The sequence below is a fragment of the Candoia aspera genome, chromosome 3, assembly GCF_035149785.1.
Source record: "Candoia aspera isolate rCanAsp1 chromosome 3, rCanAsp1.hap2, whole genome shotgun sequence".
NCBI lineage: Eukaryota > Metazoa > Chordata > Lepidosauria > Squamata > Boidae > Candoia > Candoia aspera.
This window is the reverse complement of record NC_086155.1, coordinates 186,448,957-186,554,157: the sequence shown is the minus strand read 5'-3', so window position 1 is coordinate 186,554,157 and position 105,201 is coordinate 186,448,957. Positions and strand designations below refer to the sequence as shown.

Below are 105,201 nucleotides of genomic sequence, written 5' to 3'. Positions count from 1 at the left end.
TGTTTTCTTTGCTTAATATATTAAACACGTATAGGAAATAAATGGAATTAATCCATACATACTGCCCACAGCTATTTAAAGGGTAGAATTATACAATGAAGTAATTCAGAATAAGAGTTCCCAACTTTTAATAGTCTGTGCCAGATATACAAATATGCATCCAAGGAAAACAATTGTTGAAATAAGAAGGTTGGGTGGGAAATAACAGTGCCAAGAAAATCTACAGTATGGAGATATGAACTTGTTTAATACAAGAGGTAAAAAATAAGAGTGTTACATTTGGTACAATTCTAGGTTATAGAACATCAAAAGAATCAAGGGTTATTATGAGAGAGCTAGGTAATATGTCTTCTCAGGATGAACTGGAATACTAAATTCTAGTACATGGCAACAGTGATAGGTGCACACCGTGTTCCTGTTACATCTGTGCAAGCCAACTTACATTCCTTACTTTTAAAAAGGATTTATCTTACATTGCTCTGTATGTAATATACACTAAACATCAGGATTGCCAACATCTTTCTTAGGTCCACATCAACGACTGTGCGCTGCAAGCTATGCAAGGTAATTACAAAATAGTGGTAGTAACATTCAAAAAATGCAATGCATACAATGCATCATTGTGTTTAAAGCATGATCATGAGGCATACATTCCTACATAGCATTATTAAGTACAGAACAGAGTTTAGAAAGGTCTTTCTTTTTCCCAATTTATTGCACTGTAATTGCAGGTTTCAATTACTGCCATGATTTTTTAAATCCTTAACTGTCTGTGAACGTGCAGCTCTCTGTGCATTTAAAAAACATAAACAGTAAGTGTGCTCAGCGTTCCATATGTGAGCATTAGCTACAACTTATGTTCTACCTGCAAATTCTTTCCTCTAGAAGAGCAGAACAGTTGGCTTTCTAGCCATCCTTCTTTTAGAAAGAAGTGTTGGGGGAAGACCCCAAGCTCATTTGTTTCCTAGCTCTGCGTTCAGAAACAGCCTAAACAGGTGTCCACTGGGGGGGGGGGATTAAAAAAAACCCTCAAGATAGTGTACAATAATGGCTGCCATTTTGACTTTTTTGACCCCTCTCTCCTGTGAACACCTTGGCTGTCATTCCTAAAATCAACATTAATTGCGATGGGGATGGAACAGGGGGAGAAATAATGAAAGAAAGTATAGTGAAGGGGCATAAATCTACATAAATAGTAACTCCATTGTAAGTGTTGATTTTACATTTGTATTCCACCTTCCCTCTAGGAACCAAGGCAACGTATGTGAGGATCTTACTTCATTTTACATTAACAGCAGCAACTGTGAGATAGATTGGCCCCAAATCACCATCTCTCAGATCACTCACTCAGTGGTTTAGAGTTGAATAGAACTTGAACTCAGATCTTTCTGATCTGATACTTGAACCAATAATGCCATTTATTGAAAAAATGTACAAAGATATGAGGAAATAATCCTTTTATTAGAGATAATTTTAACACAAGTATTGAACAAGAAATATGTATACAGTACTTACTTCCATACAGATGTTTAAAAATTTCACAAAATAAAAATAGTAAACCAAAATGAACACCTAGCATAATATCCAGCCCAGACAAACCAAAACTAAAGGAAATAGGAGTTTAAATTGGCTGTAAGGCCTAATCCAGTGTAATAGTGACCAGCGTAACAAAAGAAAAACCTATTATGTGGAAAATTCCTTGTCAGTGCATTGGTTTAGCAAGTGGGACACACTTCATTGCCCAATCAGCAAACAGCACACAACAACAAATTGCCTGCGCTGGAGGTATGGGCATCTCTCAGTTCTTCCCTCTAAATCATCCAAGGAGGAACAAATTTGCTTTGTTTCCAGTGCTCTCACTTCATTACCAGCCAGTCCTGTTTCCCAATTCCACAAATATTTCAAAAACTGTTGGGGAAAAATGGAAGATTATGTGAATGTGACTAGGACCGAACCTTTGACTTACGGCATTTAAGGCATGTATTCTAGCAATAGGCTAATGATCTTCAATACCTGGGACTCGGGCGCATCCTGTATGTAATCTGTTTTATGCATAGGCCAAATGAAGAAGTGTTGTGGAACAATTGTCCCCAGCTTCTTCATAATCCTTTTTTTGAGTTTACATATTGCAGTAAGCCACAATATGGCTTTCTTAATGTTGGTATGTATACAAACCTAGCCAACTGTGATTCATTTAAGCAAACTATGGCTTAGTGCACTGTAATGCATGAACACTCAAAAAGTGAAGGGGATTCCATTTCTACAAAGTGAAAAGTAAACAGTCATTTTACTGATTTATAGCTTTGAGATTATATTCCAAGTTCTCAAGCAAACCTACACCGGTATGCTTAAGAAACACAGGCTTGAAATCAATGGGACTGCAGATAGTCATGTTTATGTCTGATTTAATGGTTCCTGTGTAAGAATGGTAAATGATATTCTTATTCTTCCAGTCAACTTGTATGCTGCCTCAGCCATGAAGGCAACTTGAGGCGGCTTATTTATGAGAATTCAAAATAACATAATTAGACATGGAAATAATGGCCTACCTTATAAGGTTATTGCAAGGTTATATGATAATGGCTGTAAGACATATTGAAAACCTTAGTATTACTACTTGCCACATTCCCAGGCATTAGCATGGTCACTGGAATTATCCAAATGCAAACAAATAGGAGTGTTAAATTCTTCCACTGAAGCAGACAGCAGAACACACACAGAATGATGTGTTCAAGGTAACCATTAAGAGTGCTCTTTCCAGCATTAGCACAGGGACCCTAAAATGGCATATTTAATTTCCCAAAATATCACAAACATTTTGGCTCCTCAGTTAGATTTTACTTATAGAAAGTGACTGAAATAATGGATAAACTGATCCAAAGTCACAGTACATACAAGTATTACCCTTGATTTCAATTGGGCTGGGGGTGGGGGAGGATTTGGAAAAGTTGTTTAAAACGTTCCTTGAAATCAATGACATTTAAACATGGTCTGTTCCCACTATTTGTAATTGCTTGGTGGGATTGCTTAAGTAGGCAAAAGGATCTTGCCAGAACTGTAACAGCAAGAAAATGAATAGCTTGACCTCAGGATAAAGAAATCTGAAGCATTGGGGATTGGCTCAATTTGCCATTGAGGGAATAAATTAGATCTGTAGTCCCCAGCCTGGCACCTTCCCACTGTTTTAAATTGCAACTCTTTTCATATCCTTCAGCCAGCACAGTGGCTGGCTATTCCATCTGGGGATAATGGGAACTGTGGTTCAATTTTTATGAAAACATCAGGCTGAGGAAAGCTGCTCTCAGCTAAGAGCATACTCACTGGAACAAACACATGGAGTTTAGTCCATCCTTGAAGACAGTTCACCTCTAAACAACTTTCCTTTTACTTTACACAAAAATCACATTCTCATGTGTTTGTGTTGAGTTCCTGGGGATGAGATCAAGATCTCACACAATTTGCTCATGCAGTTTAGTGATGAAGCAATTTTGGCTATTTATATTTAATTACTTGGAGAGAAGACTGCACAATTCTGTTGGACACTTGAAGACTTTACTGGATACCAAGCCCTGCTGTAAAGAAACTTTTAAGATGTTGGGCCAAGGTTTTTACCTCTTCCTCTATAACATGGAGGTGATTTGCACTGATTTTTTTATCAGTGCCCTGCTGTAAAATGGCTCTGGAAAAATGTGGGAATTGGCACAGGATCGGTGCTACAAGGGGATGGGGAGAACGACATTCTTCTATCCCCCAAAAGGGAGTCTGACCCTGCCCATTCTATGAACCAGTGTTTCTCAACCTCAGCCACTTTAAGGTGTGTGGACTTCAACTCCCAGAATTCCCCAGCCAACAGAAAGAGCCATTCAGTTTACACACGGATGAACAATATTTAAGGATGCAACATGGCTGCCTGAAGGACCATGGGATACCTTTTAATGACTTATGATTTCTGGAATAGCACGGCCATAATTTTATTCTTTTTTTTTTAAAGTTTGGGGGGGTTAGAGTAGGGAAAGGAACATAAGTGTCATGAGTACTGATGGTGAGCAGGAGGGGGCCCCTATCCGGGGGGGAAAACACATGCGTAGTTTAGAGGCTTTGAACTTTCCTTCAAAGAAACTCAGAGCAGACCCGCCTTGAGTTTTGGGTTTATCTGTGTGGGTTTCCCACGGTCCTTCAGTTTGGCAGGATTTTTTATCTACTAGAGCAGTTCAGTAAACACTAGAGACCAAGTCACTGTCTCAGCGTGGTTCTTCACTCTAAGTTAGGACAGTAAGTCCCTATACGTGGGGGAGGGAAACAAATAACGTTTTTCTCTAACCTTGATTCACCCTACAGCCTGAAATCCCCTGAAATTTGGCCATTTTGCCACCAAATGTCAACAGTGTGATGTGAGATGCTGGCGGGATGGTCATGTGACCTATAGTTTGCCTGCCTCTGGATTAATGGAAGGGTAAATCTAAATCCAGCTGAGAATTGTAAATTGAGACATGATTCTTCCTATTGATTTGGAAATTCTGCCATTTAAACTAGCAAAACTTCCACATACAGGTATGGTGGGAAAAAAAATACAGATTACATGAAAAAAAAACACAGCAACTACTACTACAATGTGATTATAGTAAACTCTGCTAAACCAAGCCAGTTCAGTTATGTTTTAGGCAAAACAAGAAAACACAAAACACATTTTAAAAATAATCTATAAATGAATCTGGGATCTTGCATGTCCATCTGGAAAGTGAAAGGATCTATTGCTTGGATGTTCTGAAAAGTAATATGGTTGGTTCTTTAGGTACACTTCACACTTATGCAGACACATAAGGAGGAGGAGGAGGATCTTTGCCTGGGCCATTTGCAGGGTCATCATATGATGGCAACAGCACCTGAGGACAAGAAAGATGGTTCTGAAAAATGTATGGTTAAAAGCAAAAATGTATGATTAAAAGCTAGTCCCACTTGAAGGGGGTGATAATCACTCAAAAAATGGAAGTGCCTGCATACAGAACAATTACTACTGGGAAAAAAAATCAGCTTTTATAAGAGGAGTATATCTTTTAACAGGAAAATAATTGATACATAATGCTTTTTAAAAACCAAAACATTTTAGTCTGTAACTTTCCAATATACCCTCTGACCATTTTCCTACAATTCCTCCCTCTTCGGAGAATTTTCAACTATTGTTCACAGGCACTACTGGATAGAAACAACATTTTCACTGTTTAGAGATGCTGTATAGTCAGGCATTTTATGCTGTATATATATTCCTGCTTTGTAAATTTAACACATGCCAATGATCCACAGGGTTGCAAGTTAAATCAGTAGACCCCTCAATCTTAAACAATGTTGTGGGGTTTTTTTAATGTTTTTACAAAGGTGCAGTTCTTTACAAATCATCTTCAGCCTTGAATTACAACCAGGAAGCTCTTATAAACACTTCTGAAAGAAAGCTCACACTTTCAAGAGTTTTGAAAGAAATAGGGCAGAGGAAGATGTCTTTTCTACATTGTCATACGCAGTTGTGGATTTAGCTGGTAGATGTATAACTTTGGAGCCATGGAACCTAAAGCTGATTTGCAGCATCACACATTAGTAAAACAAAACCCAGTGGAGCAATTCCAGAATGGAAATGGATCAAGAACAAGCCATTTCAAACTGGAACACAGCAAATAGCAGTCCCTACAGGCAGTATCCATATGTTTTGACCAATGAATTTGGCTCAGAGAAAACTCCACACATTGGTTGTGGATTTTTTTGTTTTTTGTTTTGTTTTGTTAAATCACTGATGTGTTCTTTTCACACCAGCACATCTGTGATGAGCACTTAGGAGCAGCAGGAAGCCGTTATTTCTCAGTCAAACGTTGTCACAATGCAAACATGGAAAGGCAAATAATTGAACTGACTGCCAAATTAACTTCAGCCTTTTCCAGCTGTAATGATAATGCTGAGATAGCAAGTGTGCAAGCTAAAGACCATCAGCAGATGAACTCAGTGTTGGAATTGCTGCATTTGGTTCCCCAACTTGCCATCCAAATGTTGCACACAACAACTTCTTGGTGGATACTTATGGAAACCATAGTTGGAAAGCATCAAATGGAGAAGTCAGTGCAACATCATGCATACTGTATTGTGCTGGTTCTCTTCCTTTCTGCAGGGCTGATAACAGCTGGTGTTGATTGGGAGTGAGAGGTCCCACCTTCAGCCCCTACTATGTGGGGTTCCGCAGGGTTCGGTACTCTCTCCATTCCTGTTTAACATCTAAATGAAGCCACTGGGTGAGATCATTCGTTTCCATGGGTTATCATCAGTATGCTGATGGTACTCAATTATATATCTCCACCCCTGGTGAAGTAAGCAGGTCCCATCTGATAGGACCCAGGAGATGAGCCTTTTCTGCTGTGGCACCCACCTGCTGCAACATTATTCCCCTGAAGTGAGGTTAGCTCCGACCCTATTAGCCTTCTGGAAATCCCTTAAAACATGGTTTTTCCAGCAGCCTTGGGGATCCCATGGAAACAGAGAGCCTGTGAGATGGTTATATTGTGTTTAGGATGTTGGTCCATTCTCCCGCAGTCTTAACTGTATCTGCGTTTGTTTTTCATAGTTGTTTATACTTTTTTTTGTTTGTCTGTTGTATCCTGCCCAGAGTCACATTTGCATGACAGGTGGCTTTATAAATTTGTCAAATAAATAAATAGATAGATAGATAGATAAATAAGGAACTAAGACACAGAGAAGGGGAATAGAAGTACTGTTTTCTCTGCCATTCTGCCATGCAAAATTTAGCAATGCCTTTACTTCCCAATAATCATTTGTCCAGTCAGTTCTGGCACTTCCAGTGATAGCTGATTGCGAAATACTCCTCCCCCACACCTACCCACCAGTGGACCTATGAATAGCCAGTGCCTCCATACCTTGCATTCTGCATGGTATCAATGTGTGGAAGAAAGTTGTCTTTTTCCTTTTATTTTCTTTAGTGTGAACATGTCATGAGCTGCTAGAACGTATTTGATGATATTGAGTGTGGCTGGCCCCTCGGTTTGAAATGTTGACCGAGGCAGTTGGTGATTCAGAGCACCGGTCCACTTCCTGCTGAGAAGCAGCAACATGCTAGAACACGACTTGTGAAGCCCTCGAGAAATGTTGCAGAGGCTTCCACCAGCCTGTTCAGTGGGCCACAGCCTGAGGTATAGATCTTGACCAGATAGGGGGACTGGATCCAGGGTGCAGAGGGACAGTTAGTCTCTGGTGCTGCAGCTTCAGATGGCTTTAGAATGATGTTTGTCATTTTGCCAGTTTTTCCAGCTGCCTTGCAGAAGCCTGAGCCTATCAGAAGCAGAACCAGGCAGGACCTCTGAGAATGGCACATGCAGATTGTAGGAGGACCATGTTGGCAGCCACTAGTACAGGTCTGGCTTTAAGGCACCAGTCTCCAGCCAGACTTTGCTGCAGAAACTTTATGTCATCTGAATTGCTCTGGAGACTGGTGGGGAGGGAAAACCTGGGTTATTCCCAAGGGGGAAGAGTCAGGCCTATACTTCACATCTCCCAGTTTTTGAGGTTCTGTCTCTAATGAGAGCAGAGTGGGGGTGATGTCAGGATGGGGGCTAAGTGTGTAGTGTGAGGAATGAGGTGTCTGAGGGGTTGATTTAAGCCTGAAGTCACCTGGTTAAGAGTTCCTGTATTGGATATCTGGAGATTTCCTTGGATGGTTGAAGGTGCTGGCCAGGAGGAGAGGGTGTCATGTGGCTGCAGGATCTGAGTTGTGATGGGCCAGAGGAGGTATGGCAGGAGACTGAAGGTCTCCTGGGGAAGGCAAGTTCAATATCTTTGATCAATCCCCCTTTCCAGTTTTCAGTCCTCACAATGGAAGCCATGGTTCCAGATTCTTGAATCCCAGGGACTCTGGCTATGCTATTAAATACCAGGTCTGGCTGTAATGAGACTTTCCTCATCTATTATCCTATCTGTTCAACCTGACTGCTGAAATAGTGGTTGACTAATACTCCAGCTAGTAGTGTTGGACCTACCTTCTATTTTCTAAGCGTCTGGGTGACCCAGGAGTTCATGGCCACCATAATAACCATGGACCTGACCCTTACTTTTCTAGGAAAGGTTGTGGAGCAATTGATGACCCTATAATTGCAAAGAACTCTAGAGTAAGCTGATTATTTGGACTTTTGGCAGTCAGAGTTCAGGCCAGGATACTCCCTTGGTCACACTTGTTGATGACTTTTAGAGAGACCAGGATTGGGGGAATGCAACCCTCCTGATCTTCCCTGATCTCTCAGCTGCTTTTAAAACCATCAACTGTGGTATCCTTCTGGACCACTTCTGAGCAACTGGAGTGGTGGGCACTGTTCTGCAATGGTTCTCCTCCTTCCTGAAGGGGCACTTACATTCAGTGTTGATGAGAGACAAGAGATCTGCCCAGAGACCTCTACACAATGGAGTGCCTCAGTGATCCTCCCTCCACCCCTTTTGAACAGCTACCTAAAACCACATTTTCAGCAGCTGCACCCTGCTGGCAGAGATTCGGTCAGTTTTGTCCCTCTTGGGCTCTAGCAAAATTGTGAAGACACAGGATAAGGGTGTGTTGTAATTGAAGGTGGTTTTTATCTTTTGTTTTGCTCTTTTTATTTTTATATACACTTGAGGGTTTGGGATAATAATTTTGTGTGTTGACATTGTGAGTCACCATAGCTTCTGGGAATGGGCAAGCAAAGTGAATGAATAAACAAACAAGCAATATTACTGTATATTTCACAGGACTTAGAACATAGTTTCAAGAGTATATCTGAAACTATGGACAGCTGGAGCTATCTCTTAACAAAATATCGTCTGTCGAATAGTAGAGCCCAGTTTGTCTCCCTGCTTAACTAAGCAGGAAGCAACCTAAATGTTTGTCTATGAACATTGCCATTAGAAACCACTCTGGAGCAATTACAGATGGAAGTGGACTGTCCAGAGACAATTTATAGCTTTGAATTCTCTGTGTTGCCAAAGCATTCCCCAGAAGACATTTACTGTGTGAGAGAATATATAGCTGCCCACATATAGAGACAAAACTAACTTTTAGAAAATAAAAGAGCTCTCTCTAGACAAAGAACATACGCTGGGGAAGTGATATAACATATACAGTGTACTGTGGCAGGATCATCTGGGAGTCATTACAAAGACGTCTCCAAGAAATGGGCTTACTGGGTCTAATTCAGAGCACATTTTAAGGGAAAATGTCTATGTTCCTGGATCTTCCCATATCAGGGTGTGGACAGTTCTGGGAATTAAAGCAAAAGGATGTAATTGCACTATTGCTCCTGGATCCAGAACATTCTGAACTTTACAATGCTAACATTGATCATACTGCACACTTTTTGTTTAAGACTTCTCAGACATAAGGACAGAATCTTTTGGGGGAAGAAGGGAAGCAGGAAGCAGGAACCAGGACCTACTGATAGAGATCCAGTTCAGATATCGTAGACCAATATTCCCAAACTGGAAGCCAATATTGGGTGTTGCTGTCCCAACATTTCTGGAGAATGCAAGGATCAGGATGCCTGCTATAAGATTTTTTAAAGTCCCATTTACCCTAACATCTACATCAGCATCAAGGTTGGAACAAGTCAAGTCCTGAAATTTTAGTTTGATGTTTTGTTAAGTGTTGGCTTGTTCTAATTCTGATATTCAAAACTTCAGGCTTAGATAAAAGGCATACAACAGGTAATTAACTAGGAAATGCTAAGTAACTGCATGCAGAAACGAGAACAAGGGAATAAGCTGCATGAGGATGGGCAACACAGGGACAAGGTTTAGGGACATCTTGGCAGGTAAGGATATATATCTCCTTAAACAATGCAAAAGTAAATATAACATCATTGAAAGAACCCTGTCAGATCTGGGTTCAAACATCAACCTAAGCCATAGTATACTTCATTTGTTTTTTGTTTAATGTACTGTGAGCCACTGTGGTTTATATTCCAAGATTCATGGCCTAGTGCAGTGTCTGAACCACACTAATTTGGGATTATTCAAGAAACCTTGATTAAAAACAAATAATGGCTTAACAGTACATGAGCTTATTGTAAGATCTTTTAGTCAGTATCTTGTTACTAGTAATGGCCAACCAGGTGTCTCTGGGAAGCCCAAACATGACACAGGAAGACAAAAGCATTCCCTGATGTCCCCAAACAAACATTATCCAGAACTGTGGACAGTTTCTCCAGAGATGAAGATTTAACTTACTTAGCTACACATCCAATCCAGAGCACAGAGGAAGTCATGTCTGACTTGGGCAACTTGTTTTCTCAGCATAAGCATAAGACCCATTATTCCCCTATAAGTACCCAGGAAAGCAGCAGCTATGCTGGTCAAAGTTTGCATCATTGAAGGTTCCCACTGGATTTTGCACAAGCCAAAACAAGTCTTCCCATCCAAACCCAGGAAGCTCTCAGAGTCCCAGTCAATCCCAACAAGCTTACCGCTGTGTCATTAGTAGTAATGTAGACCAGGACATCGGAGTTGTTTCTGTTATTAATGTAGCGATAACAGTTCCATACACAACTGATCAAATAAGCCTGGAAGGAAAGAAGGTGGAGGAAAGGGAGAAGTCAAGATGTGTTGAACTGTGAACTGAATTTCTTCACCACTGGGCAGCCTTCCCAAACTTTGGCACTTTCAGCTATGACTGTGCTGGCTGAGGACTTCTGGGAGGGTACTCTAACTGGAGAACCTGCCATCGTGTGTTATATGCTGCTTAAGAGATGTCTTTTTTCCATTCTGTCTTGTTTCCAAAAGCCAACTGTGCAGAATATTGGTTAGTGTGGATGAATCACAAAGCTCCTCTCCTTTCCCCGGAGTAGTTTTGCACTTATTTAGAATAGTTAAATTTACAAAAAAAATCTTTAAAATAACAAATTAAAAATAGGGATAGGCCAAGACTGGAATGTTGGGAGAGAAAATGGCAAAATAACAATTATAGACAAGTGCCTTTGCTCCCAGTAAAAAGGCTGTAGTAAGTTCTCTTTGAAAATTCATCTGGATATTCTCCTTCATATTCTACATGCATATCGAGGCTTCAAATATTTCCTTGTGAAGATTAATTTCATTGTAAATTTGATGGCAAGGCTGCATTAATGAGATCTACTGATATAAGCCAGAGCCAATAGTACACACACTTTTAAAAGTTACAAAAATGTGCGCAGTCATAGAATTCCAAATCTACATTTTTTTCCTTCTTTTTCTTTGAAAGCCAGGCCCACAAGGTTTCTTAATTAAAACACACACACACACACCCCAACAGCTCACCCACAACTGACACCTGGTAGAGTCATCACCCACCACATGAGAATAAGATCAACTAAATTCATTAAGCTAGCCAAACCAAGTGCCTTGGAGATTTGCACACAAACATACCATCCACATAAATGCAGAACTATATTGAAATGGAAATTCTTTTTGTTTACCGCTTTCCTGCAGATTTGTCCTTAAAAGCCTTTCATTCTGCTAAAAGACCTTTAAGTTGTCCTGAACTGGTTTTATAGTGCATACTTTTCCTATCCAGAAATACAGAAGTGAGATGATCAGATTAATTTCTTGAGTTTCCGTCTCTAAAGAGAGCTGGTGTAACATAATGACTGAACTCTCTTACAGAATTATGAAATCCCTGATACTAATCTCACTTGTGCTATTAACTCACCAATAGCCTTAATGAGCTATTCTCAATCAGCCCAGTGTCCCAGAGTGACTTCCTTTATAGCAGAAAAGCACAGTCTTTTCAGGGCTAAGGGCCACATTTGGATTTTAAGCACATCCCAGGGACCATGTACAGCCCCAAAACAGTGTATGGGACCAGGACAGCAACTAAATTTGATCTCATTTTTTTAAATGTTTCAGGTTAATTAAATTAAATGTAGTTACTACAATTACTTACCAAGCATTTCCTCTTCTGCCACATTAAAAATAATTCATAAATATCTTTTGGAGGTTTCAGGGTGCTACATTCAAGGTTTTGGGGTGCTCTGCATGGTCTGGGCCCTCAAGATTGTTGCAAGTAGGTCTTGCCTGTGAAACACCTAGAATACCCTATACAAAAAGTAGGAATGTCTGGAATATCCTATACTAAAGTAGGGTATTTTTGTTTCTTTTGCTGAGAAGTGGGAGCATATGAACTTGAGAGTTGCTATAGCTCATTGATTTTGCTGAATTTTGGATACCAGTTTCAAAACATAAAAATTCAGAAGACCTCTAAATGGCAGCAAAAAGATGAAGAAACTCCTTTAACTCTTTGTTGCCATCTAGCGGTTGTTCAATTTTTTTGTAGCTGAGACCTTTTTGGGGGTGGGGGGGGGGTGCCTTTAGGTCAGTCTTGTCTCCTGGCAACTGCCTGGACTAGTCTCTGCAGTTTTCTTGGCAAGGTTTTTCAGAAGTGGTTTGCCATTGCCTCCTTCCTAGGGTGAGAAAAAGTGACTGGCTCAAGGTCACCCAGCTGGCTTTGTGCCTAAGGCAGGACCAGAACTCACAGTCTCCCGGTAATTAGTACAATTAATCTGCTCTCCAGCTGAGACCTGGCAGCCCTAATCTGAACAGTCCCATTCAACAATATTATTTGAGTAAAAAAATTCAGCAATATCAATTCCTTGGAACTTTTAAAAATACAACAGTGTATGCTTTCCTTGCCCTTACATTCCATTCTAAACAAATGAACATTCTATTAACAAAGTCCAGATGACCATTTAAAAAGTTGGAGGATTTCTTTTTAGCTTTCTCCCTTTTCTAAAACAGAAATTGCTTTCTATCTTACTAACATTTTCCCTTTACCAGTGTTCGCATTACTGTACAGTAATCTTTTAAACATAATAAGTATAATAGTAATTAGCATACACTGGCTCAACAGAGTCATTTATTACTGGTTTAAGCCAACACAATCTGGTGAATGTTTTAAAAAAAATGCTGGAGAAGAAAGTAAGGATGACCAAACATAAAAGATCTCCATGTACAGGAAACCACAAAGCTGTGCTGTGCGTCTTGCCAAAGATTAATAAAATCCAGCGGTTAGTTTTACAGAGCTTTAAAGGGCCACTAACTCAGCACAAGGCTTCAATAGATGGCTTAAACAAAATTATCTTTAACAAGTAAATAATATTTCAAAGAGTTTTCCTTATCTCCACGACCCCTAAAGAATATAGGAATCCATCTCATCTTCCAAGAAGAAAAGGTATCAATCAAAACTTTCCCTGATTCAAAACTGCTCTTCAAGATACAGATGGCCAAGAAATCAGCTGATGGCAGACAACTGAATGATACTGGAGCAATGAAAATTGCAACAGACAACTAAAGTAGGAGGCAGTTGACTTTAAGAATAACCCTGATGAGAAAAAGAGTTGAGGTTTATAGGTCCCTAGATACCAAACGATTCAACAGTGCAAGGTGGTTGCAAAGAAGCCTAAACTTTCTGCTTCAGGAGAAACATCATATCCAAGATTCATAAGAAGTATTCAGTCTGAATAACTTGCACCCAAGAGAAGAAATCACAGTGGGGCTATAAATTAATTGCACTAAAAATTTCATCATGAAGAACAAGGAAAGCCAACAATAGCAAAGTGGAGAAGAGTGATAAAAATCTTCAAATATCTGCAAATTATTGTATAAATAGGAAATTAATTACAGTTATATACTACCCTTCATCTGACAGCTTCTAGGATGGTGAAGAGCAAAATGGACAGGCACAAAATAGCTAATCAGTTCCCTGACAACTCCCTCTAGCCCTCATACTACCCTTGTTTCCAAACAAAGCATTGTGCTGCTGTCACCAACTGATTTTATTTTCTAACTCTGCTTATCAGACTTTTGTAAGACTCTGCTATAGGCTGCCATTTCACTGTGCAGCATGTTAACTCCAATTTCATATTTTTAATTAGAAAAATCTAAAAAGGAAAAAAAAATCAGATGAGACAGGGAGACTAAGGGGCACTAAGGAAGAGTGTGGGCATATTGGCACATGTTGGTGCCATAGTCCCTATCCCTGGTCCATACTCAACAAAGAGGAGGTTTTCTGCTTGTGCAAGTAAGAGGTGTTTCCCTTTTTCTCCTGCCCACTTCAGTTTCTGGTGGGCAACCTAAATCAATCTGGGAGGGCCACCCCTCTAGATTCTGGGATTGCACGGAGGAGAATATGGGGGAAGGAGGTAAATACATGTTACTACCAATTTATCTTTCATTAGTCTGTGACTATCACAAATTCTGGCAAGGGTTTCCAAACACTGCTTATTTTTGACACAATCTCCTAGCTGTGCATTGCAAATCCTGCCCAATAATTCATAAGCAGGAAAGGCAGCTAAATACTGACATCTCTGGTGCTCTCTGAGCCTTGCTGTTTTCTTGCAGACGTTTCATTGCCAGACTAGGCAACATCTTCAGTACAAAGAGTCAGTGGGCCTTGCTCTCAGTAAGCAAGGCCCACTCCCTCTTTGCACTGAAGATGTTGCCTAGTCTGGCAATGGAACGTCTGCAAGAAAACAACAAAGCTCAGAGAGCACCAAGGACTCCACTGACATCTCTATTCTGTTGGTGATGGCCTGTATTTGTCTCATGATATTTAGGGCCTGGTTTAGACTACTGGATCTTGGCAGTTCTTTCCAGAAGTGCTGATCCCCAAGTTAAACACACCTTTAGACTATCTCACAATGAATGTCTTGAAGGATTTATATTAAGACTACCAATGAATTAAGCCAAAATGTAATATAAAGAAGTGATCAGGTATTTGTATTTTTGGAAACAAGCTTGTTATATTTAAGTAATAGCATAGATCATTTAGATGAATCACTTAGGAACATTTAGATGTATATGGAATATAAACCCCTTTTGAACAATGAGAGATATATGCCAAAGTCCAAATAGAAGGTAAGGAAGATTTAACTTGGAGACCAAAATTATGGGAGCCAGTTCAGCACTGGCCTATCAGAGGTAGCTACTTCTGCCTGCCACTTGCTTCTATGCTCAGTGATTCCCCGTTACTTAGGTAAAGGGTAAAGGTTTCCCTTGACGTAAAGTCCAGTCGTGTCCGACTCTAGGGGGCGGTGCTCATCTCCGTTTCTAAGCCTTGGAGCCGGCGTTGTCATAGACACTTCCGGGTCATGTGGCCAGCATGACGACTCGGAACGCCGTTACCTTCCCACCGAAGCGGTACCTATTGATCTACTCACATTTGCATGTTTTCGAACTGCTAGGTGAGCAGGAGCTGGGACTAGCAACGGGAGCTCACCCCGCCGCGCGGTTTCGAACCGCCGACCTTCCGATCGGCAGCTCAGCAGTTTAACCCGCAGCGCCACCGCGTCCCTCCCCGTTACTTAAGACAGTGATAATTAAGAAATAGGAATGAGCACAGAGATATTAAAATTATATCTCATTTCAGTATGGGAACAGGCACCACCTGCTATATTAATGGGGAATGATACAACTTACTTGATTATGGCTTTTATTACACAGATTCCCATAATCTACAAATAGGTATCAGCTTTATGCAAAACACAAAGAATTCAAACTGGAACACTGATGATTACTGGACATACATGCACCAGGCTTGTATTTCTCTCAGTCAGAGATAAAACAAGGACACAAGCAGTCTATTAAGCATATATAGCCTACACCCATCTTTTCGCAGTTTTTTAAAGACAGCATTTGCAATGCCCACTGAAAGGCTGTCCCTCTTCAGAAATAACCAGTTCATCATCTTGACCTACTTTCAGCCTGAAAAGCAAAGCCACTAAATACAGCTCACCAGTTTGACACTTTTGAGATAAAAGCACATTTTGCTGATTTGCACATAACAACTCTAACAGCTCATCACTTCACCAACCTGGGACTGGTGGATTCTAGTAGATACAGTTCCAATACAATTGGTGGGCACCAGTTTAGGGGAAGGCCGGCTCATTCTATGAAATCCACAGGACACCTACATACGTGACTGTTACCAAGTTCGGATCCTAGGACATTGTTTTCCTTTGGATTTGGCCCCATTCTTGCTATTCCAGTTTCTCTGTGCTGGTCAGTAAATAATTTTTGCTCGGTTCCTGCCTTTTCCTCTTTCCCAGTTCATATTGCTAAGTAGGGTAAAGGTGGGTAAAAATATGTTAATAGATGCATGCTTACCTTGAAAGCCAATGTCATACTTAAACAAAGAAGAAGAATGACAATTAGGCAGGTTGAATTCATCGACATAATCTCTTCCTTGTAGGGGAAATTTGCAGGCTGAAAATTAAAAGGAAATCGTTAGCAATCTCATCAAACTTTCTGCTTTCTTTTTTAATATTTTACAGAGCAAAGTTTGTTTAATGCGGTTGTATTCTGTGAAACTCAGGGATATTTTTAAACTTCATAGCCATCCTGTCAGGCAGAGCAAGTTATTTGGTATGTATGTGTGCCTTCAAGTCAATGTTCACTCCTGGAGACTGCCTGGACTATTCCTTGCAGTTTTCTTGGCAAGATTTTTCAGAATTTATTTATTTTATTTTATTTGTCACATTTACCACCGCCCTTCTTCCCCCTAAGGAGGGACTCTGGGTGGTTTGCAATAGAAGTAAAATTTAAAATTCAACACAAACTATAAATAATCCATTAAATATAGATAAAAATAGAAGATAAAAATATAAAATGCAATAAAATCCAGATGGCAGTGAGGATCTACTTCAGTCTGTGGATATATAAGGGGCCATTCTAGGGTGCCAGCCATCCCCAAGAATGACTATTCCCCTTCCTGCCCCAGGCGAGGTGGCAAAACCAGGTCTTCAGTTTTTTATGGAAGTCCAGGAGAGAGGGGGCTTGCCTCACCTCCGGAGGAAGAATGTTCCAGAGGGCGGAAGCTGCTGCAGAGAAGGCCCACTTCCTGGACCCCGCCAGATGGAATTCTCTTACCGACAGGGTCTACAGCATGCCCTCTCTGCATGATCGGGTGGGACAGGTCGATGTAACGGGGAAGAGGCAGTCCCTCAGGTAACCTGGCCCCATGCCATGTAGGGCTTTAAAGGTGATGACCAACACCTTGAATTGGACCCAGAAGCAGCCTGGGACCCAATGCAGCTTGTGCATTGGCTTGCCATTGCCTCCTTCCTAGGGCTGAGAGAGAGTGACTGGCTCAGGGTCACCCATCTGGCTTCGTGCCTAAGGCAAGACTAGAACTCATGGTTTCCCAGTTTCTAGCCCAATATCTTAACCACTACACCAAACTGGTTCTCAGGTTGTTTGGTGCTACTCGTTAATTCCACAGAGCTTGAAGTGGCTTTTTGACCAGGCTCAACCAAATGTCCCTAAATGAGATGGTCATTCCAGGGGAATCCAATCTCCAGTCTCCAACCTGATAATCTGGTAAATCAAGTAGGAAAGATTAGGAGACAATCCGAGATAGCAGCCAGTATACCAAGGAGGTAAATAAGTTTTCAGAGCCATAAAATTAATGTGGAAACATCATTCAACCTTCTTAAATAAAAATATTGGCACAAACCAGGAATCTCCATAGTCCTAGGAGGACCATATTTGCATAGTTGTATGGGATAGATGTGAAAGCAAGAAAAGGTGCCTGTGGAATGGATACTTGCACAAGACTCTAGGGAATTCTGTGCATCTTCTATATGTAATGTTTCATTTCCAGCAAAAATAAACACCAAACTCTAGCAGAGTCTCTGGATACTACAAACTTCTGTTTCATATGTTGAATTAAGTATGAGTCATAGATTGGATTTGCACGCTGTACAAATTACACTAAATTGTAATTTGTTTGGTTTTGACTTAATCTGTTGCATAAATCCAGGCAGTTGTGATTTATTCCCTAAGTTGTGGCTAGAGTTCAGCAGTTAGGATATTGGGCAGGAATTTAAATCTCCACCCAGCTAAGACCATGTTGAGATTTCCCAAAGATAGTTTTGAGAATAAAATAAAGGAGCAGGGAGAACTATGTATCCTACTCTGAATTCCTTCTACAAAGTGTGCAATGTAAATGTAATACACATAAAATCATACTCTTCATCTTCATCATACAATTGGAAGGGCTGTTGAGAGCACTGGAGTGCCAGTTCAGTGTAGTGTTAAGGCATCAGGCTAGGAACCGGGAGACTGTGAGTTCTAGTTCTGCCTTGGGCACAAAGCCAGTTGGGGGGCCTTGGGTCAGTCACTCTTTCTCAGCCCTAGGAAGCAGGCAAGGGCAAACCACTTCTGAAAAACCTTGCCAAGAAAACTGCAGGAACTTATCCAGGCAGTCTTCAAGAACCGGACACGATTGAATGGATTAAAAAAAAAAATTAGAGCACTAAGCCCAATCACTTCCCCTATGCAGGAATCCAAGTTAAAGCATTTCTGACATATACGTGAACATACCTATCACCTCTTTGTGTCTTTGGTCCTACTATCAAAGTGTTCTTATTGTTGCTAATATTCATTCCAAGTCTGCCTTCTTTTAACTTAAAACCCTTTTTCTGCATCCTGCACCTGAGATAAGATTGTTCATTATGATGAGGGTGGTGACAGTGCTCTTGTCTATGACATCCTAGCAGCTATTTAAAAAAGTTATCGTTTTCATGTCTCTTCTCAAGGCTCAACATTCTCAAAAGTTATTTATCTCTCTTCCCAGGACTTAAGTTTTCGGTCTCTTGTTTATTGGTGTCCTCGTTTTGGAACCCGATCCACCTCATCTGGATCTTCATGTGATGGCCAGAGCTGGACAGAATGGTCGTGGTGAAGTCTCATCCACAAAGAAGAAACTGCAACTCTTACTTGCATGTATCTGTTTTTGTAACTTCACAAAGCTCTCAGCAGTTATCGTTTGTATCTGCATTTTAAATTATAGAATTCTGGAGGGAGAAAAGGAGTTCTTTTTCATTCCCAAAGATTGCAGCAATGAATTGATGTTTCCTGCCAGATTCATTTAGACACAAATATTTCTGCATGCTTTTCTCCTTTGCCAAGTGTTAGCAAGACATTTCCTCATTTGGAATTTCACCGAAGTGCACCAACTGTTTAGTCCCACCAGATGAGGTAGAACAGATTGAAGATAAATATTATACAATCATGCTTTCACTTCTTTACTTAAAAAGAAACTGTGTTTGTGTGCTGAACCAATATTTTTATCACTCTTCACTTTGTTGGGAATACATGTCTATTTTTGCAGGATGGCAGTTTTCTCTCTTTTCATACAAAGCTGTGCCCAATTCCAACAAACTCTTAATTCATGCACATCCCTTATGGATGCTATTACATTAGATAGATTGAATTAAGGACATGTGATCCAGAAACCTAAGCTCTAACTCAATTCTAACTCTAAACCTCGCAAGTCATATGTCAAGATTCATATTATCTCTCATGCCACCTCTGAAAGGGGCACTGGCCAATCCTGAATTGGTATGGTCAGACAGTCCAAAGACATGTTCTGCACATGATGCAGCATTCTTGCTCAAGCTAAATTGTTCTGGAGTTAAGTCAGTGTTCAGTGGGAGACTGCTTGGGAATGCTAAGCACGCCATCTCAAAAGAAACAGGGTTCTGTCTCTTCTGCAGGAGTCAAGCTTACTGGAAGGTTTTAATTCTTGATGTTTAGACCATACTGAAGAAATCCATGCTTGTTCAACAGGTTTAAACATTTATTTAGAGCAAGACAGAAAAAATCTTAAGTATAGCTACTGTCCTAACAGCCAGGAAACACGCTGAGACAAGGAACTGGTCTCTAATGTTTATTGCTAGTACATAACAGGAATCCTAACAAACTGAAGAAGCGTGGGAAAAACCCAGACATATAAACCCCAAAGGTTAAGGCGGTCCTGATCTGTGTCTCTTTGAATGGCTGCCCAATTCCTCAGTGCTACGCATGCGCTTGACAGTCTGGATGGGAGCCCCCTGCTCGCCATCCTTACTCATGACAGCTACAGTATGTAATGGAATGTGATAACCTTGGAAGATAGGGGGAGAGAGGTGCTGCATAGGAATGATCTGATACAAGGGGGAGGAGCCTGCAACTGCTTAACAGTCAGAGAAAGAAACTTAGGAAGGACCTACCCTAATTGATCAGGCTGTAAAAAGGGATGGCAGATTTGTCCTTTCAGACTTGCAAGATTCTGTTAATGTAGCCTAACAATAAAGTAGAAGTAGCTCATCTGGTCATGTTTCCTGTCTGGTTTACCTGGGAGGACTGACAATCTGTTACAAAATGACTCTCTCATTTTTATGAGCAAGTACTAATAGACAGCTTCTAACAGTAGTTAAGACAGCAGCTAAATTGGGGAACAGCAGATAGAGTTACACAAGAAGTATGAACATCCCAATACTCCACCTGTTTCCCACACCAGGACAATATAATAATTTTGAAAAGAAAAACAAACAAACAAACAAACAAAAACTGAGGCTCAAAGTACTATTTTTCTTAAGATGATTTTTTGCTAGTGCTTTTGGCTGACGTATCATCGCATAAAATTTCCCACATACAGCAAGCTGTAAATTTTGAGCTTTTCTGTACTGCGTAATTAGATGAATACTACATGCAAACTGTGCCTCTCTTTTCTGATTTTGACTATCTCCTGTTATGTAAGGAAAAATTTATAGGAAAAGGATTTGTTTATAACTCAAGGGAAAGATAAATGCATTGCAAAAAAAATTCTATTTAATTAGCAATACGCAGATTGTCGTCTTAGAACAGAGATTAGTGATCTTTTGAGGCCTCAGATACCATTGCACAATCTTGAATTATTATCTAGGGTATGAATGTATGTACACATGTTTTATCTAACTGTCTATCCACAAAAAATGTAGAAATATTAATTCTGAGTCCTATTCAAGAGCATTAAAAATCTCTCATCATTTTGGCGAGTAATTTATTTATTTATCTATTTATTTTAATTTATTTATTGTTCAAATTTATATCACCGCCCATCTCCCCCCAAAAAGGGGGACTCTGGATGGTTCACAGTAAAATCAGCAATTAAAACCATAAAAATATAAATTACAATATCAACAACCAGTATAAATAAAGAATAAAATTGCTCTCAGTAATCAAGCTGACGAGAAAAGATATTGTTAAAAAGTGGATTAACCTTTGACAGTACAGCACAGCAAGTTAACAGAAAGGAGAAAATGTATCTAATGCTGAGACAATGAAGCAACGGGTAGATGTTTCAGAGGAACTCTAGCGATTTTCATCTAATATTATATGAACAGACTATTGCTTCCTCCCATCCACAGCCCTTCAGTCACCTCCAAATCTTCCCCAGAGGGTCTCCAAGAGAGGCATGAAGGTGTAGAATATATTTTCTTCAGCACATGGGCATCCTAGAGTTTGCCTCCAGAACTTTTCTAAAGTGTTTCTTAACTTGGCAACGTTAAGATGTGTGGACTTCAACTTTCGGAATTCTCCAGCCAGCCATGCTGGCTGGGGAATTCCCAAAGTTGAAGTCCACACATCTTAACGTTGCTGAATTTGAGAAACACTGTAGTAAATGAAATCATCTGACATAAGGAGTAAAAACAAAGGAAAGAGAGAAACTTGACATAGGTGGGGCTTTGACTTGGAAACACCAATCTCCTCTTAATAAAAGGGCTCTGAGCATTGATTTTAATTACTTATTGTTACAGAGATGAATAAATTTTTAACATATGAAGTCTTTCCAGGCCTCTGACAGAAGGGAAAGACTGGAATCCAAGATCAGCAAACCACTAAACTCTTTCAGTCTGCTACGGAGTTAGAGTTATTCCCCTTTAAAAAAAAGCAAGAAAGAACTTCCCCTAAGAAGAAATCTTGGAGCAAAGAGCTCTTCAAAGATGAAAGCATTCCAATATTAAACTATTTCCAATAAATTCCATGTCCCTCTGGGTGGAATACTTAATACATTTTCCGGTCCAACATCCCATTTTTGAGAATTCTTCCTCTCCCCCCCCCCCCCCAAAAATCTGTTTTTCCATGCTCTAGAGGATATAATTTAGGACATTTCCCACTTTGGGGGAAAATGGGACTTAAATATAGGAGGGGAAGAAGGGGTACAGAATTATTTCTTCATAGGAGATTAAATAGCACTTTGGCACTGCATAGTTTCTCTTGGTATATGTTCCTCCTATTATTTTCTGGAGCAGTGGAAGCTGATGTAGCATCCTTGACATTCGGATTCAAACACATTCACATATGCTAAATAAGTTGGCAATTTCTATAAAAGCAAAACTGGGGATTAGGAACACAGCTGTCAGTGTTTTTGACAGTCATGTCACTTCTAATTCTGATCTGCATCTGCTGTCACCCTCAAAGCTCCCCTGGGAACCCCCCCCCCCAAACTGCCAGTTTCAGCCAGAAGAAGATTGGTTGCTCTCAAATTATAGGAAGGAGGCAGACCCTGGCTTTGCTTTCTATAAGAAATTTTAGGGCACTACAGGTTCTATAGGCATCTATAGAATAGAGAGCAGGAATGTATGGGGCTACTAATATTCCTATAAACTTATGCTTGGCCTGCATGTGTGGGCAGGTACACCTTATTCTCATAGTCTGAGTGTGAAGCTGACAGTGATTATTTACACAAACAGTCTGAATATTGAATAAGAAAGTCTTTTACCAGTTGCTGCAGATAATCCCGAACCGTGTTTGGATAAACAAGTATGCTGATAGCAACTAAAGTGTTGAGTGCAAAATCAAAGATTTGGTAACAGAAGAAAGGGATGATCCAGGCTGCATGTTGCTGAACAGAAAAAATAAAACGGAAGGGAATCATTAGTTACAGAATCTTAATGCAATTTTTAATCATTTTTCTGAACATGTCAAAGGGGTCCATAACATAAAAAGAACTACATTAAAAAATAATGTCTCAGATGACTACAGACAGGTAGAACGGTAATGAGCAACTCGATGCTTCCAGCTGTTTCTAACCGCAGTTCCCAGAATTCCTGCCTTTGGCCAAACTCTCAGAAAATATCAATCAAAAATATTTTATCTAGTCCTGATATAGCACTTGTATGCCCTATCACAGAAGAGTAGGAATCAGTTATATCCACGTGATAGTGGCTACTTGAACAAATAAGAATGTGCATGCATTTACTATAATAGTAGAGGAATGTGTGTACAGTTAGTCCTTGGATTACAACGGCAATTGGGACTGGGATTGCCATCGCTAAGTGATGCGGTCATAAAGCGCAACATCATGTGACCACATTGCTTAACGATGATAATCCTGCCAGTACCAGTTTCTGTTGTAACCCCAAGATGCGCAGGTCATTTAAGTGGGAAGCAACAGGACTCCCAGGTAAGAAGTGTGGGGGTGCCATGGGGGATTCTGCAGTGGGTGGGTGGGAGGCCAGGGGAGGCCTGCTGCAGGCTGTGCATGAGTTGTGGGAGGCTGGGGGAGGGGCCGCTGTGGCACTGCGCAACTGCAGCGAGGCTGGGGGAATGTATGGTGCGGTGTCACACAAACATAGGAAGGCCAGGGAATAGATGGTGAGGTGCCACGTGAGTGTAGGGAGGCCAGGGGCACCTACCAGAGTGACTTGTGACCATCCCTGCCAGCTTCCCCATTGACTTTGCTTGTGGGAAGCTGGCAGGGAAGATTGCAAATGGTGATCACGTGACTGTGGGGTGCTGCAACCGTTGTTAAGTGCAAGCTGGTTGACAAGCACCTGAATCACGATCATGTGACTGCAGGGGTGGTGCGATGGCCAGAACTTCAAGGACCAGTCATAAGTATCACTCATTCAGTGCTGCCACAACTTTGGTTACTGAATAAGTGGTCAGTAAGCGAGGACTACCTCTAATATCCTTCTCTGCACTAATTATGTCCCTAGAATTCTACCCGGTGGGGTCTGTTCAGTTACCCAGATCCTTTTATGGAAAGATGAGTGGGACAAAGCACCTGCAGCCACCCCAGATTGATTTGTGGGTTCTTTGGCAGTTAAATTCACTGGTATCTGCTCTTGGGTTGGCTGCCACTTGGGCAGAGTCCACTGGGATGATTGGAGTGGGGTCTTGGGGTGGCATCATCTGGGATTCTTCTGAGTTGTAGAGCTCAAGAAAGTGGTGTCATGGGCTGTAATAGTAACCTTGAGGAACAGGAGGAAGAGCCGCAACCAAGACAATGGTTGGACAAAAGAAGTTTTAGTTTGAGGCAGAAATGTAATTTGAGAAAGCATCTCAGGCTTGACCCTCCCTAGTTCTCTTGAAGATAAAGGGAGGGAGGCGGGAGGCACATTCAGACTTGCAAGATTCTGTTACTGTAACCTTGTAATAAAAGTGGTATTAGCATTCATAACTTTGGTTCCCTAGTCTGGTCTACCTTGAAGGGCTAACAAATGGGTTGGGTTTTCTGTGAGATGAATTCTGCCATCTGTGATCTAGATCTGTCCTGGCTGAGTGGCTGAGAAGGGGAAATGTCAATGCTTCTTAGTGTGTGTGTATGTGTGTAGGGGGGGAAATAATGCCACCTGCCTTGAAGGAAGTGGCAGTGTGCCTTCACAAAAATAGCTGTCCCTGGATATAGCTGTTTTTGACAACTTTTGCCCGGTTTCCAATATCCCCTTTCTGAGGAAGAATGTTAAGAAGGAGGTAGGAATCCAGCTAGGTACACAGAATCCTAGAAAAAGTAGATTATCTGGATTCCTGCAAAACTGGATCCAGGCCCAGTCATAGGGTGGAAACAGCATTGGTTGCTCTAGTAGATGACCTTCACTGAGGCTTAGATGATGGGAGTGTTTCCATCTTATTCCTGATGGATCTCTCAGAAGCATATGATATCATCAACCATGGTATCTTGCTGAACTGTCTTCAAGGTTTGGGAGTTGTGGGCACTGTTTAACAGTAGCTCCTACCCAAGTGGTCAGTTCCAGACAATAATCATGGGGGAGCAATGCTCAAGTCTTTAGTTGCTTCAGTGCAAGGCCACAGGGTTTGTGTCATCCCCTATGTTATTCAACTTCTATATGAAGCTGCTGAGAGAGATCATCCACTGGTACAGAATAGGGTGTTGTCTTTATACCAATCAATTGTATATTGACACCCCAAGCTAAGTTAGAGATGACGTGGAAATCCTGAACTGGTATCTGGAGATACAGGGATTTGGATGGGGTAAGACAAACTGAGATTAATTCCTACCAAGCCTGAATTGCTTTTTGTCAATAAACATCATGGCAGTCTAATAACATCAGCCCAGTAGTTAGTTTAGATAGGTCTGTGCTTCCCCACATAGGAGTTTGTTCTTAAGTTGGGGTTCCTGGATTCATGACTTCTGCTTAAACAGCAGACAGAGGCGGTGGACAGAGGATCTTTGCTCCAATTAAGCTGCTGCATCAGTTGCAAATCTGCTTGGATCACAGTGCCTTGGGAATGGTTTTCACAACTTGAGTGCCATGAAGTTGGACTACTGCAGTGCACTCTGTATGGGACAGCCTTTGGAGCTGACTCAGAAGTTGCAGTTGGTCCAGAATGCAGCAGTCAGACTGCTGGTGGGTCAGTCCTGCCACTGAGGAATAATTCTGATGTTGATTATCTACAAAGTCGTACATGGCATAGCAGAGGTTACATAGGGCCTGTTGAAAATTTCCCCTCTGTTGGGAAGTACACAGGACTTGAATCAGATGTTGGGCCTTTTCAGATGCAGCCCCATGCTCTGGAATATGCCCCTCCTAGAGGTATGTGTAGTACCCTTCCTCCTTATATTCTGCAAAGTACATCCTTATTCCATCATGCCTTTGGTCCCAACTGACTGCCTGTGGGTATTCCATCTTTATGGATGTCTAGCTTTCTTTGTGTTTTCTTCTGCTCTGTGGTATGCTGCCCAAAGTCTCACAAGTGGGGCAGTCTGCAAATACTGCAAAACAAATAAACAAACAATGTTTTTCTAGCACCACCCCCATGGCAACATTATATGCCATGAGCCACTAGATGCTTTGTGGACCAGTTTCTTAAAGTAAGGTAGTTATGACAGAATACAATGCCATACATTGTGCCTCACCTTATATGCACCATAGGTGGCCATTGCACAAATGAGAATCATGAGGAGAGAGACTGCAGTTGCAATGCACAAATCTGAAATAAATAATGAATCAGTCACAGCACTGTGGAAAGCCAGCATCTTTGTTTTGCTAAATAAAGCGTGTTCACTATTATTGCTCCCCAGGGAAAATATTCAGAACTTCAAGTGAAACTGTTCTCTTAATAGCATTCCATGTTTTTAACAATACACAATGGTACCAGAGGTCACAGAAATCAAGACTACTTTTTTTCTCTTAAACAAGCCTCTCCTTGTTTATCAAAGCACAAATTAGCCTGTAATAAAACTGGATTTTCCTTGATATTATTAGAAGGTGTTTCCAGCCTAGTTTCTTCTCCTTTGGTCCAGAGAGAATTTTTCTGATGCAGGAGCATCCTCTGCTGGAAGACGTGGCTTGCAGTGATGTGTCTGGCTGATTTCAGACTAATGTTTGCAGAAGGTACTAATTTTGGACCACACAACTCTTTGGCCTGAGAAAATCATGCCAGAGCTAAACCCCACCTGTCTAACTCTATAGATCAGTGTCTCTCAACCTTGGCAACTTGAAGATGCGTGGACTTCAACCATCACATTTTATTTTTAGTGTATTTATTGTATTTGTAACTGCTTTTGATTTTAATTTTGTTTTTATTGTAAACCGCCCAGAGTCCCTCCTTGGGAGGGAGATGAGCGGTGATAAAGTTTGATAAATAAATAAACTTCCAGAATTCCCCAGCCAGCCGTGCTCCAGACAAATGAGCTCCAGACAAATGAGTTACTCTGCTATCACCATCATCATCATCATCATCTGGGGAACTCAACTTTTGCTCATTTAAAAATGCTTCTTTCAACCTTTATTTATTTATGTATTTATTTATTATTCACATTTCTGTTACCGCCCATCTCTCCCGAAAAATTTAGACTAAACTTTCAAAGAAAACTGAAAAACGTTTTAAAACCTCCCCATATCCTACTGTGAGTTTCAGATGCTATCTCAGTTGGAAAACATTTATATGTACAACAGATAGAATACTGGACAGGATGGACCACTGATTCAATATCTGATCCTGCAGCAGTTTTATTTTATGTTCTTAAATTACAACTGATAGACTGAGTTCACATATTATATTAAGCTATAGTTTGCTTAACATGATGTACTGACTAAATCACAATTGCTTGGATTCATTCAACATGCTAAGCCAAAACCAAACAAGCCATGTTATAGCTTAATGTAATGTGTGAACCCAGTCAAATGAGGCATACACTGCAGTTTAGAATGCCATAAACATATCCAGGTTCTGACATAGACAGTGCCTCTGTTCTTAAGGCACTTATTAAACAGCTATTGAACTTCTGAGCAAATATCTGCAGGATTGTGCTGACAATTTAATGCTGAACTGATTCATCCTGATCACTTCTTTCTCTTTCCCTATCCAAACTTAGATGAGTTCTGGCTGGCTGCAAATTATTCCTAGTTGTTTTAAAACCAACTTACACTATAAATTGAGCAAGCTGCATTCCCTAGTGAATTCCTAGGTAACTATGTTGGGTACATAACCCAGGGTTTCTCAACCAGGGTTTCGTGGTTGAGGGGTCACTAGGGGTTCCCTGGGAGATGACAATTTATTTAAAAATTATTTCAAATTTGGGCAACTTCACATTAAAGAGGTAAGTTTCATTCTTTGTTTTTAGTTTAAGAACACTGTTAATGCATATATGCAGGCCTGCCCATGAAACGAATATAACAATTTTGTAATTTCTGCCTATATTTGAGCCTGAATGTGCAAGGGTTCCCTGAAATATATTTCAAGGGTTCCTCCAGTGTCAAAAGGTTGAGAAAGGCTGACCTAACTAATCAAATGAAAGATGACCCCAAATGGTGAGCATCACTGTAACTCTACCTGTTGCTGCACGCTATGGACCCAAGCACACACCTCTGGCCTCATTAATTGCATTAATGTCTTAAGTCCCTCAGAGGTCCTGCTGCTAAGTAAGTGTTTTGGGAATGGCCTGGACCACCATGGCAGTGTCTCGGTTTCTATTAAAAGCCCTAAACCAGGGAGAAAAATACAGAAGCAGCAGTGTGAAGAAAGCATCATGGTAACAACAGGGAAGCCTGGTTTCTCTGTGATAAGAACTGCAGGTAAAACACTGAGCTGAAGGTAGAGACAATGCCATAGTTTATCACTGCCTGAGTTCACACATTGCAATGGTTAGTTTGGCCTGGGCCTAGCATGTTGTGTGAAGACAGCCACTGTGGCTTATTCAACAACTAATATTTGAAATGAACCATTTTATCCCATGGGTGGTCAACTCATGGTCTGCATGCAGCTGTCCAGCATTCTTTTTGTGCCCCCTGAAGATAGCAAAGCCAATTATTTTTGCCTCTTATTAGGGAACTTGAAAGGGATATTAATGATGAAAAATATGGTGTAAGCAAAGGCTTGAGGCACAAATTTTACCCTTGCTCCCGCTAAACAGATTGCTATTACCTATTATTCGTGGCTTTGAGCAAAATTGATGGATTCCTTAAAATTTTGCAGAAATTTTATCCATTATGTTGCTTAACGCCCCACAAACCGAAAGGCTGAAAATCATAATGCCAAATTGGAAGCCATTCTTCTTTTCTTTAAAGTCTGTCTCCCAGCCCCAGCCCTCTCCCATGGCATTAGGTTTAGTTGGGTCTGGGAGATTGAATGCTTCCTATTTCCATCCTTTTCCTGTTTGTCTAGCTATAGAAACATCCCCTAAGACTTCTTCCATGATATTATTTTAAGTAAACATGCCTGTAACTCCCTTTCTTATCTCTCTGCTCCATGAGGGGGAGGTCAGGGGCAGGTTAGGCTACTCCAAAGATATAAGGGGCAGCTGTACCCCCCTGAGCCCTGACTTATGCAGAAAAATGCTAAAATAAATCTCCTGTAGAGGTAGTCCTCACTTGACAATCACAATTGGGACTGGAATTAAAGTTGCTAAGCAAAGCGGTCATTAAGTGAATTGATCCAATTTTACAAACTTTTCTGCTGTGGTCACTAAGTGAAACATGTGGTTGTTAAGTGAGTCACATGGTTTCCCCATTGATTTTGCTTGCCAGAACCTGGCCAGGAAGGTCGAAAATGGTGATCACGTGACCTTAGGACACTGCAACAGTCATAAATGTGAACTGGTTGCCAAGTGCCCAAATTGTGATCATGTGAATGTGGGGATGCTGCGACAGTTGTGTGAGGACCGGTCGCAAGTCGTTTTTCCAGTACTGCCATATGTCCGAACCATCACTAAACGAATGGTTGTTAAGTGAGGACTACCTGTAGTCACAACTCCTGGTCAACTCCTGAAAATGGAAACCAACATTTCTGATCTTCCATCACCATATTAGAAGAGAAGCAGGAGTGTGAACACAGAGCCTGAGGCATGGGTGTGCGAAGCTAAACTGTAATTAAAAAACAGCTTCAGACCAGGCCACTCTATTACCACTCCAGGTGTCTATTTAATATAATCCTTTAATGTAATTCTCTATGTGAAACCCTAACCCTATCTTAACTGTCAAGGTTAGGGCTGCAAAAATCTAGAACATCACTAGATGTAAGCCAAGTGTTAGATCTTCCTCTATTTCTTTGTTGCCATTTACTGGTCTTCTGGTTTTTTGAAGCCCGGACCTTATCCAAGGTGAATCTCAGACGACAAGGCAGCCTGTTTTAATAAATCACCTTCAATTAAAGTCCTCTTTGTAAATCTCATCTTTAGTAGTATTGTCACAAGAATTTTCAGAGAAGGTTCAGCCCCCATACAAACACACAGCAATTTTATGCCAGCCCTGAAAGTACTGTCCTGGCACGATATCAGGTCAGTTTAGCAGGAGCCAGATTGTAAATTACTAATGAAATGATATATACTTACTGGCATCATCCATAAATTCAAAGTCATTGCTTAATTCAGTACCTGCTAAATGGTACTGGCCAGGATCTGTCAAGGAGCTCAGTATAATCAGCAGAACCACTGCATTGAGGATCTGGGAAGAAAAAAAAAAGGGGCGAGGCGGGTCAGAAGATCAGAGCACAAATTTTGAAGTTGTGTTCTATAATGGAAATCATTAGAAGAGAGCATATTTCTTATTTTTATTTCATAAGAATATTCTTAAAAGCAGGTGATATTTCTGATTTACTTAGTGACCACATATTTTCATTCTGCTAGATATAAAAACTTGGGTGGCATTTTGGGATAGAAAATCCAGAAAGCAAAAGTTTGAACATTATGGCCCTTATTTAGAGATTTTATTTTAAAATGTGGGCCTATGCACATATTTCCTTTTCAAATATGTACAAACATTCTAGAATGTTAGGTGCATGATAATTCCATTTGACATGACAAATACAATCTGATTGGATTAATGCTATAGAAGAATGGCACCTAAAGGTTTTGAGCTACATCATTTTACCCTCAATGTTCTCTTTTTTGCTCTACTATATTCTTTGGTCATTACTGGACTGGCCCATAGATACCTGAGCTCAAGAAAACTGTCTAGGCTAAAGCAAGTCTCAAGATTTTATGTTGTTTATAACTTAGTGTAACTTTTAATGATAAACTTTAGAATATGTTCCTGTGCAATATGCCAACCTTATATACATTATACACACTGTGGGAAGCAGTTGTTTTAATTTTCAGGTCAGAAGACAAATTCCAATTTCTGGAGGATGCTTTGATTTTTAGGTTGATGGATAGGAAAAATATTCTACATTGAAAAACAAATAGCAGCAGAGAGAAAGGATTAGGAACAGGCATATTAGCAGGAAAAATAGATCATTATTTGAAGAATTTCCGTGCAGTAAATCTCTTTTGGTCAGATACTTTGTATTTTGCAACTGAAGACAACAATACAACAGCATTCTTCACTCTCTTTTTTCTACGGGTTTTTAAACTGTATCTTGCTGTCCAATATTCCCATATTTATTGAAATGTATTTAAAATTTATTTATTTAAACCACTTTTAAATAAATTGCCCATCCCACTACTGTGACTCTGAGTGGTGAACTGGAAATTAAAACCAGAAAACAACAAAACAACATAATGAATGAAAAAGAAATATCAACCACAAGCAATCAATAGACAATCAAATGTGATCTTCCTGACCAAAGCCCCAGATAGAGAATGTAAGAAATCTTGTGCCAATTCTGACTCACAAGGCATTGTTCTAGCCATAGAACTGTGCCGTTTTGCGCTTGGGAGAGCTTATAATGAGAAATTCCCTGATTAGACCAGTGAAGTCAAATTTCTCTTGATTATTAGGAAAATGGAAATGCAGGAACAAAAGGAAGGCAACAGTCCAATATATAGACTTCTAAATGAAATCAATGCACTTTAGCAAAATTAGTTATTTACTACCTCTTTGAATACATTCTTGAGTTTCAGGTCAAGATCAGGGCTCACTCCAGAGAAGAGAGCTGGAGACAGCCATTCTCCCTTCCTCCTTCTTCCCTTTCTCCTCAGTTTTATAGAATATCCTGGACAATTGGAAGCCACCCTCTTGGGGGGTGAGGGTGGGGACTGGATCTTGCTTTGCCCAATCAGGGAAAATGCTCCACCACTAATATTCTGGGTCTAGCCAGGGAATTAGAAATAATATAACACAGTGCTTCTCAACTTTGGCCACTTTAAGATAGGTGGACTTCAACTCCCAGAATTCCCCATCCAGCAGGCAGAGAGTTGGCTGGGGAATTCTGGGAGTTGAAGTTCACCTATCTTAAAGTGGCCAAGGTTGAGAAACACTGATCTGACAGCTAGCCTCAACTTCCTCAATGACCACTGAGGAACGATAAAGCTACCTTCCATTTTCACCAGTTCTGCCATTGTAGTAAACATGATTACAGGGGAGATGCTTTTTTTGAGAAACAAAAGCTGAACATCTAGTCAGGACTCTCTGAGTGGGAATGGTTTCTCTGATACTTTGGGGGCTCACAACAGCTTCCCAGCTGCTTATGAGTGGCCAGATGGAAAAGAGGAGGCAGAAGTAGATAAGCCTTTGGACTAATTCAGAAGGGCCCTTTTGTGTCTGACAATAAATTGGCCAGCTTTCCCTAGCCCTGTATCTCTGCAAGAGTAGCCAGCACTAGAAGCCATGGCTTTCTGCTTCACAAGATGTGTACCCATGCTGGCTGAGGAATTCTGGAAATTGAAGTCGGCCTATCTTAAAGTCGCCAAGGTTGAAAAACTCTGATTTATAGTGATAGATCCTGATGTACCTTGGCCCTGGGAAATAACTATAAATCTACCCCTTAAAGGATTTGAGAAATTGAAGCAGGTCAGAATATCATAGCAGGAGAAAAAAAAAAGCAAAAGAGGTCCAGAGGCAAACAAGCATGCAGGCAGTATTAGCACACAAGGGATTAAAGGAGGGTGACTGAGCTACAGCATGCTGAGTAATCTGTTTGCCCACTGTGCAAAATAAAGTTCTGGTTACATAAAGGATAAAGCTTGAGCACGTAGTTCAGCAATTCCATTCATTTGGTGCAGAATGCTTATGTCTGAAATCACCACCACCACCACCACCATCATCATCTCTTATGTCTCCTGAGTCTTGAGCGATACAAAGCAAGAAGGCATTTCAGAGAGCACTGGCTCTGTTTACACACTGCACTTAAGCTACCGTTGGTTTTTACAAGGTCAGAAGAAGCCACACTTAAGATGAAGCCACAAAGCATGGCTTACAGGCCAAACTATCTGTGTTTACACATTGCATTAAACAAATCCAAACTAAATGCACTGTGGTGAAGAGCAATGCATGAATCAGTGTGCTTGGTCTGAAGATGTTAAAGGGGAGGGGGGTGGCAAGGCAGACTGAGCATGCTCAAATGTTTTGGAACGTTGAGCGTCAAGACAATGAGGCCATGTAAGATGCAACCCATCCTAGATTTCAAAAGTGCAAGGGGAAAAAAGAGAGTGTGGTTCAGTGGTTAGGAAAAGTCATTCCAGGCATTCTCAAAGGTCGTCTTCTTTCCATATCCTTGGACTCAAGGAAGTCTTAACACTCATCTTTAGTCCTTAATTCTAAGGTGCGAAGGGAAAGACTTTGCATGTATCTACTGAGCAGCTCTTTATCTGCTATTTTGGCAGAGGAATTTCCAATTCATCAACTTGATCTTGGGCATGTTGCAGGCTGCTGACATTGGCGTTCCAAAGCTGTGGAACAGGGTCAGCGTTTTCTAAGGCTATAGTGCCATGCATTGTACTGCTAAGGGCACCCTGAGAAATGAAAGTTACAGAACACAGTGGCTGCCTAAGTCTGGTTACCTTAGGATGGCGAGGTCACTGGAGACTGGGGACATTTTATAATAAATGAGTTTTACTTTAAAATATTCAGGCTGAGCATAGGCAGAAGATTATGCATGCAGAGCAGCACAGTAGAAAATCCTCAGAAAAAGGATTTCTGTTCTCAAGCCTGTTCTCTTGTTTCTCTGCACGAGCTATTTTGCATACATTTTCCTTAGCCTGAGGGGCAGGAGAGGAAGAGAAAGAGAAAGAAACCTTTACCAAAATAGTTCTCACCTCCAAGGATATTTCCTCCTCATTGTTCTGTAATTTCCCTAACAAAGGATATGCCTAGCAAATTTATCACTGATTTTTAAGCAAGCAGCCTTTCCCATTTTACAAATAATATGTATTTAATTTGCCTTCCCCACCCATGCCTTCCCCTGGTATTTTAGCCAACCATGTCTAATCTTAGAAGCTACTTGGCGCCAGGCCTGTACCTGGACAGCAGGCCACCAGAGATTCTACAACTGTTGGCTGACTGGGAGGTTGAAAAAACATCCCAGAAGTCAGTGGCAACCCACTTTCATGACAAAACTAAGCAAAATGGTTTAGGCTCTTACTATAAGCTATAGATACACATGCTCACAGCCCTGCTCTCTTGAGAAGTCTGCAACGCTTGGAAAGGTAGACAGAAGGAGAAAAAGAAGGTGACCAGCAGCAAGGTGGATGGACTCAATTATAACAGAAATAGATGGAAAACCTGAAGGGATAGTTTAGGGACAGATCATCCTGGAAAAGGGTCACTTGACGTTGGAGAAGACTCCTGAGAATATCGTGGACAGCCAAGAAAACAAACAAATCAACCCAGAGTTCTCAGTCTGACCAGGCTCCAGTTATCCTACTTCAGACACATTATGCGAAGACCCAGCTCTCTGGAGAAGGCTCTAATACTGGGAAAGGTAGAAGGAAAGAGGATGACCAGCAGCAAGGTGGATTGGCTCTTTGTTAGAGGATGAGCTCCTGAGCATATGAAGAGCGCTAAAAGAATACAGAGAAATTAAATAGCAGCAGGTCCCATTCAAAAAGAAAATATTGCTGTCTGGAGTGCAAAGAGTTGACTCAGCCCAGCTATCAATGAATGCTAATGAGGTTTTTTTAAGTGAATGGTAGCTTTATTAAGAAATACATAGGACAGGAAAGCTGACTTCTATTTAAACCACATCTTGGAGAGAAAGACAGGAGAGAGACAGGAAGTTCCCTAATCCCTTAACTCAGACCCTCATTTTACTGACAATAGTTCAAATGGGGGACAAAGCACCTGAAGATCCTTCTCCTCCCCTCTCTCCTGCATGGTCAGATAGGGTCATTGTTGCAAAAGGGTGACATTAAACCTTGTTGTGGTCCTCAGTCAATGGAGGAAATTAAAATATACAGTACACCTCGTAAGGGTATATTGTATTCTTCCAATCAAAGATTTTAATTCAAACAATTTATAGTGGTAGAATAATAAAGACTATAAATTTTAGGAGGCAAATGAAATGTAAGAAATAGGAAAGAATCAGCTTATAGTATTTATTTATAATTTATTTATAATTTTAAAAAAATACTTTCTCAAGTAAAGCTTGACTCCTGGCGATCACATGCACATGGCCATGTTGCTTCCTCAAATGAGGTCAAGGTCAATTGCAGCATAGATTTATCTGCAAGCAATACTGTAGTTGTTTTCATATATAAGACACCCCTTTTCCAGGGCTGTTTTCATGCATTGATGTATTAGATTGTGAATCACGAAAGCCTATGTAATTAATCGTTGCATTTACCACAGAAGACCTTTATCAAAATGCATATTGGAAGCAGATTGTAACCTTCCATCCAATAAAAAGGATCTCTTTGCCTTTTCTCCAAATCGTTTCTGTTACGATCCAGAACAGGCATGTAGCAAACCTCATTATCTCAGCAATCATTGCACTGACTGTTCCATACAGGGGATGAGCCACTGGTGGGAAGAAAGTGATGTATGCCTGCTCAGCTAATTCCTGAGCTCCAGAGGGTCCTATAACAATATGCAGCTTTGGAGACTTTAGAATCTCAGTGATCCCCTTCCTCCCTCTGGATTGCTCTCTTTTAATTTTAGCTGACAGTTTTACTTCCAAATGGAAAAGATCCTGTTGCGTGAAAGTTGAATGATTATGGGTATTCACAACTTTGGGGTTAGAGTGGGACAAGTTAGAGCTAACTCAGAAAACTGCACATTATAGAGGGGCAAGTTGTGTAAACCTGGCTGCCAAGAGGGGTTCACTTAAGTAGCCAGTAGGCTAGTTTCAGTGCAGCCAGATACAAGTCAAACTGAAATCTGCAAAAGCTGTGAGATCAGCATGTTTTAATGTGTTACCAACATCAGTACTGGATGGAAAATATATGAAACACCCATATGAAGACTGTTTGTGTGGGATGGGCCTTATTGAAACCCCAGCCCATTTTCTTCTATGCTGTATACTCTACAGGGGCATCCATATACATTATATACTTCTGTTAACTATACTTTTTAAACTATAAATTTAAATTTTAGGGTTTTTTAAAAAAATTATACTTTTCCAGGGTATTTAGACTCGTTCTATCTTCTATTTTTTTACATAAGAACTTTATTCAATTTCAAAATATATAATTAAAATACAATATAGAAAATATAGGAAAGCAAGAAGATAGAGCTAAAGAAAAAAAGAAAAAACCATAAAAGTGAAAAAACGAAAGATGGTTTCCGACTTCTCCAATACAGATACAAATACAATTTAAAATATAATCTCTTACCAGTAATTAAATCATATTAATATTATTTCTATCAATGCAAACCATTTAGTCACTGAAACCCACAATTAAAGCTTCATTTTTTTTAGACTTGTTCTATCTTCTGTACCTACTGTCATATCAGAATGTCTCTAAATGTGTCTAAATTCTGCTATGTTGCCTGCAGAATTTTATTAATTTTCTTATTTGTCTATTTTTGTTCCTTGGCCATAATAAAGAATTGCTGCTACTTTGAAGCAGGGGAATAAGAAGCTTGGCAATAAGAAGTGGTGGGATTTCCCATGTATGTTCCACATTCATTCTGCTCTGTCCCAAACCCCATGTACTGCACAACATCTGGATTTCAGTGGGATTTTTTTTCCAACTTGTTCATAAATGATCTGAGTGAGCAGTGTGTGAGGTGGCCAAGTTTGCTGAACCAACTCATTTGAAGTGGGTATATCTAATGGTGGGCAAAAAAATTGAATATGAGACATTTCAAGTCTGAAATGCCTATATTTTGAGCTTGAAACAGCTGTTCTGACCTTCTGGGAAGTGGTCTGATGCAGTTTCAACCATTCCAGAAATATTCTGAGCCTGAAACTGACATGTTATATTCAGAATACCTCTGGAATGTCCAGGGCAGATTCTGAACAAGGTCAGTATAATCTGTGCTGAGCTTGAAAGGTTTTATACACCTCTACTTAATGCACAGAGGAACAGCAAAGAGTTTCAAAAAGACCTCTCCAAGCGCCGAATTGGCAACTGCATGTCAAAGTGAGTACATGTAAAGCAACAAACCCAGGTCAAGAAGCCCTAAATTCACATGCTCACTAGTTCCGGTCTGAGTGCAATGAAAATATTGATCCAGTCAGTAGTGCTATAAATAAGTGGAACATTCTTTGTTCGGCATCGTTTGGAAAGGAAACAAATGAAGCAAATGATTTTATAGAAATTGATGCTGTGACCATACATTGGTTATGGTACTTCAAGAAAGATATTGCAGAGCCAGAAGAATGCTGCAACATAAAGCAGGAAAATTCTTCTGCAGGGCCAACCTTTCAGAGTATTTTGATACAACGTTCACCCTTGTTTTGAAAATGCTGAAGCCTGTTCCTAGCTTTTTTCTTCAAAAGGGGGCCTGAATTATTGCTATGACAAAAAAACTATTTTTAAAGTTAATGGAAAATTAACTTGTGGCAATTGCCTGCACACCAAGAAAGCATAAATGTTAGACCTCTCTTGATTAACAAGACAAAATACTGCAGGAATTCATTTCCAATACAGGTAGTCCTCGCTTAGTGACTGCCTCATTTAGTGACCATTTGAAGTTATGATGGTGATAAAAAAGTAACTTTATGACTAATCCTCGCATTTATGACCCTTGCAGGTCAGTAAAGCAAAGGAAAGCTGAAGTAAGTTTGTAAGCAAAGTTGTGGTTTCACTTAGTGACTGCTTTGCTTAATGGCTGAGTTGCTGGTCCCAATTGTAATTGCTAAGCGAGGACTACCTGTATATAGTAGCAAATCTATGAAGCCATTCTGAATGGATTCCAGCAGCTTCTGTTTATCAAATGTGAGCTCTATTTATACCACAATCAATATTCAGGTTCTTGTGCCTTTTTCTCCCACCTGCTGTATATAAAGGACTAGAAGCAATTCTCCTTTGGGCAACAAGATACAGTTTCCATCCATTTCTTTTTTTTTTTCTGTAATGGCCTGATCTAGTACCAGGTTGTTTACTTTTGACCACAGGAGAACTGACTTTCACAGTATCCAAAACAAGGATAATGCTATCTGATTTCTCTGAGAAAGCAGATAGTGTTTGTTGCTATTTAACACAGGTCTACAAATAGCAGATAGTATTACCAGCCAGGCAGCATTAGTAAATTAATGCTTTTAGGCAGAGAACTGCAGGATTATTTTCGATTGTATGACTGAGTTGGGCGGAAGAACTATGTTTCTGCATATGGATTAACTATAGCACTCATGGAGAGCACACAGAGGAAGCAGGCAAGTCTCTGCTTGTTTAAATGAAAAAAGGAGGTGTCTATAGGGGGTGGCAAACAATGACATGCTTATCATGACATCATCATGCAAATAACATGACTTATATACTGTATTTGGGTCAGATGATATTGTGACTTGCTATGAACATTTATACTGAAGTAGTCTCTACCTGATCATTTTTGGATGGGATATATACCTGCAAATCCCAAGCATGCTACTTTAGTTTTCCAGAAGAAGGACAGAATAGAAATATAATAAATAAAATAGGATTGTTCAGGCACAGGTTAATTGACTGGACTCAAAGATCATCTCAGGAACTTCTCGGAGGACTGTGAGCTATTCTGTTTAGAAAGACCAAGTACCAGAGTACTAGCTCCAGCCTTCCCCAACCATTATCATCTGGATGTGCTAGAACTACAATTCCCAGAATTCTTAGCCAGCATAATTCTGAGCTAGACTGGCTGGGAACTCTTGAAATTCACAGCCCCAACATACTTAGCAGCAAATAATTGGTGAAGAATGCAGCACTCCTACTCAAGCCATTTCAAGCTGTTCCAGCCCATCTCTCAGATTCTGGGGGTCTCTGCAACATCCCTCATTAACAGTGATTTTAAACACTATAATATATCCTTTATAACAATAGAGAACTGAGGTGGAAAGAAAGTCATTTATTCAATACCAGGCAGCCTAATTATTCCAAGAGATTATGTTAAATCAGTTTACTACTCAGCATTTTTATAAACTCTTTTCATTTACAACCTCTCTTCCTACTGAAAGTACAGTCCTTTGGAAAAGTGGCTGTATAAAACCATACTAAGCAAACAAACGAACAAAGCAAGCTATTTTGAGATGCCACTGTCAATTTCCCAGGTATTAATATTGTCCGCGTAATATCACCACACTGTAATATCCTTGATAGATCACATGGTTGCATGCAAAAGTTCCCAAGTTCCACAGCCTGCACTTCCAGTCTGGGCTGGTAGGAAATTTGCCAATCCCTGGACAATCCAGACTCAGGCATAATGCAGCTTCCTGTATTCTAATGCCAACTTGTCCTTGTTAGTCAAGGATGGTCATCATTAGCCCTTGGGTTAATTTTAAATTCCTTATGAAAGAGAACAGTTCAGAGTTCTTGGAGGAATTATCTGTCCCTTCCATTCAACCGGCTTTGAGAAAAGGGGGTATCAGAAAGAGGAAAAATGTGTGTTAGAGGATATGTGTAAGGGAGAGAACAAGAGACAATGGAGTGCCCCATCCGGTTTTGGTTTGATCTCATATACTGATTGCTTCATCCCACTCACCAGATATCCTCTTGAGAGAATGTGGCATTCAACAGAAAAACATGGCTCAACCCTGTTGCAAGTAAAGGCTTAGAACACCCACTTTTGTTTTCCCACGTTTGCTATCCCTTCTTTCAGGAATGTTTTAAACTTTCCAGACCTGCACTGGTTTTCTGAAGGGGGTTTCTTATCCCTGTACTAACAGATTTTATCCTTCTTAGCTTTTTAGATCAGCTAAGGTCAGCCCAAATATTTGCCTATTACTGCTTTTATTGTGCATGTTTTTTTTTAAATTTGTTTATTTTTATTGTTTGTAAGCTGCCCACAGTCACACTGAGCTGGGCAGCTATATAAATTCAACAAATAAATAAATAAATAAATCCTGCCATTTGGCTGCAAGCTTGCAAATAAGTCACTTGAGTTCAGAAAATAAATAATGCATTTGAATACAGTGAGATTGTGCAGGATGCATAGCAAAGAATAGGATTTCTTGGCAGAATGTCAGGTTTAATCCCTTGCATTCTGGTTTTTTTTTTCTTTTAAATAAGATGAGGCAGCAAGTAAAAAGCATTTTCTTATCCTTTTTAAATAAGTGCATCTGTAAGTTGAATTAACATCAACTTATATTGCATTTCAAAATGGCTCACATCCATTTTCCATCCTGAATAAATATTCACAGGAGATGATGTCCAGACAGAAAGTATTCTTAATAGCACTCAAGACAACTCTATAATATCAGAATAGCCATCATCTAGCCATTTCATATCTGAAGACCTCATTCATAAACATTTGTAAAAGCTTTTTAAAAGAGAGGTCTGGAGGCCAATTATTCTTGGGCCACAGATTTGATCTGGATGCAAGGTTATGATTGCATGCAGTTCTAGAAAAAGCTTTTGGAAAGCTTTACAGGAGAAAATTAAGGTCTTACTTCAGGATTAGACGTGCACTTGTGAGAAAGGGGGGATAGCGATGTTGTTTTTGCAAGGCCTACAATAGAACAGAACTTGCTTTTTCAGTAACTTGCCAACTGAAGCTTGCTTTCTAGTAGCTAGGCTTGCTTGTCAGTATATTGAGGATGTGGGATAGGTGGTTCAAGGGAAGAGAGTCACAGGGTTCAAGGGAAACTTTGAAGATGTACTCAATTTAGAACAATAGGGAATTTATATTTTCATATGAAAAGGGATTAGGGTACAATTCTGAAATCCAGCCTACCTGTAGTATGGAACTACGGTTAATCCACTGGTTTGGATTTGTTAACCTTATAGACTGGCGCCTGAGTCACGAGTGGACTGATGAACAACTATTGAAGGGGGGTGAGGAATTTAACACCTTAATAGCTTTAACTCAGAAAATAGCTTGTCAGGCTAAATATCTTAATTGCTGGTTGTGTGGGTTTACAACTCTTCATGGTGGACATGGATTTAGAAAAGGCTAATGGGCTCTTAAAGAGGGCAGTGGCAAAATTGCTTGGGGTACTAACTCAGAAATTGGGAAAGGCATGTGGCAAACTTCTCTAAGCAGCTACAGCGCAAGGCTGGCCGGCTTGCTTGCGAGCATCAGCTGCAGCAGCACTCCTTTTAAAGGAGGCAGAGAAAGTCACCTTCGGAGCAGACTTATGGTGTACTGTGGAGGGAGGATGGTTAGATCTACACTTCCTTCCCTATGGGCTGGTGCCTTAGTGCAACTAGCCATTCCATTTACTCTGGTATTTGAAAGGGGTACTTTAAAACCCAGAAGGAATAAGAGGGATGCACCGGGAGGATCATTTGACAATAAAGTGTATATAGACGAAATAGGAGTACCTAGGGGAGTGCCGGATGAATTCAAAGCTAGAAACCAAATTTTAGTGGGATTTGAATCCTTTCTTTTTTGGTGGGTAACAATCAGCAGAAATGTGGATTGGTTCAACTACATCTATTATAACCAACAAAGGTTCATAAACCTTACCAGAGATGCTGTAAAAGGTATTGCAGAACAATTAGATGCCACTAGTAGGGTAGCCTGGGAAAAGAGAATGGCATTGGATATGCTGTTGGCAGAAAAAGGGGGAGTCTGCGTAATGCTAGGGGGGGGCTGTTATACCTTTATTCCAAACAACACAGCCCCCGATGGAACTGTTACTCGGGCCTGACAAGGTCTAACCGCGCTGTCTGAGGAGTTGGCTGAAAATTCAGGAGTAGACACCTCCCTTACAGGATTGCTGGATTCTTGGTTTGGTAAATGGAAAGGGGTAATAATATCTCTCCTCATCTCACTGGGCATGGTGGTGGGAGTATTGGTGGCTCTGGGATGCTGTGTAATTCCTTGTGTTAGGGGATTAATGCAAAGACTAATAGAAACTGCAATGTCTAAACAGATGCCATTAAAACCTCCACCTTACAGTGAAACTCTGATGTTAATGGATGAAGAAGGTGAGAGTGGTCTAGGTGGCAAAGAAGAATATGACAGGAATTGTGAGGACTTACTCCAACAATTAGAAAATTCAGATGAGACCGAATTGTAAAGCTGCAAAAAGCAACAGGATATTAAAAAGAAAAGGGGGGAATTGTGAGAAAGGGGGGATAGCGATGTTGTTTTTGCAAGGCCTACAATAGAACAGAACTTGCTTTTTCAGTAACTTGCCAACTGAAGCTTGCTTTCTAGTAGCTAGGCTTGCTTGTCAGTATATTGAGGATGTGGGATAGGTGGTTAAGGGAAACAGGAAACTGTATCTCCATAAGGGCAGGTATAAAGGAAATAAGCTGCCTAATTGATGCTAAAGATATGCTCAACACCAGTTCTAGCAAACTTTGTGGTCAGACACGACCCCGACCTACTTACTCCAAGAGGGCTAGCTGCCTTATAAGGAAAAGAATAAATAAGGGACTGGGGGAGGTAAAAAGTGAGGAATGGGAGATATAAACAAAGGCGGGACTTCCTGCAAAATCTAAGGCGACTCGGATAGGCTGTGAACTCCCAAGTACCTATCCAATGGGGAACAGGAGGGGGGATTTCACCGGCCGGGGGTAGGAAATAAAACTGCATGCTTTGTGTGAAGGGGTGTGCCTGGGCACCCGTCCTTGCAAGACCGTTAATAAAATCTTTTTTCTGCTTCTCAAGACTTTGTCAAATTTATTCCAGAAGGGATTTTTCCCACGCACTGAAGGTGAAACAGGGTGTGGAAGGGAATTTTGTTCTAGCCTGATAAATATTTCGTGTAGCTCTAGCATGTTAATTTAACTTTCAGTAAAAAGCCAAAACCAATTTTTCACTTATTCTATGGTGCAGAGCTTCCTTTATAGGAATGCAGTGGTTCTACAGCATTCCTAAAATATGCAGGTCCATATATTTAACCAGAATGTTGTATTCAACCTCATCCAATTTTAAACCCTTCAGATGTGTTGTAGTTCAACAAATTAGGAGACAGCCTGATTAAGGAAGGATGCAGTATAGCCAAAATTTGTCTTTTTAACATTTTCCCCCAAAATGTCAATAAATATATCAAGAAGTAATCTGCATTAATCCATGATATCATTCCTGCCTTGAAAATGGTTTGATCTTCTATACCAAGTGAAAAACATAATTGTTGGCTCTTGAATCAATCTTAGAAAAGTGTCATAGTTGATTGATTTGTCGAAAATACATTTCCTCCAAATACCAGCAAGATGTTAACAAGATGTGATCCCCTACCCCCTCCACTTCCAATCTGTTGGACTTCCAGTTCATCTAGATCAGCCTTTCTCAACCTTTTAACCCTGGAGGAACCCTTGAAATATTTTTCAGGCCTCGGGGAACCCCTACACATTCAGGCTCAAATATAGGCCAGGGGTTACAAAATTATTATATTTGTTACATGCGGAGGCCTGTATATATGCACTAACAGTGTTCTTAAACTAAAAAGAAACTTACCCCTTTAATGTGAAGTTGCCCGAATTTGGAATAATTTTTTAAACAAATCATGATCTCCCAGGGAACCCCTAGTGACCTCTCGTGGAACCCTACGGTGCCACAGAACCCTGGTTGAGAAACCCTGATCTAGAGTATATGGATCCCCTGAAGGAGGCAGGACCTAATCAACAAGAAAAAAAAAAGCAGAGTCCTTCAGGATGGAAGGATAGATGGGGAAGTCAAAACAAGTTCTTGAAGAAGGCAGTAACAGACCATTCTTGTGCTGTTGTCCAGAGACTAGGCATGGACATGCAGCCTGCCTCAAAGGAGTTTTGACTTCTACAGGATAGGAATCTCTAATTCATCTCAGCCTTTTATTATAATAAAAATATGTTTCTTAGTACATGTTTTCTCCATTGTTGTTAAAAATACAGAAGGTATATTACAGTTACAAAAAGATAAAAAATGGCTGCATTAAAATCTGTGGACAGCCCAACCTTACACACTAACAGCTAGTATATGCACAGTAGTGTTTATAGAATATTAAGCTCAACGTATTGAGATCTGTATTCAAATGCTGACTTAGCCAGGTACTCATTGGATGATCCTGGGCCACACAGTTCTTCTAAGAATAAGGGATAATAGACAACAAAAGTAAAATGTTAATAGATAATACAGAAAGAACAACCTAATTAATTCAGTGAACTCAGTCCCAGATAAAGAGGACAGGGAACAGCTGCTCTAAGGATGGATGTACTTAAGTTTCCTACTGAAGAGCCTGGAACTTGGGAGGGAGCTGCTTTTGATTGGATCATGTGTACCCTGGGGATAAGTACATCTACAATTAAACTGCCCTCTATGACCTTCTGCTGCAAGGTACAGACCAGTGTTTCTCAACCTCGGCAACTTTCAGATGTGTGGACTTCAACTCTTAGAATTCCCCAGCCAGCCTTGCCAGAACACCTTTCCAGAGGCTCATCACTTCACTCTGCTAATCTCTAAATGAATTTCAGATATATGGCTCTTTCCAGGAGTTTGAAGCTCATATCTGGATGGTTTTTGTGACTTTTTCAGCCCCTGTTGCTAATTTTATACATATATGGTTTGGAGGGTGGGGATAGTAGTTTCAGCATGATTTACAATTCATTATTGATTTGTTTATTGGCTTTATATCCTCCCTTTTCCCCAGCTATCATATTTAATACACAGACACACATACTAATAATACACTTATCCAGAACAGGAACCATTAAAAGGGCGGTGGGAAATCCAACCTTATCCACTACTTTCCAATCATCACCTGCTAAGTCAGGTATCTTATGGATTTTATTCTGTCTCTATTTTTCTGACATGCTCTCTATATGCTTCACCTAGAATATTTTATGGCCTCTATAAAGAGAGGAAGGAAACTGCCTGCAGAGTTACAAATAGCGGCAGCCAAAGGGAATTATTGCATCTCAAAAAGAATTATGTTGCTAATAACTCTTTAGAGGGTTAGCTCTCCAGAAATAAACCCTCTTTTGAAAGCAGCCTTAGCTGCTGAAGTCAGCATCCCACAGAAGTCTCGCTGAAAAGATGCAAGCATCTGCTAGAAAGGGCAAGGTGCCAACTTGCAAGGCAAGGAGCCAAGCTATCAGGAACCAGATGGAGTAGAGAGGGAAAAGGTGGACAGAATAGCAAAGGAGAGATGGGATCTGCCAAGCAACCTGGGGAAGGATGGGGGAACCTGTACCAAGTTCTGCTGCTAAGTAAAAGCTTAGAATTTACTTATGAATGAGTAAGGCCTGCCAAGTGTAAGTAGCCATGTTTGTCCAACTTTTCCTGCTCTGCAAGAGCTTTTTTGAGGCCTTGTGGCTACACCAGATGAAAATAAACATGGAAGATATTCAGGCAGATCCCCCTCACAGATCTGTCTTTTCCAAAGCAAAGAGAGTACAAATGGGCACACTCACTCCCTGGCTTCCTCTGTGCTCTTCTTCTGGTGAATTGAACTCAGCTGGTCCTAGGCTGGGACCTCCCTCCCTCCCCCCACTATCTATCTATCTATCTATCTATCTATCTATCTATCTATCTATCTATCTATCTATCTATCTATCTATCTATCTGCTTATTCATAGTTAACTGAACTAGGCTTTACTCAATCCAATGTACTGAATAAAAGGCAGGCTATAAATCTAACAAGCAAAAGGAAGAGGGGCCAACCAAGGGCAAGATGGATGGATGATATTCTAGAGGTGACGGACTCATCCCTGGGGGAGCTGGGGGTGTTGACGACTGACAGGAAGCTCTGGCATGGGCTGGTCCATGAAGTCACGAAGAGTTGGAAGTGACTAAACGAATAAACAACAACAAAATCTAACAAATAAATAAATACAGTTTCTGGGTCTGCACAATAAACTGAAGCTTAATACATTCCCCTAAAATATGATTGGCTGGCTTGGGGCTGAGTGTCTTGAGGTTGTGTCCTTGTGGGTAAGGTACAGGGCTACCAGATCTGGGCTGCAAAAAGAGCTTTTGGCTGCCAACAAGGGGCTTCGTGGATTTTTGCAGCCGAAGGCAGATGAGCAAGCAGCAGTAGCGGCTCTGTCTGCCCCCTCAACACCTCCCCCTCTTTTCTAGCCAGACAGGGCTGGGAGGGAAGTCCAGCGGAGGCAGCCAGTCCTTCTTCCTGGGCAGGGCACGAAGGAGGATCGGGTCCAAGAGAGAAGAGGAGCATGGGATGGGACCGACTGGGTCCAGTTCACAACGGCCCAGCCACCCAGAGGAAGAGCAGAGGCCGCCTGCGAGTATGTCCATTTGCGCTCTCCTTATGCGCAGCACAGCAAAGAGACTCAGGTCCAAGGTGGGGCGGCGGGAGGTCCCAGCTTCTGATTTTTTGAAGATGGGACCAGCTGAGCTCAGTTCACCAGTGGAAGAGCAGAGAGGAAGCCAGGGAGAGAGCGAACCCCCTTGCACCCTTTTTGCTTTGCAAAAGCCCGATTCTGGGTTGGGGATCTGAGAAAAGGAATCCAGTCTTTACTCAAACCTACAGCGCAGCCACAGGACTTCGGCGCAATTTGCCCCCACGCTTTCTCAAGGGACAGCGACCTAGAGGACGCAGCCATGCCGGTCGCGCGTCCTTCCTCCTTTGGCCCAAATCTCCAGCCTGGAGAGAGCGAGAACGTTTGCGGTGCGCCACTTCTTCCCACACGGCCTCTGTGTTGGGGAGGCTGGCGCGATTGGGGGTGGGGTGAGCAAGAGGAAGGGGTCATCCGAGGGCATGTGGCTCCACTCTTCTCCCCCCCCCCACCACCACGAAGAAGCGAAAATTGGCTCTGCCATTCGCCTCGCCCCTTACCGTCATTCTATTCTAGCCCCCGTCGTTCCTTACCAGATACCAGATTCCCAGGATTATGGTACCAGTGCGGACGTGACAGCACAAGCAGCAGCTGTTGGAGTAGAACCGAGTCCAGGGGGACCCCAGCATCTTCATCGCGTCCTTCCGAGCTCCCTCCCGGGCCTTGTCGCAGCGACTCCCGAGCCCCAGGCCTCTTCCTAGGAACGCTGGAGAAAGAAAAGCCGCTCGGATCCTGGCCGCGGTTCAGGAGCAAATTCTCCCGGCGCAACACCTCTGAGAGGAAGAGGCGAGGATGCAGCGAGCAGCGCCTTCTATCAGCTGGAGAGGCGGGGGGGGAGGGAACCCTCTGTTCCATTACGTCATCGGGCTTCCAGATGAGGGCGGAGCCTTCGAACCCCAAGACCGCTCGGCCAAGGGCCGGCAAACTCTCCAGGAGGAGGAGTGAACGGGCGCAGGGTCAGACGGCGCCGGCGAAAGCGTGACCTGACCCTCGCGAGCGCACCAAGGTAAGGGCGGAGCCCTCCAGAAGGGCTGCGAGCGTGCCTCAAGACCGATCCCGCGGCCTGGCAAGTGGGAATTGCTTCGAAATTAATTGTGGGATTTCTAAGTAGGTTATGTTTTCCCACGTCAGCCGTTCCCTTCCTAACAATCTTCTAACAATCTATTGTTAACGATAACAATCTCTCTCCTAACAGTCTGAAGGGTATTTTATGTTGGGATTAATTGACAGCCTCCTCTACTCTGCTGATGCTTATTTTTAGGATTCAGCTCCTTTTTTCAACCCCACAGCTAAAGAAGTCAAGTTTATGGTGTTGGGTTGAGGCAACACAGAGTAACTACAAATGAGCTAATCACATTTTAGCCCAGTGTTTTGTTGAACTCATCTATCTCTCCACTTAAAAGTTCGGCTATTATTTGTTACCATAGTCCAGTGTTTCTCAGCCTTGGCAACTTTAATCATGGCTGGCTGGGGAATTCTGGGAGTTGAAGTCCACACATCTTAAAGTGGCCAAGGTTGAGAAACACTGCTAAAGACAGAAGTCTGCCCTGGATGAAAGTGCTGGACTTCTTCCTTTCTATTGTGAATATAGCCTCCTTGCCAAAGGGCAGACTCAGACATTCAGTGCACAATTACACAAGTGAGACATGGCCATTCTTAGTACAGAGTCAAGATTAGCCCCTTCCCTGCTTGCTCTGGAGGTACGAACAATTGGTCCTTGGTCTTTGGATTCCCCCTTTCTCTTGCTCCATCCTCAAAGGGGCCTCATCCTCCTCATGTAATGGTTGCCTATTCTAAAACACTACCAGACTCATGAGCAGGAATTCAAAGATATCTGATTTATTAAAGAATAGTATGCAGGATCACAGAGAAAGCTGAGAATGATGAAAGCGTGCCAGATTCAAACCAAAAACCCTCGGTGCAAACGAAATCCCTCCCCCCGTAGAATCTTCCCAAATTCACAATCCCAGGTGCTCCTAACGGTCTCTGATGGTCTGCAGGAAAAGGCCTTGAACAGAGAACATAACCCAAACACATTCTGTTGTACTGATTTCACATACAGAGCTTGGTACAGCAGCTCCCTCCCAAACAGAAACGCACGTCAGCACCATGGCATGTGAAACGTTACCATGTATAAACTACATTGAAACAGTGAACATGACACCTCAACACACTCAACAAGAGAGGAAGGACTGTTAGAGAATTTTAATCTGTGAGCAGAGGCTGGGAAAAGTGTGGATTGTACTTTATAGTCTTGAAGCCTGGAATTTCCAGGAATCTGGAGGAAGGCCTGGTAAATGAAGCCCAGGGGCTTTTGCTTCAGAAAAATTGCCATTTCTGTAAAAATAGGTAAAATATCTAGACAGGAATTTGTGCTAAGATTTTTATCTGGCATAGAATATAAGCCATTGTTTCAATTGTGATGGACCCCCACAGACATAGCCTCTCTAAATATAATTTATTCTATTTTCCTTGGGAGATTGCTCAATGAAATGCATTAAAATGTGCTAATGACATCAGCCTATGATATTTGGCATAGGGAACTGATTTAAGTACATAGCTGGCCTTTTCTGGTAAATCTCTGCCCCTAAACAGATTCTTATCCTGCTCTAATCAGATTGATTATCTGTGTCAAGGAACCTTTTATTTGAGCCCCATTTTAGCAAGATTTTAAGTCACTGTGTTATAGCATCTAAAGAAAAGCTATATTGGGGCCATTTTTTTCTTTAACATGTCTTCCAAAATTTATTTAATTATTACAGTTGTTTGTATACTGCCAATCTCATGGCTCTGGATGATTTATGGCATAAATAAATATATAATATAAAACAACCAACAGTGAACTTAACCCAAAAGAACAGCCCAGATCATTGCTATCCTTCAAAGTCTAAATGAAATAATTCTGACAGCCTTGTGGAAGACCAACAAAGAGGGGGCCAGATGTAATTCTGGGAACAAGACAATCCCAAGTTTCAGGGCTATGATGGAACAGCCTGAGTGCATGTTGCAGTACTGTAAATGTGAAATAAGGAAGGCATGAGTCACTGTTGCCAGGAGTTTACTCTCTAGGAAGGCCTATAATTGGTGTAAAGCTGAAGCTGGGGAAAATCTCTCTTAGCTATGATCTCCACCTGCTGCTCTAGCAAGAGCAGAGTCCAGGAGGACCTCCAAATCCTGCTCTTTCAGGGGAGTGCAGTCCCATCCAAAAGTGTCACTGGAACTGAATTAGAGCAGAGACATTTCTGAAAAGTAATGTCTTGCTAGAATTTAATTTGAAGTTGTTTTGTCCTATCCAGGCTCATAACTTCTGTCGACCAGAAGAAGACTTCCACAGAGTTTCTGTCCTGGCTTGGGGTAGCAATGTTGAACTGAGTGTCATTGACATTCTGATGACACCTGTACACAAACCGGAAGATAACATCTCCTAGTGGGTTTATTTAGACATTAAATGATATAGATGTAATGGTATGTGGGAAAGACCTTGGGAGACTGGGCGAAGAGATGCTGCCTAGGGAATGGTCAGATAAGAGACAATATAGCCTGCAGCTGGACACTGGGCAGGGCAAGAGGCTCAGAAGGGACCCTTTCTAGTTTCTTAGGCTGTGAAGGTGACAGTGGGAAAACTGTACTTTCAGACTTGCAAGATTCTGTTAATGTAGCTTTACAATAAAGTAGAATTAGTTTATCTGGTCATGTTCCTGTCTGGTCTACCTGGGAAGGCTGACAGTAGGGGGGATGTGTGAGCTCTGCAATATTCCACATTAGAGCAACCAAAGGTTTGACTGCTTCACCGCAGTGGGTACTGATTGGAGCTGCCCACTCCTAAAATGATGCCCCATGTTCCCAGTCTTTGAGGGTAATCCAAATGGCTGCTACTCCCCCAACTGAAGGGCATCTAGGAGAGTCACTAATGCTGTCTCAAATCCATGTCCAGGTTTGACTCCTGACTAGAATAGATCTAGATATTCTGCTTTATCTAGGTTTCTCTTTAGCTGACACCCCACCAATCTCTCCAGAATATTTCTGCAAAAGGGGAGTTCAAAGATACAACTAATACAACTAGATCAACAGATGGCTTCTTCAAGAGACAAAGTACCACCACCTCTTTCAGGTTGATGGCACCTCACCGTCCATCAAAGAGGAATTTTTCACCTCCCAAATCCAGCTGAACAATTCCCACCCCCCCAATTCCTGAGAAAATCAGAGGGGCCAGGTTGGGTATGGGTCCAGCCTAATGATGCCAGAGTTTATACCATAAAAACCATATTCATTCCCTCAGGCTTCACAAGATTGCAAGAATCCAGTTCCCATGGCAAGGCACAACCTCCAGTACCTCACTTGACTCTGTGAACTGGCATGAAATCTTGAGCCAATATGAGTGATTTTATCTGCAAAGACTCACACAAACTTGTCACAACTGCCTGCAGGTATATTATTCCACCCTTACTTCCCTACCAGGATCCAGGTAACAAGGTAGTAAAGGTAAAGGTTTCCCTTGACGTAAAGTCCAGTCGTGTCCGACTCTAGAGGGCGGTGCTCATCTCCGTTTCAAAGCCTTGGAGCCGGCGTTATACATATGCTCCAGTGCTTTTATTGCCACAATTTAAGTCTGAACATGAGTTTGGTTATATTCATTCATGCACATCTAGACATCGCTTAATCAACCTAGTCAAAAATGATCTTTGTTTACATTACTTGTTTCAGAAACAGAATTCAGACATTTTATCTGCCAGATTCAAGTGGATGTGAATAAGAAATATTTTCTGAATCATATTAAACCTTATTAAATTGATTTTCTTATATGCCATTACTTGGAAATCATTCCATCCGTATTAAACCTTAATTTTCTTGAGGCTGCTGAATGATGTCTCCATCATTTTGAAATTACCATGAAGAGATGACCTCAATAGAATCAACCTCACAGGCAGGCTGGAATAAGAAACTGGGTGCAGAATTTGGCTTGAGAACCTGCTTTCATCATGTATGGTTTTTATACACTGTTATAATGCAAATATATCCTTGAAAGTAATACCAGTGCATGCTGGTTCAGTCAGAAATCTTCAATAAGATTTTCAACAATTGGAATGGAATTCTATGCACCCTGTAGAGATCCCTGCCCTGTGACTAGAGAACTCCAAAATGGTAAAAAGAACAGCATTATTTAAAAAGAAATATGCAATGGCATATACTGCACAATTGAATTATTTTACCTGTTATTGGCATTTTTTTCTGCTTTGTTTGATGTATACCAAACCCTGCAACTTTGCATGACCAGGTATCTTGAAACTACTGGTACCAGCCAGCATAGCTTATCTTCAGATCTGCATTTTTGCATGAGAATAGTATCTTCTCTGTATACAGCAAGAACACCGTTTAAATCCTAAGTACATACACAGTTCATTTCAAATGACTAAGGACTAGTATAATACTCTTTAAACTATAAATGCATTCATAATTATATTGCAAATGGCTGGCTGAAGCCAAGAGAAAAGCATTGCCTATTTGCCAACAGGTTGGGATGTTTTTTGCAGTGTTCTAGTTCTATGCAATCTAAACTGGTAGTGAGTGAAACCACTATGCTATATTTACAGTACACTGGATTGTGTTCTTATACCAGAAGAATATACACTACTGGCAAATCCAGTTTTCCCCTGCACATATGTCGCTTCAGAGAGCTACAATAACCTCTACGCCAGATTTGGGCTGTCTAGGGGTATTATGAGTATTGCTGATGCACCCTGGATAATTGAAAAAGTCAAATAATACACAAAATAACTCAGTATATGCTTCATTGATTATAGAAAAGCCTTTGATTGCATCAGTCATGTCAAAGTTTTGGAATGTTCTTAGAAAAATGGGAATCCCAGAACATCTCTGGCACACAGTTTGGCAGATGCCCTTGTCAGAGCTTGGAACGAGCATGTGATGGGGGCCCTGGACCAAACTGCACTTGTGTGGACTCTGTGTGCATGCGGATCTCATAGACCACTATGAGCTCCAAGAGATGAAGTGGCACAAGAGATGCCTAGAGCGTTGCTGGAGGAAGATGAAAAGTGGTCTGCTGAACACAGGTAAGAGCCTTTATTAGGACTTAACTTATAGTGATAAGGGCAGCGAAGCATACCTACAGCCCTGTTTTGGGGGACCAGGTCCCTCCTGGGTAAGGAGGAACCAGAGGAACTCTTGTAGGACTGCTGTGAGGAATATTCTCAGCAACTGCTAGACAGAGTTGCTTGACTTCGCTCAGAGTTGGACTCTGGCTGGGCAGATCCTTTGGAAGTGACTAAGACTCATCTGAGCCCTGATATCTGGGAGGAGTTTGAGCCAGTTGATCCTGAGGAAGTGGACAGTGTCCTTGTGACTGTGAGCTTGGCCACCTGAGTTCTGGACCCATGCCCCTTCTGGTTGGTCAAAGCCTCCTGGAGAGGTGGCATTTGGTTGTGTCCAAGCGGTGGTTAATGCCCGTTTGTGGGGTGGTGTTGGTACTGCCTGCCTTGAAGGTGGTGGTGGTGCGCCCCCTTGTCAAGAGGCCATCCTTGGACCCAACCGTGTTAGACAACTTTCATCCAATCTCCAACCTTCCCCGCAACATTGGGACCCCCTTAGTTTGACCAAGTTACACCTTTGATGCACGAGCTGCGCTGGCTCCCAGTTTCCTTCTGGGTGCAATTCAAGGTGCTGGTTATTACTTTTAAAGCCCTAGATGGCATGGGACCAGGTCATTTGCAGGAACACCTCTCCCTGAGGACAACTGCCTGTCCCACCAGATTGGATAGAGTAGGCATGCTCCTGGTCCCTTCCCTTGAATGCTGCCAACTTATGGGACCTAGGAAGCACACCTTTTCCATGGGAGCCCCTGCCCTATGGAACACTCTTCCCCCAAGATTTGGCAGGCCCCAACCCTTTTAATCTTCAAAAAAACACTTAAGACCTGGCTTTTCGCCCAAATGCTGGGACAGGATGAGATTGACATGAGACAAACCTGTTGTGGCCCACATGGGAAAGTTTAGCTGTGGTACTGGGTCTTTTTTTGTTTTAATGTTTTAATGTTATTTTTGATATATATTGCCTTTCTTTTGGGGTTGTGAGCTGCCCAGAGTTGTGTTTAAGATAGGCAGCCACGTAAATGTCTCCAATCAGTCAATGTCATTGTCCTCATGCGAAACCTGTATACAGGTGAGGAAGCCACAGCATAGAGAGAACGTGGTGAAACAGACTGGCTTCAGGCTGGCAAAAGAATGAGACAAGGCAATGTACTCTTCCCTTATTTATTCAACCTACAGTATATGCAGAATATATATTGAAGGAAGCTGGATTGGAAGTTGATGAGCATAATTCTAAAATTGGAGGAAGAAGCATCAATAATCTACACTATACTTATGAAACTACTCTGATAGCTGAAAATGCAAATGATCTGCAAGTTCTACTGATGAAAGTCAAGGAGCACAGTGAAAAAAATGGAACTGAGGTTAAATAGAAAGATGAGCAAACTAACAGAAGATACAGAAGCCAGCCTTAGAACTAACAATGGATATATTGAAGCGGTGAATAGCTTCTGTCTTTTACGATCAACCTATCAACGGTAAAGGAACCAGCTGTCAAAAAACACAGCGCAGACTAGCGCTTGGCAGAGTAGCCATGAAGCTCTTGGAAAAGCTATTCAGATACTGTGATATAGCTCTACCCACAAAGATCAGAATCGTGCAGGTGATGAGTGCTTGTCTCTGTGACACTCTATGGTGGTGAAAGTTGGACTTTGAAGCAGCAGGATACAGGCAGTCCTTGCTTACAGACTGCCTCATTCAGCGACTGTTCAAAGTTACTGTGGTGCTGAAAAAATAACTTTACAACCATGCCCGCATTTATGACCTTCGCAGCATCCCTCAGTCAAGTGATCGCCATTACAGTCAGTATGCTTTGCTCTGTGACTGCCCTGTTTTTTTATCCACCCCCCCCCCCACAGAGAGATTGGAGAGGAAGGGATTACAAGAGAGTATGCAGGCACACAATGGGGAATACACATCCAAAGCAATGCACTGGAGCTGGCAGCCTAGAGTGCGCTATAAAACAGCCTGGTGTATTTCCCACTGTGTGCCTGTAAACTGTTAAGTACTATATATCCTGAAAGGAAAACTAAACGTGCAATGACTATCCTATCACGTATTATAATCAGTGTAAAGTTGTGTGTACAACTAAGAAACCCACATTACTCTTTGGAAAACATTCCATGCACTATGTTTAGCTGGCTTGTTTTGCTTGTGCCGTAAAGATACCTGGATACATCTGGCTACAAAGACTACTGTTAACAATGCAAATGTGGATGCACACTTTTGTTTGCCCTCTATATTGATACAACTGTATTCTGGGACATTGTTGTCATTGTGTAATTTGGTAGCTAAGTACGGTATATTAGTGAAATAATTTTATGGCTGTGCCCATTTTCACTGGTTAAAATCTTCACATTTTGTGAACATTTAACCCCCCCCCCCCAGGTGACAAAGATGTCATTTTGACCTTAACTGGATTAATTACATATTCTAAAGTTTGAGGAAAATGTCATCTACATGGAGAAATCCTCCTAATGGGGTCAGAATAAATGAAAACATCCATGCAGCGGAATGCTTTAAATTAAAAGGCTCAATCAGACAACAGTTTAGGATGGTGGTGGATGTAATCAGAAAAAGGACATCTTCAGGTTCAGAAGGACTTCTGAGTTAGGTCACCTGTAAGTTTTAGTTACTTCTGCACAGGAATAGGATACATGGCAAAGCAATGAGATAAGCACTGAAAATTACTCAAAAAAACAATCACCCCCAAAACCCCAAGATTCCACAATGACTATGAACAGCTGAATTTTGAAAACTCCCACTTTTCAGTGAGCAACTATTCAGTTCTTCACAATCATTTCTAAAACAATATAAAGTATTCCAAATTGATTGAATATGAACTCCTGAGTAAGAGAAACATATTTGTAAAAACTCCACAAACAGATCTGGGCTTAGCCAAATGGCTAATTTTGCCATTGTTATGAATATCATTTTGTAAAGGATCATAGTAGGATTTATGGAAAGCTTAAACAAATCGTTTCAGTGTCAAAAGCTGTTCTTAAAATGGGTAATGTGCAGCCTTTTATAAAAGGATACCTGATCAAGTAAAGAGTGTCTAATTTATGTTTAAAATTTGGGGAAACTGATGATGTGACATACTTAAAATATATGTGAAGAATTTTAAAAAAAATTACAAAAAAAAAGAATTTAGAGAACAGACACAACTGCATATTCAACACCCTTTTAAAATTCATTGTTGAACACTCCATTTGGGTACCAAGTATTTTCAGGGATACCATTTTATCCTGGTAAAATATTATCCACGAGCTCCCTTCCCATAAATAACACACTGCTATCAATTTGCTCAATTTATTTTAACAAAATTGATTTAGAAATGTCACTGAATTAAACAAACATATGAACATGTAAACATCTGCCATGTTCCTGAAACAGGAGTTAATACCTGTGCACATTAGAATTCATTAGGAACACTATCAATTAATAAGGCTTGTCTTCAAAACAACTAAATCCAGTTTGTTGCTTTAATTGTTCTTGCATTGCAAGTTAATTTTACGAAAATTTTCAAATGTACACAATTAGACATAATGGGAGAGTCAATAGTACCATTGGTTACAGCTGTTACAAGTTTTCTGCCACATGAAAAAAAAAACTAAGCCAATCACATCAAATAATCATGGCTTTTCTTTAATAGATGTTCACCAAGTTATGTTAATTATGGTCCTTTAAACACACACAAACATTTCATAAAGGCTATATACAGTTGTACATGGCTGAGCATGCACTATTCATAGATACCTGCCTGTTTAACGTGATGTCATTATAGTTCTTGAAAATGATGCAGTTCAACTCCCATTTTAATAATTACAAGTGGAAAGATGGTTTGTTTTACAATTGCTGTAGTTGCATGATTTTTAAAAAAAATACAAAACAAAAAACAAAATGCTAACCCCATTTAAGAACTCTAGATACAGATTCTACATAGGTTAAGGCAGTAAAAAAGCACTTCCTGATACAGGTGGTCTCAACATCAATTAAGTCTGTCTTGAAGCCATCATTTCTCTTTTCATTCTCTACCACATCTTTGAAGAATTCAAAAAATTCCAATTAAAAAGAAAGAAAGAAAAAGAAAAGCAATAGTGGCAGAGAAATGAATCATAGCTTTCAAAATTATTAGGAACAAAGATTAAAGGGCACCAATTAAATTCCTACTTTAGAAAGGAATAAAACATGAGGCTCACTTGAACATACTGCCTCAACAGCTTAAAATTATCTGAGAATTTAAGTAGAAAACTACCAGAAGCAACTTCATGAACCATGTTGTAGTTTTGATAATTTTTTAGTTTCTTGATACATACGTTTTTGCAAGTTTTGCATTTAACCCACTTTTTTTTTTTGCTGGAAAAATGCTTTTATTGATTGGTTCTAACACAATTCATGTGCACACTTACCCTGAAGCCAACTATCATTCAAGTTGCGGGGTTATTCAAGAATAAACACTTCAGTGATACTAGCCTCTCTGTAATTGTAATTAATTTCATGGTTAACAGATTCTATTAAATATTAGAAATATATGGCAAATTTGACTAGAGTTCTTTGATTTAGGCATTAAACAGATTCAAGACAGAAACCACCATTCAGAGTGACATGTATCAGTTTTAAAGACAATTAGAGATACTTAAGACAAATCCTCTTTCTCCAGTGGACAGGAAATAGAAATAATATGTTGTAAACAGGGCACTGTTTTAAAGCCAAGGTTTTAAAAATTACTTTTCCCATAGCTTGAAAATACATTCTTCAATGTGTCTTCCAGTAATGCCATTATTTCCTGTGAAATTGGGTCACCAACTTTTTCCTTCAGTTCCTGTTCTTAAAGATGGTTGTGTTCAAAGCAGTTTTTTTAAAAAAATCTGTTGAAAGTTATATAAAATTCTGTACAGGTTCACAAATTATTGCATAAACAGCATAATCTCCACGACAAGTGTTTCTGCAACACAGGTCCATTTCATAAAATTCACGTTTCCCTTCTGGCTTTTTTCTTCTTTTTGATTTGCTTGGGGGATTCCCAGCTCTCTTCAGACTTGGCTAAAAATTTAAGAAAAATCAAGAGGTGTATTTAAATTATATTTATTACATTTATACATGTACTGCATTCTACTGACTTAATCTAATAAAGCACAAACAAAAAATGAGCGATTCTACATCAGAATTAAGCCAGCATTTTTTTGTCTTTATGGCTGTAAAATTTCCTTGTGTTTTTTGATACTGTAATACTTAATGATGTACCTTTACAACATGGATATAATTTCCATTTAGAAGCTATTCATCATAGGTTACCACATAGTATAAAATACTGGAAGAGGAAATACTAGACATCTGTAAGCAGGACACTAGATCTGCATCTGAAGTAATATCTGTTTGATTTTAAAACACAGTTATAATAATTATACAAATATAATGTTTTTGTAAGTCTTGTATGCATTTAACATAAACAATTACTTACTTTGAGGTGGAGGCACACTGTTTTGCTTAACACTAGAAATAACTTCTGCCTCCTGCAGCATCTGTGGCACTTGGGAAATTATCTTTTCAGATTCACTCTCTGATACAGGTACAGATAGTTCAGTAGAAACAGCACATGAGGACATCTCCTTCGGCTACAACAGACATTGTAGATCAGAATACGGAGTTTTTGACATCCAATCCAGAATATGTGGATAGGACACCTTTTGAAATGTTTGCTTAACTGTATGGAACACCAAAACCCACACTTAACACTCTCACCAAACAAAACCCTCACATGCATCAAACTAGAACCGTATAAAATAGGGTAGTTCTACGCAGCAAGTTTTAATGCTCTCTTAGAAGTAATGTTTTCTGGGATTTTGGCCAGAAATATTTACAGAACCAATCTGCTTTCCAGATGCTGTTGTGATTGAAGCCATTTCTGGGTCTTATTAGATGGAAACTCCTATTAAAATACCGCTTAACTTTTCTAAGCAAATAGATGGCAGGGAAGAATCAAGGGCTGTCTAAACTGTTTTTGATTGAAAGCAGGCAACACGGTCCTTGTAGTACCTCCATTTTCACCTGTGCAGCGCCATGGCACAACAATGCTACTGCTGGGTGAGTGCTGGGAGAGAATGATTTCTTCTCGCTGGCTCTTTCCAGTGACACAGACTCTAGTCAGCAGAGCACCACTAGTGTTCTCCCGAATCTAACTAAAATGTGTGGTGCCTATCCAAATACTGAAACATGTCAATTTTAGCATATTTAATAGTGTACCTGTTTCAAACTATTAGTGCAGCAGGCTGACAATGGTGGAACCGTTTTGCAACTTAGCTTAAAGAAGGAAGGATTGACAAATAAACAGACGCTAGCATCCCCTTTTAATTTATACCTCAGCTTGTTCACTAGTGCTGACGGTCTTTAAAGAGAAAGTTATCTCCACTTGTTGAACTTTTGAGGTATCTTCTGGAAATTCTTCCCCAGCATGTCTCTCCAGATCATCAGAATCCTGTACAGGGGAGGAAGATGACTTAGTTTCAAAAGAATGGGGCTCCGGGGCATTACTAAAATAACAAGAATTAATGAATGTGGAAACTAGTAAGAAACAGAATCTAAATATAAAACTTTATGCTTATCTCTCAATGGTACAACCTTGTCGTGCAATATTAGTACAGACACTTTTTCAAATGGTATAGTCACATCATTTCCACTCCAATTAGCTTCGAAGATAAAACGAGTAAACATGAAACAAAGGAGGAAGACTATATTTTGTTCTGAGGTCGGACCCAGACATAATCATGTTCTGAATAGACATATTGCGATTCAAGGTAGTCTCATATTTCAATGGGTATATGCCAGAAGCAGGCAACACACTTTTCTTTTTAAGGAGGGGAGAGGGCTTCAGTGGGCATGGCAGTGATGCAGAGTGGGTGGAATCAGTATTTGCTATTTTGCCAAAGAGGTCTTTCTTAACCTAATTGAGGCTTGACTTAAGGTCACAGTACAATTTTCACATGTTCCCTGTCTCCGAACAGCAGGAAACCAAAATGAAACAATGTTAGATTAAGACTAAGAACAAGCTTTGAGAGCTGCAGATTGGCTGCCCCGATTATTTGAGGCACGACTATGCAAAATCAATCTGTACTGAATCCATTCAAAGGAGAAAAATGTATAAACTCTTGCATGGACTAGGTGTCATGAGTAAGGATGGCGAGCAGGGGGCTCCCATCCAGCCTGTCAAGCGCATGCGTAGCACTGAGGAATTGGTCAGCCATTCAAAGAGACACAGATCGGGACCGCCTTAACCCTTGGGGGTTATATGTCTGGGTTTTCCCCACGCTTCTTCAGTTTGTTAGGATTCCTGTTAAGTACTAGCAATAAATATTAGAGACCAGTTCCTTGTCTCAGTGTGTTTCCTGGTTGTTAGGACACTAGGTATCCAGCGTATCATGGCTTAACTTGACCCATAAGAAACACAGATGCAAGCCAACTAAGGTTTAATCTGGGTTCACGTTAAATTGCCTCCAGAAGGCAAATACTTATTCTGTCTATCTTGCCTGTAAAGGAGAGTTAGCCTCTTCTCCCTGCTTTTTCTTTTTCTTCTTTTTCTTTTTTGATTTGCCACTTGCAGTACTTTGTTGAACTGGTTCTGGCTTTTCTTTCTCTTCATCTGACACCTAATGCAAACACGAGAGAGCCATCAAGATCACATCTTTACCCTAACTCCACACGAATGTTATCATTAACATAAATTTTAGTTTCAACCTTTCTTCAGTTATAATTTAATAAGCGGCCACATACATATTAGATGCCACACATGTGTGCACTTTTCTTAACAGAATGTGAAAAGAATGGACAAACCACAACTGCAACAAAATCACATGGACATGGCAGTGTTATGATGCAAATCCCACCCTTATATACTTATGTACACAAGTCATGTTTTCTGAACACCTTTGGCTGTTCTCTTACAGTTCTTTCTATGAAATGAGAACCATCAAGCTCAAACGGTACAGGTCTGTCTAACAAGCCTTGCAGCAGCTGTCAATCTGATACCTTTTGAGTTTCAGATAATGCCTCTTCAAGTTGTGGAATGGAAGGAGGCTTTTCTTCTTCAACCCAGTTCCCCCATTCCTCTGCTGGGGCATTCCAATCAGAAGTTGGATCAGCAGAAGAAAGCCCATCTGTGAGAAATAAAGAAGTTTCAGGTGGTCCAGCTGAACAAGCCAGTAAGGTAAGATTACGAAACCTTCATTTGCAATACATGTGTAATTTCACACCTCCCATCTTAAGAACAAGAAATCTGGGGGTAGGAATTTGAAATATTCCTTCTCAAAACAAATGTAAAAACCATTACCTGATCATTAAAGTTAAGTATTAAACACAAGGATAAATTACAGAACAACTCCGTTTCCTGATCTTGCCCTAATGCTAAAGGCAACTGTCTACACAAATGAACAGAAAGTCCTTAATTCAAAGTAGAATGACAAAAATAAAGGCTAGTGGATCAGTACTTTAGAGCAACTAATTATGGTCCACTATAGAAGAAAAAGTGTAAATTTAGAAGCAACGTTGCAGTCTAACACTGAGCAAGCTATTTTGAAATTCGCTTTTCAAATCTTCCATTATTGATATAACGTTGAAAGAAAATTTAAAAGTTGAACATGACTGAATAAACACCAGAGGCAGCCATGTAGGTGCTGCATTGGCAAACAAATAAAAAAGTTTCATTTTTTGGTTTAAACATTTTGGTTTATTAATCTTTTAAATATGCTTGGATGAACATTTAATGCATTAATAGATCAAAGCATGTATGTTTTTTTCAAAACTATTTTGAAAGCATATGGATAAATATTGGTGTTGTTTACCAGAATGGTTGGGAATAGGAATAGGAATGCAAAAAAGTAAATGCAAATTAAGGAAAACTAGGTAAGATTTTAAAAAGGAACATACTTAACCCAGACCATTCATCATCAACAGGTGCCTGGTTACGATTTAAATCCCACTGAAAATCTGTAGTACCAGGCTGAGAAACAGATTCACTATTGGATCCTAAAAAGGGCAGAATATATACCCAGTTATTCCATGAGAAGGATACGTAGGCCCATCATTCCATATTAACAGTTATCAGATACAGATAGTCCTTGAGTTACGATCATTTGTTCAGCAACTGTTCAAAGTTATGGTGGCACTGAATGAATGGTACTTACATCTGATCCCCGAAGTTACAGCTGTTGCAGCACCCCCATAGTCATGTGATCAAAATGTGGTTGCTTGGCCATCTGCCTGCACTTACAACTGCAGGAGCACTTCAACTCCTCCCACCTGCCTATCTCCACCCCATCTCTGCCCCTTTGGCCGCCCTGCATAGTGGCACTCCTCAGCGGTGGCGATGGTGCTAAATAGAGGCCCAGGGCCTTCAGCAGTCTCAGTCAGCCACCAATGTGCCTCTACTTCAGCCCCCGTGCCACCAAGTGCCAGCTCTAGCCTTGCACTGTGGCCACCCATCCCAGCCCCACAGCACAAAGCCCCAGCTGCCCCGATGTCCTGTACTCCACTCAGCCTGCCACCTTGCACTCTGCTGGCCCTGCTGGCCTTGCCATCCTGTGCTTGCTGGCCCTGTGGCCCCCAGCTGACCTTCACTGACTTCCTCCCACTGTCGATGAGCTGTGCCCAGCCTAGCTGGCAGGTCTGACCAGGTGAACAGAGCACAGGGCTGCAAGGCAGGCAGGGCAAGCGGAGTACAGGGCGGCAAGGCTGGCAGGGCCAGTGGCACACAGGAAAGCAAGGCTGGCGGAGGCAGCAGTGTGCAAGGTGGCCAAAAGGGCAGAGATGGGGGGGGATAGGCAGGTGGGGGGAGTCCCTTACCTTACTGAGGCTTGGGGCTGGGAGAGACCAAGCTGGGAATGGCTTGGATCAGGGTGGGTCCTCACCTTGCAACCAGTGGGTTTCGGTTAACAACAGCAATGGGGATTGCCGTCACTAAGCGATGCGGTCACGTGATGTTGCACTTTATGACTGCATCGCTTAGCAATGGAAATTCCAGTCCCAATTACTGTAGTAACCTGAGGACTACCTGTATATGGGAGATGTACATCAGATTTGTTTCTTTGTTGTCACTGACACTAATGATTCAGCTTTAGATTCTAGACAGCAAATTATTTTCATAAAAAGAACAAGCATATTCCTTTACTTTTCCAAACATTGAAAATATGTTTAGGTGAACTTGGTGAATCAATAATAGTTGAAATTTTGGATTGTACCAGAATAGAACATAACAACAGAACTGCCCAGAGTCCCCCTTTGGGATGAGATGGGTGGTGACAGAAATTTGAAATACAAATCAATCAATCAATCAATCAATAGAATATGTTATACCATAAACAGAACATGTGTGTAGCTCATTTGTAAAATGCTTGTTAAAAGCATACCAGAGACTGTAGGATTTAGTCCCAAGGAAGTAAATGAAGCAGAACTTTGTTCAGGAGCATTAATTCTTCCATCCACTCCAGACCAAGCTGTTAACAACAACAACAAAACAACAACTCATATATGTGTGTGCTCATATCATGTATTTTCCCCCACTGGCAACTAGGAACACATTCCTAAGGCAGGTTCCCACATAACAAAACAAATCTGCATGCTTCTGCACCTGCACAGAATCTCATTCCCATTTTAAAGAATTGTAATATGCATAAATTATGTAAGTGTAAAACCCCATTACAATTTAGTGGATATTCTGCTTTAACTGACACCCTTCCCTCCTTTTAAACTGACAGTTTATTGTATTTTGAAAAGTAGGGGATAAAACAAATTCCAGGATCAGGAAATTAAGGAAATATTCCCATGTTTTTCTAAGTTCTAGTTTTAGTCCTTTTACAAAAGAAAAAAAAAAACCCACTGAGAAACAAGCACTTGAACTTACCTATGCCAGGAAACAAAGTACGCTCACCCCAGGTTCTGCCAACCAGGGATACTCCCCAGTCCTTCCCATTTCCATTATCTCCAGCATCTTTTCCCCAGGCTGACGTCTCACTCTTCCTCTTGCTACCTGCAGATGACACTGGAGTCCATTTCTCCTCGCTTGCAGTAATCGGAGGAGAAATCTTAACAGGTTTTTCATTCCAGTTGCCTCCATTTACTGTGGGGCCTTCACTCATTCCTGAAAGAAATTTTAAACAGAGGACAGATACGAAACGTTTGTTTGCTGTTAACATGGTAATAAAGTAAACACACGTTACTGCAGATTATAATCTGAACATCTTCCAGTAATATTTTATCACTGCTATTATGTTTTTAAGAACCAGCATGTTTCTGGCTTCATACTTCAATATTCATTTTGACCCTCAATTTTCTTCTAATAATAGTTGGCTATTCACTATCTGATCATGACAATGAAAGTAGATAACACAACTGTTGCATCTGAATTATCCAAATGTCAATTTAAGTGGTTTCACAGTTCAGACAAATAGGAAAGTTTGGCTAATGTGATTTCTTGGTTTGTGTAAATAGGGAAAAAAATGTTGCTGGCTTCCATTAAGGATTATTCAAATTTTGGCACATTCTCTCTTATATTAGTTATCCAAAGCAATCACTGCAGAATGGCCTTTGATTCCCTGTAAAAAGCTGAACAATGTATATTTTCCCAGTTTATAGCTACAGTTATTACGTGGAAGAGAATGAGTAGAGGAGCTATGTTTTTGTCTACAAAATAGTATCCAGAAGACAATTAAATTTGACCATGGTTAGGTTTATACCGTTTTTCTACTGTGCCCATTTCAGAACAATGATCACAGAATTACTTATGCAAGATTTACTTCTGAGTAAGCATATGTAAGATCAGTCTGTAAACCTCATATTCATGCAAACCTACATGAAGTTCTTGTTAAACCTCAACTTCATTTGTATTATCTGAATATTCATGAGTCTGGTTTGTAATACACAAAAGGTTTTTTTAATAGGAAATAATTAAGGCTAGAATATACAGAAAGTGAAAATATGCAATGTAAGTTAGGAAAGAATTGTGTAGCCCTTATATTAGACATCCATATTAAACATCAGTTACCTGAATGATTGGGTAAAAGTTGGGAACCTCTGGCACTCTCACTGTGTGTTGTACTCACCCTGCTAATACATCTGATGGTATACCTCACAACTGGTCATGATAGAGAGTTACAAATTCTTCATCAATATTTAGCATGAATTATCTTGTGCTATCACAATATATCTGATTTCTTACCTCTGATATAAATCAATGCACAAAATTCAAGGTGGTATCAGAACTCCAAAGGGCTGCATTGCAAAATAATAACAAGAACAACAATAATAATAAATTGTGTACCTTGCTGGAGTGTAGTATCCCCTTTTCCAGATTTAGAATTGCTAATTTGAACATTCAAAACCGGATCACCTTATTTAAAAACAAAGGAGATAATTTAGTGATCAAATATCTTAAGTCTGTTTTATGCAGATGGATAGGCAGCACAAAGCCTAAACCCAAGAATCAGAGATTTTACACTTCATCCCAAAAAATATCTAGCCATCAAGTTCTGGAACACAGTGTTGTTTTATGTTGGTAAAAATGTGGATTTTGTGGCCTAAAAGTAAACCTGGAATCATATTTATAGCAATCTCAACATGCTGTGAGATACCGCAGATATTATTTCCTTAGTTGATATGTATGACTTGTCCAGAACTAGTGAATTTTATTCTCTTTTTTAAAAAAGTTATACTGTAAATAATGTTAGTATGTTTGATCAACAGTGTTGGCAACTGAAAATATGCATTAATATCTTCCAGATTATCAATATTTTCTTCTTATGGAACAAACCTCAGTTACAGAGAAGATAAATTTTATTCATACAGCAGTTGTGCTGTCATGCCATAAATATCACAGCTATAGATTTATTCTCTGTTCTAAAAGCTTAAAGTAATATATAATTCAAAATATTCCATTGTTAATGTGCTGATCTTATTTATATTTCTTCTGAATCAGAGGTAATAAACAAAACTGCTATGAAAATATAATTCTGATGTGTTATTTACTATTCTTGCCCTAATTAATTTATTTGGCATAAACAATACCAATTATCAGTTTTCTAACATGTCCATTTACTACATAATGGCTGGATATGCACATAATGTTACCCCATAAACCACAGTTCACAAACCAGAATGGATTAATATAGTATATGAATCTAGCCAATATGTAAGGGAAAAAGTGCACATAAATAACGAAGAAAAATGAATACAATTCCATTATGCTTGTGAGATCACCAGGATATTTTGAAAAGTGTCAGATATCCATAAAGACAACTTAGTGTACACACACACACACACACACAGAGAGAGAGAGAGAGAGAGAGAGAGAGAGAAATATCTGCAACATCACTAGCTACAAACTTGGTATCCTTCATTCACCTAAATTTCAAAAAAGGCTGAGAATGCCTATAAGAAGCGTATGGTCTTGTCCAAAGGAAAAGTAATTGTAGCAAGTTATTAAGATTTAATTTACTTGCGGAACATGAAAATGGGATCTAACATTATTTTAAACCACATATCCTTTAGTCAGAAATAAATTACACATTACACGATATTTAGAGTGGTAAAAGGACTAACTTACTTGCATCAATTTAGCAAACTAAATTGTTTCCAAAACTAACAAAAGAGAAAGGTACATGGGAAGACAGATGACCCTAGGTTGATTGTATATCCAAAATACATCATCTACTGATATTTACACTCAATGTTTTAATCAACAATAAAGATTTTAGAACTTCTTTAATTATATGTAAAGAAGATCTTTCTTCATGAAGTTTTCTTTATACTACAGTACTTTCTTTTTCTTACAGATGTTCCTGCCCTATCCTTAAAGATGAGAAATAAAAAAATACAAGAAAATTCATGATTTACCTTTATTTTTTCTAGGACCAGCTGAAAATGATATTGCAGATGTTAACTGTTCAGAGGATACTGTAACTGGGATTTCCATGGATGGTAAATTTGATTCTGACCCAGCATCAGTCAGTACCTTGTCACGTTTACGTTGTTGCCGTTTTTCTCTGTTGCTGATTTTTGTTTCCCAGGCTCCTTAAAGAGTCATAAGACAGCATTGGTTACACCAGAGAAAGTAACATACTTTTTCAAAATGTATATAAGGGAACTTAAGATGTTACTCAGAAACTTATCAGGAATTATTAAATAAGGAAATCAGACTGTGATCTAACATATGATCAGAAGTATACCCCCAACAACTGTCTTTCATATTATTATTACATTAAATTTTGGATGCTGACAAACCTTTGCAGAATCACATGGCTTACAACAACATACTAAAATATATATAGGTATAGTTTTCAGTTCTCACTTTTGAATATCCTTGTTGCAAATATAACTCTGGCTGACCTGAAACTCTGTGGATGAAGTTTTTAAAACAATTAAGGAAGAATTATTATTCTAACAGCTAAACTGATACCCTTCCAAAACATGCCAAAATGTCCAGCTGCTTGTTCCTTCCCAAGATTTAATATGCAATAATACAAGTTTAATTCTGCTTTCTATATATCAGATAAATTTTAATATTCAAAAAGGAATATTAAACAAATATTCAGACTTCCAAAATTCTATGTAAAGATTGACCTGTTAATATGAAGAAGCTTATTAAAAGATTAGAAACATTATTCATTTTAAGATTCAGATATGAACCATGAATTCTTTAATTATGGCTCGCATCCAGAATTTGCTTTCTGTGGACATAAAGGTTCCTTTCATCTGCAAAAAGCTCAGGGTCCAGAGAATCCTTTTGGTAAAATGGAAGTTGTGCTTGTCATCCACTTCTTCTGCCCCCTGCAATTTCCTCCCAAAATTTGCACTGGAAGCTGGGAGACATCTTGTAGTAATAGTTTCCCTATAAAGAATGTGTTTTTCAGTACCTTCATCAGCTTCCTTCCCATCACCACGTGACTGATCTTGAGCTGTTTTAGCATCTCCTTTTGTTTTTTTCCTATTTTTCTTTGACTAAAATAGAAGGAAAATATTTTCTCTCAGAATTAATTAATGCTATCAAAATGCCTGAAGTTGAGCATCAGGAATGACACTGGAAACATGATGAAGTTATAAACTAGAAAGGCACTGCTTCTCATAGACATTCAGTTTTTCAAGAACTATAGAATGCAGATATGTTTCATAAAAACCAACAGTACCTTGATTCATACTTCTTACAGAAGATACACATTTATCAGACAAAATATCTTAAAGACACAATTTTAGATACACTTAACTGGGAGTAAGCCTCTTTCAACTCACTAGGCCTTATTTCTGAAAAGGCTTGTATAATACTGCACAAAAAATATTATGGAAAGTAAGTATGCCAAATAACAAGAGTCAGTACTTTTAAAAATGCGTGTGCATCAAGAAAATACTGAAAAAGAAACCAAGATTATAAAATTTTAAAAATACACAATATTCTTTTTAAAAACAACACACAGCTTAGGAAAATATGAAAAATGAAATGTGAAATGTTAAACTTTCATAACCAATCTATATTCAAAAATATTTCCACAGACAGGTATTCTACTGGGAATATAGTTGTTAATATATCAACGATTGTTCATATAATTAAAAAATAGAGATGAAGCATGAGTAAAATATCTGCTGTTCTGTTCATTTTTCCACCCGTACTTCTAGAGATGGTTCTGAAAAAGAACAGGTGCTTGAGAGGGGATGTAGGTTTGCACACTGCACATGCTGGTTCCTCCCTGAAGAAGTAGTGCCTTGCACTGGGCTTGCACAGTAGCCAGGTGGTCCCAAGAAAATATGCATTTGAGTAAGGAGGTCACAATCATATTGTAGATGTACTTTAATCTTCCACTGTTTTGCTATAGTAAATCTGATAGCTAACAACAAAAGACAACTATCAGTGTTGTCAATTACTAGGTTTCCTCCTCAATTAAACTGGAGTCTTATTTTATCTTCCTCTGGCTCCTTGCCCCACATGATTTGAATTTTTTAAAATGATCTTCTAATTTAAAAAAAATAGGAAGCTGGCAGATACAAGGCCATCAGCATAATATTTATTTCCAAGAATGCCTATGGACCCCTAATGAGGCAAATCGAGCTTCTCAGAAAAGATACGGTGGGTAGCTGTAGATTTATGCTTTGTTGGAAGCATGCTTCCCTGTCCAGTAAAAAAAGAGAAAAGAAAATGGAGAGGATAGTGACCATTTTGCAGACTTGTGAACAGCATTTCAACATTTGCCTTTTGATAAATGGTGGCTTTATGACCGGCCATAACAACCTAACAGCCATTCTGTGAATAGACAAGCCTGCCCCTAGCAGTCATTTACTGAAAAGGCCCACAACATCTCAAAATAGTGACCACCAGCCCCAAAGGGGTGGGAACCTCTGATCTAGCCTACATAAACTGTTTAGCATGTCAGTGTGGTTTTGGACATTGTAAAAATATTTGCATGGGCATTTTACACAATCTGCCACAGAGATTTTAAGGTATATATTCTTTGGTGCAGCACCTTTAGGGAGTTGCCCATGAGAACCATTTAAAATGTTCTTCACAAAATGAAATGGCAAGTTCATCTTGAAGGCCTTCTTATACCGAGCACAGATGTAAAGTATCTGAAAGCTACAAATAAACCCACCATTCCTGAGTAACAAAAATTGTCTTTTTAAACTTAATATGTACACTTGGAGTACATTTTTTTAATCAACCGGCTGTCTTTATCCAGAATCTGAAACAGGGAAGGAACTCAGAGGAAGATAGATTATAAGAGTTCCATGATCTGTTTTGTATTACATTAGAATGATGATAGCTGGCTATCAAACTGGTTTAAAGATACAAATATGCACCTCAAATTAAGGAACAAAGTGCCCACGAGCTATGAAAGCCAGTGTTGTCTAATAGTTAGGCTGTTGGGCTGAGAGTTAAAAGGGGAGTTTGGGTAAATTATTATCTCTCTATCAGCCCAGTTTCCCACAGAGTAATTGTTGCAAGGCTGAAGGAGGGAGTATAGTCATGCTACCTGGATCTTTTGCAGAAAAGGCTGAATATACATCTAATGGTTAAATAAAATAATAAATATCCAAAACAGTGCAAAATCTCTATACTGAAAATGATACTATGGTTATTTCATACAAAAATCCAGCTCATTTGTCTTATGAAGAATAATCTAGTATAAAAAGAAATATTAATTCTTTATCATTAACAACTGAGAGTCAGAAACCTTTGCAGAATTACTGCATATACAGTCAGGACCAGAAATACTGGAACAAGGATAACTGTTTTTGCTCCTTCAGCTGTCATTCAAGGGGTTTGACAAAAGTGGAGCACTAACCATTCAGGAAGTACAGCCAGTGGCATACAACCCCCCCATTGTTGGTGGGTCATAAGTAATGGAATGAATGGCTGACAAGCAGCTGCATGGCCAGGTGTGGCCTGTTTCCTGGGTACCCCATGACCAATCAAGCAGATAAAAGGCCTGGGGGTGATTCTGAGTGTTACATCTGATTTGGTAGCTGTTCACTGGAACCCTCAACATGAGGTCCAAAGAGGGTGTCCATGTGAGTGAAGGAGGCCATCATTAGGCTGAGAGAACAAAATAAACCCATCAGAGAGATAGCAAAAACATTGGGAGTAGCCAATACAACAGTTTGGAACATCCTGAAAAAGAAGGCATTAACTGGCAAGCTCAGCAACAGCAAAAGGCCTGGAAGACCACGGAAGACAACTAAAGTGGATGACCGCAGAATTCTGCTCATGGTGAAGAGGAACCCTTTCACAACATCTAGCCAGGTCAAGAATGCTCTTGAGGAGGTAGGCATATCATTATCAACTCAACAGTCAAGATACGGCTTTATGAATGTAAATACAGAGGCTTTACAACCAGGTGCAAACCACTGGTAACACTCAAGAGCAAAAAGGCCAGATTAGACTTGGCCAGCAAACACCTAAAACAGCCTGCCCAGTTCTGGAATAAGATTCTTTGGACTGATGAAACCAAGATTAACTTGCACCAGAATGATGGGAAAAGTATGGAGAAGGAAAGGAACAGCTCATGATCCAAAGCATACCACATCATCTGTCAAACATGGTGGAGGCAGTGTTATGGCATGGGCATGTATGGCTGCCAATGGAACCCGGTCACTGGTGTTTATTGATGACCTGACTGCTGATAAAAGCAGCAGGATGAATTCTGAAGTGTATAGGGCTATACTTTCTGCTCAGATTCTGCCAAATGCTGCCAAACTGATAGGACACCACTTCATATTGCAGATGGATAATGACCCAAAACATACAGCAAAAGCTACCCAAGTTTCTCAAGGCAAAGAAGTGGGATGTTCTTCAATGGCCAAGTCAGTCACCTGATCTCAACCCAATAGAGCATGTTTTTCACTTACTGAAGACAAGACTGAAGGCAGAAAGACCCACAAACAAGCAGCAGCTGAAGGCAGCTGCAGTAAAGGCCTGGCAAAGCATCTCGAGGGAGGAAACTCAGCATTTGGTCATGTCCATGTGTTCCAGACTTCAGGCAGTCATTGACTGCAAAGGATTCTCATCCAGGTATTAAAGGCGATCCTTATGTTTGTAATGATGTTGGTTTGTTCCATTACTTATGAGCCACCAATGATGGGTGTGTGTGTATGCCACTGGCTGTACTTTCTGAATGGTTAGTGCCCCACATTTGTCAAACCCCTTGAATTACAGCTGAAAGTCCTGACTTCACTCCAATCTGGGTATGTTTCCTTTCAACTTCAATGTGGTGGTGTACAGAGGCCAAATGCCAAAATAGTTATCCTTGTTCCAATATTTCTGGTCCTGACTGTAACATATTTACTAATAGAATCCAGAATCTTCTACTGATCCCTGCACAGCTGTAACATTACAATGAGTTTTAGGAATTATAAATGTCTTGTTACTTTGTAAGCCCTTTTGAAGAGAGGAAAGACTGTTTCTCTAGGCTCAGAGTTGATCCATCCTGACACAAGTCTCCAAGACACAAATCATGAGTGATACGAAATCCATTCTTGGAGAGGACTCATTATTTGTCATTAAAGTAAACTGTGACTGATCACCAACTCCAGCAAAATACAGTAAAGGCCCAGTTTAATGCTGGTTTTGAACTAAAGATTAAAAACAATACTTTCTACCATTCATTAACCAATAACTAACCTTTTCTGTTTTCTTTTCCATATCCAATGTCTGCTTCAGGTTCTCTCTTCGTGCTGTCTGAATCATTTCTTCAGATACATCATGAGCTGGTTGACCATTAAGCTGAATATATATAAAAAATTAAATCATTAATTTTTTTGCGGGATAAACAACCCTATATTAAATACTTAATTACTGTGCAATATAAGTATTTAATTCTAATGAAATCAGCTTATTTCACAAATTAAAACAGTCTTTATCAGTATCTTAATTTATCAATTTAAATGGAATGTACCAAGGGTACTGTGGCTTAAACTGATTAGATGCTGGACAGCAGTGTTATCATTAACTTATTATTATTATGCTATTGACAAAATTTTCATACTGCCTCTATTGATTCTATGCAGCCAATAATAAAAACATGAAATAAACAGTCCTTAACTAAAAAGTCAACCTCTTCAAACTGGCACCATGTAAAAATGGTCACGGAGTTACCACAAACTCAAAGCTAATGCCTACTTAAAAAGGGTTCTTCAGGGCCTTCCAGAATGCCAGTGGCCTAGGGACCAACTTTATCTCTGGGGGAAGCAAGTTTTACAGCATCAGGGCAACTATGGCGAAGTGTTCCTGTGTTCTAACATATTCTTTCTCTACTCCTTCGATGTTCTTATTTTAACATCTAAAATGAAATAACTTTTAACTTTTCTGGAGAAAGCTGAAACAGATGCAAACAGTATCAAAACTGCGTCATTACCAGTTAATCTAAGTTAAGATAGTTAATCTAAAGCTTGCTTTCAGTTTAGTCCAAGGCCACAAAAGTACCATTTAGGATTGCATTTACTATTTGATTTCACAAGAATATTAAAATAGAAGTAAAGCCCTATAACAAAGTGTTGCAGTTTAGAGGTCTCCTATTCAGGAAGACAATAAACAGAACTTTCATTGCTTTGTTCACAATTTCCCTGATAGAATATCACAGTTCTAAATATGTTTTGCACAATTATTGTTTGCTTACCCCCTTTTCCCTGTTTTAGGTCCTTTCAGGACTGTAAAACACAATTTTAAAGTGTGTTTTAATATACCCCACCCCCCCAGCCTTTAATTCAAGCTGTTGGGTTGTATTCAAGCTGATCTTTCTAAAAATTTAATATGCATGTTCAATTTCACTATTATAAGCTTTTGGGGCACATATGTTAGAGAAAAGCAGCATATAAATGCTTAAATGACATTTCTAAAAATACATATATTTATCAGGGTTGATTTCTATCACATACATTATGTCTTCTCCTTCAGTGTAATTTGGTAGAAAAGTAAGAAACACATTTCTGAAAAATCTACAGATAAATTTATATTTAATATGGATTAAGTAGGTAGTCCTTAAGATATTTAGCATAATCTGGAATCTTCCAATTTCATGTCCAGAAAGTCAGTCAAGAAGGAAAGCACAGTGTAGGATTCCAAAAGATTGAGAAGGATCAGTAAGAAGAAAATCAAATTCTTCTCCTGGCATAGAAAATAACTGGAATGACTATTAGCCATGTAGGTTGATATATCCAACTGAGGAAGACTGCAATGCAAGTGCAGTGGCTAAGGTAGTTTTCAGTCCAATGCAAGTTTTGAAGACAGCCAGAAATGGATTCAAGCAATCAATATAATTCAATTTTGCTGGAGCTACATCTATATGCTGGAAATCTTATCTAGAACAGGAAGTGTGAAAATGACAGGTAAACTGAAAGCTCACTTGGATCTGTGAGAAACTTATCAGGAATAGCACACCACCTCTTCCAGATGGGCTACAGACCATCCCTTCTCAAATCAGACATGATTTATTCTAACCAGATATTAGTTGTGCCGTGTAACAGCATAAAACCCAATACAGATCCAACTAATTCCTCTTATATTATGCAACCATCCTAAAAATATATGCTACCTTAAGGTAAACTTTTAGAAGTCCTATAAAGAGGAAAAAGAGGTTCAGAGAATGCAAAAGAGAATGCACACAGTGACAAACCAGAAGAAAAAGCTGTCCTCTAAACAGTACCATTTCCCTCATGTGAATGACCTGGTAGGCAACATGAGAGCTGTTAAAAATGCAGAGTAGTAAGTTTATGCTACCACTAAAAAATATTACATTGTTTTAAAATCAAACCTTCAATATCAGTTCTTGTCTATATTCTGAGTACCAAATTAAATACAGTTATGGGACTGGTATTAAAGACCTGTGAGTTTCATGTAGAACTCAGACAGGTACCTGTGCAAGACTAGTGCAAAAACTCTGAGATCTTTCACTCCAAAAGAAAGTTTACTTGTTCCAAGGAAATATTGCATGTGGCATACTGCAGGATTCCCAAATTTTTAAAGGAATTTTGAGAGCATGATATGGACACTCTCACAAAATTGCTGCCATACCGCACATACTAATCATAAAGAAACCCGTTCATCACAAGACAAACTGGTAAGGATGTCCCCCACAAACTGTCTACTTTTGCTTCTACTAGATGCTTCTGACTGCCTGAACTCTCTACTTTTTGCCTTTTCCCCTCCTGAGCAGTGGGTACATTTCCAAACTAATGTTTGGAAGCCAGCTATATACCTTCTAAGTTTATACGGAGGCATTATTAGAAATGTGGATTACGCTCTTAAGTCTAAGTTGATGCTTTATCAAGGCTAGCACCCATATAATATTAATATACATACACAGAGAGTGAGAGAGGGAAAGAGAGAAGAGAGGGCTAAAAACATACGCTCTAGGCTGTACTCACCCACAGACAGTTATTTGGTAACTTTGGGCCACTTACTCTCTTTCAGCCCAACTTATCACAAAGGGTTGTTGTGAAGAAAAATGGGGGCACTCTGTATGCCACCCTGAGCTTCTGAACAAAGGGTTATAGCCCCCAATAAATAAATAACATACTGTTTGGGTTCCTGGATTGAGTTCAGAAGCCACTATTTTTAAACATATAATTATTAAAAATTATACAGGACTGTCAAATTGTGTACAGTATATGCTGGAAGAGCAGGTTGTTTCAGGAAAATCACTTCCAGATTCTCTCCTTTTTACAAAGACTCTAATTATATATTATGCTGTACTACCCAGTGACACTAGTTTAGTTACTTCGCAAAATCTCTAGTTGGAACTTTGTAATTATGATGGAAACATAGAACCCTGCTGAAAGTTATCTAGTCCTTCAGCCAGGTTACACAAAACAAACAAATAAATATAAAACAAGGTTTGAAAATTTCTGCTCCCCCACACTATAAAATATAAGAACTGTATGTACTGTGTTAGAGAATGGGATAGACTGTGTCACAATAATGTGGACAAAGCAGCTCTTGACATGGGATGGCCATTTCCCTCCTCTCTCCCACTGAAGTTGATTTTAGGATTGTACATGCAGTCCAACTGCAGCAGCTCTAAATTTAACTTTACCCCACTCTATGCTAAGCTGAGGCCCCAGCTATGGTTTTCATAATGTATGCTAAGCAGATGTGATCAAATGTGGAACATGTAGAACAGGAAAAAGTTTAAATTTTGTGTTAACTGTAAACTGCTTTCATTACTCTTTTTGAACAAAATTGTGGTACAGAATTCTGTTAAATACTGTAAGCAAAAAGATGACATTTATTTTATTTATTAATCAAATTTATCACTGCCAATCTCCCAAAAGGGACTCTGGGCGGTTTACAATAAAACATAAATAAAAATATAAAACTGTAAAACATTATAATACACAATAAAATAAATATAATAAAAACTTTGATGGCTGGAAGTTCTTTATGATTTGCAAGCAGAGCAGGGTCTTTCTAAGAAACTAACCATCCACAGGAATGGCTACTCTCTCTCCTGCCCCAGGCATAATTAGTTAGGGTTTATAAATAAATATTTCATTTAGGGTTAAAAAACAGAATTCTGGTGATGGGAACTAAAAAAATGGGTAGTTTGCATAAAACAAATTGGCCTCATAATACAAAAGCATAATCATAAAACTGTACAAGATACTAGGTCTTGGGGATCCAGGACCAACACACAACATAATGTTGCTGGCCAGAACCCTCATAGATAAAATAGTAATTACTTTGTCAGAATAATTTCTATTGCAAATCTCTCTCCTTCCCCACACATATGAATATCATGTCTTCTTTCTTTCTTCAATACTTTTCTCTCTCTCACAGGGAATATTGTTTCACACACACCAAAAAGGAACATCTCCGCATGCAGGCAAGCTCTCAGCTGGTGAAGACCAGGCATGCCACTTCAACTGTTAACACTAGGTCTGTGCAGCTCTCAGGATTTAAATGGGTAACAGTGTATGTAGGTATTCACATTAGACCTATCAGCAACTCCTTAAAGCAGCCATGTCCTTTCCTGGAATAAAGTAGCTGTCCTTGGTAGTTCCTGTATGACCCCAGGACAAGATGTGCTTAAAGAGTTGCCAATAGGTGCTACATGGATGTAAGTGCTCCAAAGCATCTTCTTCCTTCAAGTCCAGAGCACTGCACAGTCCAAGTATCACTGCTAGCCAAATAGGATCAGTTTTGTCTTGCAGTTATAACCTGAATGAACAGAGAGAATAGTCATTACGTACAAAAAGCTCCACTGTAAACCTGAAGGGAGAAAGAACACACAATACTCACAATCACTGCAATTTCCCATGCTATTCACTGGGAGGGGGAAAGCACTCAGCAGTTACCACTCTTCTGTCATTCCCTCATCTCCTTTGTATCCAAATTTCTATGATTCTCTCTCACACTTTCAGGATCCATTCTGCACCCCTTTCTTCTTTCTCTGCAGGGCACAAGGAAAGCCTATTCCATGATCAGCACCCTGCCACCAGGATGCTTCCAGCTGTTTCTTCATAGAGATGGTTATCTCGTTGGACTAAAGGACTCACTTCCTCCACCTCTGTACATTACGTAATAGACAGGTGTGCAATAGATGAGTACTGCTTGCACAGACTGGGGCAATGCACCCTGATATCTAATGAATCAGTGTCTAAGGCATAGGAGGTCTGCTAACTGAATGACCCCCTCCTTTTATCCTAGCAATTTGGGGCTGTAAGGGCAAGAACAGCAACTTGAATTGTGCCTAGTTTCTGAAGAGCATAAAAGCAGCTTATCAGAATATATGAAACTGCCAAATGGCTAGGCTTTTGAAACAAGTGCTTTACTATGCAATTAATACAAACAAACTACAGCACTTTTAAACTCATTTTTGCAAAAGACATAGATGCTTTAGCAAGGGAAGTGCTTCATTTGCACTAATGGATATTGTAAGCACCTCTTTCAAATGCTTTGCAAAGCCCTACCAAAAAGTAGGTTTCCAGAAGAAAAAGCAATTGTAAAGGATTGGCAGATTCCCATGGAATATTAAGATGCAAAGGTGGATTCAGAGAGACACTCAAATTGTGATTTTTCTTTCAGAGCATGAACTCCAGAACAAGCAATCTAATTGTTTTAAGACCAATAATAATTCTATTCATTGGCTTAAAACAAGTGTAAACAAGCTGATGCTCCTCAAATAACTTTGGATTTTAATGCACAATCAGCACTATCAATGTCAAGGAATTATGGAAGTCACTGTCTAAAATATCTGGAGACCATCAAGTTGCCAACCACTGATTTAGAAATTACTTCACTATATTTGCTTATAAAGAAAATAGTTGAACTTATCCAAATATAGCCAGGAAGATACAATTCTGAGCACAGTATCTCTTAATGAAATTCCAATACCATATTAATGCTTCCAATATCATGCCCACAAGATAGTCAGTTTATTTCAATTTCACACTGCACTGCTATTTATGCTTTCTGAAATTAATACAAAAGCAACAGATGTACCAGAATCTGAAGCATCATAAACTTTTGATACAAACTTTGGAAATCTAAGTTTACTGTGCATTACATATAATTTTAGGCCTATAGCCACTGCACCTGATAATATGGACACGTATATTTTGTTTTGCGCATAATCCTGAACAAAATTTTAAAAGTCTTAAGTGCCATTTTATAGCAAACAGAAGAAGGGCAAAGAAATGTTTAAGTCTGCTGACTACTATATTTCTATTACAGCTACTGTAAACGTTTATTCATTAGAATATTTAAATATTTCTCAATTTTGAATGATCAAGCAGTTAATATTTATGCTGAAAAAAGTTCAGCTGAATCAAACTTACTGAATTCTATACCTAAGATTAGTATCAATCAATTAAGAAACATTTTGTCAACACCAAGTCAGCAAATGTCAAAAAAGTCTGACCTTGTAGACCAACCAAGGGCTATTGCTTCACTGATATTCTGTGTAGAAAAGTTATGAAACTCAGATATGGATCCTCAAATTTCAGTCACACATGTATAATTATTCTGACAGATGCACACATTCTGTAAGTTATTTACTTACTGCCTCTTATTAAAAAACCTGACCAAATAGTTAACAATTACTATGACATTACTTATAATATAAATAAAGAAAAAACAACTATAGAAAACCAAGCAACCCCTCACAAGGGCAATCACATGAGCACTGCAATGTCAGAAGGCTCTTAAAAGATTGCAGACTACTGCAGTGATACAAAAAATCTAAAGACCACTACCTTGTTCTGGGCAACCCATTTTCTGGCATTAATTTAAGAACACGGAGCAGGCATGAGAGGATACAACATACACATGAAAAAGGCGAGCACAGTAACTTTTCAAAACGGAAGGGGTTATGCAGGAAACAAAAATCCCAGCGAGGTAAAATGTACTGAACCTAGGCCCTTGCAGCACCCTCTACCTTCTTCCACCCCCTCGATGGCCACTCTCGCACCCGTCGCCCAGCCTTGGCACCCACCCTGCCGGTTTTCTCTGCTGCCTTCTTTTTGTTGCGCTTTTTCTGCTCTTCCCCCTTCAGCAACAGCATCGTGTCAGTCCCCGGAGCCCCCCTGTTCGAGCCGCCGCTGCCGCCTCCCGTCAGGCCCGGGGTCGCCACCGCCTCCTCTTCCTCTTCCTCCTCCTCCTCGTCGTCCTCCTCCCCCGCCTCGGTCGCCCTCCTGGAAGGCTTTCTGCGAGCATCCCCTCCTCGGGCGCAGGCCGCGGCCCACAGCAGCCCCAGCAGCAGCAGCAGCGCCAGAAGGGACGTGGAGAGCAGGACGAGCCAGGTGGGCAGATGCTGAGGCTCCAGGCTGGCAGGCAGCGGCAGGCCCAGCTCGGTACGCAGCAGGCCCACCCCGGCCGACAACAGGTCCCGTAGCCGGGCCGACACCTCCTCGGCCTGCTCGGCCACAGCCTCCAGCCAGTTCGGCGCAGCCATGGCTCCAGCGGACACCGAGCAGGCGCTCACGTCACTGCCAACACATCGCCTCGGTACCAGTTTCGGAGGCCCGCGGCGGGTCCGCGCCCTTCCGCTCCGTCGACAGGCAGAAAAAGGCGGCGATTGGCGCCTCGCTTCGGCGGGGAGAAGCGCCTCCTCAGTCTTCCGCGACCCAAGAGCGCAACGTCACCCTCCGCCGCCGAATGTCGGCGGCCGCAGCGTCCAAGCGCGCACGCGCGCCTGGAAATGCCTTGCACGGGGCGACGAGGACGGTCACGCGGGCTCAGGGAGCCGTCGGTTGGGGGGGCCGGGCAGCGCGCGGTCGCGTCGCTGTCTCCTCCATCTACATTGGTGGCGGCTCCTCTCCCCCCCGCCCCGCTTTTCTTCTATGGTCGCGGGCGAAGAGATGCTCCTAGCGAGCCTGACAGGGCACGTCACGCCTTGCCTGGGATTGGACAGCGGCGAAATTGTAAGGACTCTCGACGTGGCAGCAACTTCCTCGCGGAGGCGAGCGAGGGGAGGAGCTATTGCCCTCGACCTCACCAATCAGAGTCTTGGAGGGAGTAAGATTGACACAGTGCTTGATGGAGGGGGAGTTCGTGCGGAGACGTCTTTTTTAAAAAATGATTTATTATTTAACATAATATTAATAAAAGAAGGCTATTATTATTGTATTTAATATCCCTGCTGATATAACATTTATTATCTTCAGTGTGTTTTCTCATAATAGGTACATTGGATCTTTAATCATATAAGATAACACGAATTATTTTTTAAATAAAACTAAAGCCACCCAAGCCACCCTCCAACGCATACTTCCATTACTAGCAGGAAGAAAAAAACAGAGTGAGGGTAAGATTGCAGCTGTAATCAATGGATGGATTTGAAAACACAAGTGTAGACACTCCTCCAGATGACCACTAGATGGCAACAAAGAGCTCCAGAGTTGGTGTTACTTATTTGCTGCCGTCTAGTGATCAGGGTTTTGTAGCCCAGATATAGTAACCTTATGCGTACTGAATTCCTCAAACTCCTAGTGAAATGAGGCGTAGAATCATTTTTAATGTTATTTCTCAGTTTTAATGTAGAGCTGAGCCAGGCAGACAGCTTACTGTGTCAAGGGGGCGCACCAGCAAGGTTTTGTGCCCACTGAAAGTGTGTGTGTGTGCTGTTAAGTCAGTTTTTGACTCCTGGCGTCTGCCTGGACTAGGCCCTGCAGTTTTCTTGGCAAGATTTGCCATTTCCTGCTTCCTAGGTTTGAGAGAGAGTGACTGGCCCAAAGTCACCCAGCTGGCTTTGTGCCTAAGGTGGACTAGAATTCAGAGTCTCCCAGTTTCTAGTCTACATCAAACTGGCTCTTAGTTTGGAAGTATGGCAGCCAGAAATTGCCCAAAGTGATGGGAGACAACCAGCAATATCAGATGAGGCTGACCAGGGACTGGAGGGAACCGAGTGTGCCTGCGTCCTCCTAAAATGTCAATAAACATACAGCTGGTCCCATCTGCCACCAGACACCTAATGTTACTGCCTTTTAAATGAATGGATACTGAAGTGCATCAGATTTTACATACCTTGCAGCTACCACTGGATGGTGTTGGCTGGGGGTGGGGTCCTACCTGCACTACTCTGATACAGATGCATCTAGGGTGATTTAAGGCTGCCCAGCTTGTGGGTTAAGAAGATGCTGAAGGCAACATCATGGGCGCATTGCAGATCACACATGTTTCAAGGTTGTACTGTGGTAGGTGAAAGTGGGGCAGGTCAGAAAATCAAAAACCTAAGTATAATTGGGAGCAGTACTATACATGTGAATTCAGTTTAGGTGTCTAGCAATGCAGTGGGCATGGTAAAAACAGCTAATGTCAGAATTTTGAGAAATAGTAGTTGCAGATTATTTTTTGCTGATTGGTATATATGGATTATTATCTTCAGTTCTTGGTGCTGCTTTTAAGAACAAGCTTAACACACTGAAGCATATGCTAAAATAGCATGATCAAGATGGTAATGAGTCTTGAAACTATATGGGGTGAGGGTATGGACCTTAAGAAGGAAAGATTGACATAATTGTCAGCCTTACCAGGTGGACCAGACAGGAAGCAAGACCAGACAAGCAAATTCTACTTTATTGTAAGGCTACATTAACAGAATATTGCAAGTCTGAAAGTACAAATTTCCCGCCGTCTCTTTTACAGCCCAAGAAACTAGAGAGGGTCCCTTCCGATCCTCTTGCCCCAGCCAGTATCCAGCTGTGGGCTATGCCCTCTCTTATCTAACTGTTCCCTAGGCAGCATCGCTTCACCCCATCTCTCAAGGTCTTTCTCACATACCATTACAAATATGATGGTGGTCTTCAATTATTCAATTATTGTCATTGAATGGTGGAAGAGGCTTGTTATCTGTTGCTCTAGAAGCAAGACTGATTGATTGATTGATTATGGGCCAGCAAGTAGTTTTCGACTCTTAGATAGATTTTCTCCATAATGATCTATCCCTAACCTGTTCTTTCAAGTCTTCCAATGGTGCACTCATTGCCAGTGTAACTGAGCCCATCCACCTTGCTGCTGGTTGTCCTCTTCTTCCCTTTCCTTCCACCATTCCCAACATTAGAGCCCTTTCCAGAGAGCTGAGTCTTTGCACAATGTGTCCAAAGCAGGATAATTTGAGGCTGGTCATTTGTGCTTCGAGTGACAACTCTGGGTTGCTTTGTTCAACGATCCATTGGTTTGTTTTCTTGGCTGTCCACGGTATTCTCTGGAGTCTTCTCCAACTAGAAGCAAGACTAGAGCTAAATGTGGAAATACCGAAGCAGTTTCCCACTAAATATTAGGGAAGAGCTGCTGAATAGACGTGTAGCAACTTTTCCCCTCCTGGAAGTACATAAGCAGAAAGTGAATAGTCCTCCTTTAGAGATGATGTAGTTCCATCCTGCATTGAAAAAGAGACACCTGACTTGTCTTTTATGGTGAATCCCAGTTGTATGATTCTGTGAAGTCTTACAGTTTGATTGCTTTTTATATGCTAATAAGATACTCTTGTGAATATAATCTCTTTGCTAGGCAGACAGGCTCAGATATTTGAGTGGGCTTTAAAGCCTTTTTTCTAAGCAGGCAAAAAGTGGGTGGCCAAGATTTTTTGGTCTATGAAATATATTCATGGGCAAGTTTTCTTTCCTTTCCAGAAATTATTGCTGCATTAGTGTTCTTTCTGATTTACATATCTCTTTCAGAGAATTGCCATCCCTCTTTTTAACTGTTTCTTTTAAACACAGATTTCACTTAAGTGCAGTTCTTTGAGCCCAGTTTATTGATTTGGGAATGAGCGCTAGTGGATTTATCTGTAACTTGTCATTTGTTCACAAGATTAGAATGTACATACCAGCCAGAGAATGAACTTGTTGTTCTGTGGGAACTAACAAATATAGACAAGTATATCTAGAGAGTTACTGTGTCTTTTTTAGCTTCCAGCATACTACATACAATACATTGTACATTGCTTGAGAAAATGCATTATCAATTCTGGAGCAGTTTATTTATTTATTTAAATTTATTCGCCACCCAACTCCAGTGGACTCTCAGAGGATGTCTCAGAGAATAGAAGATGTGGCATGCTTTCTCATCCTGCATTCTCTCCAAGAATCTCTTTCATCTGATGGTGGCTAGATGCTACCAGACTCTTTCTGATTTTTGTATTCCCTCCAAGAATCCCTTGCATAACATAACCATTTCAGTTTTTTAAAAATTAATTTAGCTTAATTTTAACTACCCACTATTTTTGTCCAAAAGACAGATGTAATCCTTGATCCCCAAAAGTTGCATACTGGACCACTGTTTTAGAATTATACCTCCAGTCACTGATGTATGTACTCAGCTGTTGAACACTGCTATATGGCAATTTCAGTATCATCTTGGAGTGAAATTGCAAAGGCTTGAGTAATTTTATGCTGTGTCTTCTGCACAGCTGTTGTAACTAATGCTTATAAATAATGTGATTGTCTTGGCCCCATATCTTTTCAGTATCAGATGTTACAATATGCCAAAAATAAAATTCCACAATCAATATTTTATTCAGCTTGGCATGCATTGTAGAGCATATAAATGGGTAATACCTATTTTGGTTTAGATACATTTATATACATTTTTGTTTGGTGCCTTTGACTCAGTGTTGACTCCTGGCAACTGCCTGGACCATTTTTTTTGCTAAGATTTTTGGAAGTGGCTTGCCCTTCTTCCTAGGGCTAAGAGAGAGTGACTGGCCCACAGTCACACAGCTGGCTTCATGCCTAAGGTATGACTAGAACTCATGATCTCCTGGTTTCTAGAATGGTGCCTTAACCACTACACCAGACTGGCTTATTTTATATACATTTACATAAATTTAAATTTGTGCAACTGTATACTGTACCTCTCCTAAAGGTAGGTCCAGGACATTGAAATGCCATGGTGGTTTCTGAATGGCATTTCTAAAAAATAAGCTTGCAAAATGTTAGTGTGCATTCTGTGAAAAATATAAATGCATTTCTGTAAATTCACCCAGCCGAATACAAGACTCCCTTTTAACAGAGAATGAATATTGTTGGCATATATTGTGACTTATCTCTTAATGGCTTCAGGATCAGGTATCTGCAATGTCTGGGACATAATTAGCCATTAGCAGCTCTCACTGTTTATGCCAGGTAGTAATTTGCAGCTGCTCCATCAGGCCATTTTTACATTGCCTGTCATCTAACTGCGGTCTGACATTTTCATAGCCTTATGCACCTAAGCTTTAATTGAGGTAATTCTAGTTTCTGCAGTAAGGATGCCACATGGATGGATAAGTAATAATATTTCAAAAACTGATTAAACCATCCAGCCCTTTTCTTTCTCTCTCTCTACTTTCTCTTTAAACTTTTTTCCCAGCAAAATATGATTTGACTGTACTCAGTCATTTAATGGATATTATTATTATTATTATTATTCAGAAAAGGATCGTTACCTTGTCGTGCTGGAGCTTGAGCACCTCAATGATGCCATGAGCTAAACCGTGAAGGGCCATCCAAGACGGGAAGGTCATGACAGAGAGGTCAGACTAAATGCGATCCCTGGGGAAGGTAATGGCAACCCACCTCAGTATTCTTGCCGTGAAAACTCAATGGATCAGTACAACCAGAGATATGTCGGTATACCATCGGAAGATGAGACCCCCAGGTCGAAAGATGGTCAAAATGCTACTGGGGAGGAACAGAGGATGAGCTCAACTAGCCCCAGACGTGATGACGCAGCTAGCTTAAAGCCGAAAGGACGGCTAGCGGCCGACGGTGCTGGTGGTGAACGGCGAATCCGATGTTCTAAGGATCAACACACCATTGGAACCTGGAATGTAAGATCTATGAGCCAGGGCAAATTGGATGTGGTTATTGGTGAGATGTCAAGATTAAAGATAGACATTTTGGGCGTCAGTGAACTGAAATGGACTGGAATGGGCCACTTCACATCAAATGACCACCAGATCTACTACTGCGGACAAGAGGACCACAGAAGAAATGGAGTAGCCTTCATAATTAATAGTAAAGTGGCTAAAGCAGTGCTTGGATACAACCCAAAAAACGACAGAATGATCTCAATTCGAATTCAGGGCAAGCCATCTAACATCACAGTGATCCAAATATACGCCCCAACCACAAATGCTGAAGAAGCTGAAGTAGAGCAGTTCTATGAGGATCTGCAGCACCTACTGGACAACACGCCTAAAAGAGATGTTATTTTCATCACAGGAGACTGGAATGCTAAGGTGGGCAGTCAAATGACACCTCGAATTACAGGTAAGTATGGCCTGGGAGAACAAAACGAAGCAGGACACAGGCTGATAGAATTTTGCCAAGACAATTCACTCTGCATAACAAACACTCTCTTCCAACAACCTAAGAGACGGCTTTATACATGGACTTCACCAGATGGACAACACCGAAATCAGATTGATTACATCCTTTGCAGCCAAAGGTGGCAGACATCTGTACAGTCGGTAAAAACAAGGCCTGGAGCTGACTGTAGTTCAGATCACGAACTTCTTCTTGCACAATTTAGGATCAGACTAAAGAGATTAGGGAAGACCCACAGATCAGCTAGATATGAGCTCACTAATATTCCTAAGGAATATGCAGTGGAGGTGAAGAATAGATTTAAGGGACTGGACTTAGTAGATAGGGTCCCGGAAGAACTCTGGACAGAAGTTGGCAGCATTGTTTAGGAGGCGGCAACAAAATACATCCCAAAGAAAGAGAAAACCAAGAAGGCAAAATGGCTGTCTGCTGAGACACTAGAAGTAGCCCAAGAAAGAAGGAAAGCAAAAGGCAACAGTGATAGGGGGAGATATGCCCAATTAAATGCAAAATTCCAGAGGTTAGCAAGAAGAGATAAGGAATTATTTTTAAACAAGCAATGCGCGGAAGTGGAAGAAGACAATAGAATAGGAAGGACAAGAGACCTCTTCCAGAAAATTAGAAACATTGGAGGTAAATTCCAGGCAAAAATGGGTATGATCAAAAACAAAGATGGCAAGGACCTAACAGAAGAAGAAGAGATCAAGAAAAGGTGGCAAGAATATACAGAAAACCTGTATAGGAAGGATAACAATATCGGGGATAGCTTTGACAGTGTGGTCGGTGAGCTAGAGCCAGACATCCTGAAGAGTGAGGTTGAGTGGGCCTTAAGAAGCATTGCTAATAACAAGGCAACAGGAGACGACGGCATCCCAGCTGAACTGTTCAAAATCTTGCAAGATGATGCTGTCAAGGTAATGCATGCTATATGCCAGCAAATTTGGAAAACACAAGAATGGCCATCAGACTGGAAAAAATCAACTTATATCCCCATACCAAAAAAGGGAAACACTAAAGAATGTTCAAACTATCGAACAGTGGCACTCATTTCACATGCCAGTAAGGTAATGCTCAAGATCCTGCAAGGTAGACTTCAGCAGGTCATGGAGCGAGAATTGCCAGATGTACAAGCTGGGTTTAGAAAAGGAAGAGGAACTAGAGACCAAATTGCCAATATCCGCTGGATAATGGAAAAAGCCAGGGAGTTTCAGAAAAACATCTATTTCTGTTTTATTGACTATTCTAAAGCCTTTGACTATGTGGACCATAACAAATTGTGGCAAGTTCTTAGTGGTATGGGGATACCAAGTCATCTTGTATGCCTCCTGAGGAATCTGTATAACGACCAAGTAGCAACAGTAAGAACAGACCACGGAACAACGGACTGGTTTAAGATTGGGAAAGGAGTACGGCAGGGCTGTATACTCTCACCCTACCTATTCAACTTGTATGCAGAACACATCATGCGACAAGCTGGGCTTGAGGAATCCAAGGCTGGAGTTAAAATCTCTGGAAGAAACATTAACAATCTCAGATATGCAGATGATACCACTTTGATGGCTGAAAGTGAAGAGGAACTGAGGAGCCTTATGATGAAGGTGAAAGAAGAAAGTGCAAAAGCTGGCTTGCAGCTAAACCTCAAAAAAACCAAGATTATGGCAACCAGCTTGATTGATAACTGGCAAATAGAGGGAGAAAATGTAGAAGCAGTGAAAGACTTTGTATTCCTAGGTGCAAAGATTACTGCAGATGCTGACTGCAGTCAGGAAATCAGAAGACGCTTAATCCTTGGAAGAAGAGCAATGACCAATCTCGATAAAATAGTTAAGAGCAGAGACATCACACTGACAACAAAGGCCCGCATAGTTAAAGCAATGGTGTTCCCTGTAGTAACATATGGCTGCGAGAGCTGGACCATAAGGAAGGCTGAGCGAAGGAAGATCGATGCTTTTGAACTGTGGTGTTGGAGGAAAATTCTGAGAGTGCCTTGGACTGCAAGAAGATCCAACCAGTCCATCCTCCAGGAAATAAAGCCAGACTGCTCACTTGAGGGAATGATATTAAAGGCAAAACTGAAATACTTTGGCCACATAATGAGAAGACAGGACACCCTGGAGAAGATGCTGATGCTAGGGAGAGTGGAAGGCAAAAGGAAGAGGGGCCGACCAAGGGCAAGATGGATGGATGATATTCTAGAGGTGACGGACTCGTCCCTGGGGGAGCTGGGGGTGTTGACGACCGACAGGAAGCTCTGGCGTGGGCTGGTCCATGAAGTCACGAAGAGTCGGAAGCGACTAAACGAATAAACAACAAAAAGAGCTTAGGGAAGACCCACAGATCAGCTAGATATGAGCTCACTAATATTCCTAAGGAATATGCAGTGGAGGTGAAGAATCGATTTAAGGGACTGGACTTAGTAGATAGGGTCCCAGAAGAACTCTGGACAGAAGTTCGCAACATTGTTCAGGAGGTGGCAACAAAATACATCCCAAAGAAAGAGAAAACCAAGAAGGCAAAATGGCTGTCTGCTGAGACACTAGAAGTAGCCCAAGAAAGAAGGAAAGCAAAAGGCAACAGTGATAGGGGGAGATATGCCCAATTAAATGCAAAATTCCGGAGGTTAGCCAGAAGAGATAAGGAATTATTTTTAAACAAGCAATGCACGGAAGTGGAAGAAGAGAATAGAATAGGAAGGACAAGAGACCTCTTCCAGAAAATTAGAAACATCAGAGGTAAATTCCAGGCCAAAATGGGTATGATCAAAAACAAAGATGGCAAGGACCTAACAGAAGAAGAAGAGATCAAGAAAAGGTGGCAAGAATATACGGAAGACCTGTATAGGAAGGGTAACAATATTGGGGATAGCTTTGACGGTGTGGTCAGTGAGCTAGAGCCAGACATCCTGAAGAGTGAGGTTGATTGGGCCTTAAGAAGCATTGCTAATAACAAGGCAGTAGGAGACGACGGCATCCCAGCTGAACTGTTCAAAATCTTGCAAGATGATGCTGTCAAGGTAATGCATGCTATATGCCAGCAAATTTGGAAAACACAAGAATGGCCATCAGAGTGGAAAAAATCAACTTATATCCCCATACCAAAAAAGGGAAACACTAAAGAATGTTCAAACTATCGAACAGTGGCACTCATTTCACATGCCAGTAAGGTAATGCTCAAGATCCTGCAAGGTAGACTTCAGCAATTCATGGAGCAAGAATTGCCAGATGTACAAGCTGGGTTTAGAAAAGGCAGAGGAACTAGGGACCAAATTGCCAATATCCGCTGGATAATGGAAAAAGCCAGGGAGTTTCAGAAAAACATCTATTTCTGTTTTATTGACTATTCTAAAGCCTTTGACTGTGTGGACCATAACAAATTGTGGCAAGTTCTTAGTGGTATGGGGATACCAAGTCATCTTGTCTGCCTCCTGAAGAATCTGTATAACGGCCAAGTAGCAACAGTAACAACAGACCACGGAACAACGGACTGGTTTAAGATTGGGAAAGGAGTACAGCAGGGCTGTATACTCTCACCCTACCTATTCAACTTGTATGCAGAACACATCATGCGACATGCTGGGCTTGAGGAATCCAAGGCTGGAGTTAAAATCGCTGGAAGAAACATTAACAGTCTCAGATATGCAGATGATACCACTTTGATGGCTGAAAGCGAAGAGGAACTGAGGAGCCTTATGATGAAGGTGAAAGAAGAAAGTGCAAAAGCTGGCTTGCAGCTAAACCTCAAAAAAACCAAGATTATGGCAACCAGCTTGATTGATAACTGGCAAATAGAGGGAGAAAATGTAGAAGCAGTGAAAGACTTTGTATTTCTAGGTGCGAAGATTACTGCAGATGCTGACTGCAGTCAGGAAATCAGAAGACGCTTAATCCTTGGGAGAAGAGCAATGACAAATCTCAATCAAATAGTTAAGAGCAGAGACATCACACTGACAACAAAGGTCCGCATAGTTAAAGCAATGGTGTTCCCCGTAGTAACATATGGCTGCAGGAGCTGGACCATAAGGAAGGCTGAGAGAAGGAAGATCGATGCTTTTGAACTGTGGTGTTGGAGGAAAATTCTGAGAGTGCCTTGGACTGCAAGAAGATCAAACCAGTCCATCCTCCAGGAAATAAAGCCAGACTGCTCACTTGAGGGAATGATATTAAAGGCAAAACGGAAATACTTTGGCCACATCATGAGAAGACAGGACACCCTGGAGAAGATGCTGATGCTAGGGAGAGTGGAGGGCAAAAGGAAGAGGGGCCGACCAAGGGCAAGGTGGATGGATGATACTCTAGAGGTGACGGACTCGTCCCTGGGGGAGCTGGGGGTGGTGACGACTGACAGGAAGCTCTGGCATGGGCTGGTCCATGAAGTCACGAAGAGTCGGAAGCGACTAAATGAATAAACAACAACAAATTAAAACTAAAATCCAAGTAGACCCCAAATATTACATTGAAGGGCCCAAAATAAAATATATAAGCTTATATGCTGTTGTCCCCTATCTTCTCTCATCCTGCATGTCACTTCAGACCCCCTATTCAAGGGTTTCTCAACCAGGGTTCCATGGAACCCTAGGGTTCCACGAGTGGTCACTAGGGGTTTCCTGGGAAATCAGGATTTATTTAAAAAATTATTTCAAATTCCAGCAACTTCACATTAAAGAGGTAAGTTTCATTCTTCATTTTTAGTTAAAAACGCTGCTAATTCATATATACAAGCCTGCACATGAAACAAATATAATAATTTTGTAACTTCCAGCCTGTATTTGAGCCTGAATGTGCAGGGGTTCCCTGAAGCCTGAAAAATATTTCAAGGGTTCCTCCAGGGTCAAAGAGTTGAGAAAGGCTGCCCTATTCTGTCCTGCCCAATATAGATTTATCCATGAATACTAATGGCTGTGATCACTCATTTCATAGACATTTGGATCCTAAACCCACTGAGGATTAGCCAAGCCTTGAAGCAACCTGATCTTGGTAGGTCCTAGAATGCTCTGCATGTATCAGCTATAGTGGGATTCTCCTACTACATCAGCTAAAGCACAGTGCTCTTTTTACCTCATATTTCTTTACATTTCTTGCAACCTGCCCATCATTTTAACATCTCATCTCTCATTGCAATCAGCTTAAATTTACCATCTTCATCTGCATTTCCACTGTAAGTTGAAAGCCTTCATCCTGAACTTGCTATAAACAATTAGCTTACTTTGACTGTAAGAGAATACTGATGTGAATTAATTCTCCTGTGAGAATAGGGAATTACCAGATTTCAGTGTATATTCTCACAAGGTCAGAATATGTGGCGATATTCTAGAGGTGACGGACTCGTCCCTGGGGGAGCTGGGGGTGTTGACGACCGACAGAAAGCTCTGGCGTGGGCTGGTCCATGAAGTCACGAAGAGTCGGAAGCAACTAAAAGAAAAAACAACAAATAATAATAATAATAATAATAATAATAATTATTATTATTATTATTATTATATACTACATACTGCAGTATAGCTATATAGTTTGGAACCGACATCTAAAGAGCTTACATATGTGTTTTTAAGGGTATTTTTTGTGACCTTCAAGCAGGGTTTCCCAAACTGTGAGGTGTACCTCCCTTGGGGAGGTGCAGAGTCCAGAGGAGGGTGAAGAACCTTATTTTTTATATCTTTATTAAAAATAAAGTTTCATTGTATTGTTTCCATTGTTCATTTGTGTTCATTTTGGTGTTTGGATTTTTAGGGGAAGTGTGTACATTAAGATTACACTACAGCAGCCTTTCTCAACCTTTGAGCAACCCTTGAAATATTTTTCAGGCCTTGGGGAACCCCTGCACAACCCCTGGCTCAAATATAGGCCAGAAGTTACAAAAGTATTATATTTGTTTCATGTGTAGGTCTGTATAGATGCATTAACAGTGTTCTTAAATTAGAAACAAAGAATGAAACTTACCTCTTTAATATGAAGTTGCCCAAATTTGAAATAATTTTTTAAATAAATTTCTCCCAGGGAACCCCTAGTGACCTCTCGTGGAACCCTGGTTGAGAAACCCTGCACTAAAAGTGAGGTGTGATGGCAAAAAGTTTAGGAACCTTTGCTTTAAAGGAAGAAGAACCATGGAATTGTTTTCTTAGTTCTCCCTAGTTTATCAATACTATTTCTTTTAGTTTAGCCAAGATCACAAGGGAGGGAGAGGTACCACTAAATAGGTGGCTGATAACCACTATTGTGTGGTAGATAATTTATGTTCTTTTTAATTATATCCTATTGTAATGATTTTGGAAACCAAGAAGATGACTATGGAAATCTAGAAAGAGACATATTTTCCATCCATTATATCAGTGTTCCTCAACCTTGGCAACTCTAAGCTGTGCGGACTTCAACTCCCAGAATTGAAGCTGGCTGGGGAATTCTGGGTGTTGAAGTCTGCACAGCTTAGAGTTGCCAAGGTTGAGGAACACTGCATTATGTCATAGTCTTGAGAAGTGCAATTCTGTTATAATGGATGGCAAATATGTCTCTTTCTAGGTTTCCATTGTCATCTTCTTGAGCAAGTGTTTTAGTGCTAGGAGTCCCATATGATGGACGTACAGACATTTGATTGCAGGGGGTTGGACCCAAAGACCTCCAAGGTCCCTTCCAACCCTATGATTCTGTGATTCTGTGATATGAGTTTATATGCTCAAATTTCCCATGTTAATGGGAGCTTAAATATTAATAATTAAATTGTTCAATATGGCGTAACAATATTAGGCTTTGCTTACTACATTAGAAATGTATTGCCAGTTTGGTCTAGTGGTTAAGGCAATGGGCTAGAAACCAGGAGTCTGAGAGTTCTAGTCCCACCTTAGGCATGGAAGCTGGCTGGGTGACCTTGGGCCAGTCTCTCTCTCTCAGACCAACTCACCTCACAGGGTTGTTGTGGGGAAAATTGGAAGAGGATGGAGTAATAGGGATGTTCCCCGCCTTGAGTTATTTATAAAAATAATAAAGGCGGGATAGAAAATAAAATAAATAAAAATAATAAAAATAAATTGCTAAGAAACCAGAATTCTTTTTATCAGGACTTATGGACAATGAATTAGAAAAGACTTGGTAGATTTATATTGTATATGGTAACTGCAGCAAGATTGTTGTATGCACAATGATGGAAAATTAATGATATTCCCACAGTGGAGGAATGGATTGTGAAAATGTCAGAATTTGCAGAAATGGCAAAACTGCCCTGTTTGGTCAGAGAACAAACAACATTTTTTTTTTTGAAAGACTGGAAATCTTATATATGGACTTTTCGTTGAAAGAAGAAGATGCAGATTAAATGAGGGGGTGAGGGGATTGGCAAAATATCTAAGAGAGAGGAGGGACAATAAGATTGTAATTATCTGTTTAAAAGAAGGTTGGAAGTCATTTATATATTTTTTAACCTTAGTTTTCTTTTTCTTTTCTTGCACTTTCTTTGATTTCCTTTCTTTTCTTTTATCTCTTTTTATCTGTTTTTTATTACTAAATATAAATAATAAAAAATGTATGAGTTTGTGGGCTTTCTTCTTTTTCTCTCTAATCATTCTTTTTCTTTTCTATATATTAAAAAATAAATGATGCCTCAAATTCTGTAATTTCTTTTTGTTGGATTAAAACCTGAGCTAGAATGAATTTGCTTCCTCCTAATGAAGATGGGTTCTGAGTAGTCTTTGCTATGCAACTGTCAATTTACAGACTTTTATCTCAGCAAGGCTGGTTAGGCATACTATATCTAGGCTGCTGATGAGCTAATAACCAGATGTCAGCATAAAGATCAGAGGTGTACACAGAGTATGGTCAAAAAAGTCAAGATGGTTTTTACAATGGTGTGATCAAACCTCTGCTTGTTTTTTATGTGTTTTAACACCCTTGAAAGAGAGTTTTCCATATCTCTTTGCTATGTCTACTGGTCATCTAGAGATTTGCAACCAAGATATGCTATGTGTAGCTGGGGGGCTGGTTTCAGATGACACTTACTGTATGCAGTACAATTCTCCTGTGTGTCCTCTCTTTTCCTTTATTTATTTATTTTTACCTCAGAAAACCATTTAAGAACAAGATTCAGATAATGCTCTTCTTCTGGGAGATGTGGAAAGGAAAATGTACCATCGTGACATAATGGGAAGAGTTGTCTATCAAGAACATTTTGTGGCTGATCCTCTTTCATCACTTTATTTTTCTCTTCCCCCTTTCTTTCCCTTCTAAAAATATAGTTCTTGTCTAAAACAAAAGGTTTTAAAAGTTTTCTTTGTGCTGTCTGATAAAACAAGAGTTTGAGCCTTTTAATCCCACACATGTGAATTAAAAGAAGGGGAAAACTCTATTAAAGGGAGGTAGGGTATCAGCAATCAAAGAGTAATTATACTTTGCTCCAGATAAAATAAAATTGTATCCTGAAATCTCAGCTCACCCTATCATGACAGATTCTTACTTAAAACCAGAGCACAAACTCAGAATATTGATGATCTGATTTATTTTATAATAATCCATTCATTTTCTTGCATGTTATAGAAGTTGCTGTTCTCTAAATGGTCCAGTTTTTGTATACCACACAGACAATTACTTTAGTATTAAGAGTTTTATCAAAATTAGTTGTGGAATAGGTTCTGTCTGCAATACTGGGAATAAATTCTGATGATGTCTGCTTGAATTCAGGGGAATATACTAGTGATCAGATGTGATTAAGCTACTACTTGTAGAGTTGGCGTCCAATGATTTATTCTAATTCATCCTAGCCAATTCTAGCAACATTTTTAGAATCCTTGGTGGGGAGAAAGGATATTGACTTCTTGGCTGAGTAAGTGCCTGATATTAGCCCTCTGTAATAAAACTAGACAAGCTGACATTGTGATAATATCCATCAAAATTATCTTTATTAATTTAGCTTTATTAATTTAGTATCAGCCAAGAATTTCTCTTGTTTTTCTTTCTAGCTATCAAGGAATGGGGTGGGGGTGGGGGCTTATCTAAGAACAGAGCTACTTTGGAACAGCAGCTGGACTCCCAGGCATCTACAATAGCTACAAAGACATCAGATGCAGAAATATGTATTGTGACAACACAACACAAACTCCATTCTGTTGTATGTGTGTTGTGACTCTCATCTAAGCACCTAAGGGGCAGAGTCTGTATAGCAATGTCACAACATGTATTTAGTCACTTATCCCTTGCACCCTCATCACCCATGGTTGCTTATGTTTGGATATTATATTTTCTAAAATGGGAGAATCAACCTTTTTCAGGCTGGGGTAGGGGACAATCAGAAAACATAATGACATCTGGTAAAACCTAATCTGAATGTGTGCAATCTTCTCCCACATTTAATTTTAAAATTGTGACTAAATTCAAGTTCTATTGTATCAATGCTAATCTCCCCTGCCTCCTTTTTCTGTGCCTTACATCCCACCTTGCTCAATGAATTGTTTTGGAAATGCAAAACCTCTGCACATTATTTCATAACTTTTGGATTAGCCTCCAAAAGGGTAATAAGGGTACTGCTAAAGCAGTAATAAGGGTACTGCTATTCTATGTATCGAATTTAGACACTTTTATGTCCGGGTGGCTACCTTCTATTTGTTCTGTTTTGTTCTTTCTCCATTTTGCAGGTTTCTCCATTTAAATCTTGTGTTTTGCTTCAAGATTTTATTTTGGAAAAGCAAGTTAAGAGATAAAATAGGCTTTTTTTTTTTTAAAGCTAACATTTGGGTGGCCAGCAGATGGCAGTTAATGTTCGTTCAATAAGCCTCCAAGAGTTCTCTTGCAGTTTTACGCCAGGTTTTGCAAATTACTAATTGAATAACAGCAAACAGAAACACTAAAGCCAGACTGCTCACTTGAGGGAATGATATTAAAGGCAAAACTGAAATACTTTGGCCACATCATGAGAAGACAGGACACCCTGGAGAAGATGCTGATGCTAGGGAGAGTAGAAGGCAAAAGGAAGAGGGGCCGACCAAGGGCAAGGTGGATGGATGATATTCTAGAGGTGACGGACTCGTCCCTGGGGGAGCTGGGGGTGCTGACGACCGACAGGAAGCTCTGGCGTGGGCTGGTCCATGAAGTCACGAAGAGTCGGAAGCAACTAAACGAATAAACAACAAACAGAAACACACATTCACACACTCTGAACATTCTAGTTGGAATTATGAATAATATTACATCCTCCTTGTACGGGAATAATGCGGGACACATTATCTCTAAAAGTTCATTTGCTGATGGCTTTTGTGCATAATTATGCAAAATTAATAAGTGTTTTTGCTGTTTAGAATCTTTCTCACTTGGGAAGGTATTCAGAACATCTGCATGATTATATTTTTTGTCTCTCAATCACATACGTAGCTACTGATATGCACATATAGGTAAAGGTAAAGGTTTCCCTTGACGTAAAGTCCAGTCGTGTCCGACTCTAGGGGGCGGTGCTCATCTCCGTTTCTAAGCCATGGAGCCAGCGTTGTCATAGACACTTCCGGGTCATGTGGCCAGCATGACGACTCGGAACGCCATTACCTTCCCGCCGAAGCGGTACCTATTGATCTACTCACATTTGCATATTTTTGAATATGCACATATACTTTTAACAATATGGTGATGGGCAACATGTACCCAGCAGTGAAAACTATCTGAAGTGAATGGATTAATGGCCAGCTTTCAATTTATTGGAGTGTGACCAGGGCCACAAAGTCACATGTCAGTTTGGACAGTGGAGACTCAGTCTAAAACAGCTCAACTAGGAAGTTGGATGGTCATGGTAGCCATGGCTGGATCTGCTGGAAAAAGGAGGGGAAAAGAGATGGAGGGGAAAGAAAAAAAAAGAGACTGAGAAAGCATGGTTGGAATGGTGTTAGTGGTGGGAAAAGTAAACAGAAATAGAAGATGGGACTAGTTGTGGAGGAACACTGGAGGTAGTTTGGATGGAAGAAGGAGGTATGGGAAGGTAGAAACAGAGGAAAACAATGGAACTTGTCAATAAATATGACAAGTTCTCATAAGCGCTTAGACCAAAGAGACACCCGTTGGAAAGAATATCCTCTATCAGCCACAACCCCAGGGTAGGAGAGAGGGGATGGCAATGATCTGGGAAAAAACTTGAAAGCAGCCAGTGTCCACCCTTCTGAGGAGAATTATTCCTTTACCATAATCAGTTCACCTCCTGGTCTGAATCATCAGTGTCAGATCCCCCGATCAAAGGTTTCACAGAAACCCTTACCAGGGCATCTCCCATCATTTCATTCTCTCATGTTGCCAGATGGAAGGGGTGTGTGAAGTTGGACTGTAAAGTGGTTTATTATGGCTATGCAGCACATCAAGGACGCGGGGTTGAGATACGGTAGGAATACCATCTGGATGGGAGGGGGAGTGACATGCTTCATGGGAAAGGGGACTAACTAAGGGGATGTAGTTTTAAATTAGGTTTGAGCGGGAATCTTTATTCGCAGCTTGCCTTCTGTACCGTTCATTACGCTTCATTAAAACAGTTCAAAGAGATCCAGCTTCTTGACTGTGTATGTGTGAATGCTCAAATGATCAGGTGCTGACACAGAATATCTGCACAATGGGAGGAACAATGAGGATGGTTTGCTTTAGGCACTGTATGGATCCAGCCAGATTCCTATAGGTGCTTGGAGAACTTCTCAGTGGCCTGGCAGGTAGTGTCTATTTGGACTCTGAAGTAGAGGCAACCAGGCTGCTTGTCCCTTGAGCGCTTTCTGTCCTGCCTGCTGATCCCACGGAGTCCCTTAGTTTACTGAGGAACTATAGGAGATGAAGTAGCAGAAGAGATGCTTGTGTGATGGAATGTGAGGGTGACCTTGGAGAACAGAGGGAAGAGATGCTGCACAGGGAACTATCAGATAAAAGGAAAGGGAGTCCAAGGAAGGGTAACGGTCTAAAGGAGAAACTTAGGAAAGACCCATCCTGACCACTCAAGCAATAAATAGGGAGGGTGGGAGATTCGTACTTTCAGACTTGCAAGATTCTGTTAACATAGCCTTACAATAAAGTAGAATTAGTTCATCTAGTTGTGTTTCCTGTCTGGTTTACCTGGAAGGGCTGACAACTTGGCACATCAGTGGAGAAAAACTAGAAGTGAAGTTAACGTAAGTAAGAGTTCATGTTCAAGACTACATTGTGGTAAGAAAGGTAGTGAAGCATACTTACTTACAATCGTCACTATATCAGTGGGTGAGTTAGTGAGTCATTTGTGCGACACATTGCTAATAAAATTGCTCAGATTTGCTCATTTCTAGACTCCAAAAGGGTATGGTCAAAGAAGATGATTGAATAGCATCTTGTGAGATTACTTCATAATTCAACCTGTTGATTCTGGGTAAATGGAAGGGTGATATTGGAATGAGCTCTACTATTCTGTGGTTAGATCCATGCTGTACCTGGCTTGAGAATGGCTAGAGAGGTCAGGTCCATGTTGGGTGGGGAGATGAAGCTGGCTGCCTTAAAGAGGCAAGGGTGTACCCCCTTCTTCTCTGGATCTGGCTAATTCATGGAAAGCTGTTGTGAAGATGGTGGGGCTGCAACTGTAGAACATCCTAAATGAAGCTGATCCTTTTCAGTCGGGGTTCAGACTTGGACATGGGATGGAAACACATGGGTTGCTCTGGTTGATGGCTTTTGTTGAGACCTTGGTGGGAGGAGTATGTTCCTCCTTTACTTTTGGATTGTTCAGCATCTTTCAGTACTGTTGACTTTGGTATCCTTCTGGACTACCAATGAAAGTTTGAAGCACTGTTTCTGCTTTTTTCTAAGTGAGCAGTTTCATATGGTCCTGATGATGGGAGGAGAGGTCAGTCTATCATTTTTTCCCTTGTGGAGTACTACAAAGTTAATCTCTCTCATTGTTGTCTTTTATCATCTACATAAATCTACCGGGTCCTCCTTCACTCATAGTTATTGCTGAATAGTCAGGTGCATGCTATGCTGTGGGGGAGGGGGACAATGTGCTTTGTTCAGTTTTGACTAGTGCATCAGTTATGGCCCTTCCTGGAGTGGGAGGCGAGGGTGACAGTTACCCATGTCTTTATCACATCTATGATGTACTTCAGTGCACACTACATGGCACTGCCTTTGAAGACACTGAAATTATAATTGGTGCAAAATTTTTCTGAGCTGGCCATAACAAAAATGCAGTGATGTCATGTTCCCCGTTCCAATGTTCTGTTAACATCGTAACGTTTCACATGTCAAACCGTTTTTCCGTGCATACTCAGCTTGCTCTTTGCTGGTATTTTCCATTTGTGCTCTCTTCTTTGTTTTGGGACTTTGGAATGTATGTTTGGGTTTGCAATCCTATTCAAGGTTACTTTCCCAGGCGCGTGTAACGGTTGCTAGCACCTGGGAGGGGGTGCTTGCTGACGGGTGCTTGGGGCGGGACTGGATTGAAGGCAAGGCTTTTAAGTTTGTATTTGGCGCGCTTTTGCTCATTCTCAGCTTTCTCTGTATTTGCATACTATTCCTTTAATAAATCAGTTATCTTTAAGCCCTGGCTTGTGAGACTGAGTATTTGGGATTAGGCAACCATTACAAGTGAGCTGCTTAGTGATGGTAGAAGCCACCAGAATCATGTAACACAATATTGCTTGTGCTTCATTGGCTGCCATTTGGATTCTGAGTAAGGCTCAAAATTTCTGTATGGCTTGGTACCTAGGTACTTCCAGGGCCACCTGCTTCAAGTAGAATCAATCTGTGTAGTACAGTATCCCAGATAGGGATGCTGATGATCTTGCCCCTTAAAAACTTGTGAAGGAGGGCCAGGAAATTATATTTTCCAGGCTTTGCTGCATCCCTAGGGACTAGCCCATCCCCAGAGATCTGGATAGTATTGGCCTTCAGAAAAGAAATTAAAACAGAGTTATTGCATAGCTTATTCAGCCTATAGAGCTCCTGGGATGAGATGCTGTGTAGAGTTGGTGGCATATAAGTAAATAAACAAACAAGGAAAAGCAAATGAATAATGCTTCCAGATTTTAAAAAAGCAATTCCTCCTTTTAAAAATGATTTGTACAAAATACAGAAACTTGATAAACTTCATCATTTGTATACAGATAGTCCGCATTTAGCAACTTCTTTGCTTAGGGACCGTTCGTAGTTGCAGTGGCGATGAAAAAGTACCTTACAACCAATCCTCGCATTTATGACCTTCGCAGGTCTGTAAAACAAAGGAAGTCTGAAGTAAGATCATAAGCACAGTTGCGGTTTCACGTAGTGAGCGCTTCACTTAATAACCAAGTTGCCGGTCCCAATTGTGGTCACTAAACGAGGACTACCTGTAGTAGACTCTGTAATGTCATTTCTTCTGACTTCGTGTGACCTAACTAACCACAACAGAGGCACATATAAATGTCTATTTATTTGCAAATTTATTTATTTATATTTATTTGCCTCAGTTCAACTACATTCTAGATGATTTACAACACATATGCTAATGCTTTCAGGAAGGCTGGAAAAGTGAGAGCTGGAGTGGAATAGCAACATTCAGTTTTGTGTCTGCGCAGTGGGGAGCAAAATTAATACATACCACACCACTCTTACAGGTGCTTGCAGCCAACTGAGATTATGTAAAGGTGGTGACATTCGTGCAGTGATGTCATGACGCAAACACTATGACTCCAGCAATGCGTCCCATTTTTTGCATCACTATATTACAATGCATGTTTCATCACTCACCCCTTTGCCTGCCTCCAGAAGCCCATGGTCATACTCTAAATCAGTTTTTCTTAAACTTTTTTTTTCTCTCAGGACCCCTTTCCACTTTTAAAATTATGGAGGACCCCAAAAGAGTTTTTGTTTGTATGGGTTATATTTACTGATATTTACCATATTAAAAATTAAAATTGACACATTTGCTGCTGCTACCACTTCTCACAATTGTTTGATGGGATTTAAATACTGTATTATTTTTTAATATAGGCTGGCAAATAATTTTGATTTTGAGGACCCTTGAGAGGGCCTTGGGGGACCCCCAGGAGTCCTAGGACCACACTTTAAGAAACACTGCTCTAAATTCTAGCCTCTTGAGGGTGCTTTTTATTCTAAAGAACATACTGTTGCATACATTTGTATTTAACATCCAGTTTGATCTGAAGTTAGGGTGGGTAACTTGTGGCTTGCTGGAAATTAGTGGACTTCAGCTTGTAAACCCTAATCATTGGCTAGACCATGCTCTTTGCAACTGTTAAAAATAGGGTTCCCAAGGGAATTACAGGCTCTCAACTCTTGCCCCAAACAGACAATTTGCAAGGTGTACATGGCTAGCCCAAAAGTCCCTAATTTAGAATTTAAAAAAGAAAACACTGCTTTCTGATTATTTTTAATGATTAAAAAATGGGACATAAAATTTATAAACAACCAATAATAATGCATATTTTTGTGGATTATTAATGGAACTGCCCTCCTGAGAGCAATTACAGTTTTCTTTCCTGAATATTCCATTTAATGTTTTCAAAACAGCAGCTTGTTTCACAGCATTTGGTTGGGTGTGTTGTAAGAGCCCAGCCATAGTGGGATTCTGTAGGGTTGGTGGTGTAGTGTGTAGTCCGAATCCAGACCAAAGATTGTTCCTGGCCATCTGGTGCAAATCTTGGCATCTGTGAGCAAGTAAGAAAGTATTTGCAAAATTGGGAAGTCACATCACATCTTGTGTCCTGGGCTGAGCATCATGGCAAGGTGATCCATGTTTGGGGTCCAACACACATTGTTCCCCAGAGGCCATATTGCTAGGTCTACTGTCAGGGAAGGTGAGACCAGAGCAAAAGCAAGAAGAAATGGCAACAGCAGCCTACCTTCTGTATATGGAGGGGGAGGAAAAGGATATTTAACCACTTCTACTACTATGGGAATGGTACAAAGAAGACCTAGTGAGCAGGAGATTGCTAAAAGAGAAAAGACTAGTAGCACACTATCCTCCCCAATCTGTTGGCGCCTCAGCAGATGGAGCCATACTAGAGAACAACTCATGACTCAGATCTACTTTTTCTCAGCATCTGATGTGATGTGATCAGCTTGCTGGCAGGAACAAATAGTTGTATTTATGGGGATTAATGGTCCGTCCCATCCCACCTCACACTGCTTTATCCATCAGCCATTGTCAGTTTGTGCACGCGTATGCATGCTCAGCCACTACACTTCACTGGCAGTCCCACCAGATGCAGACAACTGGATTAGCCTTCAGAATAGCCAACAACTATACGGATAACTATTTCTTGTATGTCTCTCATCAGTCCTCCTCCTCCTCCTCCGCCTCACAAGTGTTGTCATCACTGAGAAAGAAGGAAAATGCTCTTACAACTTGGTAACACAAACACACTGCATTATAAAAGACTCTCTTAGACAGTCACTGGGGAGCAAATCTTTCAGTTCTTCCTGGCTGATCTATGTTATTTTTCTGTTACTGCATGTTACTTTGGCTGATCATTAGAAACCTCCATGTCACTGGCAGCTAAGGAACAAGAATTTTCAATAATCAGAAGCAATCTGAGTGTTTCAGAATACAGTGTCTCCTTTAGCCTGCAGACATTTAAGAATTGGTTCCATCCGTCATGGAAAAGATGCTCCTGGCTTAAACAAAACAGCTTCCTCATGATCTGATTACCCAAGAGTTCTAAGCAAGCTTTCTTAGACTTTTCTCACTCACAACGAGCCATTCTAAGCTAGAAGGTGCCCAAAGCATTTCCTCATTAATGTGATTATAATTTAATCATTTAAATTTTAATGCAATAATAGTTCAATTTTTTCCCTGAGTTTATTGTAAGTTGAAATTCATGCATATTTTGCATCTAGGAAACCCAGAAACATATTCTTTATTCAAAAGAGTTGTCTAAAATTATTAACTGTTTGCAAGCTCATCTTTTCTTTATGAATGCCCAACTTTCTTCTCTAATTTTGAACTTGATTTCCAATTTTTGAAAGACTAGATTTTTATGACAAGAAGTGGTATGACCGGATTTGGGATAATTGAGGGACTATTAACATTGCAGTGATCTGACACTCTCCTCTGATCCCCTGAAGCCACTTCTGCAGCAACACCAGCTGGTGCCTGCTGCAAGGACTCCCTCAGCTGTAGGTAAAACACCATATATGGAATGCTGCCCCTGGAAGGCTTACAGGAAGTTGTGTATTGATGCCCTTCAGAAGCAGCACATACTTATTTATCTGCCTGAACTTCTGGTATTTCATGAAGCTGGTGTAATTCACACTACTGGGTTTTCAAAAAACATTTTTTGTGTGTAATTTTTAAGTATTGGGTTTGGTTGTATTTAACAGTGTTTGTTCTTTGTGAGTTGAGCCTTGCTAAAAAGTGGCAGTATACACATACACACAAAAGTACAGTAGTAGATAGTAGATGGTGACTAAATAGTCCTAGGAAGGAGGACTGAAATCTTCCTCCTCAACTAATCTTCTAAAAGTGAATCTTATTGAAAGGGAAAGCAGGCTTAGCAGCTTGTCTCACAATTGTGGTTAGCATTTCAAAAGTTCTGTTTAACCAGCAGAATCATCATTCACTCTCACACCTCCTACCCAATTAGAAAAAATACAAGGAAAATGACTATTATCTGCTGCCCAACAGCTTTCATTGCCATAAGGCTATGGAATTCTGGTCATAATTGCTGAGAAGAGAATCTGCATATAAAAAATACCCACAGAAATTTCTCTATGAGATACTACATGGCCTGAAGAGATCATCAAAACCAATGTAATATGAGCCAAATTTTGTTTTGTGAAAAGATTATTTCTGTCTTAAATATTTTTATTTATATGTGTTTTATATTATTTGCACTGATTTTCTTTTTCAGTTCAACAGTCCTTTTCTTCTGTACTTTTATTAGGGATGAATTGCATTTAACTTTCCAGCTTGGTTTTGGACTGACTGAAATGTAAAGAATTGGATAATTTAAGTGGGGACTTAATAGACCTCAGAGAAATTCCTCAGCTAGCATCATGCTGAAAACCTTTTGATTCCTGGCATAGCAAATACGCTACAGCATTTGTTTGTCATTAAACAGTGAATGACCACAGTGCCAGGATGTGGGTAGCCCTAAAAACTTGTGTGCACATTCATGCCAATGAATTCTTTCGGGAACTGAATTGCTTTTTATCATAAAAGTCATGAGGAGTTACTTGAGGGATTTATTCTGAAATTTTAAACTGCACATATAAATTCCTGAAGATCAAATTAAACTGAAGGTAGATACCATAATGAATAGCTTTTCAGTCATGGCAAATGGAAGCAAAAATAGAGAAACATTTCTGGTCATTAAGCATTTAAAAAAAGCAAAACATTGTTAATAAAAGAGCGTATTTCATAGTTTGAAATCCTCCTTAAGTGAGCAGTTGTCACCTTTCAGATGAATTGTCAGTAATTATGAGGTGAAAAAGGAGAATGGTTGTGTTTTGTTTTGAGTACGAAAGACCCATAATTAAATACAACCAAAATTCCCAGTCATGGGATCTGCAATGTGGGCCTGTATCGTGCAGTTACTGAGAGACAATTGCTGAATGATGACTGAACATAATTCCCCTTTCTTCTGTGCCAGAGCAATGCTTTGTATTCAGATAGAGGCCTCGGTTTTTGTGCCTTGTGCAGTCTGGATTCTGCTGTGAGTAAAAATAATTTTGCATTAAATTTTTGCATGGGACATAGAGGTCCACCTCTCTATAGAAAACCATATCTCTGTTTCTGACCCAATCTCCCCTCCCCAAAATGAGGTTAGCTCCATCCCTTTGGTGTTCAGGAGGTCCCTCAAGACCTGGCGTTGTCACCAGGCCTGGGGGTCCCAAGGGACTGGTGAAATCTTACAATGGCTTCATCACTGTGGCTGATATTCACTCGCTCCTGTGCTGTATGGTTTTTATTTTTAACAATGACTGTTTAATTTTTAATAATGACTGGTTTTTATGTATTTATTGTTTTTAATTAATTGTTGTGTGCCGCCCAGAGTCACTTTTGTGAGATGGGAGGCTATATACATTCGATAAACAAGCAAACAAACAAACAAACAAACAAACTTGCCCATTCTACCTCCAAATGTTGGATGGTAGTAAGTTAAAATAAGGACACTGTAGTGGAAGATTTAAAAGATTTGGGGGTCATTTGATAGTTCCAGTCTTTTTTTTTTTCCCCAAGATGGTGAAGAGCAAGGAGTGCTTCTCATTTTTGGAAATCCAGCCATAAATGTTTGTTGTTTCTTGGTGAGGTGTAAGGGAGGCTGTGGGGTGGGTTTTTTGGAAGTGATCAGTGGAGCACTGGGGGCTTGGCTGTTAATTACAACTGAGTTTGTGCTCTTTGGGAGGGATTGCGCTAGAGGACTATGTTGAAGGAGCAAAATGAACAAATGAAATGGAGTCTGGGAAGGGTACTGTGACCTTGCGGAATCAACACAGGACTCAAAGCACAAATAATCAAGGCTAACTGCAGTCTTTATTGATACAGTGTGCACCGGAGGGGTCCTCACCAAGATGGTGGGTGCCTCCCCTGTAATCAAAAGAAATGCACTGATATTTATACATTACAGAAAAGGAAATGATACAAGCATTCATATTCATATGATGATGCAGGCATACATGCTGCACATATTCATAAGCAATAGACCTCAAGTTACTTTCTGTCCTACTTATCTACTCTGAAGAAAGCCATTGTCTTAGTGGGAAGAAGGGAGGGAGCAAACTTCTTGAACACAGGGATTCCTGGGTTGCTATAGGAATGTACTGATAAAAGTTAGCAAAAGCTGCAGAAGCTGGTGTGAGATGGCTTCCCAGGCTGTTCTATCAACTCCTGATCTCATTTCATGATTACTTGTTAAGTGTTAAACTGTTGTGTGATTATAATTTCATCTGTTTCAGTTTAATGTGACTTGTAAGAATAATAATGGAAAGGTTTTTATGTTTTGTAAATTCTTTATGTAATTTTTATATTTTATAGATTTTTCATGTATTCTTCCCTCCACTTTCCTTCCATTTCTTTTTTTCCGCTTTCACTCTTCAAGTTGTGTGTGTGTGTGTGTATGTGTATGCATATGTGTGTGTGTGTATGTATGTGTATATATATATATATACACACACACACACACACACACATACATACATACACACACACATATACATACATACATACATACATACATACATACATATATATATATATATATATATATATATATGAAACCCAGAAATTATGCCTAGAACATTAGTAGGGGAAGGTGAAAAGTGATTTTTATCAAGCACAGGTGCATGTCTGTGTTCTGTCCTGCACTGTGGTGGTAAGGGGGAATAAGTGTCTTTACTTTCACTCCCTTGTTACGTTGGCAAGCTGTTCTCCAGCAGCCTTGTCTAGCTAACAAATTCACTGTTAGTAAGAGGTCAGTGCCATGATCTTCCACTAGGTTACTATGACCAATTTGCACAGCATTTTGCCAATAAAATCACTCAGATTTCACCAGAGTATTAACTCCTATGGTGGTGAAAGGTACCCCCATAGGTGTGAGCTGCATTCACTACCAAACCTATGAGATGCCCCCTCCCTCTTACATGTGAACCATTTAATCAGAATGCAGCAATCCATGTGCTAACTGGCACCTACCACCGCAAGCAGATTACCTCTTTGCTATAGGCTCCATACTGGCTACTAATTAGGCTTTTGGATGCAATTTGAAGTGTTTGTTCTGTCTCATAAAGCGCTTTATGGCTTGGCATTATCTCCAGGGCTGCTCGTTCCCACCAGAGTTAGCCTGACCTATTAGGTCATTCAGGAAGAAACTGCTCCTTGAGCCCCACTTTCTGGAGGTAAAGGATGCTAAAGCCAGAGGTGCTGCTTCTCTGTAGCAGCACT

At 40.4% G+C, this 105,201-nt stretch overlaps 2 protein-coding genes across 5 annotated transcripts; both read right to left on the bottom strand.

Moving 5' to 3' along the window:
• Positions 1–1,442: 1,442 nt before the first annotated feature.
• LAPTM4B (lysosomal protein transmembrane 4 beta) lies at positions 1,443–46,812 on the bottom strand. Of its 2 annotated transcripts, XR_010067670.1 has the most exons (8): positions 46,519–46,812; positions 29,861–29,972; positions 25,946–26,019; positions 22,565–22,687; positions 16,144–16,242; positions 10,476–10,571; positions 3,738–4,883; positions 1,443–3,620 (listed from the first exon to the last, which is right to left on the bottom strand). XR_010067670.1 is itself a non-coding variant. In XM_063299531.1 (7 exons), exons 1-7 carry the CDS (start codon positions 46,618–46,620, stop codon positions 4,806–4,808), a joined length of 684 nt encoding a protein of 227 aa, XP_063155601.1. In that variant the 5' UTR covers positions 46,621–46,812; the 3' UTR covers positions 1,443–4,805. The 2 variants fall into 2 exon arrangements, 1 of the variants encoding a protein (XP_063155601.1); XM_063299531.1 differs by having other exon boundaries at positions 1,443–4,883.
• Positions 46,813–55,387: 8,575 nt separating this feature from the next.
• On the bottom strand, positions 55,388–78,737 carry MTDH (metadherin). 3 transcript variants are annotated; one of them, XM_063299529.1, is made up of 13 exons: positions 78,048–78,734; positions 71,240–71,341; positions 66,990–67,074; positions 65,971–66,147; positions 64,400–64,468; positions 62,984–63,220; positions 62,490–62,576; positions 61,012–61,110; positions 60,115–60,242; positions 59,616–59,735; positions 58,451–58,567; positions 57,554–57,707; positions 55,388–57,135 (listed from the first exon to the last, which is right to left on the bottom strand). In XM_063299529.1, exons 1-13 carry the CDS (start codon positions 78,504–78,506, stop codon positions 57,065–57,067), a joined length of 1,905 nt encoding a protein of 634 aa, XP_063155599.1. In that variant the 5' UTR covers positions 78,507–78,734; the 3' UTR covers positions 55,388–57,064. The 3 variants fall into 3 exon arrangements, 2 of the variants coding, with proteins under 2 accessions (XP_063155599.1, XP_063155600.1); XM_063299530.1 differs by lacking the exon at positions 57,554–57,707 and having other exon boundaries at positions 78,048–78,737; XR_010067669.1 differs by lacking the exons at positions 55,388–57,135; positions 57,554–57,707; positions 58,451–58,567 and adding an exon at positions 59,047–59,250 and having other exon boundaries at positions 59,494–59,735; positions 78,048–78,737.
• Between the last annotated feature and the right edge of the window lie 26,464 nt (positions 78,738–105,201).

Coding starts and splice junctions, on each gene's coding strand:
- MTDH (XM_063299529.1), bottom strand. CDS start 78,506: ATGGCTGCGCCGAACTGGCTGGAGGCTGTGGCCGAGCAGGCCGAGGAG. Junction 62,577..62,983: donor TACTTTGTTTCCTGGCATAG/GTAAGTTCAAGT, acceptor TGTTGTTAACAG/CTTGGTCTGGAGTGGATGGA. Junction 60,243..61,011: donor TGATGAATGGTCTGGGTTAA/GTATGTTCCTTT, acceptor TATTTCTCACAG/ATGGGCTTTCTTCTGCTGAT.
- LAPTM4B (XM_063299531.1), bottom strand. CDS start 46,620: ATGAAGATGCTGGGGTCCCCCTGGACTCGGTTCTACTCCAACAGCTGC. Junction 10,572..16,143: donor GTATGACATTGGCTTTCAAG/GTAAGCATGCAT, acceptor CTTTCCTTCCAG/GCTTATTTGATCAGTTGTGT. Junction 4,884..10,475: donor TTACTACTAATGACACAGCG/GTAAGCTTGTTG, acceptor TCTTGTCCTCAG/GTGCTGTTGCCATCATATGA.